Source organism: Dryobates pubescens, chromosome 12 (genome assembly GCF_014839835.1).
Source record: "Dryobates pubescens isolate bDryPub1 chromosome 12, bDryPub1.pri, whole genome shotgun sequence".
In the NCBI taxonomy this organism is placed as follows: Eukaryota; Metazoa; Chordata; class Aves; order Piciformes; family Picidae; genus Dryobates; species Dryobates pubescens.
In genome coordinates this window covers 3,731,826-3,832,869 of record NC_071623.1, presented here as the reverse complement: position 1 = coordinate 3,832,869, position 101,044 = coordinate 3,731,826, and the positions used below count along the sequence as shown (strand labels likewise).

The 101,044-nt window shown below is 48.4% G+C and overlaps 3 protein-coding genes across 9 annotated transcripts; 2 read left to right on the top strand and 1 right to left on the bottom strand.

Moving 5' to 3' along the window:
- Nucleotides 1–1,991: 1,991 nt before the first annotated feature.
- Nucleotides 1,992–11,137, top strand: ACP6 (acid phosphatase 6, lysophosphatidic). The gene is made up of 10 exons (XM_054166070.1): nucleotides 1,992–2,211; nucleotides 3,018–3,146; nucleotides 3,240–3,370; nucleotides 3,998–4,077; nucleotides 4,875–4,962; nucleotides 6,535–6,667; nucleotides 7,341–7,441; nucleotides 8,753–8,848; nucleotides 9,567–9,732; nucleotides 10,986–11,137. Exons 1-10 carry the CDS (start codon nucleotides 2,038–2,040, stop codon nucleotides 11,124–11,126), a joined length of 1,239 nt encoding a protein of 412 aa, XP_054022045.1. The 5' UTR covers nucleotides 1,992–2,037; the 3' UTR covers nucleotides 11,127–11,137.
- Nucleotides 11,138–17,983: 6,846 nt separating this feature from the next.
- Nucleotides 17,984–83,584, bottom strand: BCL9 (BCL9 transcription coactivator). 7 transcript variants are annotated; one of them, XM_054165839.1, is made up of 9 exons: nucleotides 83,328–83,584; nucleotides 34,225–34,307; nucleotides 28,853–29,159; nucleotides 26,912–27,228; nucleotides 25,854–26,043; nucleotides 25,322–25,421; nucleotides 22,681–24,910; nucleotides 20,637–20,897; nucleotides 17,984–19,259 (listed from the first exon to the last, which is right to left on the bottom strand). In XM_054165839.1, exons 3-9 carry the CDS (start codon nucleotides 28,903–28,905, stop codon nucleotides 18,142–18,144), a joined length of 4,269 nt encoding a protein of 1,422 aa, XP_054021814.1. In that variant the 5' UTR covers nucleotides 28,906–29,159; nucleotides 34,225–34,307; nucleotides 83,328–83,584; the 3' UTR covers nucleotides 17,984–18,141. The 7 variants fall into 7 exon arrangements, with proteins under 7 accessions (XP_054021814.1, XP_054021815.1, XP_054021816.1 ...); XM_054165840.1 differs by lacking the exon at nucleotides 83,328–83,584 and adding an exon at nucleotides 52,530–52,589; XM_054165841.1 differs by lacking the exon at nucleotides 83,328–83,584 and adding an exon at nucleotides 52,481–52,498.
- On the top strand, nucleotides 51,034–52,898 carry LOC128897630 (uncharacterized). The gene is made up of 2 exons (XM_054166144.1): nucleotides 51,034–51,102; nucleotides 51,840–52,898. The coding sequence occupies exons 1-2, from the start codon at nucleotides 51,034–51,036 to the stop codon at nucleotides 52,896–52,898; spliced, it is 1,128 nt and encodes a 375-aa protein (XP_054022119.1).
- Nucleotides 83,585–101,044: the final 17,460 nt, after the last annotated feature.

The window sequence follows — 101,044 nt, the reverse complement described above, 5'->3', positions numbered from 1 at the left end:
AAACACCCAGGTAATATCAGGTTATCTACACAGTGGGGCCATGCCTTCACCTGCCTCACTGCTGCAGCTCATCTCCAACCCTGGCAGTGATAGCACTGTGTCAACATCCAAAGCCATGGCAGCAAGGTGACACCAAACGCCTGCGGAGTTAGGTTTGTCAGAGCCTATGAAAACTCTTGTTAATGGACCTTAGCTGAGGGAATATGGGAAGAAAAAGGGAGAGGAATAAAGAGAGAGAAAGTGTTAAGAAGTAAGAGGAAAAGAAAGATATCACCACTCCTTGGATCCAGCGCTGTTTTCACGGAAACAGCCCAAGTTCTTGGTGGTGGGTATACGTTCCAGGAGGGTCTTGTGTGGTAAACGCAACACACGGGACCTGGAAGTTGAGGCCCTTTTGGCAGGAGTTGGGGGGCATGGTCTCTCCAAATCACAAGGAGAGGGGTGCACCAGGTGCCTGCAGTGCAGTATCTGTTACTTGGTGCTGTTGTTCATTGCCTTTCCATAGCTTTGTTGAAGTGCTGTTAAAGTGGGAATTCTCACCTCTGCAGACATTATCTCTTCATTGTAAAACCATCTGGCAAGCCAGCAGCTCTCCTCCAGAGCTATTAAGGCCATCACACCGTCTATTCAAGACTAGGTATGTCACACCTTGTTTGAGACAATAGAGTCGTTAGGGCTATCGGCCCTGCCACACACATCGGTTTGAGACAACAGAAGGCTGGGCTATCAGACACTCCCGTGGCCAAGCCTGCCTTCAGAGAGAAAAATTAGTGCTCAAAGCCCTGCTCAGCCTGGCCTCGAATATTTTGAGGGATGGGGCTCCAGTTCCAGTGTTTCACCACCTTCATTATAAAAGGTATCTTCCTTACATCTAGTCTAAATCAGTCCTCTTTTAGTTTAAAACCATTTACCCCTTATCTTGTTGCAACAGGCCCAGCTAAAAACACCGTCCCCATCTTTCTTTAACTCCCTTTAACTAACGAAAGGCCTCGGTAAGGTCTCTGAAGAGCCTTCTCATCTCCAGGCTGAACAACCCCAACTGTCCCAGGCTTTCTTCACTGGAGAGGTGTTTCAGCCCTCTGATCACTTTTTCGTCCATCCTCTGTACCTGCTTCAACAGGTACACGTCTTTCTTGTGCTGAGGACTCCGCAGGTGGGAATCTCACCAGAGCAGAGTAAAGGGGGAGAATCACCTCCCGTGACCTGCTGGCCATGCTTTTGATGCAGCCCAGGATATGGCTGGCCTTCTGGGCTGAAAGCACACACTGACTTCTCATGCACAGCTTTCCATCCACCAGTACCTCAAAACCCTTCTCCACAAGGGCTGCTTTCAATCCTTTCAACTCCCAGCCCATATTGATACCAGGGGATTGCCCTTGGACCTTGCACTTGGCCTTGCTGAACCTCATGAGGTTCCCATGGGCCCACTTCTCCAGCTTGTCCAGGTCCCCCTGGATGACATCCCATCCTCTGGCATAGGGATCGCACCATTCAGGTCAGCGTTATCTGCAGACTTGCTGAGGGTGCACTCGATGCCACTGTCAATGTCATTGATAAAGATATTAAACAGCACTGGTCCCGCTCTGGACCCCTGAGGGACACCACTTGTCACCCATCTCCACCTGGGCATGCAGCCATTGACCACTCCCCTCTGGATGCGACCATCGGCCAACAAAGGCAGAGAGCAGCGGCAGCAGCAGGCGGGGTGGAGGGCTGCAGGGCGAGAGCGCTGCTCAGTTCGAGCGGGCGGCTGGGGATCCCGCGCCAGGAGGGCGGTACCGTGTCCGCGGCTCCGAGCGGCCCCGGGGCGGAGGCACCGCAGGCACCACCTGTATCGGCCGGGGCGGGGCCTGCGCACGGCAGCCGGCGCAAGGATCCCGCCCCGCGGCGCGGTTCCCGCTAGGAGCTGTAGTCCGCCGCGGAGCCGTTGCCGCTGGTCGGAGCCAGCAGGGGACTCCGCTTCCCGTCGGCCCTCGCGCCCGCAGCCGGCGCGGCGATGCCGTGCTGCCGGGTACCGGCGCTGGCAGCGCTGCCGCCATGGGCTGGGGAACTCGCCTGGGTCTCCTGGGCGGCCTCGCCCTGTGGACGCAGCGGCAGAGGGCAGCGGCGGCTGCCGCCCAGGAGCGGCGGGACCTGGAGTTGAAGCTGGTGCAGGTGGTCTTTCGACACGGGGCGCGTACCCCGCTGCGGCCCCTGCCGGGGTCATCGCCGGTGAGCAGTGGGACGAGCAGCGGGATGGGCACGGGCGGATGGGGCTGCGGAGCGGGGCCGGCTGCCAGCGGGGCTGCAGTTGCTGCCCTCATCCCGAGCCGCGGGGTGCCCGCTGCTTGGCTGCTTCCATCAGCTTGTAAATGTGTGGATGCTGCTGTCCCAAGGCACTACCGAGAGTAACTGTGGGGGAAACGTGGGAATGCAGGAGTTAAAGTGGAACGGCGATAGCAGGGTCCCGCTGCCCGTTAGTGGGACGGCTGCAGGGAGCCCTTAGAGGAAGGGCTCAGCTGTGGGCGTCCCAGGGCGTCACGCTGCTGCATCCTGGGACTTTGCCTGGTATCGCCCCCGCCGCAGGTGCAACGGCCAAGTTGCCTTGACCTGCCTCGTCCTTACCGTGATTCATCTGCCTCCCCATAGGCTCCAAGGAGGCTTGCGCCGCATGACTGATCTGTCTCCCCCTAGCCTCCAACGAGGCTTGCACCGCTTGAGCTGCCTGAAACTAGTTGTAGTTTGCTAAAGAAGTTCCTCTCTGTGTAACAAACAGCAGCAACAGAGATTCGTTTCAAATTCTTCTCCTGTAAGGGGAGGAAAGCAAGTATTGCATTTCATGCACATCACATGTACATGATGCACTGCAGACCAACGGGTCCACAATGCAGCACTGCTGTCATTTCTGTATGAACTCGATGAAGAGATTAGTTCTCTTTGGCTATGGTTGGCAAGACAGCACACAATAGTAGCCCAGCATTGGCTTAATGCTCTTTAAATCCTCATTTTCCACTGAAGCACTGTTTGTTTCAAAACAGGTGGAATGGCTTCCCACTCTTCTAGATGTACCTGCTCAGACTAAGTTCGATTACGTGGTGACTGACCTAAATGGAGGACCTCAACCTCCCTCACCCTATGATGAACACTACAAAAAGACTACATTCAAGGTGACAACGTATTTCATGGTAGCTTCGCTGTCCTGCTGCCAACTTACTTATATCCATATTCCACTGGAGACCATTCCTTGTCTTTGTATGTAGGGTGGCGTGATTGCTGGACAGCTGACAACATTGGGGATGCAGCAGATGTTTGCCCTAGGGGAAAGGCTAAGGAAAACCTATGTGGAAGAAGCCAACTTTCTCTCACCAATATTTAAGCCTGCTGAGGTCTTGTGAGTCTGCCAGTTCCCTCTTTGCTTCCTCTCCCCCAACAAGTAGACCTGTAGTGGGGAGACTTTATGACCAGCATAACCTTCTACACCCCGTAGCAGGGTGGATGGCCCCTAGGCCTCATCTTTGCTCAACCTGCAGAGCATGGTAATAGAACTTACTCATGACACAAAGCATCCAATTCTCCAGCAGTCCCAAGAGTGATACCAGGGGCAGATTCATCTCCCCTAACTTCAGCCATTGACAGTGGTATTGTGCTCTTTTATGTTGAGTGAAGAGAAACCAGCATTGCTGGAGCACAATTTAACTCACTATAGATTAAACAGATAAATATCAGCGAGATGAAGCACACCTCTGTTGTTCACATCATTTGTGCTGGGAGTGTCTGATTTAGGATGAGATACAAATTACTCCAGAGAAGAGCCAGTTTTGTTATCCCCACTGTCTCTGAAGGGAAGTTAAAGGACGCTTTAGCTACAGGCATCTGCTTTAGAAGCAGCAAGATAGATCCTCCCAGAAGTTTCCTAAATCACAGTGAATGTAGAATCCTTAGTTTCCAGTGTGTCCTCCCCAGCTGCATCTATGTGGAGGAAAAAGTCCTGCCTCATCCCCTGCTTTCTCTCTTTCAGCGTCCGTTCCACTAATATTTTCCGGAACCTGGAGTCCACACGGTGCCTGCTAGCTGGGCTGTACCGACAGCAGAAAGAAGGTTGGGGCCAGTGCCTTTCCTTGCCCAGTCTCCCCTGGATGCATATACCTTGCACATCCCAACTCTCTGGCTTCTGATTGTTACTTCTTCCCTAGTTCTTTGCACCTAGTCCTCTTCCCCCTACTCTGTTGGTGCTGTATGTTCTTCATCAACGTGTCACTTGCTCCCTCTCTTTATGTAGCTTTCTGCTGAGGCTCAGCTTGGATCTGTTCCTACGAATGCTGCAATTTCAGAGCTACTGAGGAGGTTAGAATTAACCCACTTCAGAAGCAAGAGGGCAAAAAGTTCCAGGTCCAATGTTCACAGGAAGCACATCTGAGAAAAGTTTGTCAGAGAAACCCAAGTTTTCAGCCAAATTCCTTTACAAGTTCAGTATTCAGAGTAACCTTTAGGCTGTAGGTACAGTTGACAGCTCTATGTATGTCCTAGTATGCTCTGGGATTTGAAGATCTCACTTCTGCTCCCTCCCTATCCAGTTCCATGAGCAGTAGAAGTGACATGCCAGAGCTCCTTACGCCTCACGACGCTGAGACTAATTTTTGGCACATGCAAATACTAGGGGGAAAAAAAGAACGCACAAGTAGAAAGCTTTACAAAGCGCACAGCAGACATCCCCCTGGAATTAAATGCTGTGTGCACACAAACAAGCATAGTGGATTGTGTTGCAGGTGATAGCTCAGGGGGAATTGCTATCTGACAACAATGGACTTGAGCACATAGACTGTGGGAGTGATTAAAGCGGTCTAAAGACAGGCTGATGCACTAGCGATCACAGAAGCTTCCTTCTCCTTCCACAGGATCCGTTGTCATTGTCACAGACGAAGCAAGCTCTGAAATACTCTACCCCAATTACCGCAGCTGCCAGCGCCTGAAATGCTTGAGCAGGTAATTGCCAGCCATACCTCCCTCCCCATACGATGTCACTGCTGTTTCATTGCAGCAGGAGTAGTTTTAAACGGCACATCTTCTTCACATTTTGCAATTTCTTCCCCTGCCTCTTATTGTTCTTTGGGAAGGGTTAGCTGGTTGCATAAAAATACTCACTCAGTCAATTCATACCAAGAAGTGGCGCCAGAAAGAAGGGGGAAAAAAAATAGTAAAGACTTTTTCTTGAGCAACCAATTTCATTTACGCCTGTGTCTAGCAAACACTCATTACTAGCTCATGTACAGCTATTCTGTGGCGTTGCTGCAGGGCAGAATTAATGTCATCTACATCCTTTAACAAGTCTTTCAACTGTGAACACATTGGGCCTCCTTTTTATATTCATCTTCTGGTTTGGGGGTTATTACTACACTCCTGTCACATTTGTACCTTGAAGAAACTGAAATTATGCTCAGCCTTGACACGTTTAGCAAAGACTAATGAAGTAAAATAAGGAATACCCTACACTGAAATAGGCCTCGTGTTCGCCGAGTCGGGTACTCTCAATGCCTGTGCCAGGTTGGGCACAGGGTGGAAACTGAAGCAAGGCCAATACATTAAACTTTGGTTGGATTATACATTAGCCTGTTTATCCAAAATTCAAGAGTTGCCAGAATTCACTCACAAAAGCTCATTGTGTAAGACCTGACTGCAGGCAAAAGATCATTCTTGACAGCGGTGAGGTGACAACCCACAGAAGCAGTATATTCAGCCTCTTCCAGTAACATCAACTGTCCAAAAAGGGAGTAAACTGCAAGCTCTTCTCCCTCCCCTCCAGCCCACCAATTGAGGATGTTCTGTGACCACATCAAGGTGGAGTTCCCAGTAAGAAGCACTGCCACTTTTTATGGGCTACATAGGCCAGAGCTTCTAACACATGTGATTTCAAACAGAAACTAGAGCTGATCCTGAAAAAAAAAGGGCCAAACGAAAAACTTTATCTACCTACTCCCCATGAGATCAGGGACAGAGAAAATAAAACCTATGCAACATATTTTCCTTGAAGTATATGGTCAGCATGGATATTCTCAATTAAACTTTACAAAACTGAATTTGAAATGGCATACAGAGGCAAACTGCTTCTGACAAGATAAGATGTGGATGTAAGCCACGAGTGTTTAGGTGTTTCCCCTTTCCCACACCATACAGCAACCAGTTCAAAGCTTCTGCCCTTTCTTCTTTTATGAGACAGTTAAAAGGTACTCCCTGAAGACACAGACTTGCACTGTTCCAGTAGGACCAGATCTGTTAACTGATACACAGCCCTTGTTTATGGGAACCACTTCTAAGGGGTTCACTTATCTTTGTTTTTAACCCTGCCTCCATGAGAGCAGAGAGAGAGTTTTCATCCTTTTCATCTAGACAGCGTTAGTCCACTCTGCAACTTAAGACTGCCAGCATCAGGAGTCCCTCACAATCCCCTGCTGCTTCTCTTCTACCCCTCACTGATGTGAAACAAAACACCCCAAAGACAGAAATCCTGGTGTGTGAAAAGTTCTTGGCTTGGGGTTTTTTTCCTTAATTCCTTGACAGGCTCAAGCTGGAGAATGTTCTGCAGCAGCCAGGTATCTGTGACGACTTGAAAACCATTAAGGAGAAGATGGGTATTGATGGGGAAAAGTCTGTGGATTTTTTTCTCCTCTTTGATAACATCATTGCTGAGCAGGTGAGCTGAACAGATCTGTTGCACTGTCACAGACAGAAACATGCATAAGGAGGAGACCATGGAGTGCCACCACCACTGACACCAGGGGGTACACTAGTACCATTCTGTGCAATCCAGAGAGTTCATAGACACAGCATGGCCTTTAAAAAGCAAGATGTGGAGTCATCCCTGCTCTAGAATGGCCAAAGCCTCATCTCCAGTATTTATGTTGTCCCTTTGAAACCTGTTAGCTTTTTCAAGCATAATGAAGTAGAGCTAAATAGCAGTTGGGCCTTGCTTACCCCATTACAAGTGCACCTAACCACCTACTCCTAGTTCCAGCATACTACCCCTAAGCCAGATTGCTTCTGCTGCTGGAAGGGAGCTGGGCATGTTTGTACCTCCCTGAGCACCTCTTCTTTGCTGCAGCTAATGGGAATGGGTCTGGCCATCAGTTGAATAGCTCAAGATGTTACACTCCTTTCACCTAGAAATGCATTCTCAGGAACAAACACCCATCCTTTTGAGTACACAGGACAAGTCTGTCTGTTTAAAACCACCCTAGAGCTCCACACATGAATGCTGTGGTACAACACACTGTGATGTGAACAGCTCTTTCTGTACCCAGTCATCCCTGTATCTTCAGGCTGGGTTCAGAAAGGGTCAGACCCTATTGTTATGTTATGTCTTCCAGGTGCACAATTTGCCAAGCTGCCCCGTGCTGAAGGGCTTTCAGCAGACTGTTGAGCGTCGATCTGTTGAGTCGCTGCTTTTCCTTCTGGAAGACGGTTCAAGGTGATTGCCTGTTTCTGTGCTTCCAGTCTTAGGGGTTGGCTTAGGCTTACACCAATTGACTACAGCAGATAGAAGTCCTTTCTGATCTGCTGTATTCCTCCACTAGAGGCTACTGCCCGCTCTTGAGGATTGTGCCTCAGCCAGCTCAGTGTCAAGTCCAGTGCCTTGAGTCAGAAACACAAGCTAGGAAAAAGGAGGCCATGCTGAGGATGACAAGATGTGGGCTGACATCCTGTTCTGCTGACAGCCAAGAGAGCAGTCTCTGAGGAACAGTATAAGCCACTGAGGTAGGCAGTGAATGCTTCAGTTGCCACAGTTGTCAGAGTGAACCTGTGTCAAAGGCAAAAGCAGAAGAGAATAGGAGATACCTCTGGCCCAAGTGCCGAGGCTGCAGAGGTGAGGCTGCCCTCGCAGAGGCACAACTACAATCTGAACTCCACACTGGGAAGTTTATTGTAGAAATGGTACCTGCACAGCTGGGCTGAGAAGTGTTTGTGCTAGTGGAAAGGCTGATGACAAGCCCTGCATGCATGTAACTACTTGCAAGAGTTTGCTACATGTAGTTAATTAATTCCTCCACAGTTTGTCAAGGTGGCTGAGTTGCTAGCTTAGCAGCCATTTTCCTTTCAGATTCATTCACAGCTGCCATGTTCACCAGCTCTCATCAGGTGGTGATACAGGACAGGCTTTTCTGTTAGGGCAGTTGCCTGTAGCCTTTAACTTGTATTAGTAATCTTGGGCACTGAAGGACTGATTTCTCCCACTCCTACAACACCTGGAAAAACCACACTCCTCCATTGGGTAGAGGGAGTCTTGTCACACCAGGTGCTGTCTAAAACCCTCCTCTCTGTTCGATACAGGGGTAAACCCAAAGTTTTAAATACAGCAAGCAAATTCTTGAACCCCAGCTCTCCCCATCCTGCCGAAGATCCCAACCACTTCACAGCTGCTGTTGAGCAGCCAGCTACAGACAGCTTCCCTAATTGAGAACGATGCACCCAAAGAAAATCACAACTCTGTAAACAAAATCGTATAGAGAACATCAAGAGGACTCAAGATTTCCCTGCATGTGGGCCACACCTCAAAAGATTGCTTGTTAACACCTCTCCCCTCCTCATCTGCAATCACATTAGAGTCTCTGTGGTGTCTGTGTAGCTGCTGACAAAGAAGTAATCATAACATTTCATTTAACAGTTCTTAGCTACACTATATGCACGCCATCAATTTGGCAGTGAAAAGCAAGTTCACAGGGGTTCTTTGGAAATGATTTCATCTGAGAGTTTACAGACTAGCTTTCTGCTTCTTCTATAGGGAAGTTCTTCAGATGAGCATTGGCCTCCTTTTCCATACGTTACAGAAGAACATCACAGAAGCGATAGAGTCCTCATCTCCAGCTCAAAAGGCCAGGTACAGGGCAGAGCTTTTCCTCTGTTATGAATTTGGACTTGCTGTCAGTGTGAGAAACTGGTTCAGAATGTTGAATGTATCACAGTATCACCAAGGTTGGAAGAGACCTCAAAGATCCTCAGTTTAGGAAGAACTGTTTAGGAAGAACATTTAGACACTTGAATGTGTCCAGAGAAGGGCAACGAGGCTGGGGAGAGGCCTTGAGCACAGCCCTGTGAGGAAAGGCTGAGGGAGCTGGGGTTGGTTAGCCTGGAGGAGGCTCAGGGGAGACCTCATTGCTCTCTACAGCTACCTGAAAGGTGGTTGTAGCCAGAAAGGGTCGGTCTCTTCTCTCTAGCAACCAGCACCAGAACAAGAGGAGACAGTCTCAAGCTGCGCCAGGGGAAGTTTAGGCTGGAGGTGAGGAGAAAGTTCTTCCCAGAGAGAGTTGTTAGGTATTGGGATGTGCTGCCCAGGGAGGTGGTGGAGTCGCCATCCCTGGAGGTGTTCAAGAGGAGATTGGACGTGGCACTTGGTGCCATGGTCTAGTCATGAGGTCTGTGGTGACAGGTTGGACTCGATCACAGTATCACACAGTATCACCAAGGTTGGAAGAGACCTCAGAGACCGTCAAGTCCAACCTGAATGTGTCATCTGCTAGAAAAGGCATGAGTGCCACTGGCTATCCATTGAAGGAACACAGCCACCGCTCAGTCTGTTTTTCTTTCCTTTTTATCAGAAAGCTCATTCTCTATGCTTCTCATGACACTACCCTTATTCCTCTCCTGGTGGCACTGGGCACCTTTGATCACAAGTGGCCACGTTATGCTGCAGATGTGACCCTAGAACTGTATCAGCACCGGCGGTCCAAAGAGTGGTTTGTTCGCACGTTGTACCTCGGAGAGGTAAGATCCCACAGGAAGTCCCTTGCATGGATCTTGGGCTTTTGGACTTGCCATGCAGGTAAAGCTGTAAAACAAGGCTTGCCCTGAGCATGCCAGCAAGCCAGGTAAGAGTAAGACACAGAGCACATTCATGCTAGCAAAAGTATCTTTTCTGTTGAGCTGGCTGTTGATCTAGAGAGGGTTTAGACAAAGACTTTGAACCTCTGACTCTGTGTCTTTGCCTCAACTAGTGTAGTTCCTTGCTGCAGAATGCAGCAGCATCAGAAAGAAAGAAAAAAGGTGTGTGTGGGGGTTGTGGCTCTAGCAATGCATGAGATCTGTGATTAAGTCCATCATCAGAAAATTTGCAGTGACACCAAGCTGGGGGCAGGAGTTGATCTGTCAGAGGGTTGGAGAGCTCTGCAGAGGGACCTTGCCAGGCTGGACAGATGGGCAGAGGCCAAGGGCAGGAGATTGAACACATCCAAGTGCCAGGTTCTACACATCGGCCACAGCAACCCCAGGCAGTGCTCCAGGCTGGGGTCAGAGTGGCTGGAGAGCAGCCAGGCAGAAAAGGACCTGGGGGTACTAGTTGACAGGAGGTTGAACATGAGCCAGCAGTGTGCCCAGGTGGCCAAGAAGGCCAATGGCAGGCCAGGGCCTATGTCAGGAATAGTGTGGCCAGCAGGAGCAGGGAGGTCATTCTGCCCCTGTACACTGCACTGGTTAGGCCACACCTTGAGTCCTGTGTCCAGTTCTGGGCTCCTCAGTTTAGGAAAGATGTTGAGCTGCTGGAAGGTGTCCAGAGAAGGGCAACAAAGCTGGGGAGGGGTCTGGAGCACAGCCCTGTGAGGAGAGGCTGAGGGAGCTGGGGTTGCTTAGCCTGGAGAAGAGGAGGCTCAGGGGAGACCTTCTTGCTGTCTACAACTCCCTGAAGGGAGGTTGTAGCCAGGTGGGGGTTGGTCTCTTCTCCCAGATGTCACCACCAACAGAACAAGAGGACAGAGTCTCAAGATGTGCCAGGGGAGATTTAGACTGGGTGTTAGGAAGAAAATCTTCCCAGCAAGAGAGATTGGCCATTGGAATGTGCTGCCCAGGGAGGTGGTAGAGTCCCCATGCCTGGAGGTGTTTAGGAAGAGCCTGGATGAGGCACTTAGTGTCATGGTTTAGTTGATTAGATGGTGTTGGGTGATAGGTTGGACTCGATGTTTGTGGAGGTCTTTTCCAACCTGGTTATTTCTATTCTATTCTATCTTGTCTCTTTGCCTTTGCAGGAGCAAGTGGTCAAAGGGTGTAGTGGAGGCCTCTGCCCACTCAAAGAATTTCTAGGAGCTCTTTCACAGTACTCAGTCAGTCCAGAGGAATACAATAATCTGTGCTCCCAAATGGAAGAGAATCAGCAAGCCGACTCATGATTTGTCTTCAATTAAAATTAGTTTGTCACAATCTTTGACTCTTTTTCTTTCCTTTCTTGCCAGCCTCCTCTATTCAGAAGGTGTTTTAGATGAGGGGATTTTTTCCTACCAGACACAGGGTGGCACAGTGTCACTTTTCACTATTAGCAGCGAGATGAAAGAAGCCACATAACAGAAGAGCTCAAGTTTGCTTCTGAGGTAGCCACACAAAAGCACGGAGAAGCTGAAAACAGCATGGGAGAGAACAGACCTTTAAATTGCCCTGCTGCTTCAGGAATACAGAAACCCAAACAGCAAAAATGAACCACAACATACCAGTTCCTCCTATGCTCAGACTGTGGGGCGAAGCCCAGCTTGCTCTGTGCCACCAGACTGGACAGCTTTGACATAACAATTGCTTTCATGTACGGTGAACTGCAGAAGCCACTGTGCCTTTCCCTTTCTTTTGCCGTGGAGGGTTGCTCTGTAGACAGATGAGCCTCCCAGACTGCATAGCATTCAGCTACTCCATCTTCTCGAAGGTGGTTTTGTGCACACAAAACCTCTCCAAAGGGACAGAAAGCCTCCAAACCTCCTCCCTGCACTCCTGTAATTATGGAAATTCTGCTGCAAACATGCAAAACAACCACAGTGGGCCTAGTACAAGAACATGCACTCTTGATGAACTCTGTTTAATGTGCTTTAAATGAGGAAGTCCAGGGAGCTGCTATTGACTTCAGCTTTGAGCTGCACTGTATCTATTTTAGACTTGCTGAAACAGGAGTACCACAGCAGAGCCAACAGAAGTACTTCTAGCTGAGATGACACTTCTTGTAAGACACTACTAAGAATCACTATGTTGTCAAAATCCCCATTTTTCAGTCAGTAAATAGAACTTGGATCCTGACCTACTTTCTTTGGGCTATGTAAAGGCTAAAATAGGGGAACCACTTATTAAAATAGCCCTGGAGTTTTGGCTCTGCATTATCTCTTACTTAGCAAGAATAGACTGCAGTGATCCTAATGTAAGTCACTGACATATGGCTGGAGGCACTACAGTACCTTCTGCCTCAGAAGTGTGGGCTGCATTCACCTCTGCTTTTTCATTAGCCTGCCCCCACCACAATCACATGTTAACACCATGGAAAGTCAACAGAATAACTTGAATGCTAACACATTGCTGGAGGTCTCAACTGAACTGCTATTAGAAGCTGTCACCAAAAAAGCAAACAAAACGTTATTATTTTCCACCAAGTTTTCATACAGCCTAAAAACAATGCCATTATGTGAAAATCAATGGCCTACCCTTGCTTAAGAACAGTGTGTTCTGCTGTAATCAAGCTCTCCCTTATGCCTGATATAAAGTATTTGGAGAACAAGGATGGAAACATTAGGGACAGAGCTGCAAGTTACTTGTACGTCACAGGCTGCTCGGGGAAGGGCTGTCAGGAACAGCAGCAGAAGTTTTGGCTGCACCAGTAGGCAAAGGGGGAATTCACACCTTCTCCTAAACAAGAGCTGGGGTATCTCTCAGCAAAACTGACAAGCAACCAATTTAAAAATTGCAATGCAGCCAAGCCCCACCGAGCTTTCTGGTGCAGGCAGGACTGTCAAAGGGCACTGCATTCGCAGCGTTAAAATAATCATATCGCTCCAGGCAGGGGAATGTACATCTCAGTAACAGCAGGAGACACAAGAAAAACAGGCCCAGCTTCTTGGCAGTGGCTAGGAAGAAGCTTCCACTGGGAACAGGTGACGACTTCACTGTCTCTCAGGGAGTTTCTGCAGTGCCCTTTGTGCCTACTCCAGCCCTACCCTTCCCCTTGTTGCAGAAGAGTTCAAGCCATGCATTGGTCTCATTCCATTGAGCAACTCCATGGTAGTCATGGCCCACAGTGTGAAAGAGGAGTTATTTCTGACCACAACCAGCATAAATAATGATTTCAGAAGACAATTGGTGGGACAGTGGAAGTGTTTTAAGACCAAAGACACAGGTGAGTGGGAAGCACTTGACCTGCATGGATGAGCAGAAGTGTTACTGAGAACATGGAAAAGAATTTCCAGAAGTCAGTTTCCCAAGGAACTAGTGCATTTGTATCAACAAGCCAACTCTGCAAGACCTAGTAGAGACAAATCCCAGGAAACAGAAGAAATACAAAACTTTCTTACCCTGAGTACTGCTGGCATGAGCAGCTAGTGTACAGCCTTGGGTTCTTTCAAAGCTGAGCTGAAGCTGCTAGCTCAAGTTAGACTGCCTGCCTTGCTACTTCAGTCCAGTTGGTCAACTTCAAAACCTAAGAGACTTCTTTTGTTTTGCACTGCAAGCCTAACCTCACAGTACACTTCATTTAAGGCAGTGTTGGTATCACAGGCAACTGGCAGAAGAGATGTCAACTTAAATTCAGGGTTTCCTCATGTAAAACCCTCTTTTAAAGTTTCCAGTATCCCTGACAAAACAGTATCACTTTTCTTCCCTGCTTCATGTTCTGACTCAAAAACAATTTTAAGCTTAAAACCTGAGTGCATAATGAGTCATGAGAACCTGCATCTCTCAGCAAGAAAGGTTTGCTGGTTGAAAAGTCAAAAGGAGATGAAGAGGGTAGTGAGCTTATATGTTTGTCAATAAACCAAACAAAGCTGGTAGTTTAGGGTTGTGTCTCTTTAAGGCCTGAAGAACACTCCTGATAACGTGCTTTAAGCAGAAAGATGTAACACCTAGCTTCATCACGCTCCACCACAACAAAAAGCATTAACAGAAGTGATTGGAAGCTACGTGGGCTGGCACAACACTGAAAAATCTTTCAAAGAGAAGTCACCTCATCAGAAAGATGACACAGCACATATGCAAGACAACATATCTTTTTAGGTTAAGAATTGCTACCAAGCAGTACGGTGAAGGATGCTCTCCTGAATAAAAGACTGTATCAAACGTGATCATTTCTCCCTGAGAAGTATCAGAATAGGGAAGAGGTTTCAGCCAACAGTCTGCCAAGGCTGCACAAGGAAAGCATTCACCATCACAAATGCAGAAAAGCACCACCAATGGAACATGGCTTTTTCTGCCACCACAATGAAAAACCAGCAGAGCGTAGTCAGTGTACCAAGCACTGCAAAATTAATCCCATAGCTCCCACACCCTGGCACAACAAATGCTGCATTCCCAAAGTCCAAGTGTGTTTAGGATTCACATCCTCAGGAGGAGTCAGGCCCCCACATCTACTCCAAGTCAGGACACGTGTATCAGATGCACCACCAGCATTCAAATCCCAACCAAGATTGATACAGATTATATCTCCATGTACTGGTCTGGCTTGAGTCAGAAGGGTCCTTAAAGATCGTCTAGTTCCAATCCCCTGCCTTGGGTAGAGGCACCTCCCAGCAGGCCAGGTTGCTCAGATCCTTTTCAAAAGCGTTCCCCATTAGATACCATTAAGAGGTTAGGAACAAATGCTTAGGGCTGCCTACTTGCTTGTCATGTTCTTTAGTAGATTAGCTAGGCCACACTACAGGTACAAAGCTAGAGTTTATTGGGACAGTGCTTAGACTGCCAGTGCACTCCACAGATGACCCATTTGCAAGAGTCTAATACTTTAAAACAAACAGATTTCAAATACTTTAAACTTTTGATTTAGCAGGCACATTACTTTGCGTTTCAGAAGTTCACCATCTGCTGGGTTTACCTTTTAAGTCTCTCTGCACTCCGGCTGCGCAGCCATCTGGGATGAGATAATTTGAACAGCAGACTGTTTCCTCCCATGTTACTAGAGAGGAAGAGCAGCCAAGCATGTATGAATAAAGTCTATTTCATTCTCTCAAACAAAGGTGGAGGAGGATGATTTGAAAGTTTAAAAAAAAAAAAAAAAACAACAAAAAGGCAAAGAGAGGGAAGGGGAAGGGAACTAAAACTGACAGCCCCACTTTCTGTCTTCAACTGCACCATGACTACCAGAGCTGAGTCACAGTTACTATTGATTATAAATAAGGAGGACAGAACAGAGCCTAACTTACAGATCCCAAAGTGCATCTGCAAAGGCTGGCAGCTAGAAATCTTTTTTTTTTTTCTCATTATTATTGTTTGTGAAGCAAAAAGGAAAGAAGTAGAATCAGAGCAAAAGAAAGAAGTGTCATCTACATCTGAATTGTTTTTCTGTCTGGAACCAGCTAAAAGCTTTAGCGTTTTAAGCTAGACAGACATAGAAGGAACTTTAATTATCCAGCATCTTTACAATGTATACTTTCACTACCAAGTGGCTTTGACCAAAGTCACAAACACCTCAAATCTTGCTAGTCAGAATCCCTCCACAGGCATAGGAGGCACTGAGAAAGACTGTTAAAAACAACAGCTCCCACCCCAGGTGATTTCTGTGTCAAGCAAGAAGCTTGCTTTGTTCCACACAGTAAAAACAATCAGGACTCATGGCAGAGTGGCAACACTTGAAGAGGCTGCACTATAACAGTTCCTGTGCAAGGTCCTCAAAAACGCTGTGCAACCATTTAAAGAGGTAACTCTGCTCTACAGGAGTAACACCGTGTCATCGTCAGCTCTTCCTGAAAGCTTGACAAGCCTGTGCTGCAGGCACGTTGCTTGTCTTGTTAGAGGGAAGCGCCACAACATACATCCTACACTTTGTCAAAAGAGTAATTCTCAACCAAAATCATCATACATTTGCATGACAGCACAAAGGTGAATTGGGAAGCAGGCAACAGAAGGCTCTGAGGCTTGCATGCCTCCAACAGTGCAAGGCTTCACTGATTTTGTAACACAAGCAACAAAACTTTGGTAAGCCAGCCACTCACAGCAATTGTTTTTCCACCTAAGGATCCATTAACTCGGAAGAAACTCAAGCACAAACATCTTACAGGTCCTCATTCTCCATATGAAGGTCCACATTAACAGCCAGGCCTTTGAGGAAACTACTCGTTGAAAAAAACACAATCAAGTAGCAGTAAGTGGAAGGAAGGAACAGTGATTACACACCCCATAGGGTCACACACCTTGACCTACAGCTCATCTTGGTCTGGAGAATGTGGGCCCAGTCCATGTTTCAGCACTCAGTCTTTCACTCTCCAGATAAAACCAGAAAGCCTTCTGGCTGAAATTCTTTCAAAAGCAAGTTTGAAAAGACAGGGGATTAGGAAGCACACGGGAACTGCAGCAAAGCAACCATTTACCCAGCAGGGTTGTCTTGATAAAAATCCGCTCATTGATGACTTCTCTCTCACCTTTGTTATTTAAGTTCATCCATTCCCCACCATCTAAGCCTCTGAGGTTCACTGTCAGAGACCCTACCCAATCCAAAGCCCCCAAGGGGATACAACCCAGCAGACACAGGTGCTCAGGGAAAGCTCAAAACCTCATACCATTGTAGTGCCACAAAACACTCAAGAGGAAGTGATGGAGACAGCAAGTTTCATCTGTTCTTTGCCCCTCAACAAACTGAGGAAGACGGTTACTCGTATCCCAAGGTAAAGACCTCGCTCAAGCGAGCAGAGGCGCCTTGCAAGGAGCACACAGCTGCCTACAGACCAGGCTTTCAGGAGCTGCCAACGCTCACCCCACCTGGACTACAGGCTAGCTGTAATCATAAGGTCATCTGGCCAGCTGCCTGATGCAGGTAGAAGCAACTGGACTGGATAAAGAAGACAGTTCATCTTTGTAAGAAACAATATATTTTATTTTTCTGACACCACAGCCCTGGCGAGTGGTTTTGTACCAAATTTAATGGAGGTTACACAGAACGTTTTACGCTGGGGAGGAAAAAAAAATAACCACCAAAAAAAAAAGATCCTGGATAACTTTTTAGTGTCTGTTCCACTCCCACGTTAACAAAATCACTTGGGGTTTCTAAGAAAAGGAGAATAGGAAACAGTGAGAGAGACTACTGTAGGATGTAATAGTGTCCAAGTCCAGCCCCTTCCTAAAAGTGGGAGGAGTCCCCACGGGAGGAGAGGCTTTCCTAGATTTACTCCCCAAAATAACACAATGTATTGCAGCTGCCATAGGAGGAGACAGAAGGGGGACGGAGAGAGAGAGAGAGAGAGAGAGAAGCCTATTTAATAAAGAGTGGGAGGGAGAGACAGAAGGTGCTGGACAGCACGCCATAATTTGAAAAATATGTCCTTAACTTATTATTTATTTCTTTTAAAAGATTCCCCTCACTGAACTTAAGTTCCTTTTTGTGCTTTTCATTAATACTCTGCTCTGAGGTCGTAGTTTGGTTTTTCTATACACTGGAGTTGAAGGAAAATAGTCCGAAGTTCTGAAGATGGATTCTCCACCTAAAGTAAACAGCCTAGAATCCCATTCTCCTCTCACCCCAAAGACTAAAGTCTCTGCTAAAATCCCTTTTACAATATAGTACAGTACACCAAAAAAAAACCAACAAAACAAAAAGGCAAAAAAAAAAAACCAAACCCAAAACAACCAAAAAGAAAACCCCCAAAACAACCCCAAAATAACCGAGAGTCCTGGGAGAAGCCAGTCCGAAGGACGTAAACATACAGAGAACGGTGCAACTTGTGACAAATGGCAATTCTCAAAATACAGCTACAGATTCTCAAAGCAGGTGCCATCACGGGATGCCCAAAGTCCACAAAAATAATCTTTAAAAAATAAATCTTAAAAAAGAAAAAAAAAAATTAAAAGAAAAAGAAAAACCAAAAAAAAACCCAAAAGGCAACAACCACATAAAAAAAAAACAAAACCAACAAACCCCAACAAACCAAAACCAACCTGTTAAAATGAGTAATTTTTTTTTTCCTTTTTTTTTTCCCCCCCTCTCTCTTTTCTTTCTGTTTTTTTTTTTCCTTTTTTTTTCTTTTTGCTCTTTTTTTTTTTTTTTGGGTGTTTTGTTTTGTTTTGTTTTGTTTTTTCCCAGGTAAAATTCCATACATTCGAGATTTCCCAAGCGTCCTCTGGTCTCTTTTTTCACCTATTGCATGGCCAAACTGTACTCCTGAAAGCTCCCAAGAGAGCGCTCAGGACTTGGAATCTCATCTTGACAAGGATCAGAACATCCAGTCTTATGGTAGCAGCTTAAAACATCATGTTCCCTGGGTTTCCAGGGCCTTGGCTAAATCCTCCCATGCCAACGTCAGCAGCCATACCTCGGGGCCTCATCTGGGGGGGAATCATGATGTTTTGTTGGGGTCCCATCATGCCCTGCATTGACATCATCATACCAGGTGACCCAACGGGGCCCGGGTGGCTGTAGAGCCCTGCGGGAGCTCGGTCCTTGCCTGGGATCATGCCCACAGCGGCCACGGGGTTACTCATTAGCGTGGGCTGGCCAGGCATCGCCGTTTGTGCTGGTGACATCATGCGGTGGTGCGGCCCCATCATGCCTTGCTGCAGGAAGGCCGGCGGTCTCATCGGGTTGTGACCTGGCATGGACGGAGCTGTCCCAAGAGGGATATCTGGGGTTCCCACTGGTCCGGGGCCCCCCATGCCAGGCAACGTTAGTCCCATCCTCGGGGTCTGCTCTCCTATCATTCCTTGCATGTGGGAGAACCCAGGCCCTGGACCCTGAGGCTGCTTGCGGCCTGGCACCTCCCCACGAGGGAAATACTGTAGTGTCTGGCTAGGCTTCTCCGATGGGATAATCCTGGACAGGTCGAACTCGGGTATTCCTGTGGCTCCAGGACGAATCACCTCCTGCAGCTCTGGATCAGTGAAAACTGAAGGCATATTGTTTCCAAGAACAGTGAAGGAGTCTGGACCGCCAGGGCCTCCAGTCTTGCAAAGTGCTGGATCTGTTGAACTTTGGGGCAGGTTGGTAGGACGCCCCAGAGGTCCTTCTCCATGGAAGCCCATTCCCGCTGGGAAGTTGCCTTGTCCACCGCTGGGCCCGTTGTGTGGAAATGGCACCTGCTGTGGAGGAGACTGTACGGGAGGGAACCCCTGTGGGAAGCCCAGGCGTCCTTGAGGTACCATTGGCGACTCCTGCGAACCATGCCCCATCATTGGGTTGTGTGACATCAGGCCAGGTCCCACGGGGACCCCATGAGGAGGTATATTGGGTCCCATAGCATTTGGAGAGGGCATCTGGTTGTTATGGGAAAGAGGCTGGGTCATTCCCATTGGGCTAAGGGTTGGCATTGGACCCACTGGGTTTGGACCTGAAATTCGAGGATTCTGAGAATTAATGCCCATTCCTAGGGAAGAAATAAGGAATCACATTCAGATAACAGCCAGCAGTAATCAATCAAGTTATCAGAGAGCTTTCTGCAAGGTGACCGAGTCTGAGCACATACACACAAAATAGTGCTAGTAAAAGAGACATCAGTGGTGGCTCTGGAAGATGTTATTTTAACCAGAACACTGAGGCCCACCTGCACAGCTGCCTCTCTAAACTTGTCACTGCCCTATCAAAAGTGACTAGAGCCTGCTCTTCTAAGTAGAATCTCAATTCAACTCATACCTTAACTACATACCAGGCAATCTAGATGATGCAGACAGTAACAAACACGTCTGTGACAGATTAACAGTATATGGACACTTGTCCACCGGGAAGAACTGATCAATCAGGTAACCCCTGTATGACTGGGGGGTGGCAACCAATAAGGTTAACGAGCTATCATTGTAAACTTATTCAGTTAGCCAGATTCCCCAGGTATATCCAGCCACTCTGATTGTTACTGCATGAAACAGAAAAGCTACAGGTAAACTCACCAAGAATTCATTACCAGTTGGTTACTCCTATGAAACATCCACCCAGCTCTTCGTTCCACTGTGCTAATTCAACTGGGTGGAGGGGCTAAAGCCTGCTTTTGTATTAAGCACGTAGCCATGAATATTAAGCTATCAGCAGGGATTTGTTTTCTCATATAAACATGCTCACCCACAAGACAGCCCAAAAGGACAATGTTTGATTTTACTTCTCCTTCAGCTCTCTCGGGTAGAGGACAGGACAGTTTCTCTCAGTCCTGAGTGAGGTCACCTGCCATTACACATTCCCCCACACAACCAAAAGTTGCAGGTTCTGAGCATGCACTCTAACGCTCTCTCTCCTGTAACTAAGGCAATCCACAAAGCCCAGGGAAAGACCAGATGATTCAGTGTCAAAAAAAGGGAAGGAATGAAATAAATAAAAACACCAGGAAAAAACCAACAACTAACTGTGAAGCTTCTATGACACTGCCTTAAGACAGGGGAAGAACGGCCTCCTCCGGGTAACAGGTGGTAGGTCTGACCCTTATTTCAGTGAGCAGTTTTCACCCACAAAATTCCAGTCTGCCTGAGTGGAAAGCTCTCCCATACATAAGGGTTTTCCAAATTAGACACTTTCTGAAACAGAGACACTTTCTGGACTGGAGTAAAAAACCAAAACCAACCAAACAAACAGGTTGCAAGGAAAATGTCTATCTCCCCATTTCAGAGAACTGCAACTGCCTTCCTCAAAAATCAATCCATGGCTGTATGTTCTTCAAGGTTTTTACCTTCTCACCACTCACACTTGATGAAGCTTCCATAAACATGACCCTCACTGTATTGCCTGACAGCTTAGGTCTATGTTTCTTTGCGTTTCTTACCTGGTACGCTGTTCATAGGTGGCAAGTTTGGGGAGCGTGCTGGAGGTGAATCATCATCCGAGCTGGCCACAGTTTTGATGGCATCATGATAGAGCGGTGTAGAGCTGGGCATGGCAAATTTGGACATCCTGGACATCATAATAGAGAGAGGATTCTGGGAAAGGGTTGGCTCTGGAGGCATTGTGTAAGGGCTGCTAGAGGGAAGATTCCCAGGGAGAGTCACAGGAGCAGACTGGCTGACTGTGGAAGGAGGTGGACCGCCTTGAGAAAATAAAAAGAAAGAAAAAACTTGGTTGTTTTTTTTTTCCTTAAATCCTACCCTTTCCCCCTAGAAATCTCAAAACCATGAAATCCCTTTCATTGAAAGCAGCCACCTTACTCACAGTGTCAATGCCTGTGAAAGGTAACCAGAAAAAATAAGCCTATTGATCAAGGTGGTTTATCCTGGATTCTGCACTTCTGCTGAAACTATGTTCAGCCTCCACAAATCCACAGGAATTATCAGGCAAGTCTGAAAACCCTGCCATTCAACTTCCCTACACTAGCCATAAACACAAAAATCCATAGTCAATTAATTGTTCCTGCAGTCACCAAATGTCAGCTGTAACCTCTTTCCTTTTTTCTTTAGGAAGCATCAAACAAACAAAAAAGATGCAGACAGCACAAAAGCTGTAGCAGATATTATGCCAAGACATGCAGGCAGATTTCTGACAAATCACATCAGCAGCTACAAGTAAAATTCTCTGCTTATGTTTCCTTTCAGGTTTTACATACTGTTCATTTCAATGAAAGAAGCATTCTCTGCTCTCAGTAACTTAGCATCATCCTTTGCTCTCCAAAAACTAGAAAGAACTTAACTGCACCTCCAATCTCCTTTGTTCTTCACTGACGAATTTCATGCCACTGAGACCATGTGCAAAATTGTACCATCACTGAAAATCCACTACATGCTCCTCAGTGCACATCCTTACTCACCCCACTGTCCTCAAAAAAGGAAATTATATTAGTTAACAGAACAATCCTGCAATGCTGACACATTTATGGTTTGGATGCAAACTGAGCACATCAGGCACAGACTAAAGCACTCGGTTCCGACTTGGGGTCACACTGGGGATGGCCTCAGCAGCCCCAATGGGCACTAGCACCATGGCTCCCTTTCCCTGGCACCGAGCCCCGGCCAGCAACCCTGAAGGCTGGTGCAAGCAGTTACCTTCCACGCCACCGCCAGCTCTCCCGCCCGGCCGCCAAGTCCCGGCCGCCGCCGTTACCCGCAGCGGCACTAGAGGGCAACATGGGCAAACAGCTCCTCTCCCGAGAGCTGCCGGGCAGGAAGGCTGAATGTGCTTCGGGCTGAGCTCCGGGAAGGTTTTGGAGCGGTAAGGAGAGTGCAGAAGCATGCCACCAACAACCCATACACGTTCAAGAGCAGATGGGTAGTCCCAGCACTCGCAGCCCAAGGTCACAGGCATGCACAGGGCTCCAGCATGCTATCAAATGCTACGTGCAGCAGCGTAGAGCTCTCTCCAAAACGGTTGAAGCCTGAACAAATGTTAGCACATCTCCCTCTCTGTGCTGGTAAACCTAGAAAGAACTAACCATATCTAACCATACCTAGATACACAACTGGCAAGCTACACTCTGCATGTCTTTGTAGAAGCCCTTTTGTCTCAAAGCTGTTTCAATACCAGGCTCTCCTCCATAAAGCTATGGCAAAGGCCAAAATAACCTTCTGAAGGGAGGCTTCTCCTATTAACACACCTAATCTTTTCACACCTCTTGGCCCAAACTTTTTCATGTCCCAAGCGACCGGCCCTCACGGTGACACATGGGAGGTGTGGTGCAAACCCACAAAGCACAAAAGGAAGGGGGAATGCGCTCATGTTTCGCTCACGGAGCCACCCGGCAGACCCTCGGCACAGCTTCCCTCCGACAGGCAAAGCACCATCTAGCTTTTGCCACTCTGCAAGAAACCTCCTCCCTCCCCTTGCTGCACACTTTGGAGTAACCCAACAGAACCAATCTGGCTAGCAGAGGCAGCACTCACCAGACTCCACATTTCCCATCATGGCTGGAGAAGACATGGTGAGAGACGCTTTGTGGTTTGGGGGTATCCCAGGGCTCTGCAAAGGAGGCTTTGGAGACGAAGTCCATCCAGGAGAAGGTGCAGGGAGAGATGGAGACTTGAGGTGGACAGGAGAAGCAGCAGCAGACCCCAAGACGGGGGGGGACTTAATGGAGGCAGCAGCAGCTGCGGCAGTGGGGCCTGCAAGCATTCCTGCCAGCTGGGAGGGTGTCTGAGGGGACTTGAGGTTCCCCGAGGGAGATCCCATCATGGGAGACTGGACCTGGCGCATTGTGGGGGACTTCAGGGGGTTGATTCCTGGTGAATGCACCTGACCAGCTGTGGAGATATCCAAGGGTTTTCGGCCAAGGCTGCGCTGCGCAGGGGGAGCAGTGTTGAGGCTATTAGGGTTACTGGTGGGATTGAGAGGTAGTGGCGGCATGTGGCTGAGCCGGTTGTTAGTCCTTTGGTCAGGCCCAATCTGTTCTCTGAGATTTCGGAGACCAACTCCTGGGCCCTGAGACATGGGAAGGAAAGGCCTGGGACCCATGCCATACTCCTGCTGTGGGTGCTCCCCAAATGGCAGTGGCACCATTTTCTGCTGAGAGGAAAGCATCTCCGACACGCCAGGGCGCAGTTTCATCATCTCTTCTGGCCCAACTCCTGCCTCCCTCAGCTTCTGAGGGACCAAGGGTGGGTTGGAGCCCATGCTGACATTCATACCCATGTCCCCCTTCATGCTGCTGGGTCCCATCCCAAACTCCAGCTCTCTGCTAGAGGCCATCTGGGGGGGTATTCCTTTTGGGAAGTCTCCCCTGGAGGGGCTCATCGGCCCTTCCACCGGCATGCGAGGGAAGATGGGATTGTTCCCAGGCTCCATGTGTCTCTGGGAGGGCATCATTCTGTTTATCTCCATGCCAGGCCTGATGCCTTCCATGTTCAGGCCAGGAGGGAGGCCCATCTGCTTCTCAGCCAGCTGCTGCTGATAGAGCTCCTCAGGTAGGCCCTGTGGGTTGGGGAACCGCTCCCCTCGGCCAGGGCCACTGAAGACACCCTGTCCAGGCGGGAAGCTTCGGCCATCTGGGATTTTTGGCACGTCGTCTGGCCAACTAACTCCTGAAAGCCCAGGCCGGGACGCAGGATTTGGGACGCTGGGGCCTTCCATGTCAGGAGTCATCATCCCTGCAAAACCAGGCAGGCGCATCTGGCTCCCGGGCACGTTGGGATGAGGGGCCATACCCCTGGGGGGCAGAGAGTGTGACATGTTCATGCCTTCAGGGAAGGGCTCCGGACCCCCAGGTCCCCAGCCCTCCCCAGAGGTCATCTGGTAGGGAGGGGGGGGCCCTCTGACCACTCCACGAGGCCCGTGCTGATGAACCATCATGTCCTGCAGAGAACACTGCTGCACAACCACCTGCTCTTGCTTTCTTCTCTTCTCCTCATAGAACTCCTGCTGCAGCTTGAGCCAGGCCACCTGCTCGGGAGTCATGTGGTCCAGGTGGTCTGGACCTATGGGTCCCGACTGGGAGTTCATTGGTGGTGGCCCCATTTCATCTGGGGAAAAAGGCATGTCCCTGTGTCCTTGAGGGCCAAACGGAGCCCCTCCGTCTGTCCGAGACCCTGACCCTTTGCCTAAACTTTGGGATTGAGCCATCATGGCCTGTATCGGCCCTTCAGGTTTCTTTTGGGGACCATCCAGCACCCCAGTATTTGGGGGTGGCCCCCCACTTTGCCCTCCTGCAAACTCCTTCTCATCAGGAAAGAGCATGCGCTGTATGTCTCTCAGGGTCTGCAGTGAGCGCTCTCGATGCTCCAGCTGCTCCTGTGACAGTCCATCTGGATTCTCGCCCAAACTGGATGCGTCCCCACCAGACACCTGCTGGGGAGGACCTTTGGGGTCTGCAGCAGAGCTATTGCTACCTTGAGAAACTGGACTCACTGCTCGATTATTTGGGGTTGAACTCTGCCCAAATCCTTCTGTCTGCAAGGGGGTAGAGTTTGCAGGGCTGCCCACAGACATCACTTTGCTTTCCACGCTGGGACTGTCCTGATCTATAGGACACGGAGGGCCGGTAGATTTGGATACTGGTGCTGACACAGGTGGAGTCGGCTGCATTTTGGCATTCTGGGGAGGGTTCTGGTCCTGGGCAGCAGGGGGCTGGGTCTGTGGCAGGGGCTTGGGTTCAGTCCGAAGTGCAGTGATCTGAGGGTTCTGCAAGAGAAATGCACATGCTGTCACTCACTGTTCCCACAGCCACGTCACGTAAGCAGTGGTGCAAATGAAACGTCCAGTCTCAACCTCGCCAGCACACACTTCACAAGGGGAGCCTTCATGCAGCTATTACACAGCAGTACCTCACTAGTGCAGAAACCTGTTACAGCAAGGTACCCTTGCCTGAGATAGCTCTGTATGAACAACAGGTTGGAAACATAAGAAACACTGCAAGACTCCAGCTCTTCTTTGGATGATCCAAGACATTTATTTGTAGAAAGCTAAAACAGTGACTGCCTCTTTCTCTTCCACCCTAACATTTATTTCAAAGTGTAAGTAATGATCCATCTCTCCCAATCACATACAAACATTTACCATTTCCCTTCCCACCCACATGCAGGCATTCCCTACCAAGGGTACAGTGTTTCGTTCCGCCTTGCTGTTTGAGATGTTCTGGATATGAAAGGACACAATGGTTTCCACCTGTCCCTTCAGCACAGCTTCTGCAGCCCTGTGAAAGCAGACAGACACATCCAGTTGAAGCTGAGAATTGGTTTTTTCTTAACTGCCCTCCCCTTCTAGCCTGCAGCTGGCAGATGGAAGAGACAACTCTAGGGGAGCAGCAAAAGAAAACATTTACAGATACAAACTCTTTGGCAATTCAGGGGTCATGCCATCCTGGCTGCTACTCACTGCATTGACTGTAAAACAGTACCTACCACCACTGGCAAAAATTATTTAAGGTGGAAAAAATAAATAATAAATATATATATATAAAAATCACTTCTCAGAGGGCAAGAGCAGTGACAGTCTCCACTCCAGCTCCGTTAGCATCCCCAAAACAAGTAATACACTCGGAGAAAGCGCACCTGAGAGTCTCTTAAGAAGGGAGCATAAATATAAGCTTTGCTTCCTGAAGACATTCGAGCATCTACCTACTTACTTGTTGGCCATCTCAGTAGAAAACACATAAACCACTTTGGATGGAGTCTTCTGTCCACTTGCTGGCTCCAAAGAGGCAGTCAGGCCATGGGAAGGTGTGGAAGACCTTGGGGCTGAAGCATTTGAAGGAGTCATGGAGTGTGGTGTGTGCTGAGACTCCTGAGACTTCACATGATCAGCAGAATTGCAGTCTAGAAGGGTAGAAAGAGGAAAAGACAAAAATCAGTACTTTGGGGGCTCTTTGGAAACTATTTCTGGGCAATGATCAGAGCTTTTCTTCCTCTGAAGCTTCCCACTTCTCCCTCCTTCCGTTACACCATGCATCTTCCCTTTAATGCCATGCTGCCCTTCAGGTACCACTGGGAGAAAGCTCATCTTGTCCCTTTCCAAGGCAAGTGGTAGTTCCCAACACCACACAGAACAGCAGGAAAACTATGCACTAAAACCAACACAAATAAATAAAGTCTGCCCCCATGGAGAACAGTCAGTGCAAAACTTGACTTTCTTCCCCCACCCCCACCCCCCCCCCCAGCCACATGACCTAGCAAGCAGACAACAAAACAAAGATGGACAACTGCTATTAGTCCATTCCAGCACTGCTTCACAGAGGCAACGTTGGAGCAGAACACAGAAATCCCAGCTCTCTAGCTTGTGTTACCAGCCAGGGTGCGACAGGCTATATGTGTGTTGACAAAACAGGACTGCATAGTGTTCAAAACCCCTGTTACAACAGAGCAGTTCCTGAAAGGCCAAAGACCAGAGGGAAACCAACAGGCTGCATTTGCACTTTCAAGTCCTCCAGGGGTGTTTCAGGGTTGCAAAGGAACTTTCCCATCGCTCAGGCCTGCACCTTAACTGAGCGTGAACAGGCCATTTAATGACGCCAGCTATGACAACCTCTCCTCTTTGCCTGCTCTCAAGACCTTTAAACTTCTTTGTCTGGAACTTCCAGAACTCCAGACAAAGAAATATTTCGCTAACCCTTGCATAGCAATTCTCCATCTCACAGCAAACTCAGACTAATTGTCTGTACTTGCACATGAATCCTAGCAAACATACCTTTGATTTCAGGGTCATCATTAGGAGTCCCAGCTTCCCTCTGTTCAAATGAGTCTGCTGAAATGCTCCTCTCTCTCTTCCCCTTTCCCTTGGCACCATTTCCAGACCCGTTCTTCAGCCCCATGCTCCCACCCGGGCCAGGGAGCACTTTGGGGGGGTGACCTCCACTTTTAGGGTCACAGGGAGAGGGCTGGGATTGGCTGGTGGAGCCCCCTTGTTTGCCCTGGTTGGAAAATTTGGAATCCAGCTGAGGGTTGCCAGACGGGGACATCACTGTAGGGGGACGGACCATCACCTCCTGCTTTGATTTGGGGCTACTGGGGACACAGAGAGAGAAAAACAAGAAAAGAAAAGGAGAAAAAAAAAAAAAGGGGGGGGGGGGGGGTAAAAAAAAAAGAGTGACAAATGACGCCATGGATTCATCCAACCCTGTAGCAACAAATTAGAGAGAAGCAGGAATAATCACTGCCACTTTTGCAAGCTAAGACAATTGCTGACAAATATAAAAATGCCTGCAAGCTTAGAGTCATGCAGGTGCTTTTTGGAACATGCCCTGAAAGGGTTATTATCCAAGATGGTAACTCATTGCTCAAGAAGGCACCAGGGCAAGCTACAGACCTGCCAGATCCCAGGAACTGCTGTCACATGAGGACCTACCTCTGGGGCTTCTGTCAATAAAGACAACGGTTTCTATGTGCACAGAGAAGCGACTCACACCAAGACCAGCTCAGAGTAAACAAACAAAGCACAATAAAAGTTCACCTCACCACTCCCCTGGACCCCAACTACAAGCTGCAGCTCTGATGAGAGCGGACCCCCACTCCGCACCCTCCCTTGCACCTCCCTATCCAGTTCTACAGGGAGCACAAGGAAAACCCAGCATTACTGCAGCATTCATCATACACCGGGGCGAGCTGCCAGGAAAACACAAACCTCTGACCGTGAAAACAATTAAACCAGCTACAACCTGTCTCTGAATAAGGAAAGAGAAGGATACCATCTCGCTGCACACTCCTGTAAAATGGGGCAGATGAAGCTCCTTTAATTTGCCAAAGGAGATTCAGAGCCTGCCTTCCTTCCCCGTTCCATTCAGCAAATTGCAATCCTAAAAATATTCCCCTCTTCTGGGTTTTGCAGATGTATTAGCCACCCCTTTCTCCTTACCCCCCCAGTTAATCCGTGGCTATTGGATCTTCTGCATTGTATTTTCCCATCATCACTGCCATTTCCAACATCCAGAGCTAGCTACCATCCTCACTGGGACTCACAAAAGCTGCTTCCTCCTTCGGACGGACATATGACTCAGAAGCATTCCCTGTGAATTACTCTTAAGCTCCAGACGACCTCTAGAAGTAAATAATCAAGCTCAAGAATGCTGTCAATCAGACCACTAAGTCCCTGGACAGTGCTTTGCTTCCACATTTTCCCTTTCCAAATTAGTGGAGGAGAGATGCTGACCTGCTGCACTGGCAGGTGAATGATGCAGGAGATCTCAGCACACAGCTGACCAGTTCTCCAGACTGCTCAGGCCAGTAATACAGAGGAAGCATTTTGTGTGAAAGTACAGACAGAGACCCTCTGCAGGCCAACTACCCCTTGGGGAAACAGGTAATTAGAAGAGGGAGAAGGGAAAAAAAAACACCACAACCCCTCCTCCCAAGAGCAGCATGTTTACTCTACCACAGCCTATTCAGACACCTGATGGGAGGGAGGAGGGTGTGAGGAATGGAGAATCTGCACCTCACAGGTTTACAGCTTTCAGCTTATCCTGAGCCTAACAAATGTGGAGGCTTGTCAGCACTCAGGTACTCAGCAGGTCTTACAGGAACACAAATGAGAACCAGCAAGTCACATGCACCCATCCTTGCCTAATCCTGCAGCAGAGCAGGGACACCGTCATACACCAGCCCAGAGCGACTGACTGCAGGCTCCTCTCCTTACCTCTGTGTGTTGCCTGACGGGGAGTTCCTCACTTTGGGGTTACTGGAATGCATTGACAGAAATCCTGAGCTCACAGTCTCACACACACGCAGATGGGCTCTCGTCAAGTTCCTCTGGGGAGTGTGCCGCCAGAGGCAGCGTCGAAGCACTTTCTGCTGCCCGCTTCTCTCAGTGCTGGCTGTCTGCTTGCCTTTTTTCTCTTCGCTCCTCTCTGGGTTTGCACTGGGCGCTTCCCTCCTGCAGCTCCAGCATTCTCTAGACGCGTGCCTCCTGCTGCCCAGGGGAATTCTCGCATCTCCAGGGCACACTGTTAAAACCGGCCCACAAGAGAACAGAAAACCAGTGACTTTCCAAGCAGAGGTGTCTGCTGCGTAGCAGTAAGTGGCCATTCTTCTCCCATTACTGAGCAGACACAAGAGAATAGCTTTCAGATGGCTCAGGATTTCGAAACAGAGGCAGCCCTGGCTGGCCATTCAGTTTACAGGCACAAGCTAGCTTCCCTTTATCCAAAGCTAATCACTCTGGAGTCAACAAAACGGGGAAGTGCCTTGTATCTGGACACTTTGACTCTGCATCTGCTCCCAGCTTGAAGACACCTCACAGCAAGTCAATAGGAAGCCAAAATTACAAGTCTCCAACATGACTTAGCTATCCAGAATTCCCCTGAGTGGCTGTAATCTGATATTCCTTAAGAACATAAACTCTGCTCAAATCTTCTCTGTCTCCTTGGTCCAATATAACCAGACATATGTTCAATGATGCGTGCTAAGGGCTGCACAAATGGGGGAAAATAAACCAAAATGCCTTCCTGACGACCTGTAAGCGCCAGTTATGCTGTGATTACTCTGAAAATACCAGGTTAGCCACACAAATCTATTAGAAAGGCCAAAAGATCACTACAGAACTATCCCTCTAAATTCCAAAGCCCCAAATAAGCACTTATTCAGCTTCCTTCTTCGAGACAATGTGCATGATGCAGGCAATAAGGCACACAAAACTGTTTCTGGAGGAGGGAACTATTGAACATTACTGTTTACATCCTTTGGGCTAAATTATTTTGGAACACATTTCTGCCTTGTTTATGTTTCAACAAAATCTCTCCTGTTCATCTCACCTACTCAGATGCAAATCCACTTAATTTAGAATCTAACCAAGATTTATTGTTAATGTATTAAGCATCGCTAGTTAAATATTATTCAAATGTAAATACTCCCTGTATTCCTTCTCGGCACCAAAGGAGCAGTTCCTTCCCGTGCATATCAAATGAAACAAAACAAATCTCACTGGACTGGGAGTGTCTGCATTTTTATTTTTTTTTCAAGAAACTACTGTCACATTGCTTTTAGGAAACAGAAATTGGCTTGCTTATATGCTGACACCAGAGGATTAAGAAACACAGGCGCTACGTGACCACCTCTGGCCAAGGAGAGTTATCGATAGCTCGTAGTATTGAGCACCTATGGCTCTCCAGTTCCCCAAATTAATCTTCTTGTGAGGCTGTGCAGTTACACTTTTCAGCAACTGCACTGCTGTACTTGAGCCTGAGAGTGCTCCACACTGCAGTTGTGCACGTTGCATCAGCTCCAAAAATTCTCCTCTCTAACGAATGCCTCCTCCTTCATGACTCCCAGACAACATCTTGGTCCCTATTCTCATCTCCCCTGAGCTGCACAAACCAAATAATGTGGGGAATGCTTCTGCCATAAAAAGGTCTCATTTTTAAGTGCCTCCTATTAGGCACAATCAGATGAACTCCAGTCTGGGCCACACACTCCAGAGGATCCACAAGCCTCTCTGGGGCTATCAGCTGGTTATCCCACTGTTAAGAATGTTTGAGTTAATCTGTTACTATTGTTACTGCCCTCATGCTGTAATTGGAGCTGGTGCTACAGAGGTAGATTAAAGACAAGAGAGAACATCTTCAGAAGCATCTAAATTGCACCATCTTTGCATACAAATTTGGCTCCTGTATCTGTTTTGACAACAAAACTGTAACATTATCAACAGTACCCAACTCCACCTTTCAGAAGTGATGTATGGTATCTGCAAAAGTCAGTGGAAGTACGTGGTATTTTGGAGTCCTCACCTAAGATGAATGTGTGACTGAAAACATGGCAAATCTCAGGTAAAACAAGAAAAAAAAGAGAACTGCATTCAAGTGAGCAGAGTTCAATGCTAAAAGAAGGATGCCCGTGAGATAGAATTAACCAGGTTGGAAAAGACCTCAGAGATCATCAAGTTCAACCTGTCACCCAACACCATCTCATCAACTAAACCATGGCACCAAGGGCCTCATCCAGGCTCTTCCTAAACACCTCCAGGGATGGGGACTCCACCACCTCCCTGGGCAGCACATTCCAATGGCCAATCTCTCTTGCTGGGAAGAATTTCTTCCTAACATCCAGCCTAAACCTCCCCTGGTGCAGCTTCAGACTGTGTCCTCTTGTTCTGTCACTGCTTGCCTGGGAGAAGAGACCAACCCCCACCTGGCTACAACCTCCCTTCAGGGAGTTGTAGAGAGCAAGAAGGTCTCCCCTGAGCCTCCTCTTCTCCAGGCTAAGCAACCCCAGCTCCCTCAGCCTCTCCTCACAGGGCTGTGCTCCAGACCCCTCCCCAGCTTTGTTGCCCTTCTCTGGACACCTTCCAGCAGCTCAACATCTTTCCTAAACTGAGGGGCCCAGAACTGGACACAGGACTCAAGGTGTGGCCTAACCAGTGCTGAGTACAGGGCACAAGGACTTCCCTGCTCCTGCAGGCCACACTCTTCCTGATCCAGGCCAGGATGCCATTGGCCTTCTTGGCCACCTGGGCACACTACTGCCTCATGTTCAGCCTACTGTCAACTAGTACCCTCAGGTCCCTTTCTTCCTGGCTGCTCTCCAGCCACTCTGACCCCAGCCTGGAGCACTGCATGGGGTTGTTGTGGCCAATGTGTAGAACCCTGCACTTGGATGTGTTCAATCTCCTGCCCTTGGCCTCTGCCTATCTGCCCAGCCTGGCAAAGTCCCTCTGCAGAGCTCTCCTTCCCTCTAACAGATCAAGTCCTGCCCCCAGCTTGGTGTCATCTGCAAATCTACTGATGATGGACTCAATCCTCTCATCCAGATCATCAGGAAAGACATTGAACAGGATGGGGCCCAGCACTGATCCCTGGGGGACACCACTGGTGCCTGGCTGCCAGCTGGCTGTGGCACCATTCACCACCACTCTCTGGGCTCAGCCTCCAGCCAGTTCCTAACCCAGCTCAGAGTGCTGCTGTCCAAGCCAGGGGCTGACAGCTTGGCCAGGAGTTTGCTGTGGGGGATGGTGTCAGAGGCCTTGCTGAGGTCCAGGCAGACTACATCCACAGCCTGCCCCACATCCACCAGGCAGTCACCTGGGCATAGAAGGAGATCAGGTTGGTCAGGCAGGACCTGCCCTTCCTAAATCCATGCTGGCTGGGCCTGATCCCTTGGCCATCCTGTAAGTGCTGTGTGATTGCACTCAGGATGACCTGTTCCATAATCTTGCCTGGCACTGAGGTCAGGCTGACAGGCCTGGAATTCCCTGGCTCATCCAACCGGCCCTTCTTGTGGATGGGCACCATGTTGGCAGCTTCCAGTCTTCTGGGACCTCTCCAGTGAGGCAGGACTGCTGCAAAATGATGGAAAGAGGCTTGGCCAGCACATCTGCCAGCTCTCTCAGCACCCTAGGATGGATCCCATCCAGTCCCATGGACTTGTGGGGACCCAAGTGTTTGAGCAGGTCTCAAACTTCTTCCCCTGGAACACAGGGTAACTATACTCCATCTGCCAGCTCAGGAGGCCAGTTGTCTGGAAGACAACCTGTTCTGCTATTAAAAATTGAGGAAAAGAAGGTGTTAAGTACTTCTTTCTTTTCCTCATCTTTAGTTACAATATTCCCCTCCATGTCCACCAAGGAGTGGAGGTTGTCCCTGCCCTTCCTCTTGCTATAAACATATTTATAGAAGGATTCTTTGTTGTCCTTCACAGCAGAGGCCAGTCTAAGCTCCAAATGTGCTTTTTCCTCCCTAATTTTCTTCCTACATGACCTAGCAACATCCTTAAACATTTAATGGGTAAGCTCACCTTCCTTCCAAAGATGATACACCCTCTTTTTTTCCCCTTAATTTGTTCAGAAGTTCATTGCCCATCCAGGCCATCTGCCCTGGCAACTCATCTCCCAGCACACTGGCACAGCCTGTTCCTGCACCTTCAAAAATTCTTTCCTGAAGCAGGTTCAGCCCTCCTGGACCCCTTTGTTTTCAAGGGCTGTTTCCCAAGGTACCTTCTGAGTTAGTTCCTTAAGTAACCTGAAGTCCACCCTCCAGAAGTATTCTAGTTGTTTCATCCCCTGCTTTCCCACTTCTGATATTTATGCATCATCATGTCACCTTTTATTATAAGGCAACTCTTTCCTCAGAATCCCAGCCTTGCAGAGTGCAATGAGAAAACATGAGGAATGCAATCAGGATCATGCTGCTTGCCCAGCAAACTTTTGAGTACTTTACAGGGAAAACAAACAAACAAAAAACCAAACCCACCCAACCCTAATTTTTTATTAGCATATATATATATATATATATATATGTATGTATCCTCCACCTATTAGGATTGATACACTCTGCAGGGGAACTGTGTTTTCCAGTCTGAGTTTAAGTTTCTTCTTACCAGAGAGCTCTACAGGAGACATCAATGTATTCATTGATGGAACAACAGCAACTCAACTTCCTCAGCTTCTCCTTTCTGCACACTGGGAATGTACCACCTTTCATAATGTGAAATGGAATGCCTCATGATTTTTCCAAATGCACTTCTAACACATGTATGTCTGAGAATCCAGGGTTCAATAATGGAAAAGCTCTAGAGAAATGTTAACTTTTGCAGCTGGAGCCTGCCTGCCACAGCAAAGCCTTTATCATTGCTTTAAAATGGGAGCTAGGGTCACCGACAGCGAAGGGCCAAGCCACTTTTCAAGCCATTTTGGCAAGCTACATCCAAGTCTGTATTTGCAGGATTGCTTTCAGGTATGCTAGGCAACAGCTGCAGGGAAAATGGATGCTTCTACTGGCTGCTCATTCCCACCACCTCTCTCCTGACCACAGCAGGGCAAGATCCAAATGGGAACTAACCTAAGAGAAACAGCTGGAATCTCTTTTCAGCTGGAGTAGTCCCCTGATCTGTGACCACATCAGCACCACTGCAAGCTCAGAGGAGGAGGTAAGAACAGGTGAAAAGTAGCCTCATACCACTCAGCTGCAGCTTACAATTTGGATGGCTTAAAATCACTTTAAACCTCAACTGCAGAAGCAAGAGATGGACATGCAATTGTGGAACTATGACAAGCCCTCCTCTTTCCAACAAGTAGCTTACCAAGACCCCTGGTGTCACGACACTGCAGTCCTCATTGTGGAGGCCATGAGTTGCGAACTACTCGTCTCACAAGAAAATATCACCTAGATAAAGGAGAGAGAGGAAGAATTTAATCAAGTATGCACAGCCAAGCATGGGACCTCCCATGCATCCAGCCACAGAAGCAGAGGAACCAAAACTTGTTCTGAGCTACTGAACAGGGGAAGCCTCTGCTCAGATTGGCAAGGTTTGTCAGCATCAAAAAAGCCACCATCAGACTGGGAGAGTCTGAAGATGCAGACTGCACATGGAGGGGAAATAGGTCAGACCTGCTTTAGCACTCCCATATTTGAGCTAGCTAGATTCCCATGAGCTCATCTGTGCTCAGAGAAGCTGGCACAAAGCTCAGACATGTAACTTCCCCTTTTCTGCACCCATCTTTCTTCAAAGGCTCACCTTCCCCTTACTATGTGCCCAGCAACTTCTGCCACCACCCCCCTTCCCACCAGCCCCATGCTTTGTAGCTACAACCTCCTCCACAACCAGACAACACATAAATAAAAACAGCAAGTACTATGTAAAGCCAAACAATAACATCTAGGGGAAAACCAGGCAGGTTTTAGAAGGAAGAAACACTGCCTACTGTTCTGGCAGCTCCCACTTCCCATCATTGTGCTACACTACAGGGAGAAGAGAATCAAACTGCAAAGATTCCCAAGCAAGACATATTTGCAAGTTTGCTCAAAATAGAGGGGTTAGCCCCACCTTGTGCTATGGTGATTTCCTATGAGGTCAAAAGAGTTAATAGGCTAAGAACTGATCAGCCACATTTTCAGCAATGGAGACAACCCTGCATCAATTCAGTCACATGTTTAAGTGCCTGGAAGTGTACTCATACAATAAAACACAGATTCCAAGGAATGGCTTTATGGTAAACTTGAGTCCAGGAAAGAAAGACAGAGCAGATACCTGCCAGGTTTTCCCTCATTCACTATGAAAACCGGAGAAGCTGCAAGGACAGTAAGAATCCAAACACATTGTTGGGGTCAACGTGGCCTTTCAGAGCACTCTCAGCCATTTACACAACATGGACAACCTTACAGTTAAAATACAACTGCTAACTGAAATCCCTACCAGCGGTTTTCTGTGTAATCCCAATGCATTCTGCTGCCCAGATCTCCCAACAGGAATAGAAGAGCTGTTGTGAGGCTCAATTAGTGATGCATTGTGAAACTCTGCATATTCGCTTTCCTCCGACATTCTCCAACTCTTATCTACTGCAGCTTCACCTTAATAATGTAGCAATGCACTGCCATGTAATGCACTTCAACAAAGCCAACCTACAAAGCTAGTCCGAAACAATGCAGCTACATTCTCCACCCAGTCCAGCCAAATCAAACAATGAAATCATCAATGCGATAGACCATCCTTATCTAGCCAAGTCACACCTGCAGACAGGAGCTGGAACAAACACCTATAGCAACAAGCTGCTTCATCCAGTAAAACCTACCACAGTAGCACAATCATCCCTGAATCCAATTACCCAGTTATGTCTCCTTTCCCCTTTCCCCCACCCCACCCAACAAAATAATACAAGCTAAGCTGTGCCAGTGCCAATACCGACACACCTGTACTAAAGTAGTGACAGAAATCACCTTTTGCCTTGAAAGGGAAAAATGTGTGAACACCAGCACACAATAGAATGGAGAGAGTCTGTCACAGCAGTCAGAGCTCTGTTGCTTCAAATGTTCAAATCCAACTTGGCAAAGAACCAGAATGTGACAGCCTTAGAGTCCGCAGCTGAGAACTGCAAGAGGGACACAAACGAGCAGACACCATCCGTCCTTAAGCTTACCCAGATAGTTACTGCAATGGGATTCTATTCCCCAGCTTACTATTTCTGCTGCTCATCTGGTCTTAGGCCACAGTCAGCACAAGACAGTTTGCCTCACAGAGAATTTGAAAGCAAAAGGCTGAGAGGAAGTACCCAAGCAGCTAGCACAGAGTAATTAACAGGACAACTGCACATCTTGGTTTACATTTTGGCAAAGCATTCATGAATCACCCCCAGACTTCACTGAACTAGCCACCACATTACCAATATGAAAAAAACCACCAACCCATCCAAACTACCTTATGGTCTCTTCATGCCTTTAAACTGTAGAAGTTTGGTAGTAACAAGTGGTAAGGTACTTGAAGGTGTATAGCATTATGGCTGCTGCAGCAGGAACAGCTGCGGTTATCACCGAGTCACTTCAGTCTTTTCTCTCTCTTTGAGAGGGAGAATGTGGAGAGATGAAATAAAGGCATACCAAATAGATAAAAGTATGAAACTCGTGGCCTCACTGTGACATGAAGCATTAAAGGCAAGAAACCTTTCTCTGTGCACAAGAAAGAGCATGCTTCTTTTTTTTCCCTGTGGCCTTTCTGAGACTCGGTCCATGGTGGACTGAGGGTGGTGAGAGACCAAAATCAGCATGGAAAAAGAAAAAAGGTGAGAGACCTGCTGCTACAGAAAACAAATGCAAGCTGAGCCAGCACCCTGAACTGTAGCTTTGACAGTGGAGTGGGAAAGAAAGGAGAGACAGAGTGGAGTAAGAGATTGCTCTGGGAAGAGCAGCAGCTTCAGGAGGGACCAAGAACAGCAGCACCAGGAGCAGTTTGAGCAACTGCTCATCCTGCCAGCCACCAGGAAGCAAACCTCTGCATGTGCATCCACCAGTGGATTCCCCATGAGAGCTGGGAGGTGGGGTAAGGCAATGAATCAGCCAACACGCTTCTTCAGTGCAGTTCTACTGGGAAGGTCACATCCTATTACTCTGACCCTCCTTCAACCACACACCCAAGACTGCCCAAGAGTTACCAATGGCTTCCATCACGTGCTGCAGTTCCCAGTTTTGCTTAGCATCTGCTTATGTTGCACACCTGCAGCTGAACAGCACATTACATTTTAATAAGCTGCTGTTTAATAAAGTGTTTGATTACACACCTCATCGATAAGGAGTGCAACTGGGAAACAAGGAGGATGCAGGAAGTGTTATTCAATGCTTTTATTGAAGCATCGACCTCCCTTAAGATCATATAAAAGCAAATAGATAAATTAACGAGTTCTCTACATCCCACACAACTCCCCATGATACCTGAGGATACAAGGGCACAGGACACTTTTCAATGGCCAAGAAGGCCAATGGCATCCTGGCCTGCATCAGGAACAGTGTGGCCAGCAGGAGCAGGGAAGTCATCATGCCCTATGCTCAGCACTGGTTAGGCCACACCTTGAGTCCTGTGTCCAGTTCTGGGCTCCTCAATTTAAGAAGGGCATTGAGACTCTTGAACGTGTCCAGAGAAGGGCAACAAAGCTGGGGAGGGGTTTGAAGCACAGCCCTATGTGGAGAGGCTGAGGGAGCTGGGGCTGCTTAGCCTGGAGAAGAGGAGGCTCACAGGAGACCTTCTTGCTCTCTACAACTACCTGAAGGGAGGTTGTAGCCAGGTGGAGGTTGGTCTCTTCTCCCAGGCAACCAATAACAGAACAAGAAGACACAGTCTCAAGCTGTGCCAGGGGAGGTTTAGGCTGGAGGTGAGGAGAAAGTTCTTCACAGAGAGGGTTGTTATACATTGGAATGTATAACATTCTGCCCAGGGAGGTGGTGGAGTCACTGTCCCTGGAGGTGTTCAAGAGGGGACTGGATGTGGCACTTGGTGCCATGGTTTAGCAGTCATGAGGTGTTGGGTGACAGGTTGGACTTGATGATCTTTGAGGTCTTTTCCAACCTTATTGATTCTATGATTCAATCCCCTGAGCCAGTCCCAGTTTCTAGAGATAGTCCCCACTAAGGGCTTTGAAATACACCTTTAAATACACCTTTTAGCAAATGCTATCCTCCTCATCCTTTCCCATGAATGCATAAAGCATGTGCTTGCAGTACAGCTAGTATTGGAACCACCAGCATTCAATCAGGTTTGTCCCAAGTGCCACCTTATCTTCTGCACACCAAGTATGTGCTGAACCCTGGAAAGCAATTTCACCAGCCTAAGTCTCTGCCCCTTCTGGCCATCACTAGCATTTGTGACCCTGCTGAAAAGTAACTCCAGATTAAAGATACCATGAGTTTTCAGGAGACGAACTTCCTTTTTCAGCCAACCAGGTGACCACACGCTCACCCGCACAAAGGAAGCAGCAGTGACTGATGCCACAGACAGACTTAGAGCAGTTGTTCACACTTGCATCCTCCTGACAGGTCTCTATGCTCTTTCTTCTTAAAGGAGAACTGCTGGACTTAAAGACATAGTATCAACATGCAAGTCATGTGAACATAATACAACTCTCCTTGTTCAAAAAACGTAGATGGCCCGACTACCTCCTGTCCCAGGTCTTTCCACAGCAGTGTTTGTGCCTAACCTCGTCTTTTGGTCAAGCCACACAGTTATCACACAGCAGACTTTCAGCTCACTTGCTCACCTGCTCTACCCACCACAAAGGCAGTGGCCACTTGCACTAGGGGCACTTCCTGTGATACACAGACCACTCTCTACACAAAACAGCTTCTGATTCGGGGCGGGGGGGAAATACCATTCTGACCATTCTGTGATTCCCTAGCAAGCCACAGATTCTGTTTACTTATAAATCATTTTCTCAACATCTAGAGCTAACTTGTTAACAGTGAGCTGATTGGATAGCAAATCACAGCCAGTCACCTACTTTTAGATGGTCCCAATTTATTATGGAGCAGCGTGGACTTCTCTAAGTTTATGTACTGGGAATAAAATACAATGGTGTACACAAGGTCTTCAGTTTGCCAAAGCCAAGAATTCCTCCTTATGCACATCAGAGAAATCACTGATAATTCCAAACAAGAAAGAATTGAGAGCTTGTCACCCAAACTCATTTTGTTACATGAATGTAGGGACTACAATCTTCACCAGGCTCATTACAACCTCCACTGAGAAAATAACTCCCCTTGTACACATGGTGCACACACACCTCTCTCTCAACTTCTAAAAGATGGGCAGGTTATTGCCTGTAACTACCTCCACACCTTGAAGCACAGAGAAAGAGGCTGAGCAAAGATAGGCTCACTTAAAATTAACACATTGATGACCTACAAGCACATTGACAGGGAAAGATTGGGCAAGGCTATGGCATTATAAGGAAGAAGAGAATTTCCTTCAAGTAGCTCACATTAAGAATGTAGGACCACAGGATAAGGCTCCCAGAAACTGTAAGAATATACTTATTTGCCCCTGTGCAAATTCAGTATGCATCATCATATGAATGCAGCTCTGCTGAGCCTACCTGTGCTTGCCCGTCCACACATCTAGAGTAAGTGCATACCCTTTCTTCCACACTTTCCCCTCGTCAGCTCCTATCCCCACACACATGGACACTCCCAAAGAACCGGTCTTTCCTCCAGTTCACTCAAAACATGGACAGTCACAGAACATCTGACTTTTTTGCCCTCTTCATCCTTAGAAAGTGTAGTCAAGACAATCACTAACAAAGCATAATACAATCCCAAAGATCAGAGAACAAAGTGGATTTGGACATCTCTCCCTTTGCTCTCAGACAACGGCATCTCCACTGACTTCTCCCTCCTTTTGACAAGTACATGGATAACAGTAGCCATGATGTAAAGGCCATTTAATTATTCTTTTTAGGTATATACAGAAATCATTCTAAAGTAATCTTTTTCAACAGGCATGTTGCTCACTGCACACATAACTATCACTTTTAAGAGCTGTTACTAACACTAACACTGTCAGTAAGACAACTAGATGTCCATTAAACTCTTTTTAATGCTTCTACCACTTCCATGTGGTTTTATTACAATGGGGATGAATAGCTGTCCCAGACAGTTTCTGATTATGTACAAGTCTTTCCACAACTCCTTCCTCAAAGTAATGGAGGAGATGATCTTTGAGGTCTCTTCCAACCTTGGTGATACTGTGATGCATAGAATAGAATACATAGAATAAACCAGGTTGGAAGAGACCTTCAAGATCATCGTATCCAACCCATCAATCAATCCAACCCACTTAATCAACTAACCCATGGCACCAAGCACCCCCATCAAGTCTCCTCCTGAACACCTTCAATGATGGTGACTCCACCACCTCCCCAGGCATCCCATTCCAATGGGCAATCACTCTCTCTGTATAGAACCTCTTCCTAACATCCAACCTAAACCTCCCCTGGAGCAGCCTGAGACTGTGTCCTCTTGTTCTGGTACCTGCTCGTGCACGCTGCTGAGTACATTCAAGGTGTATGCAGCCAGACATTCAAAGTCCCCTTCAATTTCCCAGTTGTTACTACATTAAAAAACCCACAACCCTTGACCCACTTGGTCCATCTCAGCCTCAAGTCACCTCATGGTAAACTCTGACACAGTTCCAGAAATCACTTTGGAAAGAATCAAAGGAAAAACCCTCACAACCCCCAAAGCCTAAGCTACAAGTGGTCACTTTCTGTACAGGAATGCCATAAACACTTCCCCTTGCTGCCCACACCATTGCTACTAATGTTGGCAAAGCTGAATTTACAGGTGCAGGCTGGCCAGACTGCTGCTAAGGTATTAGGTACACTGTCACACAACCTATAGTGTGCCATGATGCTCTGCTGACCTCCGCTCAGCCTCGGCATACTCCAGCACGGCGGCCAACATCAGTTCAGCTCCACCTGTGCTAACAGTGCTGGGAACAGTTTATGTACATTACAACTGGAGTGGTGAGCACTTTACATGGAGCTTACCTTAGCAGCAGCTAGTCTGCTCCAGAGTTCCTGCTATTGTTAACACTGATAAAAGATCAAAAGCTCTAGCAATAACAGATTTTTCAAGGAATGCTTCAAGAGTGCTTCCCCAATATCTGACAGCCTTCTGCAGCTTAATACATCACTTTTAATAGCTTACAGCCCCAATACCAGTCAGCATTACAAACAGGAGTCCAGTGGATAACAACAGTTTTCTGTTTACCTTCGCTCTAAACTTTACAGGAAGTACTTAAGGTGTTAGGAGTCAGAGTTGTTCTATTTTCACTCACTTCTCTGGGCTTGTTTTTCCTAAAGTTTAAATGGGGTCATCAATGCCAGTCACCAGTGGCATCCCCCAGGGATCAGTGCTGGGCCCCACCCTCTTTAACATCTTCATTGATGATATGGATGAGGGGGTTGAGTCAGTCATCAGCAAGTTTGCAGATGACACCAAGCTGGGAACGGATGTTAGTCAGTTAGAGGGTGGAAAGGCTCTGCAGAGGGACCTCGACTGACTGGACAGATGGGCAGAGTCTAATGGGATGGCATTTAATAAGTCCAAGTGCCAGGTGCTGCACTTTGGCCACTGCAACCCCATGCAGAGCTACAGGCTGGGGTCAGAGTGGCTGAGAGCTGCCAAACAGAGAGGGACCTGGGGGTGCTGATTGACAGCCGCCTAAACATGAGCCAGCAGTGTGCCCAGGTGGCCAAGAGGGCCAATGGCATCCTGGCCTGTATTAGGAATAGTGTGGCCAGCAGGAGCAGGGAGGTCATTGTGCCCCTGGACTCTGCATTGGTTAGGCCACACCTTGAGTCCTGTGTCCAGTTCTGGGCCCCTCAGTTTAAGAAGGACATCGAGACACTTGAAGGTGTCCAGAGAAGGGCAACAAGGCTGGGGAGAGGCCTTGAGCACAGCCCTGTGAGGAGAGGCTGAGGGAGCTGGGGTTGCTTAGCCTGGAGAAGAGGAGGCTCACAGGTGACCTCATTGCCCTCTACAACTACCTGAAAGGTGGTTGCAGCCAGGTGGGGGTTGGTCTCTTCTCCCAGGCAACCAGCACCAGAACAAGGGGACACAGTCTCAAGCTGTGCCAGGGGAGGTTTAGACTCGAGGTGAGGAGAAAGTTCTTCACCGAGCGAGTCGTTCGTCATTGGAATGTGCTGCCCAGGGAGGTGGTGGAGTCACCGTCCCTGGAGGTGTTCAAGGGGAGATTGGACGTGGCACTTGGTGCCATGGTCTAGTCGTGAGGTCTGTTGGGACAGGTTGGACTTGATGATCCTTGGGGTCTCTTCCAACCTTAGTTATACTGTGATACTGTGAACATGAACCACTAGAGGTAAAAGATCATTTGTGTCTCGCTTGCCAGTAACCCATTATTTAGAAACTAATCTGCAGAGGGAGTGAGAAGGATGTGGAAATAATGGATGGGAAGACAGGATGGAGAAGATGGTTTGTTCTTCAACATGTAGTAACGACATACTGTTTAAACAGAAGGCTTGGGAAAAACAAGCAACCTATCAGCTCAGCACAGGACAAAACAAGTGCTTTTCCTTTAATTTCAGCACCCCTTCCCTAGGCTTCCAGAAAGAAAGGTAAGAAACCATCCTCAGGCACAACTCCTCAGGTTACAATCTTGCCAGTTTTCATAAGGTAAGTGGGGCTAGGAAGGGTCAGTACTAGACAGGCATCCTCCACAGAAAATGCAGTGCTACAGCAAGCAGTTATTCCTGAATATACTTCACACTGTTAGAATTGCTGGGGGTGACCCACACACCTTCCTTCATCTTAACCTTCACCTCAAGAGGTGTCTTTCATCCAAAACAAGCAGTTTTGCAAAGCTTCCCTAAGTATTGCTATCTTCCAGCACCACTTGTGAGACCAGTGTTCACTCAGGACTGTCACCAGCAGCTATTCCTTCTGCTTCTCTTCCTTACATGATTCCTCCTGCTATTTTGTAGCAGCAGGTGTTCACACTTGAGGAGCTCAGCACTGCAAACCAGGCATTCTCACGGGGGCAACAGCTGAAGAACTACTATACTCCGCTTAACTTACTGCTGGGTAAGATGCATGTCAAGGAGTATGGTGTTCCTGGTGCATTGAACCTCTCATTGCTTTGGTTTTAGGCTCATATTAGGCATGTCAGATATAGCACAACCTTCAGCAACAGTTCACTTCTGGATACTGGTTTCCCAGCTATTAAATGTAGGATCTTCAATAGAGCAACGACTCTTCTAAAGAGTAAGGCACTTCAAAGAACTCCAGCAAGCAAAGACTGCACGTACACAGTACTCCACCATGCTACATGATTATATCAAAGCTCCTGGGATGAAAAACTGACATTTGATAAATAACACGAGGTCACTCTAAAAGATCTCAAAACACTGCATCTGAAAATGTTATTTTGGCGAGAAATTAAGCAGTTGCATAACCAGCTCTATTATCAAACCACTGCTTTGACATGATCTTATGAAAGTAAGAGGAGCATGCAGCTCCAGCTGCTGCAGGACCCTCCCTCACTCCACTCCACTCCAGATGCACATGTTTAATATTCTTCTAGTTAGCCATGCATGTGCAGCAAACCCCAACAGCGCTTCAAAGTATTTACTGCACGGCATAAACAGAGCGCTACTTTCAAAGACTCATCGCTGTCAAATCAAAGCTAACTTTCACAAGAACATTCAGAAGCATTTCTGCTGGATGGTGGCTATTTGCCTAACAGCTTCAACTTTCCATCCACAGCCACAAGGAGGTTAATTTTATTTAGATTTTTTTGAGACAGAAGAAAGCATTTTCTTGTTAACAAGCTGTCAAGCCATTGTGGCCTGAAGTTCTTTACTCCCTTCTCACACATACGTATAAAAAGTGGTGGAAAGCTTCAGTTTCACTGGGGGAAGTTCCAAAGAGTCTCTCCATGCATAAGGTCACCTAAACTCTGCATTGTAACAGCTCTCACTATAGAAGCTGTGGCTGCTCACCTTGACAGGCTACAGCTTTGCTCTACATTACACTGCAAATAACACATTTCTAATCAATCAAACAAACCCAGATTGGTATGTAGATAAAATGCTGTAATTTCACCAGGCAGTGCAACAGTGATATCACAGTATCACCAAGGTTGGAAGAGACCTCAAAGTTCAGCAAGTCCAACCTGTCACCACAGACCTCATGACTAGACCATGGCACCAAGTGCCACATCCAATTCCCTCTTGAACCCCTCCAGGGATGGGGACTCCACCACCTCCCTGGGCAGCACATTCCAATGATGAACAACCCTCTCAGTGAAGAGCTTTCTCCTCACCTCCAGCCTAAACTTCCCCTGGTACAGCTTGAGACTGTGTCCTCTTGTTCTGGTGCTGGTTGCTTGAGAGAAGAGACCAACTCCCTCATCTGAAGAAGTCAGTTTAGTAAGATGCAGAAAGCACAGGCATGAGAAACCTGAAGAAGGGTCTAGGGCTTGATCTTACCCAGTGTTTTCAGCAATGACCACTAAACCAGAATTTTCCTTCAGGTTTTGTGTAACTGCACACATTGCAAAGGTGGCAAAGAAAGCTTCACGCAACATACACAAGCAGACCCACAGATTTAAAGCAATTTGTAGAGTGTAAGTAACAGGGTCAAGAAGACAAATAGCAGGTGAATTAAGAGCCAAGTTCTGTTCTCAAGTTCACCACCAAATCCAACCTAACCCGGTTTTAAAAGAGCCCATGGGCCCCAGCCACCCTACTGATAAGATGAAACAGATATCTGCACCCTTTGTTCAAAAGGCAGGGAGAACTAACAATAGGCACATGAAGACCATCAGGTGACAAGATGGGTCAGCAGTTTAAAGCTCCCTTGTTCTGCTGCTGTTCAGACAGCCCCACCAGAAAGCTAAGTAGCAAGAATACAGCACTACCTTCTTCAGAGGTCTAATGGCCATGGAAACAGGGCAACCAGCTCAAGACCAATTGCAAATGATAGATGTTGAGCAGGCAGCTGTGTGGCTATCCGTGCCATACAGAGAGGCACAACTGCTCTGAACTCAATACAGGAAGTAGAAAGCTCTCTCTCAGTTCTATATGCAGTTACATTATTGCATGTATCATAACACTTTTTTGTCATAGATTGTACCAGTAATGAGCACTTGACATCAGTATGGGTAAAGCATACATTCCATTTCACTTCCTCCAAACACATTTCCTTGATTCTGCCCAAGTTTTAGAAACAAGCAAACAAACCAATCACTTTACAATTCCACTATTCACCTCCCTTCCCTTCTTGTTTGCCTTCTTCTCAGGGGCCAAACACAAAGAGCTCCCCTCTGCTTTTAAGCCTGTCTGAAGAAGAAGAAAAAAAAAAAGGGGGGAAAGAAGGGAGATGTGGGAGCATGTCTATCAACTCTAAAGAGATAGCATTCATTCCTCAAATACAGTAAACTCAAATTTTAGAAGCCTCTAAAATAAATTCAACTAGCGTTGAGATCTGACTCTGCTGAAGAACAAGTTAAGAACAACCCACAGAAGACAGAACAAAACAAGCGTGAAAAAAGTCAGGTAGCCAGCAGTTCACTTCACAAACTTCCTAGTTTGGTAGCTCAGACTAGATTTCAGGATGGGTCACCAGGAGGCAACCAAAAGCCTATGCAGTTTAATGGCACATCTCACACAGTGGTCTCAGTCGAGTTTTCAGAGAAGTGTGCAAGAACCCAGTAAGCAAAACCAGGCAAAATAAGCTCCCTCCCTCTCTTTCCCAATATAGAAGCACATCTGTTAGAGCACAATAAAAAAACAAGGTTTAGACCACAGGCTTCATACCTCTTCCAAAATTTCTACTGTCACTGATTATGATAATTGAATATTCCTCGTATTCCTACAGACATATGATCCTTCTTAACTCTTGTTGAATTCTTGCTCCTGATGACTCTCCCAGCATGAGTTTCACTGCTTAATTGCAACCATACTAAATAGTCCATCGTCAATTTACACTACATGTTGTGTATAATCAGACAGTCCTGAAGCAACAGAAACTTTTCCATAGCTAAAGCACCATACTCTTTTTGTTGCCCTGTTTAAAGCTTCTTAGAGAGGGCTTCCCTTTATATACATTGCATGCATATTCAGAGATGAGAAACATTTTGGCAGAAAGGACCAGGTAAGCTGAAGGAAGTGTTCTCAGGCAAGGGAAGCTGTAACAAATAGGTGTAAATAACATTTAGCAAGCTTAGCAGACTCTTAAGAGGTAGAGCTAGATGAGCATTCCTTTGGCAGCAATGCCAGCTTGAAAAACTGCTGCTACCAATACTTACTTACACCCCTGCACCACACTGCGATGTGCCTCTTACAACCGTTTGCGTGGCCAAACAGCGAACCAGCTTGGCAAAGTGATGCAGCCCAAGTGGAATGATTTTTTTTTGCCAGATTAGTTCCTTGATCTGCTTTAGCATACAGCTGCTTCAGCAACAGTACCAGCACACACAGAGGAGTGGTGCAGAATCAAAATGGGCAAGCACCAAGGACTCCTCAAAAGCCAACTCCAGCACAGAAAAGAAATGCTCACAGGCATAGTAACAGAGGGCAGCTAGGCTGATACGTTCAGGTACAGTGACAAAGTACAACCTCATTTCTTCAAAAATATGAAGTCAACATTGGCACTGCTCATTTGGATTCAGCACACATTAAAATATCACCTTATATTTTGCTGTGGCTGTTTAGTGCAAGTTTGCAAGACCATACAGTCTTAAAGGCACCTCTTCAGAAATTTCCCAATAGATGGGTTGGGGTTTTCTGCTCGATTTCTTCAAGATTATCCAGAAGTCCTCATTATGAATAAGGTCTCTGTTCTTCTGTACTTGTACAGTCCCTGCCACAAAGGAGATCCAGCTCCAAAATGTTTAAACTCTTGGAAAAAAAGAAAAAAAATCCTATCTGACAAGTAAAGGTACAAGAAGAAAACTATTTAACATAACACAGGCAGAGCAGCGCTCAGACAAAAACTCGCCAATGAGACCTCCCTCCAAACTGCTCTGAAAACCTGGGTTAATACCTTCATTTTGTGAGCAGAAAGACTAGAGGAACTCCAGCAGAGCTTGTGAGCAGGAATTCCAAGCCCATAGCAAACCTTGCTGGGTTAAAGGACTTCATGTCTGTGTAAACAGAACACAGACCTTACCAAGGCACAGAGATTTCTGCGAAGTCCAAGGCCAAGTGAACTAAATAGAAGAATTTTATGAAGGCTGCCTGTATTGCTCCAAAGAAATTCTGGTAAACTTCTAGAAAGCAGAAGAGATCACACCCTACCAGGTAACACAGCTGACATTTAAGCTGGGAATTCGCTCAAATACTGACTTGAGTGGAAATGGCTCCACAGGTTCAAGTTTTCGGGTTGGGGCTTTTTTCCCCCATTGAATTTATAAAAGACCAACAAAATTCCTAAGCCACAGGCACAGCTCACAAGGGAACAGAATTGACACAACACATCAGAAACTCAAAGAGGGGGGAAAAAAAATATATAGAAAGAAACATGTAGAAATAGGTATAGGAAGTCAACACATAACAGAGCAGCGAGCCTTTGAATCGCTAGCGAATATGGATCAAAGGTACTCTGTTCCACCACAAACATAAAAACCGTTCAGAAAAGCTGTTGTATATTAATATTTTAGCCTTGTGGCTTATAGTTGCCTTAGTTTCTATATTTGGCTATTTTGTGACAAATGTAGTTTCTCTGGCTGTGGACTAACCCCAACTGAAAACAATCCAAGTACATGAACTGTAAAGATGAAATGCAAGATGGGGGGGGAGGGAAGCAAGAGTCCACACCCTTTGTATTCATAACATACTGAAGAAGAGATCTACAAAGTTTCTGGTTGTATGAACAGAAACCTATTTATTTTCTTTCACGTTAAAATTCAGGTCCTGACTCACTTAGAAGACTGTGTTGACCAATAAACAAACTTAACTGATCACAAGAGAGGAAAAGCACAACACCACCCCAAACCCACAAAAACCTTAAAGGACACCTATGCACACCCCCCTGGTCCACGAAAAAGATGCTTTCGACAGTAGTGTCACAATCTAGTTACTTCCCTCACACCGGAGAAGATCAGTTTCCCCTGAAACATCTGCATGGCATCCATGAGCTAAATAATCTGTATTGGGAAAACCACCCTGGGAAGTCAGCACCAGAACTTTTACCAAACATCGGCAAAACGAAGTAGGTATACGCACAAAGTACATCCCCCCCCAAAAGAATTTCTCACGTTAACCTGACCAAAGATGAGCAGCTGAATGGGAGGGCGACTTCGACAAAAACTTGTTTAGGGTGGGATTTTTTTTTTGTTTGGTTTTGTTCACACTTATTTAACGTCAATGATTGATTAACATTTTGGATAAAGGAGGCTTTGTTAGTGATTCAGCATCTCCACCCCTTCAATTAAGGTGTTAAGAGTTCACAACAGTGCAGAGAGATCCGAGATCCCCAGACCTCTCTTCACAGGAAAAAAAAAAAAAACCAAACAAGCCAACCCTCCCCCAAAAAAAAACAACCAAAAAGCCAAACTCCCAACCCAAAACCTAAAACAGCCCCAAAACCAACCAACCAACTCACCTCACACGCAACCGACAAAAAAAGAAGAATTCCGAAGGCATATCAACAACAAAAACCTCACCCACCCCAGCGGGAAAATTCCCAAATCACAAAACTGACATCGTTGCTAACTCCATCTTAGAAAAAGAAAGCTGCCATTCTTTTGTTGTTTGAGGAGGGGCCAGCAAGGGAGACAAGGAAAGAATATAAGCCCTTGAGACATTTTTATGCTCCGAGTAAGGGGGGGGGGGGGGGGGGGGGGGGAGGGAAGAGACACGTTCATTAAAAACAATCTCTTGGGAGCTAACTGTTAAACAACCCCCCCAAAAAAAACCACAAACAAAACCCCAACAAACAAGCAAAAAAACCCCCACCGCAACACAGCCATCATGCCAACTTGTCCAAAATGGCTATACCTCACCAAAGCAACTCTCATGATTCCCAGGAGAAGAAACAAACCCAGATCAGCCTGCCACAGGATATGGGCATGTGCACTTCTGCTAGCACACCTCTGCTGTGAGCACAGGATGAACACATAACTGCGTTAGCCTCTATTTAACTTCACCAGTTCAACACCTGTAACATCCCAGTGCAGAGAGCAATCCATCACTGCAGCCCAAATATTAAACAGGAGAGAGGCAAACAAAAAGCAGACAGGAATAAAGCTGTTTTGAGATGTTAATTCTTCCCTTCCACGCGCTGCCATTAGTTTTGTTATTTGATTTCATGTAATGCCTTGCCTAGCTTTCCAACATTTGTTTTTGTAATGTTTTGAGCAATGACTGAGCAAATATTATCTTCCAACAAAACAGATGGGGGGGGGGGGAAGCAAAATAATCCACATCACATTTTTCCTCCTGCTTTTAAAGCTTGAAACCTTTAAAGATGCTTCAGAGCATCCTGATATCTATGTGCAGTTTCCACAGAGAAAAAAATGCTTTCAAGGAAAATAAATGCTGCTGGAACCCCACAAAACTTAAAGAACTGTCTTCCACACTTTCTCCAACTGTACTTCAACAGTAAAGCAACTGGTCACCAAGACAGAGGCTTGACGAGACAAACTTGACTTGGCACAATCGCTTCTTCTCTGCACCAGTCAGTAAAGCTAATGCCCAAAACGCTGCTTTACAAAGCAAGAGCTACAAGACTTTGTCTGCCTCTCACAGCAAGTGGGGTTCGTGGTTATTTCCCAGCCAGTTTCACAGCCCCAATCAGGTTTGGCACCTGAGAGTAAAGCATCTTCCCTTTCACATTGGTGGGCTTTGAACTGTTCCACAATCAGCTCCCTACTGCCAATTACTGATCCATGCTTTCTTTCTTTGCTGCATGACTGTTTCCTGATTCTCACTTTGTTTACTATTAAACCACTAACCATGTAATCATCCCACCTTAATATCTTGTATCCAAATAACAATCCACAATTGACTGTCACATCAGATCCTCCCCATCTGCATCCTCATGCTTTGTCTACCCTCCTAGAGGCAACATCCACCTTCCACATCGCAAGGATTGAATTGTCAGAGTTCTTTTTAGTCCCATCACTCAGACACCTACACAGTGGTCTCAGGAACAGAAAGTTGGCCAACAAATAGAGCATGCTCTCATCCAAGAGCCTCCCTGCTTGCATGCACCCACCTGTCCCATCATTTCAAGTCTCCAGTGTTGGTTGTTTTCCTCCTGTTGTCCAACACTTAACCTCATGAACTTCCAGTCTCTCTACAGATTTAGCTTCTCCCATCCCTCAGACAGCCTCCCATAGACCTCTCTGCAGTAAGGCCAGGGCATGGACTCCCTCAGGCATACAAGCACAGTGCTTCTTCTCTGCCTAACAGAAACACTTCCAAATAAACACATTTCCCCTGCCTTGTCAGATACTACTCTTCCCCACAATCCCTACATATATGGTTCCTTCCCACACTCTTAGTATCCCACAAACTCCTCTTGCACAACTATCCCACATTCCAGTTCCACACTACTTGCTTAGCTTCCCTAGAAGCATGCTCCCCTAAACTATCTGCACTGATTCCCAGCTCTGGACACCTACAATTCCCTTTACAACCACATGCACCAACTCTTCTCTGCTGAAAGTACTTATCACCCCATATTCTGGCTCGGAGTGCTTCCCAATACTACAGTGCCACTCAAGTCCCAGCTTCTCACATCCGCCCATCACTATGACCATCCTCTTGTGTATCAACTTCTTTCTCCCCAGCTTACCTCATACTCCACACTTCTTCATCCACCTCTCCACATCCCTTCCTGAAGACAGTTTTTCCTGCAACAAAGCCCCCCATCCCTTCCTCACAGCACATCCCAGATGACCTAACATCTCCCTTCCCATACCCCCCTGCATGCTTCACCTCCTACTCCATTCCCTACATCCCTACTGTAGACCTTTGTGCCTCAGCCCTTTACTTCAGCTCCCCCACAGAGTTTGCATGCCCAGTTCTCAGGCACTTTCTCCCAGGACAGCCCATACCTCCCAGCCCCAATAGCACAGCCCCGGTGTTGCAGCCCCCGCTATCCAATGCCCCAGTCCCTCACTGGGATTAAAACCTCAGAACTACCTCTCTATCCACCCAACATCGTCCTCACCGTACAGCATATCCCTTAGGGCACCCCAAGCACATCATTGCACCTCAACAGAGTGCAAAGCACTCCACTCACCTACTCATACATCATGCCCTCCAAAGCACCCCAGTGCTGCAGCTCACCTCAGCCAAGGCTCTTCCACACAACACAGCCACGTGGCCACCCCGAGCACCCCAGCGCAACTCGGTGCACCCCACACATCCCTCCCCACTGCAGAAGCCACGTCCCAAGTGCATGCCCCAAACCACAGGGCATCCCACATACACATCCATGTAGCACAGCTCTTAAGGCATCCCATGCACCACAAATGCAAACAAGGACACCCCAACACGTTCGTCCACGCAGCACAACCTCCATGGCACCCCGACAAGCCAGAGTAACCCACACACCCCTTCATATAGCACAACCCCCAGGGCACCCCCGGCACCACAATGCAACGCAAAGCACTCCATATGCCCATCCATCCAGCACAATCTCCAGGGCTTCCCGTGCACCCCAAAGCACCTCACATGGTCCTCCACAGAGCACAGCCCCCGGGGCGTCCCCTGCAGCCCACACATCCCTCCGTAAAGCACAGCCCTAAAGCATCGCCTGCACTCCACATACCTCCCCAGAGAGCACTACCCCTAGAGCATCCCCTGCACACCACACATCCCTCCAAGAAGCGCAGCCCCCAGGGCATCCCCTGCACCACGGAGCACCATCCCCCCTCCCCCCCACCCCCTTTCATTCGGGACACAGCTTCTGCACGGCCCTCCACCGAGCGCAGTCCCGGGGCACCCCGCGCACCTCAGAGCATCCTCCACCCCCCGCCACGCAGCACACCCTCAGGGCACCCCACACCCCTCCGCGCGGCGCAGCCAGCGCGACACGCCGCGGAGTCGAGCAGAACCCCGGGCGCCCGGGGACCGCCAGCGGAGCCACCGGGGCGCCGCAGTCCCGGAGGCAGCGCTCCCCGCAGCCGTCGGCGGCGTCCCCTCCGGGCCCCGGGCCTCCCCCAACTCTCAAACTTTGGGCGGGCGGCGGCCGGTGCCGGTGGTCGCCCGGTGCCCGCCGCGCCGCCTCCCCCTCACTCACCGCCGAGCCGTGGGGGAGAGGCGGGGGCCGAAGCTCCTCTCAGCCCCGGGCGGGAGGGGGCGGCGCAGCGTCTCCCCCCGGCGACGGTGGGTCCTTCCCCCTCCCGCAAACACACACAGGCTCCATTGTCCGCCAGCGCCTCCCCCCCTCTCCTTCCCGCACACATGGTACCGCCCATCGCAGCCCCTCTCGCCCGCTCCCCCCGCCTGCTCCCCCCCTCCCCCTCGTTTTCCCCACACCGTTTCCCCCCCCCCCTCGCCTCCCCCCTCCCGCCGCGTCCCGCAACCCGGAGAGAGGAATGGTACCGCCCGTCGCGCGCGCCCCGCCCCAGGAATGGTACTGTCCCCTACTCACTTCGCCGGCGGGACCGCCTCTTACTCCCCGTTCCGGGCAGTGGTCTCGACCGGCCCCCCGCCCCGCCCCGCTCAGCGAGAGGGCGGGGACTGCCTCCCTTCCCCCTCGCACACCCTCTCCTCCCGCCTGCGCCTACACAGTGGTAGCAGCCAGGCTCTTAAAGAGACAGGCCAGCCGCGCCGAGCGCCCCCTCGGGACCTCGAGAAGCGCCACCCACCCCTCCCCGCTCGCCGCGGCACCGCCCCCGCCATTAACATAGCCGGTCCCCCCGCCTCGGGGCGGCCCCACCCCTCCTCCCCTTTTAAAGAGACCTCGCGCCTAAGGCGCTTCTTAAAGGGACCGCCCCTCCTGCGCACCACCACTCCTTAACTCCCCTCAGCGGAGTTGAGCCCCGGGAGTACCCCCCCCCCCCCCCCCCTTTCTGCCTCCCTGCTCCCCGGGTGGGGCCGCGGAGGCGGGGGCTCCGCGTGTCTGGGTGCCCGCATCCGCAGGGGAGGCACCCGGTTGAGGCGGGGAGGGGCCGGCGCGGGACCCTGTCAGCGTGGGGCGCGGGAGCCGGCTCTCCCCGGAGGCGGCGCGCGGGGCCAACCCCCCTAACGGAAACGGTGCGGGCCCCCCGGGGGGGCGGCGCCCGCCGCTACGCCCTGAGGCCTTGCCCGGTTCCCGGGGGGCTATGCGATGGCGGCCGCCCGGCCTAGAGCGAGTGCCCTGCCAGTCCTCCTCCTTAGCACCAGAGGTGCCCAGAGGCACCCTGGCTGGCAGGGCGGTTTGCACCGAGACGCTTTCGCCGGGTGCCCCTTGGTGCACGGGGGAAATCATCAAGGTGGGCCCTGCGCATTGCAATCATCAATGCTGGGTCATCATCCTGAAAGTCATCCCAAAAGCGGCACAGTCCTGAGGTGCCGGCTGCTGGGTGGGCAGGAGCAGTATGGAGCTGCACATTCAGCCCGCTGACACCAAGCACGGAATTTCCCTTCCACATATTTCTGAAGAAGGAAGGGGATGGTTGTCCATTGGCAAGGCAAGAAGAAAGCAGGAGGGAGCTTCTGGAGGAGGCACATGTTTCTTCTCCCCAGTGACTGCCCACCAGCTGCCAGCGGGTTGATGGAGCAGCTCTGAGCGAGCTGAGGGCCTCTTCTGATGGGAGAAGGCACTGGGCTAAGAACCAGCTTGCAACTCAACAAGGAAGAACCAGATAGTAACGACAGACACAACCTATCAACTCCTAAATATGCTCAAGGGCCCTATCCTGTACAAATGGCCCATGCTGGGGGGATTAAATGACAATGTGGTTTGAAACCATCTGAGAGTTAAGAGTTTTGAAGATTTGCAGCAATCCTCCCCCCTTTTCAGACTTTGACTTGCTCTGTGAAAAGAGCATTTTCAACATCCACTAATCCTTCTTCACCTCCACAAAACATTCTTAAATGGAGTGATCTTGTGGGTTGTAAGGAAGAGCTTTCCAAATCACCAGTGGCACACAGATGCACAGAACTGCTGCAGTCTAATGAGAGAAAGCAGGCTGATCACTTTTGCATATCTGCGATGCCTGAATAACCTGTTTCGCCGATGCAACAGAAGTGAATAGAACTGTGGAGTGTGTTCTCCCTTCGACTTCAAAGGACCAGCTCTTTACTCCATCCAACTCGCACTTTTAAGTAACCCAACTCTTTGTATTTCAGCACTGAGCATTCACACTGGACAGCCCTCTGATCGATAAAACCACCTCCTTTCTCCACCTAGCCCTCAGTCCCTAAGAGGCTTTTCCTCTTTTTGTACCTCTCTTCTCCCTGGGTCCCTGCCCACCGGGTAAGATCCGTAAAGAACTCTACAGTTTCCTGAGCGCTGCAACAGTAGTTATTTCACACCTTCTACCCTAAATAGATACTCTTCCTTGAGGGGGATACTTCTTAACACTGAGTTTCAATCCCTTCTGATTTGAAGACCAGACCCCTGAAGCATTTCTCAGCCCACTGCAACAGTAGCTATTTCATACCTTCTAACCTAGATAGATACACTTCCTTGAGAGGGATACTTCTTAACAGTGAGTTTCAGTTCCTTCCAACTTGCAGACCAGACCCTTTAAGCATTTCCCGATGGACAGGCTTGCAGCCCGCTGATGCCTCTTGCTTGCTTCTCTCCATTATAAGTCTCTCCGTCTGCAAGTTCCCAGGATCCACAACCCAAAAGCAGAAACCACTCATCTCTGGACAGCCCTTCAGATCCACCGATGCTAGCCCTACCTGTACCTTTCCACAGATGACAGCAATGCTTTCTAAAGCTGAAGTGTTGGTGAAACCTGACTGATTAGCTCCACTTGAACCACCACATTTGTTGCCATCGGATCAGCACGCTTCTTTACCTGACATATAAACCTCTTTGTATCGTTGTACTAATTGTTAATACATTGTTAGTACATGTAGGCAGTACATGAATGCAACTATTTTTGTATTAAGGTACTGCCTACTATTTGCTCCACACCTGAGAGAGCTCTGTGGACTAGCCCAGGAAAGGCTGCAACAGCAGTAGCTGTATAGAGCAGACCAACTAAGCAGCAAAACATGGTGTAAGGAACAGACAGGCCTTAATAGTGCACTAGACCAAAGACCTAGTCCTGCTCTCACCATCATCAGGGACCCACCGTGGTCTGCTTTAAAAGAAATTTGTTTCCCCTGGGCAGCAGAGGCTAGGATTTTACTAAGGAGCCTAAGGAAGCCAGGCACCCAATTTCCGTTTCCTGAAGGTACCTTTGAAAACCCTACCCTGTGCTTCAATCTTGACACAAGCAACAGCAGTGGTAAAATATGAGGTGTTAGCAGACTGCCTTTTCTGTTCTCCTCCCTCCTCTGACCCAGCACTTCACTGTCTTGTCCCTAGAGGAGTTAGATCAGGGAAAAGGAGCATAAAACACTACCAGTTTGCAGATGCTGTGGTTCTTCCAACTCTTCTCCCATCCCCCCCGACCCCATCCCCCCACATTTCAAACAGTTATAAATGACTCTGCAACTCTGCAGGCAGCGGTCTCAAATAACCACACCAAGCCTCTCCCCTCCAACGGCTTTATGTCTCTTCCTTCCTCCCTTTGGGGCTCCAGATAGCAGCTATCAAGGTGTTTTGCTTCACTCTCAAGAGTTAAGTTGCTACTTCACCCACCACCTTTGGGAATCCACCACAGCAAACTGCCACAAGCAGTGAATTCCCAAGGCAGGGATTCCCAGCTGAGAAGTCCCTCCCGCTGTCCTTGAAATGTTTTACCATGGGAACTAACAACAGGCTCTAAAATGATCTCAACTGCAATGGCAGGTTGCATGGCAGGATTTCAGGCAGTGGAGCACCAGACCATGGGCCTGCCACTGCCAACCTTGAGAGCATCCCCCTCTACTGAGGCCTTATCCTTCAGCCAAGCTCATAAAAGCTGCCCCAGAAAAGCCAGCTGTTTCAGCTCTTTGGAGCACTCCAGCAAATCCCAAGAACATCTTGGAAACATTACCGCATACAATCTCCTCACAACTCCCCGCCTGTGGCAGGGACAGAAGATCAGGCCTTCTTTTCAAAAGCAGGATCTCCTTCCATTAAGGGCAAACCAAGCCTAAGGAAAGTTGCTACATGAGCTCCAGTTTTGCAGAGCAGACAGAGCAGGCAAGATAGGCCAGCCAGCAAAATTCGTTTGCATTACACTTTCCACATACGGTCCCGAGCATGGCACATCCCAATCATAGCTTTTATTCTCTTTAAGGACCTGGCCCTGCAAACAATTTTACATGTGTATGTAGAGTCCCACTCAAATACAATGGAGCTACTCATGCAAATAATGTTAAGAGCATGTAGGGTTGTGGCTCTGTTTCACTACTCCATTTGCTGCAAATCCATTTTAAGGGGATCTTGCTGTGCTCTCGCACAGTTAGTGCCACTCATTTGTGCCAGCGAAACTGTTTATGTAGCCACACTCATAGGTGAGCTGTTTAGAAGAATCAACAAGCCCTACTAACAAGAACAAATCCTTAATCCCAGCCCAGCTCCAATGTAGATTTCATCCCTACAAGCAGCTGAACTGGCACAACTGGAGGAGGTGGAAACATCTGAGGAACTTTTGAAGATGGGATTGAGGGCAGGCAAAATGGTGACACAGAACCTTAGCCTGTGAAGGCTGGAGTCATTAACCTCTCCTGACCATCCACTCATTCCCTGAAGCAGAGCCTCTTCCTCAATCACACAGTCTTTGCACATGAAACAAATTTCACCTCAAATGCAACAGCAGGTTAAGCCTTTTCAGTCATAAATGCTTAAAATCTTCCCTCAAGAAAATCTGTCACCGTTAAGAAGGATGTGCCAACAGACACTACACTCTCCTCCTTGCAGGTAAGGCATGTAGTCACCATGTGTGGCTGTAGTTAGTACACCACTGCTTCTACAGTCAAAGGATCTCTCTCTAGCAGCTTTGACATGGCACATTTGGGCCTTGCAAAATGTTCTCTCTTTTTTTTTCCAGTTTATGGGCTATTTTATCTCTAGAAACTCTGCTGAAATTGCATCACATATTTCTTGTCTGCTAAGGCAAGATCCCCCTCTTCCAGTGCGGTGATAACCTTCCAGCAGGGAAGCTCCACTAACTCCTTCAGAGCTTTACTCTCTGTACTGCCTCCCAACTTCTGCACTCATGTACACCTGTGCAAAGTGAGTGTAAAATGCTATCACTGTTGGAAGGAAAGAAGATACATCGTTGGGAGGATGTTTTGCTTTGTTGGTTTGCTTTAAGCTGGGGGATGTGGGGGGGGTTGCACTCTATTTGCTCTGGTGTAATTGACCAGAGGAGCTTCAAGATGAGAGAGAGACTTCAGGTTCAATGAAATCCTTTTCTTATGAACTTTGAGTTTTACAAGGCTGCATGTTCTAATGAGCCTTCTGGAAAGAAAAAAAGGGGGGAAAAAAGGAAAGAAAAAAAAATCTGTAAGGAATCCAGGTGACTATGGTTCACATACCACCACGATCTCTCTGCATGGGCACAAGGGAGCTGCCCTCATGAATCCTGCTGCAGGATGAAGTCTAAAGCTGGAGAGTGTGAAAGAGATGAGAAAGAACCACAGGGAAGGGTAGTTTAACATCCACCATTAGCTTGGAAAATAAAAGCCTTCTTTCAGAAAGTCTTTTAATTATTGTATATCATTCCTAAAATATTAGGAAATTTGGCCTGGGGGAGGGGGAGAGATTGTTGTGGCATTCTTTCTAGTTTAGTGTCTTTATTAGATATTATCCTGTCTCTCCAGCTGTGCTAAACTTCAGTCCTGCAAACATCGGAGAACTTTGGTAGCTTAGTTCAGGGGAACAGTCCCTCTGCACCCTGAGTTGTGTGGGACTTAGAGAGGGGAGAAATGCTTGTATATCTATGTCATCATATATATACACACACATATACAAAAACCCCACATACACTCCCACTCTGTCCCCACTGCTGGCATGAGACCACCTGTAGTTCACCTGTACTGATTACTACTGCCTCACTGGTTGCACAGTGCACAGAGCTCTGTTAGGAAGGGGAATGGCTGATGGATCTGACCAGCACTGGCTGTATAACATCACCCTACAGCAACAGCAGAGAGATGATAGCAAATGCAGCTAGGGAAGAAAGGCCTTATCCTTCCCACTCTTCCCATCTACACTGGAAAGGAAAAAATATTGGTCTTGCATTTTTTTATTCAGATGTGAATATCCAAACCATTCTGAGCCTTAATAAAGCTTGGGCTAGAGCATGGAACTGAGGCTATGATTAAAATACTCTTCTGGATTTCCAGAGAGCCTTCTAGTTGATCTGTATCCCTTCAAGACGTTATCCCACATCAAAACTCTGACAAATTCCAATTGCAGGAAGCTCCCCTATTTAGAAAGTCAATAAGGAGGTACGAGGCAAATGCCACGTGGACATAAAGATAAATGCTCACCTTTTTCTCCTATGATTGAAAGAGAGAGAGGAGGAGAGAAAAGATACTGAATCAGAAGGGAAATCAGGTAAACAGAATCTGGGAAAACATATGCTCATGCAACACAAGGAAAATACAACCATGGAATCACAGAACCGCAGAACCATAGAATGACAGGGCTTGAAAGCAACCTCTGGAGATCACACAGGTACACCTAAATCAGGTTGCACAGGAACACAGGAACCCAGGCAGGTTTTGAAAGTCTCTAGAGAAGGAGACTCTACAACCTCTCTGGGCAGCCTGTTCCAGTGCTCTTTCACCCTCAAAGTAAAATGTTTCTCCTTAAGTTCAAGCAAAAGCTCCTGTGTTCCAGCTTGTACCCGTTGCTCCTTGTTCCTATCACTGGCCACCACTGAGAAGAGCCCAGCCCCATCCTCATGACCTCCACCCTTTAGATATTTATATAGACTGATAAAATCCCCTCTCAGTCTTCTCTTTTCCAGGATGAAGAGCCCCAGGTCTCTTCTCTCAGCCTCTCCTTGTAAGAGAGATCTTCCAGGCCCCTAGTCATACTTGTGGCGCTGTGTTGGACTCTCTTCAGTAGCTCCTGTCTCCCTCTTCAACTGGGGAGCCCAGAACTTGACACAATACTCCAAGTGCAGCCTTATCAGGGCAGAATAGAGAGGGAACCCCCCTCAACCTGCTGGCTACATTCTTTTTAATGTACCCCAGAGTACCATTGGTCATCTTGGCCACAAAGGCACATTGCTGGCTTATGGTGAACTCATTGTCCACCAGCGCTCCCACATTCTTCTCCACATTGTTGCTTTCCAGCAGGTAAACCCAAACCTGTACTGATGCATGGGGTTGTTCCTCCCCAGGTGCTGGACTCTACATTTGCCCTTGCTGAACTTCATGATGTTCACCTCTGCCCAACTCTCCAGTCTGTCCAGATCCCACTGAATGGCAGCACAGCCCTCTGGCATGTCAGCCGTTCCTCCTAGTTCTGTATCATCAGCAAACTTGCTGAGTGTACACTCTGTCCCTTCATCCAGGTTGTTGATGAACATGTTGAACAAGACTGGACCCAGTACTGAGCCCTGAGGAATACCAAAGGCCTCCAACTATACCCTGAACTGTACTCTGTCTTCCAGCCAGTCCTCAATCCACGTCACTATTTACTCATTTAACCCACACTTCCTAAGCTTACGTATGAGGATGTTATGGGAGACAGTGTCAAAAGCATTGCTGAAGTCAAAGTAGCCAACATCCACTGCTCTCTCCTCATCTACCCATCTGGTCACACCATTATAGAAGGCTATCAGATTGGTCAAGCATGATGTCCCCTTCCTGAATCCATGCTGGCTATTCCTGATAAATCTTTTCCTCCATGTGCTTAGAAGTGACCTCTAGAATAAGCTGTTCCATCACCTTTCCAGGGATGAAGGTGAGCCTGACTGGCCTGTAGGTTCCTGTGTCTTCTTTCTTGCCCTTTTTGAAGATTGGAGTGACATTGCTTCCCTCCAGTCCTCAGGCACCTCCCCTCTTCTCTATGACCTTTCAAAGATGATGGAGAGTGGCTTAGCAATAACCTTAGCCAGCTCCTTCAGCATTCGTGGGTGCATCCCACTGGGGCCCACGTATTTGTCTAGGTAATCTCTAACCCAACCTTGCTTCACTAAGGGAAAGTCTGTCTTCCTCCAGAATTCCTCTCTTATCTCTAGGGACTGAGGGACGGCCTTAGCAGTAAAGACTGAAGCAAATGAAACAATATGAGGCAAATGAGACAATAAAAAATAGGAAACAAAGGTGGGAGATTCTGGTGTACAGATGAGACTCCAAAATCTGTGTCTGCCCAGGAACACTGCTTCCATCACACTGTCCTCATGTTTTACAGGGAACCACTAACACACACTGAGTGCTCTGGTGATGCCAGGAGAACTGGGCTGTGGAACTGCCTGGCCCTTGAGCCTTTTAAGATTCTCAACCACGACTTTACACTCCCTTTGTATGTGAATGACAATCTTTGACTTTAATGAGGAAAGGCATGGCAGCAGCTCAGAAATATGCCAAACTCACTTCATGCTTCCATTCAGCCACCTGTGAGCTTAACCTAAGACAGCAAGCCTCCTTCAACAGCCATGCAGCTATGTTCTCTGTAATGCCCACCCCACAGTGCCAGAGCTCACGTGTGGCACTGTCATTGCATAAACCCAAGCAAACAAAATTTCATTCCCAAAGGAATATTTCTGAGAAAGCCATAACCAGATGAAGACAGCACCTTTTCTTAGAAGAATCCTTCTCATGATAAATAGAAGGCTAAGTCTGCCCTCAGACAGACAGAAGTCATCTGTTGCCAACACATACGACAGCTCTCTTGGTCTGACAGACTTTTTGTGCCTTCGGTGCTGCTTCTCCAGCATCCAGCTGCTCAGGGCACCCGCCTGCTGTACAGCAGGGCAGGAGCAGACAGGTTACACTCAGGGACTACAGCTGCTCCTACTGTCAGCACACGGGTAAAATTTTGTTCATGCCTCTCCTGCAAGGCTACACTAAAATATAAATAACTTCAGCATGACTTCCCCTCTAGATTGCACATGAAGAAGAAACCAAGGCCCTACTATGCTGCAGACTGGCCCATTAAAGCGAATGCTTAAGTTCATGCTACAAAAAAGTAGGCGTTGTTGTCTGTTTTGTGAGGCAGAAATCAATATTCCCGCCCCCTCTCCTTCTGTTATTTCACCTTGAGATACTCATGTTCAGATAGATGAGATCTGAATCTTACTCACTGTTACTGCAACCCTCCAGTATTTCACAGGGTCACAGATGTTCTTGGAGCCCTAACCTGCCTGTAATTTACCACTCAGCTCCCTAAACTGCACACCACTGTTGACTGAAGTAGTGACTGATTTTCCTTCCAAATCACAGTACTGTGGCTATTTCTAACTATTTATCTATACCCTATACCCTCTATCTCAGTCATTTTGCTCCCTGTGTCCTCCAATAACAATCCTCTGTCTGCCACAGCCTCTTTCTTCTCTGGACCCTTATAATTCACTCCCTGGTGCTAGCCTCTTCCATACCGTGACCATCTCATATAAATGATGTTTTATTGTGAAATGCCCCTTCTGATGTCTGTCTTCCTTTAATGTAACTGTAGGGAGTAGCTTGAATGAGCCCATTAATTTGAACAGAGGGAGCAAGGGAGGAAGGACCTGGGTGACTGATGCTCAGCCCAGGTGAGCCTGAGGCAGTCTTGGCTGGGGAGAGACAAGCTGGGCAATACAAGCTAACACCATACCTCAACAGCTGCTCCTTCGATTAGGTTTCCCTTCGGCAGTTCAGATTCAGGGGGTCTGGACTGACTCTCACAGTCAGCCCAGACTGACTGGGCTGGTTCTGATGAATCCTCTTGGATGCAGCTCTGTCTACTATCATGCCTGCCTCTGTCACCTAAGGATTAGACAACTGCAATATGCTCTGTTTGGCACCATGCTTTAAATCCATTCATAAACTGAAGGCAGCGCAGGATTCAGCATTCTGTTAGATAAGCCATGTCTCTCACCCACTAGCATTCTCAACATTTGTGCTCCATTTTTATGCCATCTGACCACTGATTTGCAGACAGATTTTAACATGTTCCTGCTGACCTCCAGTGCCTTGCATCCCAGAACCCTTCCCACCTGAGAAACAAACTCCTACATTTCCTAGAAGCTGTAGGGAAGACATTGGGTATTCTCACACATGCACCTAGGAGACTAGAGTTGAGGGCTGTTCAGTCTTTAATTTGCCATTGTTTGCTGGTGACAGTCTGATGAAATTGCTTGAGCTATAATGAAGAGAGTTTTCATTATCTGTCATTTAAAAATGTCAAGGGAGCTCAGACTGAATGGATAGGTGCTACCTGTTGTTTCAAATAGCTTTTTATGAAGGAAATACATTTCAAAAGTAGCAGTCACTGATTTACGGGTGTTGTACAAAGATTACATTAAACACTGAGATCCCTCCAAAGGAAACAAGCAATTTCCCCCCTTGCTCTTTGCTTTACACACTGACTTATCACCAGCGTGGTGCTGACCTTCTTGCAGCTACGATCAGCAGCTTTCCAAGCTGCAGGGTCCTAGATGAGAGAGGACAATACCAACAAACCCAGGAGCAATTAGCCACAGAAACGCTTCACTCTCGTTCTTTTGCATTTTACTACTGTACTTTTGCAGTGCAAACTCTGGACCACTTTAAGCAACAGATGTCATGACTGGACATACTTCTGCCCAAACATTTCGCTAGTCCCTCTCCATGGAAGGTGTTGGCCTCTCGCAGCCGAACTGCAGTAACCGTCTGCCTCAATGTTCCTAGCCCATCTGAGCACAAAATCTGCCAGCTTATTTTAAATCATATCTGGTTATTGCCTAGGGTGAATACATCTGCTTACACTACCTGCCTTGAGGGTCCTGAGAGACACCTAGGACAGCAGGTTTCTGTCTATACCTTTATACAGGCTGGGGTCAGAGTGGCTGGAGAACAGCCAGGCAGAGAGGGACCTGGGGGTGCTGGTTGACGGTAGACTGAACATGAGCCTGCAGTGTGCCCAAGGCAGCTAAGAGGGCCAATGGCATCCTGGCCTGCATCAGGAACAGTGTGGCCAGCAGGAGCAGGGAGGTCATTCTGCCCCTGTACACTGCACTGGTTAGGCCGCACCTCAAGCCCTGTGTCCAGTTCTGGGCCCCTCAGTTTAGGAAGGAGGTTGACTTGCTGGAACGAATCCAGAGAAGAGCAACAAAGTTGGTGAGGGGTTTGGAACATAAGCCCTACGAGGAGAGGCTGAGGGAGCTGGGGTTGCTTAGCCTGGAGAAGAGGAGACTCAGGGGTGACCTTATTGCCCTCTACAACTACCTGAAGGGAGGTTGTAGACAGGCAGATGTTGGTCTCTTCTCCCAGGCAGCCAGTACCAGAACAAGAGGACACAGTCTCAGGCTGCGCCAGGGGAGGTTCAGGCTAGATGTTAGGAAGAAGTTCTATACAGAAAGAGTGATTGCCCATTGGAATGGGCTGTCTGGGGAGGTGGTGGAGTCACCATCACTGGAGGTTTTCAGGAGAAGACTTGATGGGTTGCTTGGTGCCGTGGGTTAGTTGTTTAGATGGTGTTGGATTGGTTGAGGGGTTGGACGCGATGATCTTGAAGGTCTCTTCCAACCTGGTTTATTCTATGTATTCTATGTATTCTTTGTATTTTGGGGCATCCCCTTAACACATGAGACGGTGCTGCACAGGGGATCTGCCTTGGTAATGCAACTCTGATGGGATACACTCCCGTTGCCTTGGCTTGCTTACAAGGTGGGCTGTTCCTACACACAACCTGTACCTTTTGCCTGTCCTTTCTGTCAAGCCAAAGGCAAAATGAATGCCACCAGTCTAGCTAGCATGGAAGGAATGCAGGTAAATATGCAGGCCACTTAAGGATCGTTTGCATTTTTGGTAATTGCTTTTGTGTGAGTAGCCAGCATCAAAGACTGTAACATGAATCTCTTGTAAACATTTAAATGCTGAGGCACAGGTACCTTCCACTTAAGAATAAGACAACGAAGATTGCTACCCGACTGCTTGTCTGGTCACAGGACTTTAGCCTGCCTGGGTCCCATGCAAGTCAGCTGGCTTCCTCATTCAGGTCCCTGTTTCCCCCACATGCAGAGACTGCAGTGTCCTCTATGGTGTCCCAGCTCTTGGAGGAATATATGATCTTCAAAAATTAGATTTGATGGCAAGGAGGAAGGAGAGAATGACTGAGCCTTAGGATAGCAGACTCTGAAATTCCCAGATGTGTGGACCAAATAGAAGTTTTTCTACAACCAAACCATTTCCACATTTTGTTTCCATCAGGACAATGTTTCACAGCACTTACTTGAGCCATCCTTAGAAAGCATCTCCCAAGGAAAAGGGTTCCTGGCAACACGTTCCAAAAAAAACATGTCCCCAGCTCCCTGCTGCCACAAGCCAGCACAACTCCAATGATTTCAATAAAGCTGCACTTTCTGTGGCCCTAAGGCAATAACACTACTGTAAACAAAGCCAAATACTGTAAGCCAGATGCTTTAAGGTCTCTTCAATGCCTTACACATATGATCTACCAAAAGATGGCTGAACCCACACCTTCAGCTGGCTGTCACAGAGCTTTTCGCTGAGCAGCAGAGCATGGATCCCTGGGCCTCCTCCTGAGGCAGAGCAATGGCTGGTGGAACTCAGCCTGCTCCTCACAGGCACTTCCCCTTGAAAGGACAATGGTACCTCACTCCTTTAGGCTCTGTGCTTGCACTGGCATTCCCAGCCTCCCTGCTGAGTCCTCTGCCTTCTACAAAAAGAAACCCAGCACCCCACTCTAAAGGCCACTAGGATGAATTCAGGCAATAAAATGCTAATACCAAACCCAAATGACCCTACGATTTCAGTTGCTTACCACTCACAGTTTCACTTCCCTTTATATCTAAAGCTTGGCTCTTCCCTTTCTATCTAAAATATCCATACTAATACCACTCACCTCAAGCAAGGGATAGCACAAGACTGTTGCCAGACTAGGTTTGGGATTCACCAGCACATGCTGAAAGCAGATCCACAGCTCAGTTAGATGAAAGCATACATCCTGGAGTAAGGATGTAATGGTGGATAGCTGCTCAGAACTGAGTGAATACAACAAATGAATGGTCTTTCCAGCTTCAGAAGTGGTCCCTGAAGGCCAGCAGTAAGGGACTTTGGCTTGATTATACAGTCTGGGGCACACACTGCACACAGATCCAGTGAGTAATGTTGAAAATCCATAGGCAAAGGAAATGTTTTAAAACAGAGGAGAAAAATCCACTTGAAATCAATACTGTGAAGGTCTCTGAGAGGAAAGACTCTGCATAAAAGGACACATTTGCCACATATCAATCTTAAATGGCGTCTTTTAGTTCTAAAAAAAGTCTTTAAAATAATTAAAATACAAAAAAAAATCCCAACCAATCAACAAAACACAACAGAAACTGTAACACACCTGATAGAGCAATCATCCTCATGTGGCAAACTACAGTTTTCACACCTGCTAAATGAAATGACTCTTGCATCCCCAGGCCAGGGTTAGGGGCTAAGGTGAGCTGTTAATGGAAGGTTAGAGACCACATAATGGCTCTTCAGGGAGCACCTTTCAGATGCACTTTTCATGTACAGTAGCACACAGTGATCAGAAGGCACTGGAAGTACAAACTGAAGTCGCTGTCACTGACAGTGGTTCTAACTGTGTGGTCACCAGCTGACAGCCAGCTTGCATGCCAGCACTCCTCAGGCACAGGACAAGGCTCACTCTCTCATAAGAGCAATGATGTGTTCTTTCCCTCCTGACACACCAGAGTTAACATCTCTCTCTCCTCACAGATTAAGAGTGTAGTTATGGAGCTAAGACAAGAAACTTTTTTACTGTTAGAGCCTCTGAGCCATAAAAAGAAAAGCATGCAGTAAAAAAACCCAAGGAAATTACTGATCACAGGCCATGCTGGTAGGAACTCAATGGCACTCAGGACCTGTCCGCTATCAGCATGTGAGACTACTACATTCAGGCTGGATGGCTACACAACTTGCCAGTCACTCAGGAGCAAAAGAGAACTGAGACCTGCAGGGAGCCAGCAGGCCCTGGAGGTACAGGTATCTACATCAAACAATCTGAGTAGAATCAGCCTGAGGAAGACACAGAAAGAAACAAGACTACACATTCTAGCACTAAAGAAGACACGTAGCTTAACGAGGTGCTTTAGACTATCTGGCTCTATAAATTACACTGTGATTCCCAGTTCTTTAGCTCCCAGCTCCTGCTGATTTCTGAGGATAAAGGGAATGTTTGTCACTCCCAAGATCGGATGCCAGATCGAATGCTTTTCAAGAAGTACACAGAAGAGTATGTTCCTAGGGAAGAATGAACTAGAGCTAAGCCTTCAAAAGAGCACAAGGAGAACCTCCTGCCCACAAACAGGAAAGTGGTAACCTCCTTCACTTCCTTTGTGGCTTTAACCTAAACCACAACTCCTCCCTTTGGGTTAGGATTCTCTTCCACTCATTCAGATGTTTGTCAGCTTGTCTCTCTCTAATATCCAGCATCCACAGCTGCCACACAAGGAAAAAAAAGCTTTCTTCTTTTTCTCTCTCTCCCACACCCCCTTTGTAGTCTCTTTCCTAAACAAGAATGGCTACAATGCATGGCAAAGCAAGTCTAAACTACAGTTCTTCAGGCACGGGCACAGAAATCAGTAATTGCAACATGAGGGAGCAGGGAAAAAGGAGATGTTGGCATACAGGCTACACCAACATTTGGGAACGTTGGCAGTGAGGAAACATTGCTGCCAGCAGGGAGAGTGATGCCAAACAAACTCCCAGGGCTTTTCCATGAGTGTGAACACTTCTTTCCAGCTCTGGGCATAACATCCGTCCTTCTCCCTTAAGGAGCTTCAGAGCATGGACAAGGTGCTGAAAGCAGGGAGCAGAAGGGAGCAAGTGCAAAGAAGAGCTGTGCTGCCACAAAGGAGGTCCCACGCCCATGCATATGGAGGTGAGAAGGGCAGATCCCATCACCTCTAGAGTGGCACATCAAACAGGCAGAGGTGGTGGCTCCTCCCTTGCTGGGATCCCATCATCAACTGAAAGGAGGCTTAATGATGTGAGAGTTCCCACCCCAAACCCCTCTGGTTCAAAGGTTTATCTCAGGTGATACTGCAGTTTTGTAGAGGGAATTGGGCCTTGTGAAAGATTTGAGCAGTACTGCACAGGCATTTATTTTCTGCCTTTTTTTTTCTACCTATATCAGGTAGGCAGAGAAATATTTGGGGCAGTAATCTCTCCCACTGTAACTCATCAGGCAGCCATACATGGTGTCACTTCCTTGGTGCACCCCCAACTCCCAGGACAGTTCAGGACCATGTAGACTGAGGGGGAATACTTTCTATTCCTTCAAGATTTTCAGAGGTTTCCAATCATTGTTACATAGCTGAGAAGGAGTAAAGAAAAAAGTTCTCAAAACTTCCACCTAGAAACCACCACCCAATGAATTAAACACAAGCTTTCATTTACCTGCTTGAAGAACTTCATTTTGACAGCTCAAGAACTTTTTCAAGATGGGACACAAAACTGGCATCAACTTTTCCCCCAAACAGCAACAATTTTTGGCAGACCAGCAATTTGCTAAGAAAAATGGATCAGCAGAGAAAAGCCCTAACAAACCCTAGCTCTATTATTTCCTCCCATCACCGCACAAGGATATGCCTGTGTGGTGTAATTCAGGCTTCAGTCTCATAGCAGCTCTGATTCAGACATATTGCAGACACAGATATTAGAATATGCCTTTGACATCATGAGAGCAATGCAAAATAGCATATATACAATATGGCCAAGCAATGCTGCTATGGAAACCCTTGCTTTGAATTCCATATATAGGGTGCTTAAATTCTTACCCCCAATATTTTTTTAACAGGCTTTTGTGTATCTTATCGTTCAAATCATCTCCCTCCTTGTGGACTCTCTCCCTTGGAAAAGAAAGATGTTTCTGTGGGTGAAGGAGAAGGTGACAAGATCCACACTGCATTCCTGGTGCTGCCATGCACACCAGCTCTCTGAGCTACAGCAAGAGTAGTAACTGATTTGTGCCTCTGCTTCTGCAGATGTAAGATGGAAATAAGCTGATGTTTTACTTTGTATACTACTTGGATGTGCTTCGAAATCCATTGTGACAGCCAGAAGATACACGCTTCCTTATTCCTATTTGTTACTTTCTGTAGGCGAGGAGTTAGTGTCCTCTACAGACCTATGCTGATGATCTCTCTATAATGAAGAACCAAATCAGGAAGTACAGTCACCCACTCATGTAGCAAACAGATAAGTAATAAAGCAGCACACTTGCCAACTCCTAAGGAGGTGGCTTCTCAAAAAAACATAGGAAGCGTTCGTGTTTTGAAGCTGACTAATTTCAGAAAGTTCCTGTGGCACTCTCTTTTTCTTAAACTTCTCTAAAAAAATCATCTGTTTACCTGCCCTTCTGAGGTTTTGTCTCTGCTAGGGAGGGTCACACTGGATAGGTCAAATGTAACAATGCTAGGAGAGAAGAGGACGCTTTATTTGCCGATCTCCTCCGCTGGCAAAACGCTCCTGGTGACCCTACTGGTACCTTGTGGGTCTCACTCTGACGAGGAGAGCAGTGGCCAACGGGAACTACCAACTGCTTTGGGGTGCAGCACATCCTGGGACACATGGCACCACCTCCTGCAAAATCTGGGGAGAATATGCAATCTAACAACGATGCCTCGGCAGCCAAACAAACTCACCCGTGCAATCCGGCGATGGCAAGCGCAGATTAAGTTACTTGCATTTGTCTGGTGGTGTAATTGCCAAACTGCACATTCAAATGAGTATTTGTTTAACTGTGTGATATACAGATAGAGCTTATGCACTTGAGGCCAAATTCACCCCTGCTGTAATTTCCCTCACTCCAGCAGCAATTACTCAAAGGATTAATTTGGCCCAGAGTGTTTCCTAGTATATGTGATTCATCATTTCTTCCCTATAACACCGAATAGTGCGCTGTTTCAATCAGGGGTGATGTCCCGGACTCCTTGAGGCTGCCGGACTCCCTGTTTAATCAGACATAAAACAAATCACTTGCAGAGGCAGAGGCGTATAAGCATGCTTTAATTACAATATTGTAACACCAATTAGAGATCTATCTAATCGAGGACTCAGTACTTCCTACTCGGGTATTACTCCCATGTTGGGATAATTACTGCTAATTAAGCTTGGAACTAATTAGGCCAAATGATCTCATTTATACCAACATGGATGACTTCTAGGAGTTCACACACACACACACACACAAACCAGCAAGGGTTGGTTTTATCATTCCTGGACACATCAGCACTTTGCTTTTGGAAAGGACTGCCCCTCCCCAGTGGACAAACCCTGTTAAAACCCAAGTCCCAGATCTCAGGTGATCTAAAGTAGAGAAACGCTCTCTGAAGGCACTTCAGTTGGTTGTCCCAACTCACCTCCTGCTCACAGATTAACACCTAGGTATCCCATCAATGCTCAATTCACCCACAACCTACAGGCCACTCTCACACAGTTATTGATGATTATAACTACCTATGCACTTAGCACTACCTGTACTGCCACAGCTGCTGCACAGAGTACGGAGGCTTGCTGTAGGGTGCTGCACAGTGTCAAGACTCCTAATAACTTAGGAAAAAAATAATCTTAAACACTGCAATACCCATATGTACTTGTTGCATGGTTTGCATCAGTGCTGCATATAATTAGAAATTGCATCCCAACACAGTGACTCAGCTGTGTTGTATGTGATGGCTGAGGGAAGAGTCTGACTCTAGCTAACAAAGTTCCTTGCAAAGTCCCATCTGCGCTACAAGACTCCTCGTATTTGCAGTCAGACTACACCTAACAAATTGACTTTACACTACACTCAGAAAAACACAGGACAGCCCATGAAGCTGTGCTTACAGTGCATCTCCTCCCCCTCCCCTCCAACCACAAAATTTCTGTACCGGCTCAGACCTGAGATTCTCAGGTAGAGGAAGCACCTAAGTAACTACCATTTAGACTTGCCCTTGGCTTATGGGAACAGTTGCAGGCAGTAAGCAGGGTGTTCCCTGCCTAATGTTGACATGGCTGAACCGGTGGGTAAAATGAAGCTTAAAAATAAAAACTCAGAGCACTGCATCTTTGGTTATTTGGGGCACCATGAGTTGACCAGGATTTCAACAGTTGCTCCTCAGTTTGCACCAGCAATGCCATTTCCTCCTGTAGTATTCGCTGATTTCAGTTTCATGTCTGAGTGAAGGGAAAACGCTACCTACCAAAACATCACTCCCACCTCTCCAAGTGAATGGACATCTTTGAAGCACAAGCAAGGACTAGCATCCAAGAACTAGCTGAGAGCATTCATCCTGGCACCCATCCGTCTGCACATACCTGAACACCTCTGCTTAGCCCTCAGCATCTGCTGAGACTGCAGACTGGAGGGTCCATGCTATCACAGTACAGGTGAGTCAAGAAAGCTTCAGTCACATTCACTGCACACAGGCCATCTCCTTCTGTAAATCACTTCTTCCAAACCTGCCTCAAATTCAAACCTTTCAGGATCTGCTTCAAGGCACAGCATGTAATAAAACCTGCTTTCTCTTTTGGCTTTCTCTCACCAGCTGCCTTTTTTACTTCTAAAGCTTCCTCCTAAACACTTAATTTTCTCATACTTCAGGCTGGAATCCTGAAGCCACTGAACCCTGGAATTCACTATTGTCTCCAGGTCTTCTCCCAGCCTGCCCCTTTATCCTCGCAGTGATCATTGTTTCCTGGTGAGTCACAGACACCCTCCCTTTCTCTCCTCCAAATGCCTCCTGACCAATCTTCTCTTTTCCAAAGACCATCAAAACTGAACACAGCAGGATTTCCTACACCAACCCGACCTGGTTACAATACCTCCTGGAAATGATCCTCCAGCTGTCTGTGAAATTTCTGTGGAAGTGCCACTTCTTTATGCAGTAGCACTAGCAGAAGATTAATAAATAATGAACAGGAATAACACAATCCCCAATAAACAAAGTACTACTTCTGTTTTCTTAAGTGAGCAACATGGATCCTAAATCTGATCTCCCTCTCCAGTTGTTACCCAATCTTCATCTCGGCTACTAAACTCTCCCTTCCCTCCCTGGCAAGCCTGTCATTCCTTTCTTCCCAGCTGCCAAGGCCTTTGCTGCTACCTCATCCGGACCCAACACTCTAGCAGACACAAATGCAAGCACCTATGCATATATCAGGTTGCAAGTTGAAAATGCATGTGCAGCCACGGTAGCCCACAGCTCACTGAATCATATTTATTTGACTATCTGCTGGAACCTCTGCAGGAAAAGGTGAGTTGGAGGAGATCTTCTAACAGAGACAGAACCATTGAACCCTAAGTCTGAGCAAGACAGTGGTAGATAAACACCCAGGGTGGCGTTCAGCAGAAGCACACGCTGAGCCCAGGAGGCCTCCCTGAATGGTGTCTCTAGTGTTAAAAGGAATGAATTCAGGAGCGTTAGATCAGAACTGCATCCCAAACAGGCATTAGACTCTAATAAGTAAGACTCTTTACACTGCCAGAGTGCCTGAATTCTCCTAACATCCTCCCTGAGCTCTGCATACAGGTATCCCTTCAGTTGATGGTGGTTTGGGTGACAGAAACCAAGCAAACAAGCTCCCTACGTAACAGAGGAGGGAAGAAAAGGAATATCATGGTGGAGGACTACCAAGTCACAACCACTACAGGAAGCACTCTAGATGCTCTAATTTGGGACTACAGTAAGTCCTTTAGGACAGGGACTGTCCTTCTGGTCAGTACACTACGCTACTGTCCTTCTGGACAGCACACTGCACACTTCTTTATTAGCATTTCAGTGTGTGCAGTGTCCAAGTATTTACTGTCATCAGCAACCTACAAAGAGAAGCCACCTCAGAAGGACCTCCCCAGGGACACCTGCGGGGAATGATGGAGGTTTGAGTCAGTGACCTAGGACCCAGACCTGGAGAGCTCACTGTGAAGCACAGTTCAGTATGTCCTCCTTCCAGACGGGTTCCCTTGATTATTTTCAAGCACCCACTGCTTGGAGGGGTTTAATGTTTTCTTTTCCAGAGCAAACGCCACACCCTTATGCAAGGTTTGCCTACACGCAGAGGTCCACTTGGTGGCCACCCCTGTATGGCCCTACATAGTCAGCCCTATATGTGAAAAGAAGCAGCATGAAGTACAACAAAACACACATGGGACAGAAATAATCCAGCTCTTGTTCTCCTAGAGTGCCAGCAACAGGAAAACATCCAGAGTCCCAGCAGCAAGATAGCAGCAGAGTGGGGACACTGGCCTTGACCCCTCCTGGATATCTAGGCTGGTACCAGCTGCATTTCCAAAACGAAAGCAAGAGGGCTGCTGCTTACTGCAGGCAGCTGCCAGGTTCATATCTTTTAACCCTCCCAAAATCCCTGGCTCAAGTTTTTGTTGCATAAGGCAGAGACACATCCCTGAGCCCGAGGTTCAGAAACAAGATGTATTTACTTGTTATTGTTTTCAGTTATCTGAATGCAGTGAAGGTCAGAACACTTATCTTCTGGAGCTGGTTCCTGCTCCCCCACTCATGTGATTCAAAACCAGTGGAAGGATTTTTTTTTGCCCTTATTTCTCAGGCAGAAAAAAATCCAGTGGGAATGAAACTTGATCCAGGGCACTTTCTAAAGCAGATCTGTGGCAAAGAAGGATTCCCTGCAACGGTAGGAAGGGGAGGCCTGTGGGCATTCCTGGGTACCTCTTTCCCATTTGATACAATGAAACACGACTAAAGAGGGGTGAGGAGGCCAAAGCTTTTTACCTAAGTTCTAAGCTAAGACAATCTCAAGGACTGGAGCAGACAGTATCACCTACAAGACACTCCCAGGGCTGCGTTTTGGGCGACACGACCCAAAGCCACAGCTGCATGTCCTGCACCCTGTACACGGGCTGCTCCATAACCTCCAAGAGTAATTTATGCAGAACATGGGAAGATGCACCTTCTCCTTTTGCAGGGAATGACTTCATTAACCTTTCAGGAGCTTGACAGCAGTGAAGGAGAAGCAAGAGGAAAATCACTCTTCTCAGGGAAAGAGAACTCTGCCCTGCTGCTAACCACAGATACCTCGGAGAGGCCAAAGACAGCAGGCAAACAGTGGACCCTGATCTAGTAATACTCTGCCTTCCCCCTTCTGCTCTCCCAGACATCCTCCAGTCTCTGCCCTGCTCTTACAACGGCCTTTCTCCCCTAGCTGCTGACAGCTCATGGCAAGAAATGAGAGACAAGGAAGACAGATGGGAAGGCAAACAAGGGAGACAAGCACAATTTTGCAAAGAATCTGGAGAGAGACCTAGCCCAGAGGCAGAGCAGGAGGGACAGAGCAGGTAAAACAAGTGAAGCAGGTAGAGAGATGGGGAGAAACAGCTGTGGGAAAAACGGAAAAGCTGCATGCCACCTTGCATGGGGTGCAAGGGATACCATCTCAGCATGCTAAGGAAGGTTTGGTCTGTTACAGAGGCAGAAAGGAGAAATCAGGAACTGTCTGGTTAGGAGAGCAGGGACTCATGACTTTTACGAGCCTGGGACTGAGTCATGCCTGGCAGGGGCAAATCTGGTGCTACCCAGAAATGCAGCTAAATTCCACTGGAAGCCAGAAAATCCCTGGGCCCGTGTCCTGTAAGACACTGGGTGAACTTCAGAGCATGGTCATCTATGAGACCTATTCATGCCCTGCTGTCAGGAATGCATGATCTCTCCCATCAGCCTATCTGCAGCCACCTCTCCCCGCCCTGGGGAAAGGGCTTCTCCACACCACATCTCCCCACTATGGGAGGCAAAACAGACTGTGAAGGGATATCCAAAATACACCACCTTTCAACTGTCACTGCTCTGGCCAGAGTCCTTGCAGCCAAAACTCTGTCCCTGCAGGGAGGTGCTTTGAGGTCTCTTCCAACCTTGGTGATTCTGTGAAATAGGCTGCACCCACTCTGGCTTGGAGAAACTATCCCACATCGGGTAGTGGGATGGCATCTTTGCAGGATCAGGTGGCTTTCTTGGCAGATGGGAGAGGGGTTCTCCCTAATACAGGAACCCTGCTGCCCCTGTTCCACCCAAAGAACAACTCTTATCCCCTGCTAAGCACAGGTCTCCCAGGAACAGAGTGCAGCTGTCCTGACTTGCTCGCTCAATGCAATTCCTAACAAGATACAGGGGCCTCCCCAGACGTTAGGTGGTAGTCCCCTACTTCTCCATGACCTTCCCTGACACAGCATAGGACCCTGAACTCAGCTGGGAGTTCATGTGAGGGCAGTCATCCTCTTCTTCACAACCACAGATGTCTCCGAGCAGCCAGGCAGAACAAAATCCAGGTTTTCAGGGCAGAGTGTGTAGAGACATGGGGAAGTTAGGGGAATGAGAGAAGAACAATGGGCCAGGACCAGAACAAGACATGAGGCCACGTCCAAGAAGATAAGATGATGTCAGGAGACCACATTTGAGACTACAAACCCTGTCAGGCTCCCAGGCAGACATAAAGTACTTGGACGGAGAAGTGACAACCATGCTGCAGCTCGGAGCAAGACCTGAGGCAGCCCCATCCACAACCAGAGGCACATAAGTGGAGGGAGTCTCACCTTTCTCTGTCAGAAGGCAAGTGCCACCCCACCTGGCCATTGTCTGGACCATGGCCACAGTGGGGGTTTGTCTGGAAAATCCCATGCCTTGTCCTTCTTGCTCGGGCCGTGGCCAGCCAGCCCTACCAGCACCTCCCACGGGGCCAGGCTGCAAAGACACGCAACCAGGGACGGCAAAAAGGGGTCCACGGTGGAGAGGCATGCAAGGGAGGATAAACCAGAGAGAGGCGACAGGAAGACTGTGCAGTGTATGAATAGTGGGGGAGGGGAGAAGATACAGGGTGAGAGAAGAAAATGACATGAACAGAAGGAAGGGAGCTGCAAATAGAAGGGGATGTGGAAACAGAAGAGAGAGACAGATTGCAAGAGCAGTGGAAGCAGAGGAGACCTAGAGGGACAGAATATAATAAGAACTCTTATAATGAGAGGGAGAGGAGAGGGAGAGGAGAGGGAGAGGAGAGGGAGAGGAGAGGGAGAGGAGAGGGAGAGGAGAGGGAGAGGAGAGGGAGAGGAGAGGGAGAGGAGAGGAGAGGAGAGGAGAGGAGAGGAGAGGAGAGGAGAGGAGAGGAGAGGAGAGGAGAGGAGAGGAGAGGAGAGGAGAGGAGAGGAGAGGAGAAGGTATTTTGGAAAATTAGTATGAAAATTCTGGATATTCTACTCCTTAGCTTTCAAAGGTTTTGTGAATGCACAGTGAAGAGTTATCATCCTCGTTTTTAGAAGGGAGGAACTAAGGTGCAGAGACAGGGAGACAGTGAGTGAGTGAGACTGTAGAAAGAAGCTTAGCTCCCTACTTAATTTTCCATGAAAGATACAGGTGAACAACAAGAAGAGGGTCTGCTAGAAGAACAGCAGTACCAAAGTCTCTAGAGATCTGGACTTCAGATGTACTAAAACTAAATTAACCTAAACCACACCAAAACAAGCATTACTTGAGTGCTTCTGTGGAGAATTACCTGCAGGGAGAAGAGGTTGCAGTGTGGGTTCAGGTACTTGCCAACCCTACCCGCTTACAGCCAGCCTCAAGGAAACCAAAGAGGGGTGAGCAGGAAGCTATGCAAGGAGGGGTCCTGCTCCTGCAAAGCTCACCAACATCTTTCATTTGCAACTTAAGTGTCTAACATGTATGCAGTTTTATTTGCACCACCCTTATGTTTCGAGTGCCACTATGGAGAATGGGCTTTCTGTGCATCCAAACCCCAAGCCCCAGCACCACGTACGGCCTGAGCCAAGCATAGTTTGCCAGAGCTCCGAATAAACCAAACACCGAGCGCCTGCTTGTGCTCCCATACACACACAGGCAGACAGAGCTCCCCAGCTATCCACCGCACACAGGAACCCAGAGGATCCAGTCTCTTCCTTACCTCAGACAACACCACTTTATGGCTTGTTAGTGCAGCAATTGTCTAGGATTCCCTCGTCAATGAGTGACGAAGGTCTCCCCGCTATAAACTGAAGTTAATGGCAGGTTGTGTACCTTGTTTGTTTATTTCCAAGGAGGAATGTTTGTCGTGGTTGTCAGGTTTATATAAGTATTTCCATTACTTCAGACAGCTTGGCATTTTTACATGCAGCTGAGAAAGTGGGTGCATGTACAGGTGAAAAATCGAAGACATGTTATTAACAGAGGAAAGAGAGTATCTCCCCGCACCCCCAAGATGGCTTAAAAGGGCCAGGGAGGTCAGAGACATCTCTGAATAAAATGCATTTTTTCCCCACCCCAAGGGTTTCTGCAGGCTGGCAATAATTAAGCATTACAACACCTTTCTGGAATAGATAAGTCAGCTGAGGCTACCTGAGGTTAAAGGACTTGCCTGTGATCACACACAGCACATCAGCAGCAGAGCAGAGAATTAAACTCAACAGTCTTAGCTTCCATTATCCTACACACCTGGCTGATGTCCAGATCAAAGGACGGGAGCTGTGCCCGCTGCGGACCTGACTGCCAAGCACAGGTCCTCCAAGACAGTACAGCGCTCGGGCGAAAAGCTGAGTGGCAAGCATCCACCCCAACTTAAAGATGGTAATTGTGAAAACAAGTGACAGAAGGCTGGGAAGCAGTGCCTAGTTACAAACCACGGTGCCAAGTGGATTAAATATACATCGATAGATTCAATTACAAAGAGCAGCATGCAAAATGGAAGTGACTGCAGTCAAGGACCCAGCATGGCAAGAAACAACCCCAAAATATAGTCACAGTTTTCAGCAGGAAGAAATCCATGTTTGCAGACCTCATTGAGAAGGTGCAGCCTTCAGTCTCCAAGAGGACTGTCCCAGGCCACCCCAGGCAGTGAGCAGAGTGACACTCAAGCCCTAAGGGCTAGTGAGATGCCTGTGAGACTCAGGTTTAGTGGGCTGAGAGAGATCCCTATCACCTAATGCTGAGCAGCCCTTTGTTATCACTGTCACCAGAGAAGCCAGAGAGTGAAGTAGTGGAGAAAGTGAGCTACTCTCCTGTCCCCACTGGCTGCCCCTGCCTCACTAGGGTGAGGTTGAGGTGCACCTTCTGAGTGAGGAAGAGGAAGCCTGTTCCACACTTTGGAGGTCCACGCTGCCTTGGAGCGTAACACCCACAGAATACACAGAATACATATACATAGAACACATGGAATAAACCAGGTTGGAAGAGACCTTCAAGATCATTATGTCCAACCCCTCAACCAATCCAACACCACCTAAACAACTAACCCATGGCACCAAGCACCCCATCAAGTCTCCTCCTGAACACCTCCAATGATGGCGACTCCACCACCTCCCCCGGCAGCCCATTCCAATGGGCAATCACTCTCTCCAAAGGCACCCCAAACACTGCTGAGATTCCACCCTGCATCCATCTGTGCCCAAATGCACCTTCTGTCTTTGAGGGCCCTGAAAGTGCCAGAATTGGCAGCAAAAGAGGCCAGATCCTGACACCATTGACCAATTCAATAATTCCATATGACTCATCATAGCAGGACCAGAAGCTCTCACGGAAAGAACCTCTTTGCTCTTCTTCACCCCTGCATTCACCCAGGACTTCCAAGAGTTATGAAATCACCATTGCAACCCCCCTCCACCAACTTCATCCTGCGCTCACCAGGACACACGTACTACCTCAATCACTAGTAATGATTTAATTTCCTCCTTCTTGGAGCAAAAATAGCAAGGACAATTCAGCACTCTCTACACAGAGCTGCCACCTGAAAGGTGAATGCAGTTGAACGCGCTTGCAAAGGCAAGTACAATCTCAGAGCATTTTTTTGTACCTGGAGAGCTAGACCAGTGGTATTTTGCATGCAAGATTACAGGTCTGTTTGCAGTTGCATTTTGACGTTCCATTACTGCAATTGCACACGGCCAGTTACGTGCCTTAGCAGCAGCTTACAAAAGCAATTGCTGCTAAACACACAAAATCCAGCCCCCAGATGCACACATTCAAGACTGGAAAAAAAACCTGGTCCTTATTTTTCTGCTACAGAAAAAAAAAAAGAACACAAACCAAACCCAACCAACAAACCATGTTATTTGCTAGCTGCCTTCCCCCCCCTTCCCCCAGTGCAAACACCACACCAGCACATTTCCCTGCGTTTATTTCTGTGTGACGGTCCACGTATCCATCGCAGCCTTTCGATAACTTAAAATGTATGCAGCGTTTCGCAATTAGAAGCATCCCAAAAATGCACACACACAAAAAAAAAAAGGCCCCGGTTTTTTTGCATACAGCATTCTTCTCTCGGCAAGCAGCTTACCGCCACCTCGCCGGCTAGAATGCGCTGCCTGTTTAAGGCTCCCGAGAAACACAGCGCTCACCCTTTAAGACAGTAAAGAGGTGAATACTTTTTTTCATTTAAACTATAGGGGAGTTTTACCTAGATGGACAGCAATTTCCTGAGCTCGGGCCTGGCAAAGTGCCCAGGGCTAAGACCACTCCCACCCCTCCTCCTTTGGGCAAAAAAATTACCACGGCGTCTTCAATAGTCAGAAGCAGTTTTTAGGGGGTTGTTTTCACAAAAGATGCCGAGACAAAACTGAGTTGTAAGCAAGCCCGGGTCCTGCAGTGTTTCTTCCAACAGCTAAACTGATGCGGGACGTCCTAAGCACACTATCCCCAAATACCCTACCCAGGGATGGTTCAGTACTGAGTCAGAGGGAAGCAGATTGAATCACAAATGGCCATTCCTGCAAACTGCTCTCCCTCCCACCTCAAGTTTACAATCTGAGGAGTGACCAGGTTGCAGTTAGCTTGGGAAAGCTGACGAGATCAGAGTCTGGGGAGATACGGCCCCGGCCAGCCTCAAGTTTTTGTTAATCAGCTCCTTGCTTTGCAGGGAGACACAGACAGTGGTCGTTGCACCAGGTTTCCCATGTGTTTATCGTATTGTTCTTATGGGGATGTACATACAGTCCACATCACTGGCAAGTTGTGCTGTTTTCTGTTGGAAGGGCAAAACAGAATTCACTGCCCAACAGAGCACTAAGTGTGCACAGACTTCTAGCAAAATCTATTGTAGCCTGAGTCACTCTCAGTGGCAAACCGCAGGCTCTGCTCGCACGGTGGTGTGCGAGGCGGCCGCAGCGGCCGCACAGGAGGACGCAGCACTTCGCACCCATACGCAAGCAATTTGGTGTGCTGCTGCTTCCGTGAGGCCGGCAAGCGGTACCCCCATTTCACAGATCTCAACAGGAAGATCAATCCCAGCTTTAAAGCACTTTGCCTAAGGCTGCCCACCAAATCCGTGTCGGGATCCCAAGTTCTGCGAGATTTCCATATCCAAGACCGCCGTTTCTCAAACGGAGCAAGTGGAGCATAAAGCAGAGATGATGTTAACTCAATTGTGTGCACAAGTTCACATCACAGAGCACAAATATTTGCTTCCCCATATGTCCCAAAAATGGTGTTTAGGCGATGAGTTTGCTTATAGGACACACAAATGATGTGCTCGTGTGTGCGAGAGACTCTTATCGAACCCATGATGTCCGAGGTGCCTGCACCCTTAGGCACAGGGCAGGGAGCACCAGTAAGTGGTGCTTGCATTGCCAGTGGGTAGCAGCAATGCTGGCAGCTCTGCTATGCAGGAGCAGTACTTAAAAACTGCTGAGGAGAAATCCTCTGTTTGACAGCGCTCAATGCCATAAAATACAGGGTGAAGGAGTGAAATGCATTTTGTTTCTTGCCAGCCCCACCGACTCCTGAGCCACTGCTGAAGATCTCCGAGGCAAGCGCAGCTGACTGAAGGAATGCACAACTAGTTTCGAAGGAAAATGATTCACCCATTTGGTCACCCAGACATCAACAAACAACATAAGACTTGGCCAACTCCCCTCCTGTCTCCCCCTCCCTGGCCCTGACACACTGCCATTTTCTGTCCCCATCTCCATACAGCTAGTCACATCCCATGCCACCGCTGAGGAGCGGTGTGCAGGGTTTAATTGTGCACGTGCTGTCAGGGGAAGAGCGGCACAGGATACAACCGACTGTCCACAAAAAAGCAGAGGCAGGAGGCCAAGGCTGGTGATTGGCCTCAAGACATATTGCTGATCAGCACATCGAGGATTTTAAAGCACATAGCAGCTTGTCCTAGAAGGAGAAAAGTGACATAAAATATGCACAAGCTTTCCTTCTGCCCTGATAGCAGGTTGAGTTTTCAGATGATGTGGAAACATCAGCCTGCTCTCCTCCCCCCAACATGGTCTCCTGTCATGCTTTTGCTGCAGCACTGCTGTCTTGTTCTCAACTCTGGAGACTGCTCCCTCCCAGCCATCACGCCAAGGCTCAGGCTCAGGCTCTGGCCAGGATGCTCCACGACACTGTTTTTATGCCTGCTCAGCCCTTGGCCTTCCTTCTCAGCATGCCAAGCAGAGGCTCATTAGTGTTCCCCGTTGTTAATACTTTGGTAGCTTAAGCCCATCCAGTGCCATGCTGAAACAGAAAGGGCATCACATTGTCATCCAGGGGGGTGCCAAACTTTCCAGCGCTGCCAGCCCAGCTGGGATTCAAACAGGTGATCTCCTAAAGGTGGAGCATGTACATCTGCGTGTGCAGGAGTCGCATGCAAGATCTGTGACGAGCAGGCGCTGCTTAGGCTTCTTCCCAAAGAGAGCAACTTCAAGCATGCTTGACCCAAGATCAGTCCTCTGCATGTGTATGTGCAGAACATTTTTATGGCACTGCTTGTGCACACCATGTCTGTGGTATGTGCCTGCTCCATCACGGGAACAGAAAAGCTAAGATACGATACGCCCTGGTTTTAAATCCTACTGTCTCACATCATTATTTGTGCTATTGCAAAGCTGGCTGTCGAATTCTATTCTATTCTAAATTCCACTGCCACTAGGCTGATAGAATAAGCTATTATGTGAACTGAGGAAAACACAAGAACTGGGCTGTGTCTGTGCAGGAACCATGCTTACAACATGTGTACATCGCTCCTCAGCAGGAAGAATGTGCTACTCACGCAGGTGTGTTTGCACTAACTTGCTGCTTCCCAGCGTGTAGGGGTTGGGTACGCAGAGGCATTCATGATAAAGCTTACTTTCACCCCCACATGTATTTTCATGAGGGGCTGGTATTTTGTCCTTGCTGTTGCCAGAGTCCATCTTAATTAACAGAAATTTAAAACGGCATTGTAACAGAGAGCTTCCCAACCAGAGAAAACATCTATAGAAAAGGCAATCCACACGGTTTCTCTGCATCCCCTCAGCTGCAAGCCTTGCCCGAATCACTGTCATCCCTCGGGCTGATTACAAAGATCTCTTCTCCCTACCAAATGGCCCAAACTCTGCCGAGTCAGGAAACTCAGTCTCCGTTTTCTTCCACACCAAAAAGTCCTGCTGCATCTCATTCAGCTTAGTGATGCTCCATCCTTACTCATGTCCTGATTCACTTCAAAATTCCCCCCCCCCTTTTTAAAGCCCTCCAAGGAGGCAGTCTTTCTCGGACATTTCTCCTCCTCACTCCCCCATCTGTCTACATCCCCTCTCAGCTTCAGAACCATAGGTGCTGGAGCTGCTACCTCCTCCTCCTCCAGCTGCCTTCCTGCCTCATTGCCTGACAAGTCTCTGTTGAAACATGATCTGATACTTCTCCCCCTCCTATGACGATAAACCCAGCATCTTTCTGCCTGCTTCTCACATACCTCCATCACTGGACTCTGTAAACAGTGTGGGATAAAGGTATCACGGAAAACGTTACAGCAAATCATGGGATTTTGCTGTGATTATTTTTCTGCATATTTATTTATTTTTTGAAGGGAGGTAACAAGTCAGAGAGAAGCTGACTGAGATTTCTGTTGTACATTTTTTTTCAGCAGCAGCACAATCCTCCATCTTCCTTACTGGATTGAATAGGGTCTCAGGACAATTTAGAATCCCTCCCCCATCTCCCATTCCTGCTCATATTCTTCTACACATGATGCTCTCCTCCCAGGCTTGACTGGGAAAGCACATATCCTCACTCTCTCCTCCTCTTTCAGATCCTGCCTTGCATAGGTTGTGTCAGGACATTAGGATGACGAACATTTGTGCAGCTCAGATTCTTGTAAGTTATTTTTTGCCTAAACAACTAGAATCAATGAAACCTGAATGATGGCAGATGACAAACTTGAAAGACCTTACAAGGATGCACCTAGCTTATTGGGAGGCTTTCCACATTTCATGCCACAAGGAAAAAAAAAAATCAAACCAAACCTCCAAATCCTAACCAAACCCAGTGTCGATGCTGTAATGAGGCCAGGCATGAGGATCTGGTTTCTCTCCCCTTTGCCTTATTATGTTTTTTTTTCTTTCACTCTTCCACATTATCACCTCACCAACAGTGGGTTAACAGCCACAAAACCTTCATCGAGCAAGCAAGGCTTCACACTGCTGCTCTCACGCCGAGTTACATATTTATTTGCTGATAAACGGCAATTGTAAATACATCTCTTTCAATCTCCCAGAATCCAGGAGGGAAAAAACAGCTCCCATCCCCGCGGCAGACTTTCCGAATCCGGAGGCAGAGGGATGGAGCCGTGACAAAAGACCCCGGCTTTCCACCCTGCCCCTGGCCGCCCGCTACCTTTGCGGGGCTTCACCCCGGCGCCGGGCAGCAGAGAGGGAGGCCGTCCCCGGCTCTACCCCCAGCTCCAGCCTCGGCCAGCCACCAACCCACTCCCCAGCCCCCACTCCCACCCTTCCCCCCAACACCACCCCCCAAAAAAAAAGAGCCTCCGGGACAGAAGCCAACAGGTGGAACGCGCTTTTTGTCCCTTCCGCGCTCGGTCTCGGCTCTCTGCCCCCGTACGGTAACCGCGCTCCCTCCCGGCGCGCCGCCGCGGCTGATGGGGGAAACTGAGGCACGGAGCCACGGGGGCGGGCGCCCACCGACCGCTGCAAAACTTTCCGCTCCCCCGCCGGGCCGGACCGAGCCAGGCTGAGCCGGGAGAGGCGGGCGGCGTGCCGGGGCTGACTGCGGTACCCGCAGCCGCCCGGCCGCATGCACACATGCCCGCGTGCACACGCCGCCCGCCGCCGGCGGCAGCCGGGCCGCAACGAGCCGAGCCCTGCCGCAGGAACCGGCGGTGGCGAGGCGACCTCGGGGGCGGCGGCGCCAGGCATCGGCCCCCCGCCGGCCGCACGGCGCGCAGGCTGCCCAGAGCCGAGCCGAGCCGAGCCGGGGCGGGCGGCGGGGCCGGCGCTTACCTGACTCAGGCGGCGAGGGCTCGGAGCAGCATGTCGGGGGGCGGCGGGGAGCGGGACCCTGCCGGCGGCGCGGCCTGCGCTCGCAGGGCGCTAGGGCAGCATCAAGGCAACTTAGGGGGAACCCTTACGGGGCCTATTGTCTGCGCGGGGCGGCGGGGCGGCGGGGCGGCCTCCCCCCGCGGGCGCCGCGGCGCTTGGTACGGCCCAGGCATTCATGCCAAGCGGCTTTCACACATGGAGGCTTGTCTCCAGCGGCTGCTGACAAGCCACAAACAAGACGTCCCCCTCCCTCCTCCTCCTCCTGCCTCCTCCCTCCTCCTCCTCCGGCCTCCTCCATGCGAACTCCCAACTCCGGTGACAGGCGGGCGGCCAGGCCTCGCCGCCACCTCTCCTCGCACCCGCACTCGCCGGTGCGCGGGGGCAGAGAGGAGGCCACCGGCCGCCTCCCCGGGAAGATGGCAGCCGACGGTCCCCCCTTTTCCCCCAGCCGAAGAATGGGCAGAGGGACCCAGGGCCTCGCCGGGAGGCTTGAGGGTTTCTCGCCTCCCTCAGACGGCATGCCAGGCGCCAGCAGAAAAGCGAACGGTAAACCTGAAAAGTGAATAGCGCAGGTCCGCCGCATCGGTCCCTCGCAAGTGCCGCCACTGCCGGCCTTCCAGCGCCCCGGTTCCTCGAAGGTGACTATCAACAGAGGAGCCGACGGAGAATTTGCCCCATTTCCCCCAGATCGTCCAAATAAGCACGCACGTCAAATGGTGGAGACCCAGCCCCAGGGCCCTCGGGGTCAACTTCATCCTGCGGCCGCCAGCCCACTTCCCAGCAACATGGTGGCAGGAGGCAGGGGAGAAAGGCAAGGAGAGAGGACTCACACAAAACAAACTCTCGTGGGCTCCTGAAAATTTTTATAGCCCCCAGCGCTGCAAACAGCAGGGATGAGGGAGCCTGGTTTTCCAAAGGGAAAGTCTTGAGTGTCTGCAGGCATGACCAGTTTTCACAACCTGAGACACCCAAAACGGCTCTAACCCAACAGCAGGATGATGTTTGGTCTAAGCTCACAGAGATTTTGGGGAAAGGTTTTCTGATGACTTCAGCTCAGAGGGGTTCCCTGGACATTCAGGTGTGCATGGCCTCTGTCCAGCAAAACTAAAACACAGCCAGAGTGAATGATTAAACTCTCTGCTGCTTTACATAGGGGTTCATCAGGGTTCAGTCGGCCCAGAAAGCAAACCACATGACTGATTGTCATACATTTCATAACCAAACCACAAAACTCAGAAAAAACCCCACATCCCTGTCCAGGGACAACAAAAGTGTTTTGGGTTGGGGGGGGGTTGGTGTTTGGTTTTGTTTGTTTGCTTGTTTGGCGGGGGTTTTTGGTTGGTTGGGGTTTGTTTTGGGTGGGTTTTTATTTTGTTGGGTTTGGTTTGATTATTTCTTTTTCCTGTGAATCTCAACAGAAAAGATCTGTGAAGCCCAGAAGAGTGTTGCACAAGCATCAGCTGTTTTCTTCTAATAAAAATAATTATAATAATCACCGCTTGGATGGGGAGGGCTTTTTGTGCCCAATGATATCAAAAGACATTTTACTAATCCAGGCAAGTAGGGGTTGGTTTTTTTTTCTTTGTAATTGAACAAGTGGTTAAACATATTCAAGCAGACAAAATGATACAAACAAGGTCATCTGCGCTGGTAGCAGAAGAGAGAATGGACATTTTGAACTCGAGCGCTCAATAGAAAAGCCACTTCCCAAAAGCAGAGTTTCAACAGTCCCCCCCCCCAAACTCTAAATGTTTTAGGCAGTGATGGTTTCACTGGGAGAAATTTTAGCCAGATCTAATTTGTAGCTGGGGTACTAAGACAGATGGAAATGAAGAGCTTACCAGGAAACAGAGGTCATGCAGGAAAGGAAGACTGCAACCCAAGAATGACTGCAAAGAAAGAAGAGAAAAGCCAGGTGAAAACGCTGGGGAATCAGAGGCGACCTTACAAATTTTCCAGCCAGAAGAGCAAGGTAGCAACAAGAGATCTGGGTGAAAGGACTCAAGGCAACATGGAGAGTATAAAAAGGTGGAAGAACATACAGTCTAGAATTTGACAGGCAGGAAAACCAAATCAAACCCTTTACTGTCAGGCACTTGGGAGGCAACAGAATGTGCTGTGAACTGAAGCCTTGGGCAAAGGTGTCAGTCAATCCCCTTGAGCAGGCTGCCCAAGTGCTCTCCTCAACAGGACTCTCACCTTGGCAAGTGCTGGGAACTGGTGTTGCAGGAGCTCAGAAGAGGATGGCTGCCACGCTCAACCTGTTGAAAGCAAAACCAGATTATACAGCGGTCATCACATCCAGCTTTGTCTCCTACCGGTGCACAGGGACTTCACAATGACTCTGACACATCTCCTGAGCCTAACATCCATCTCATGTTTTCTGAGTCTTTTTAAGGGAGAACAAAAGCCTCTTGGTATTGTAACAGGTTGAAGCCTGATCATTTCTAGTACCCACATTCTGCTAATGGGGAAAATCAACTCAAGGCTAAACTTACCTGCTCTGAGAATGGCTGAACCCAATAGATAGCCTTTCTCCACTGCTCAAAATCTCACTCTTTCCAGTCGTTTTTGAACATTGATGGAGAAGACTTGGTCTTCTTTTCCAGTCCCTGGACTTCCTAATGCCTAATTAGCTCTGGGTAAAGCCATATCTTCCTGCAACAATGAGAGCTGCTGCTCTTGGCAGGATGGATTTTCCTTCTTTCTTCATTTCCATAATGTTTCTCTTCTGTTTACTTTCCCACTGCTCTCCTCATGGCCCCAGTTCAGGATAGCATGTAAGCACATGTTTAATCTCATTGATCTCATGGTACTTCATGTACGAAGGAAAACATGGGTCCCTCTGCCCAGTGCCTGGCTTTGAATATTATGTTAAAGAGACAGGAGTCAGAAGTGGTTGCCTGAGAGTGGACTGGAGCATAAGCTTTCTCCTCCTGTACTGAAACCTCAAATAGCCAGGCTGGTGATTCCTGCACATGCTTCCTCTCCAGGGTGTGTGCATGCCCAAGGAAGCCACAACACTTTTAAGAAAATCACAATGCCTTTGGCAGAAGAGGTGAGTGTGCCCTCTCTCTCTGAAGCATTGGCAGCTCAGGAGCTGGAGCACATCCATGGGAGACGCAGACAGGAAAACCCTGGGGCAGAGGAGGCAGCACAGGCTGGATCTTCCATATTTTCCATGGGTGCTTTAGGCCCTTTGGACACACCACCATAAAAAGAAGTGTCATCCTGTTTGGGGGCTTGCACTGAGCCCATCCTGCAGGTATGCTCCTTTAGGCTCGTGTCCATGTCAAACCTGGTGGGCCTGAGGTGTCTGGGCCCATGCACCAGGTACAAGCTGAACAAGTGTTTGCAGAATCAGAACTTGCACTCAGATGTCTAAAGTTCACCTGTGTCTTGCTTCAGGAAACTAAGAGCTTCCTTTTAATTGGCTCATTGTCTGACAAGTAGGAATGGCAATGCCCTCTCTTGCACTTCTGTAAATTTAGATTTTGTTGTGGGGGATTTTTGGGGGGAGCAAGGAAACAGCACTTTTTCACTATGTGCATGTAGAATCTCTTATATAATAGGACCCCCCACCCCGCTGATACTGTTTAGGGGGCTGCTCTAACAGGACAGTCTAGCCTCCATACATAGGGGTGTGCCTAAGTTTCCTTCTCTACTGCATTGAAGCATTTAGGTGTTCTATCCTCTACAAATACATCAAGAAGGTGTAAAAAAGCCCCTATGACTGTCCTGTTCTCCAAGTGGGCATACATACAGCTGCACCATATAGATGCTCTAAGCACACAGGGTAGACCTTTAGAGCACGGTGGGCATTCTGTACTTATGCAGATCATTTACACAGCCTAAGCACAGCAGGGATGACAGTTTTTTGATTCATTAGACATAGTGTATGCATGTTATACATTTCACATCCACAGTGTGCAGTTGACCTGTCCTGAATTTATGGAAGTTCAGCAGCCTGGCTACCTGAAATTGCTCAAGGAGCCTATGGATATTCTGCATACATGTAGGCAGTGTTGAGGTTTAATCCCAACAAAATTCCCAGGTGGAGAAAGATGAAATGTCCATGGAAATATGCACACATGGAAGCTCAAAGTGCTGAAAGAGAAGGGGTGGTTCATCTCTACCTGTCCAGTAAACCACTTCTCAGCTGAGTGCCCAGACTGTTCTGGATGCTGGAAGTTTTGTGTCCACTCTGCTACTCTGAACATTCATGGCTCCCTCTGGTTGCTCGCACACACACAACCCATCTCATCATGCATTGGCTGGTTGTGATTGCTGTCTGTCTGTCCCTCCAGCCCTTGGAGCACGTGCTGTGAAATGCTGTGCCTGGCCACATTTTGCAGCACTTTGGAGAGACTTTTGGTCAGCCCTATTAGTTTTCCCCATTGTCAATATGGCCCATCTCATTCCATTTCCATAGATGCTTCCTTCACAGTAAGATCTTACACAGAATATTCCTAAGAAAACCTTGTGAATCCCATTATTGCAATTTTTCAAGCCATCTGTTACTTTTCTTGAAGTCCCTTATCTCAGATTCATGGGCTTATGCAAGAATCTCAGTGCTCACTAAAAAAAGAAAACTAACTTTTCTAGTTCATGAAAGGCTCCCACACTACAATAGAAGAAAAGGACCCTGGAGTGACTGTGCAGGTATTTTCAAGCTAGGTTACTGATTTGCAGGTCCTGCCTCTCTCAGCATTGCTTTCTGGGCATGACAGTGCACTGTCTGGCTGGGCTTATACCTCTCTGCTGGAGGCAGGGGATGAGTTGTGGAGTGTGGTGAGAGGAGAAGGACGGCTCTGGAGCCGTGCTCTAAGAGAGGTATCCTGAAGTCTTCTCAGCCGGAGAGGGGACTGTTCCTCTTGCAGTTGCATTGTTTTATGGTGGTGTCATGCAGTTAAGATGGTGCTGATTGTGGTTGTAACCAGCAGGCGGAGCTGGGCTGAATAAACAAGGACGAGCTATTCATAGCCACGAAGAGGGCCGAGCACTTCTCTCCTAGCAACACAACCAGGAGAAGAGCAGAAGAGCTTTGCCCAAATGGTGAAAAAAAAACGTGTGTGCAAAATGTTGATGTTCCTCCCTTCCTGAGCAGTTCCCGCTCTGTCACTGTGCACTGCCTGGAAACCTCTCACCTTCCCCGCTTCGTTGCTCCAGAACCTCTGTTTGATTTCAGTGATGTGCTTGTGCAGGTGGTGGCAAGGTCTGTTTTCTGAGGTTTGATTAGTGAAAACGTCCTTTTCTGTGTTAAAAAGACAAGCACGTGAAAGGTGAAAGGCAGGGTGCAACCCCGTGGCATGGGCTGCAGCGGCTGGGAACTCCTCTCAAGGGTAGGAGAAGCAGGGACGCACAATGCCCTGCTGCCTTTCCCAGGGTGGTTGCTGGATCCTCCTTGTCCACAGTACCACAGCCAGATGGGAGGCTGCTGCGTCCTGCCAGCTCTCTGCTTTCTGCTTCTTATCAGAATGCCAGTTACATCAACACCTGCGTGCAGGGCCTGGTTTGGGGTTTGGTTGGTTGGGTTGGTGGTGGTGGGTTGGGGTTTGGAGGGGGGGTGGTGGTTTTCTTTTATCCTTTTTTTTTTTTTGGAGGGGGGTTGGAAATCCTAGGGCATATCTGTGGAAGCTTTGGGTGCAGGTATGTGATAAAGCCTATGTTAGTGGAATAATACCAGGTAAATGTGCAGGGCTGTTTTGCAAAGGAAGCTAGCACACCCAGCCGTTTGAAAAATTAGGCATGTAGTAGCAAGGCACTGACAAGTGTTCCACACACCTGTAACACCGCCAGTAAATCATGCAAAAGCATTTGTCAGATCATCATTAGGAGAGTAATGAGGTAAGTCCAACAGAATTTAGGGCAAGCAAAGAGGCCAGCATCCCTCTGCAGTAGTTATTGTCAGAGACAAAGAAGAGCCAAAGTTTAAAAGAAAACACACAGGGTCAAAGCAGAGGGAGCCCGGTCCCTAATGAAATCTGCCCCTTGCTCTGACCTCTGCATGGTAAACACAGAGCTGTACCTCTGGGAAGGACCAAGGCTGCCTTGGTCCTGCTGCTGCCACAACAACAGACGCCGGCTCCTCGGCTCTGACTTCTGATCTCTCCAGCCCATCCGTTTAACAAATGCCCCCAGATTGGCATACAGGTATTTGGATCTCTGGCACACCACAAGGAGCAGATTGTGGACAGACACTGTCGTTTGCAAGCAAGTTTTCAATGTGCACATTTGATAAATCGTTGGGAACAAAAAAAAAAGGGGGGGGGGGGGGGGGGCAGGTAATCATAGGCACAATTACAACATCTGTCTGAAAGCTGCGTACGAGGCTTCCAGATCTCTGACAAAACATGCCACCACTTGAACTTACAGGAGTAATTATCTTTTATGGAGTTTGGCGAGGAGAGAGGGCCTCGACTCATACTCTGCCATTTGGTTACAAAGTATTTGCTAAACAGCAGGATGATCAAGCCCAGGAGTCCTGGGTTCCTCTCCTAGCTATAGGTCCCAGAGGTTAAAATACCAAAGGGGCCGACTGCGTCACACAGGCTTAAAGCCCATCCAGCTGAAAGGCAGTGCAGCTGAAGGTCTAAGAGAACTGTGTTCTAGTTTCAGTGGATGCTATGCTCTGCAGCTTGCTTTCCTTATTTTTGCGTTGTGGGATGCTTAGGTACGCAAAGGGTTACAGACTGAAGCCTCAGCCAGCGAATAAGGCTAGGAAGTGCCCTGAAATGTAAGTGAAATTGCAGCAGGGGAAAGCCGGTGATGCAAAGTGTGCCTCCTTAGAGCAGGCTCCATGAGTCTGCAGGAAATTCAGCCTGGGACTCTCACTTAGCATACCTGATTCAGCTGAAAACCCAAAAGCCTGGTACAGCCAAGAGTATGCGATAGAAGCAATGATAAGACAAGAGAGAGCAAAGAAAAAGGAACAATTGATTTAATGCCTTCTTCGTTTGTATTTAAATAAATAAAGATGCCAATAGAAGCCTCCAGGCACCTTACCACACAATTAACACAACCAAGGAGAAACCAAAATGCACACCCCTCCCAAGCAGAACGAAATTGTTATCCAGGAATGTGCACTGCCACCTCCCAGAGGGGAAAAAAAACAAACCCAAACCACAAGTCACTCCAGCCCCTCTCTCCAAAAGGTGCCATTTACGGTGTGCTTGCCCTGCAGACTTCCACTGGGAGAGAGCGACAGCATGCCCCTGAGAGCTGCTGCTGCCCTGCCAAGGACCCCTCTCTCTGCCTGCCCACAGATCAAGGCGATGGGCGATGCTCCTAGTGACTAGCACATGGGGAGGTAACAATGTGCTGCTCCTCTTTCTCTGGTAGTGATTAGCAAGAAAAATGTTGGCTTGCCCAAGACCCTGTTGACACCAAAGAGTATTATTGGCCTGGTGTCACAAGCTGAAAAAGTTCTGTGTCCTAATGAAAAAAAAAAAAAGGAAAAAGAAAAGGCAAAAGCAGTTATTTCACCAGCAGGACTGTTACAGGCCCCAAGCTCATAATGTTGTTAGTGGTTCCCCCACCACCACGCAGTTTGAATTGTTTCTGGTTCCCATTAGCATCTCTTGCCCAACGCTGCAGCTGCACACACTCCCCTCTCCCCACTGAGGAGACCAAGGCTGGAGCTGACAGTCCTATAGCTCCCAGCCCTCAGCCCTCAGCAGGGACAGGCAGCTGCCTTCCCCCTGCCTGCATCCACCACTTGTAGCAGGTGACCAGCACCAACACCACTGACCACACCAGGCTCCACAAGACAGGAGTGGATTGGGGGGTTGGACAGGGCTGTGCACATTTCAGGTGTGGTGCTCGGGTGCTTGTAGCATGCCAGCTGCTGGTCCTGCACAGTACAGTTACACAACAGGCAGAAGTCCGTGCGTGGGTTCAGGTGGATGAACCTAGATTACTGCTGGTAACCACAGATGAGTTTTCCAGCAATCGTGCTCAAGTGCTAAGCCAATTGCTCTCAAAGCTCCAAAGTCACTTGTGAGTGAACAGTTTATGCTGTCAGAGGGTGCCTTGTGTCCTCTCTCACCAACCCAAATGATCCCCAGCCCAACTTTTCACCCAGGAGCAACTGAGATGGTGCAGGGTGAGCTCAGGGCACGCACCAGGCCAGGACAACAGATCAGAGACTAGGAGGAGGCAGAGGAAAGGCATGTACTTGTGTGTGTGATGGTCCAATGAAACCTATCAAAGCTGGGGCATACAGCTAGGACTCAAGAGTAAAAGATCACAGAGGTTGGGTGCCATGAGTGGGTGCAGCAGGGGAATTAAATCTTTAAACTACTAACTGGTATTTCACTGCTGATTTTTTGCTGCCTGAGTATCTCTTGCTATTATCTGGCAAATTAACAACCACAGTTGCTGGTAAAAAACTCTGCTGAAGTAATGGCTCTCTGCTGTTGTTAGCCTGAGCTACCTGCTCCAGATTAAGCATGAGCTGGTATCTAGACCGTCTAGGTGACTGCAGGGCAAGCCCAAACTGGCATAAAGACAGTGCTGAGCACTGTCAGGTCAAAAGAAAGACTCTGCATGTGGGAATAGTAAAGACAATAGCTGGTTCTCCAGGCCTCTGGCAGATCTTGTGAAAAGGAGCACAAGCTCTAAGTCATTTGTGAGCCAGGTACAGGAGACTGACACTACCTCCAGCCTTGGCAGCCTGGCAGAATTTGAAAGCACAAGTGGTCTTGAACCACACATAGTGGTCAGTCCTTACATCTCAGCTCTGGCTCTGCTCTCATAGTTGACCTCCAACCACCTGCTCTGACAAACATGTAAAGTCCTGCAGGATAAAATTACAAAGAGGACAAGGCTTTCGACACTCCAGTTACATCCAAAGGTACTTGGGAATCACAGTGGGATACATCTCTACAGTGATGTGGATGATACCTGGTGACAAGGCAATCCTTATGAAAGCTACATCTCCCACATCTGGCAGGTCAGCCAATGCCCTGAAGAGCCAATCTGCATAGTTGGGCAGCATTTGCCACCTTGGTGACACTGACACCTATGCAGTACAGAGTTAGAACTACTTCTTGTCTGTACCAGAGGCATAGCAGAGCTGATGCCCTCCAGAGAAGGGCAACGAGGTTGGTGAGAGGTCTGGAGCACAGCCCCTGTGAGGAGAGGCTGAGGGAGCTGGGGTTGTTTAGCCTGGAGAAGAGGAGGCTCAGGGGAGACCTTCTTGCTGTACCTGAAGGGAGGTTGTAGCCAGGTGGGGGTTGGTCTCTTCTCCCAGGCAACCAGCACCAGAACAAGAGGACACAGTCTCAAGCTGTGCCAGGGGAAGTTTAGGCTGGAGGTGAGGAGAAAGTTCTTCCCATAAAGAGTAATTTACCATTGGAATCTGCTGCCCAGGGAGGTGGTGGAGTCACTGTCCCTGGAGGTGTTCAAAAAGGATAGCGGCACTTGAAGCCATGGTTTAGTTAGTCATGAGGTATTGGGTAACAGGTTGGACTTGATGATCTCTGAGGTCTTCTCCAACTTTATTGATTCTATGATTCTATGATCCTATGATATTATGATTCTATGATAAGTCAGCTTGGTTCCTCATTTCAGCAGCATGCCTTCTGTAACAAGCCTTACCCTTATTTTTGTTTTTAAAGGTACTATGGCTACAGGGGTTCAAGGCCAGAGCTTTGAAGTCTATGGGGCTTCATGGATCAGCATAGTGGCTCGGGTCTTCAGTGGCTCAAACATCCTTGCACCACCTTTTGCATTATGGTGTCAAGGTGTTTGCAATATCCATAGGGAGCAAAAAGAAGAAGGAGTGACATCAGGTTATTTTTTTCTGATGGGGAATCCAGAATGCTAATCCTAATGATCTCAGGTCCAGTTTGTCACCTGCCCCAGTCCCAAGTGTGCCTCAGCACACTCGCTCACATAGCCCCAGCCTGACAGTCATCGTGCATGCCGCCTTGCACGCTGGATGTGGTCCCAGTAGTGCTCAGCCCTGTGTGTCAGCTGGGAGCACATGCAGCTGCAACATCAGGCATGATCCCTGATCCCAAACAGCACCAGCTGTCACCGCCTCGACCCACTGGGACTTGGTGGAATGGTTTCTCTAGTTCACACAGTCTGGCTGCCCTGAGCCTCAGAAACCCATCCGAGCTGCGCATTACTCAGCGAGGCACAGCCCTAGCCACCGTTCCAGCAAGGAAAAGCCACAGTTACTGTACTGCCTGCTCAGGGCAGGAGGCAGGCAGAAGGAGAGGGTCACCTTCCCATGGGTCAGGGAAGCTCCTGGTAGACTTTCAGCAAGCCCCTGGGTGGTGGGTTCACCCCATCCATGTGCACTGGAAATTGCTGCACAGGTGGAGACTTGATGGGGTGCTTGGTGCCATGGTTTAGTTGATTAGGTGGTGTTGGATGATAGGTTGGACATGACGATCTTGAAGGTCTCTTCCAACCTGGTCTATTCTATTCTATTCTATTCTATTCTATTCTATTCTATTCTATTCTATTCTATTCTATTCTATTCTATTCTATTCTATTCTAAAACAGCAGCAACTAGTGCCCCTGACAATGCCAAGGCCTTTCTGTACAAGGCACTGAATAGGCATCATGAGAAGAAGCTCCTACCCTGAGTGGCTCGACTAAAGAAAAGAGTGAGGGGAAGGGTCAAAAGGGATGGGAGATGTCTGGCTTACAGTGGTAGGGGTTGGGGAAAGAGCTAGGATCACAGACATGCATCTCCCCACCTCCCTTCTCTGCCTCTCCCCCAGCCCAGTGCCCTTGGCAATGAAACCACACTGACACTCCTCCACAGCTCTGCATGGCTGCAGAGTTAATTAGTTAGGTCTGTGAATTAGTTAATTTCCAGGAGCGGTTCTTTCATTACAAACACCACACAGCAGGCATTTTACTTCTACAGCTACAAGAGCAGCCTCTAAGCCCACAACCCTTTGTCAGGAGTAAAAATAGAAAACAGTCACAGTAGATGGGAAGAGACTCAGGAATAAAGTAAGGGCAGGGAAAGATGGAAGCACAAGTTCTGCAGAGGAATGGAGGCTTTGAAAATATCCAGTTGTCTTCAGAGCCTGGGTGTACTGCACACTTGTTTTGGCACAGCAAAATGGTAAAAAGGGTGGCTCAGGGCTACACAAAGCCATCTTTAACATTATTTGGGTTCAAGTACCTCAGACTCATTACAAAATAATTAGGCAGCCCATCCTAGCCCAGAAGTCACACGTCTCCACATAGACTTAAGCAGAATAAAGCCCTTGCATTCCCATCCCACCACGGTCCAGAGGACCAGTAGCATGAGGGCTCTAGCAGCGCTCATCTGGGCCCCAGAAGCAAGGAGCAGGCAAGGCAGAGAAAGGCAATTGTGGGCACAGGCATTGGAGAGAGGCAATAACTGCAGCCCTAAGAACCCCTGTGGAGGAGCAATGGGGAATAGCAAGGAAAATACATCCTTGGGGAAGGCCTCCTGGGGGGAATGAAAAGCTGCAAGAAGGAAACTCAGAGAAGAGGGCAGGTCCACCAGCAAGCCTCAAAGCTCAGGGCAACCTAGTAGCCTACCTCTGATTGCTACAAGCAGGAAATGCTGGAGGTTGAACAACTACAGAATTGGGTGAGCAGCCTTCCCACTGCTCATCCTCTCAGCCTGAGCCATGGCTGCTTGCTGTCAACAGGGAAGAGAGTGGGTGCACAGGCTGTTCACACAGGGCACCAAGTGAACACAAGCAGGGCTGAGGTGCCGCAGAAGGCATTGTTGTGGCCTACAACAGTCATGGAGGAACTGTGAGTTTGAAGTGGGGGATGTGCCCATGGCAGGCAGCTGGAAAGGGATGGCTAAGCCATAAGCAAGTGTTGGTCAGTGGGGAGATGGAGAAGATATTTTAGAAAATAAGGGAAGGGAGAGATTAAGAATAGAGGAAAAAGGAGATCGATTGGTCTCTAGAAGATAACGCGGTAGGGAAGGAAGAGGCTTTGGTGACAGGTGGTGGTGGAAGAACAAAGCAGAATAAAAGAGAGGCAGTGTGAGAAAGAGAGCTTGAACAGTCAGGCTGAAATGAAAGACTAAAATTATGGCAGGGAGAGCACCCCTCAGACATCCCTCAGAAAGGAAGTGACAAAGAGGAAAAGAAAAGAGAAAAAAAGTGGCTATCATTTTGTCGTTGAATGTAAGGTGATGCTGGTGTGCAGGAATCTAGTGATTGAAAACTACAGGCAGAACAGTGGAATCTGTCAACATGTGCTTCCACACCACAGACACAAACAACCAAGGGATGCAAGGACAGTGTGTTCAATTAGGGTGATCCCCAGAAGAACGACCCACCACCTTTTCCACTGTGTTTTTGTGCTGGGCCTAGAGCTCAGACAGTGATCCACCCCAGGCAAGAAACCCTGTGTCAGTGCCCCTGTAGCACTGCAGCTTGCTGAGGGTGATGCTGCTGCCCTGCATCTCAGGATGTTAGCCTTGAAAGTGCAGCTGTCCTGCCTGCAGGGAGCCAGGGAACTGAAAACGTTGGACTGCTTTGAACTTCATTTCCCCACCTTGGGTACTCTGCCTTTTGCCTACAATGAAGGCTTAAAACAGCCCCAGGGAGATGATGTGAGCACCACTCACAATATGCCTGGGCTCCCCAGGGTAAGTGTGAGGCAGGACTCAACACATAAAGAGAGGAATCCAAATATTACATGTCTATGGTCCCTGCTCCACTGGTCCTGAGAGGGTACTAAAATCAATTTCCCTCTGTAACTACCTTTGTAGTATCACTAGCTATTTGGGCTAGAAAATGTGACTGAGGAAGAGTCTGTGAACATCTCACAGAGCAGAGAGGGGAGCCACAAACATCAGAGACAGAACTCACATCCCTTGTCATATAGACACCACTCAAGAAGACCAGCCTGCTCCTGCTCTGAGGGGGAAGGCTTGGGCAGAGGAGAGGATTTGTGTGCTCTGCCACATACAGTGTGTTTTTTCACTGAGGAGATCAAATGCATCGTTTACAGCTGTGATTACCAAAGCAAATCTTTTGGCTTATTGGTCAAACTGGGGGAATCTCCCAAGTCCTTGTACTGCTAAAACAAGATCTTGTTCACTGGAGACTGTGCAGAGCCATCTCTTTCCAGACATATTTTGTCAGCAGGGGATTAACTAGGAATGTTGGCATTTAAATTGTTGTCACTATGTATTTGAGGGTGAGTGTACATTCATTACAGGGCAGCATGGTTCCCAGTCTTAAAGCTCTTTTTCACCAGAAGCAAGGACATAGGGCTCTGCATCACCCCAGGCACGAGTGGGGTTGGACCTATGGGGCACTCTGGAAGGTTTTCAAGGGGGCAGATCCTGGGACAAGAGCAAGGGTTGCGCTAAAGAGGCAGCCTCTGCTAACACCATATTAAGGCGAGGGGGGACAGTGTTCACTGATCACAGCTACTGTCATTGCAGGTACTCTGCAGATGAAGGCAAACATCATCCTTTCATATTTAAGGAACTGGGCAATTATTGTAAGTTCTTTGATTGCAGAACTGAATCTATCTCCAAAAGGGGGGTGGGGGTGGGGGGTGGGGGTGGGAAGAGAGAGAAAGGATGATGCCACTTCAGTGACTTAGTATGTCCTCTTGGTTGTCAGATGGCTGGAAACATTCAGGGGGGTGTTCTCCTTTCCTCCTTAAAGGTCCTCCCATCAGTACCCAGCCAGCGACGCTGAACTAAATCAGCTCAAAACACCAGTACAACCATCCATCAAATCTCATTCATGCTGGATTTCAAATCTCATTACCATCCAAAAAGGCACAGGCAGAAAATTCACAGTTTTGTTACTGCCCTGGTATTTCCAGCACCAATACTTCCAAAATATAGCAAGAGAAATGGTGCCTCGACACACGGACATATGGCAGGAACAGAAAAAGCTCCTCCGATGCAATTGTTCAGATCCATTTCATGGAGAGAGCTGCACAGAGGGAGGGCTGCGTGGCGGGGAGAGAAACAGAGAAAGACGCCAGGCTACACAGAGCTAACAAGAGAGAGCGGGAGGAAATGGAGAGGCAGGCAGAGAGGACAGAGAGACGAATGCAACCCGAGGGGAAAGGCAGCGATAATGACACACTTCGAAGGGAAGACAAAGAAGGAAAAAAAAAGGGGGGGGGGGGGGGGGGGGGGAGGGATAGGGGGAGAGGCAAATTGGAAGGCAAGAAACGGAATGAACCAGGAAAAAAAGAAGAAGAAAAGTGAGGGGAAAAGGCGGGAAAGGGGGAAGCGAGGAAGCGAACCAGGTGGGCTCCCTCAGCCTGGCAGAGCCGCTGCAAGCAGGCCACGCTCCCGGCCCGGTCCGGGCTGGGGACGGCAGCGCTGAAGGCGGGGCCGCGCCTGCCCCTGGCCAGTCCTGGCGCGCCGGGAGAGGGCGCCCCCTGCAGGGCTGCGGTCTCGTGCGGGTGGCATCGCCGAGGGTCCCCCAACCAACTCCCGGGGAGCCCCTCCGCCCGTACCCAAAGGCCTCGGCCCAGCCCGCTGCCTCCCGCTCCCCGCCCGTGCTATGGGGCCCTGTGCCAGCTGCCGCTCCTCTTAGTCGTGCCGACCTGCCTCACCTGCGTTTAACCACTTCTCTGGGCCAAGGGCTGGTGTCTCTTCTGCGGCTGCACTTGCCCCAGGAGGACCTCCTGCTGCCTTTTCAGAGCGCAGTAGCTGCAAACTGCTGCCCAAATCTGGGAGGGAGCCCTAGTTACCCAGTGAGGGGAGCTGGATGGATTCAGGAGCCCTGGTTTCTTAATAAGGGGAGCATTTTGGATAGGTAAGACCCTCCTCAAGGACGGTGAAATGGGAAAACATTTTTCTGGAGAGACTTGGAGACAGCTATTGCATCTCCCCTTCACCCTGCAGTCAATGGCACCACTGCCAGAGACTGAGGAAAGGGCTGCCTGAGGAAGACAGACACAAGCTTGCAGCCCACATCAGGGGCAGACCTCTGTCTGCGCTGTACCTTTGCACTCAGCATATGTAGCACAAGGACAAGTCATGAGATCATCGAGAGGCTAAGGGCCATGAAGCAAGGCACTTAGGCACCGTGTGAGAATGGCCACAAGAACTGAGCAGGTCTTACTCCTACTGCACTGGAGAGAGGCATCTTCACTTGTAGGCATAACAAGAGGCGTCCAAGGCGTCTCAAATTACTAGCGAAGTGTTATGTGCTTTGTGCATTACCCACCCCCAACCCCCGCCTCTCGGCGTAAGGGGCTCCTTCGCATCTCATCAGTCGCCTCTGGCTGGGTGCTGAGAGCCCTTGCGCTTAGCGCCGGGTTCAGCAGCAGCAGTGTAGTTAACCGCCCCCTGAGGCCCTCCCGCCTGGGTGCAAAGTGAAGAAGGCAGCTGCCTGTTTACAGTGGGAGGGTGCAAATTAGCCTTCTGGGAGAGCTGCGCTACTTATTTCCCTGCAGCTTGGGGTTGGGAAGGAGGAGACCTCCAGCTGTGGAAAACAACCTCGAAGGCGAGTATCTGCCATTTCCTAGGGGGAAAGGATTCAGAGGACAACTGTCTGAGTCTATTAACTGATGCTGGTTCCTGTGGAGAGATGGTGGCACACCAGTTTAGTTGAAATAGTCCGTTTCCATATCTAATACCACCTTCCAGCATTCAAACCCAGCCACATGAAACTCCCTCCCTGCTACTTTCTACAGTGTGTCTCTCACTAATGATTTTATTTTCATAACAGGAGACCTGAAGCAGAGTTTGCAGTAAATGAAAATAACCATGTCCATTTGCATGGTTGCATAATCACGTTATACAGGGATCTTTCAGACACTGGAGAGCAGAGCAAGAGAGAAAAGTGGGACATCTTGAGCAGGAGCTAAAAGCCAGATCTTTCGATGAGATCAAGGAATAGATGTGAAGTCAGTCAGATGGAGAAATGTCTGGATAGCTCTTACGAACACTGAGAGTCACAGGCTTGGCTCGGAACATAAACAAAGCAAGATGTTTCTGGGGGTTGGGCTTGGTTTTGTATAAACTCTGTTTCCTCTTCCATCATTGAAACCGGATGAGAAGAACAGCCTGTAGCCAGGATCCTTTGCCTCTGCCGAGCCACAGAGATCAGTTCTCAGCACGGTCAGGCCGGCGCCCTTCACCAACATCACATTCACTGCAGAGTGAAAGAAAAGTCACTCGTGTCAGTGCTGCACAATGAGAAGCTGAAGCTGAGCATCACCAAGGAACAGTGTTATGTATTCCAGAATACATTTTTCCTCTTACCATATGATAGTTTACCAGCACTGGCAATTTGCCCTTTTGAATTCCCTGGTGACTGCTGGTTAGCCCAAGCCTCAGCCCTCTGTAAGGGAAAGCACCACTCAAAACATAAATGCTGTTAAACTGAGAAGGCAAATTTTCACAGAAATGAAATATTCTCTGAAACAAGGAAAACCAAACCCAAGTGTAGCATGTCCTTTCTAAGGATGAGAAATTCATTTTGAAACCTAGCACCACCCATTTATTTTCCTCTTCCCCTACGATTCCCACCTCCCCTCCCTTACTCCGGGTTTTTGTTCTGATGTCAGTAGCTGGAGGGCAAGAACATCTCTGCAAACATTTCATGGTCCACTTTGTAACTCGAGTAATGCTGCAAAATTTTTTAAATCTAGGACATTTACTCATCCAAACTGTTTGAAATGTTTAACCATCTGAAGGATTTCTCAGCTGCTTCCTTGAGTGTGAAGTCAAACATCGCCTATCCTGCAGAAAAGGGAGAGTGGGAGGACATGTTTTTTACATGTTGTACCTCCTCGCCTCCTTTGCACAGTCTGATTTCTTGCTCATGGAGTAGGTAATGAATACAGTATTTAAAGGAGATTTATCCTCAGCCAGAGAGGACAAGGGAGCCACAGGTGCCCAACCTAAATTAACTGTTTTACCCCCAGGAGCGAAGCTGTCATCACCAACCCCAAACCTGTTACACAGAGTAAAAGGCTGATGTGAGAGGTACAAGAGAGCCTTCCCTCCCCAGGCAACCTGCAGCATATGGCAGTGGGAGCCTGAAGTATTTCCAGTGGCACAAGGCATGACTGCAAGGTGCTGCCTTCCATTTGATGCTAGGGCCTTTTTGCAGCATTTGGGAAGCGTGAAGAGGCAACAGGCAGAATGCAAGCCTGTGCCACTGTGCTCACATTAAACTCCTTGACATGTGGTGTTTCATACGAGTGGGATAGCTGTCAGACACTGCCTCTTGAGGACACTTTCCTTGGTGGGCTTGGGCTGCTCAGAAAATCCTGGATTCCTCTCTCAAGCCAGGCAGCTCCCAGTTACCCATCTCTGCACCGCTGTGCCAGGTTCTGCCTACTGAGAGCGGGTCGTGGAAACTGGGGCATTTATCTGTACCCCTCTGCTCAATGTAGACACAGCTTAACCAAGTTTTATATCCTCACCAAGGCGAGGAAGTTCCAAGAGAAGCACTGAAACCTCCCAGGCACTATGAATTGCCCCATGAGTAAGAATGAAAAGTAAGCTGAGAGGGGTATGTCCACAGTGGACACAGCTGTGGAGGGAAGGGATACCTGAGTTACCTGCAGATTAACTTTTTCAGGCTCTGGGAGCAATCTTGGAGCTCTGGAGGTAGGCACAGATGCTGCTTGCAGCTGCAAGCCACCTGACATAAAGCATGGTGCAGCTGGTGCTAAAAAGGTTGGGTAACAGCCTTACAGATTTTGCAGGAAGTAGTATTTTA

Coding starts and splice junctions, on each gene's coding strand:
- ACP6 (XM_054166070.1), top strand. CDS start 2,038: ATGGGCTGGGGAACTCGCCTGGGTCTCCTGGGCGGCCTCGCCCTGTGG. Junction 4,963..6,534: donor CGCCTGAAATGCTTGAGCAG/GTAATTGCCAGC, acceptor ATTCCTTGACAG/GCTCAAGCTGGAGAATGTTC. Junction 7,442..8,752: donor CTTCTGGAAGACGGTTCAAG/GTGATTGCCTGT, acceptor CTTCTTCTATAG/GGAAGTTCTTCAGATGAGCA.
- LOC128897630 (XM_054166144.1), top strand. CDS start 51,034: ATGCCCCAGTCCCTCACTGGGATTAAAACCTCAGAACTACCTCTCTAT. Junction 51,103..51,839: donor CACCCAACATCGTCCTCACC/GTACAGCATATC, acceptor TTCGGGACACAG/CTTCTGCACGGCCCTCCACC.
- BCL9 (XM_054165839.1), bottom strand. CDS start 28,905: ATGCATTCCAGTAACCCCAAAGTGAGGAACTCCCCGTCAGGCAACACA. Junction 25,422..25,853: donor TCTACTGAGATGGCCAACAA/GTAAGTAGGTAG, acceptor CTGCTTTCACAG/GGCTGCAGAAGCTGTGCTGA. Junction 20,898..22,680: donor GATGGGAAATGTGGAGTCTG/GTGAGTGCTGCC, acceptor TATTTTCTCAAG/GCGGTCCACCTCCTTCCACA.